The 133,964-nt window shown below is 41.9% G+C and overlaps 1 protein-coding gene across 2 annotated transcripts; it reads right to left on the reverse strand.

Annotated features, from left to right (window-relative positions):
- Positions 1–26,276: 26,276 nt before the first annotated feature.
- Positions 26,277–90,449, reverse strand: MSH7 (MUTS homolog 7). 2 transcript variants are annotated; one of them, XM_087384495.1, is made up of 18 exons: positions 90,246–90,449; positions 89,792–90,147; positions 89,333–89,708; positions 89,027–89,122; positions 88,400–88,455; positions 88,244–88,313; positions 74,978–75,073; positions 74,547–74,702; positions 72,857–72,890; positions 72,636–72,683; positions 72,288–72,520; positions 70,816–70,945; positions 70,288–70,565; positions 65,888–66,091; positions 65,232–65,624; positions 27,754–27,850; positions 27,498–27,625; positions 26,277–27,266 (listed from the first exon to the last, which is right to left on the reverse strand). In XM_087384495.1, the coding sequence occupies exons 2-18, from the start codon at positions 90,133–90,135 to the stop codon at positions 26,682–26,684; spliced, it is 3,324 nt and encodes a 1,107-aa protein (XP_087240621.1). In that variant the 5' UTR covers positions 90,136–90,147; positions 90,246–90,449; the 3' UTR covers positions 26,277–26,681. The 2 variants fall into 2 exon arrangements, with proteins under 2 accessions (XP_087240621.1, XP_087240622.1); XM_087384496.1 differs by lacking the exon at positions 74,978–75,073.
- Between the last annotated feature and the right edge of the window lie 43,515 nt (positions 90,450–133,964).

Genomic DNA, 133,964 nt, shown 5'->3' on the forward strand with positions numbered 1-133,964 from the left:
ACCTCCAATTTTTCCTTATGAAGCCACATGGCTCGATTGAAAGCATTGATTGTCGTCAATAAATATCCAATGTTTGGGACTCATGGATTTTTTTGAATGGACTATTTTTACTCTTTTCTTTTGTAATCCTTAAAATATGTAGCACCTTCTATGGTCTCATGGTACTTGATACAATCATATGGTGAAAGCTAGTACTGCTACCATGCAAGCTATAGATTGTACAACCAGCTTCATGCAAAGTTTCATGACAACCAAACACATACATTTATGGTATAAGGATACTAGTGCACAATTTCTTGACACTAATGAATCACACATGTGAAAAATGAGCAAGTACGCATATCCCTTGGTAGAAACAATGTCAGATCCATATCAAAATTTGCACAGTATATGTTACCCAAAAGAGGTCCCCTACAAATTTTCATGTACATATGGCACATACATGTATGGCATATGCACATGGATGTGGTTTTTAAAACACGCATGCACCATGCATGGTCAAACATGAGGAAATATTTAAGTTTTACCATACAAGATATGTGACCTTTATGAAGCTTTGCAAGTATATCGATCTTACTAAATCAAAGGTGCATATAAAGTCTAATGACCATCGATGAACACATATACATATGATATGAGCATTACGATTCTTAACATGTGTACTATGCATGGTAAATTGATTGGGACACATACATGTATCATCGATCGTCCAAAACGAGGATATGTGCATACCCCTCCATACAAAGGATGTCTGACCCTTATGAAACCTTGACATGGATCTTACTTAATAAAGAGTTAATGAAATTTTCAATGGCCATCAAACATATACATATATGATATAAGTGTACCAACATAGAATCTCTTGAATATGTAAGTATAGCTTGATAAAAACATCCATGATGGACATGGTGATGGCATGGGGTAGGGAGAGGAGAGGAGATTAGTTTAACCTAAGCTAGGCTAGTTTAGTTTAGTTATCTTAGTGTGATTCCCTTTTGTTGGTACTTATGAGTAGCATGACCCATCTACGATGAGTTAGAGACCCGTTCCGCTACATCTCAATGTAGGATGTTAAAATGCCCGTCGAGGAAATCTCTCTTGCGACACAAGATGTTTGAGGAGGACCCAACTTCTCCTCAAGTTGTAGACGAGGAACCTGCATCCTTTTATGGGTTTGAAGAACCCTAGTCTGAGGGTCGAGAACCCATTGGTCAACCGCATGATGTGGTTGGGCTTGCCATGTTCCTGTCCAGCACCATGCATGGTGAAAAATGAGAAAATGTGCATAGCCCCGCCATACAAAGGATGTCAAACTCTTATGAAATTGTGCAATTATATGGACCTTAATCAAAGGTCTGTGCAAAGTACAAAGCAAGCTTTACTTTGGAGGGCATACAAAGCTTAAAAGTCACAAACATGGAAGCTCTACCTTTCCATGTTGTGCTCGATCTACAAAGCATATAGATGATCATTTCCACATAATTCAGCTCAATTAAAGACCAACTATACTTAATGGTAGAAAAGTGAAATGGAAAAATATCATTTTACAAAGAAATGGGAAAAATGTGAAAAGCATTATTAGAAGACATTCAAGTGATTGGGATTATGATTTTCAAGAAAAATGTGGATGCTTAATTCTTTATCTCAACTATGCTAAGGCAATCCATACATTGTGACAATTTCTAGCCTCCCATCTTGTAATTATTTGGACTCCTCCAAGAGAAAATATAGTGGCAGTAGCTGCTTGCAATATTATGTTTAACAAGTCTAATTCAACAAGAAAATCTAAGTAGACAAGATTTGTGTCAAGCATAATCAAAGTTAGATTCAGATTAGCTAGTCTTCATACAACTCTTTGTAGTAGTAAATATACCTTGGTTCCAAATGCATGTAGAACCTTGTGCACAAAGCTCTCGTGTTTTAGTATTCCTCATGGTTTTTTGTATATTACATATTCCATAAGTTAAGAGTCTTATTAGTCCCTTATCTTACAATGGATTAATTATGCCATCCTTTTTCATAGAGACATATGTTTTGCTTCAAAATTTGTGTAATTTTATTTTAAAGAAAAGCATGCCTTTTAGCATAAAATATCTATAATTGTTACACAAAGTATTGTGTTGTTTCTTGGCTTCTTAAATACTAATAAACTTTTCATTATTGTGTTGTGTATTTTTTTGCAACTTTTGTTAAGTTGCACGTGAAAGCATTGCCCCTTCTCATCTTGTTAAATATTCATATATGTTCTTCAAATTTAGTTGCTAAATGATTGCGAGACGTTGTTGGAAATGCTAAACCCCGAATGATAAATTCTTGCAACTTCTCTTTACACCTAAAAGAATTTGTGTTGCTTTTTACCCTTTTTATAATGTTTTTAATTGTTTAGTTATTAAACTAGTGCAAGAGGTTGTTGTCAATTTTTTGTAGTTGTGCTTAATTTGGAATGTGTTGCTATCCTTTTAAGCACAAACCATTTTGGAGAGCACAATTGCAATAAGAAAAAATAACTCAAACAAAATGTCTATTGAAGTAAATAAGTCTAAATCTCTCCCTTTAACCCTTTCTCCTTTCTTTAATCTCTTCCTTCAAAGAATCCATTTTAATATTTGGTGGTACAAAATATCCTTCCATAATATGTAGTACTTCCTTTTATTTTTGATTTTGCATCTCTAACATGTGTTACGTTATAAAACAAATCATACTCTACAATGCATTAGAACAATATCACATAGATGTAATCCGTATTGAGATTGCTCTATCCCATGATATACATTTCTTAAAACGATTTCTTGATATGTATTCTTCATTAAAACCTATGTAATCCTTCTAATTCCTTTTTTCAATCAATGTAATATGTGTGCATATGTTATTCAAGAATATACTAGAGTAGTAACAATGATCCAAGTTGCATACCTTATTACATAGTAGTATAGTAGTATATAGTTCTCTCACTTCCACTTCTTAATCAATGTTTGTGCATACCTTATTTAAGAATGTACTAAAGTAGTAATAATGATCCCTCATTACATACCTCTCTATCTAGTAGTATCATAGTATACAGTAGTATATATCTAAGCTTTTGTTTCCAACATACTCTATGGTACAAAGATAACCTTTACAATTTATGAAATTTTCAGCTCTAATGTTCTAGGAGCTATACTGTAAATATAGGTCATTTAACAATGTATACTAGATTTCCTAATGCATGGATTCCAACATTAATATATGCAATCATGCTCATGTGGACACTCTTTTTCTATTTAATTTTTATAATCTCTTATGCAAATTTATCAAAATATGTAAACATCATTTCTGTTAAAGTTAAACAGTAAATTACAATCTTCCATCCCATTCAATAATCTTAATAAAATAATTCTATATTACATAAAACTTTAAATCACCTTTTTTCGGGTAAAAGAATAAATTCATACCTTTTTAAAAACTTTCAACAAATGTCAAAGGATCTACCATCAATAAACTCCAATCAACTTCAAGAATGTTTTTCAGTTGAATATCATTTATGGGTTATGATTCACCTTGATTTAGATACTTTCCTTTTTTTTTCTTTAATTTTTATTGTAATTTTTTTTTTAACTTAATTTCTATTTTTCTACTTTCCTAAATTTTTTCTAGAAAAACTCCTTCTTAGCTTGTTATGCTAGTTTCCTTTTAAATTATTCATATTCTCTTACCTCTTTTTTTATCTTCAAATTTTACATTTTGCTAATTTATTCCTTTTTTGGTTTCCTTTCCTTTTTATTTTCGTATCCTGCTTGATATCTTTTTCCTATTTTTATTTCGCTTCCCTTTATTTATTATTATTTTTTAATTTATTTCTTACTTTTACTTCACAAAACATTTTATTTGTATTCTTTAAAAAAAAATTTAATAACCCCCTATTTCACATTAATTTAGTACCTTTTCTAACCCTTTTTTTAAAACTAAACCTATATTATTTTTAAACCCACCCCCTCCCTCTCCACCCCTTTCGCGTTTCGCACCGCCTGCCTCGCTGATCTACATTCATGGATAAACACACCCCGAGTCATTGCACACTTCCCCACCCCTTAGCGATCCCATCTCTTTATTTCTGACCTCCACATTTGCTCACCCTCCTCACCTGTTTAAACCTCACCACATCTCTCTCCTACCCTCTTCCAAAGCCCTTGCCTACACTTCTATATGATTGCATCGATTTTTCCCTTGCCTACCTCTGCTCTGTTTACCGCCCCCCCCACAATCGAATGTGTGGCTATCTACTACTACTACAGCATCATGCCTACGACCTTTACGCTCTACATGAAATGCAAGCCTCTCCTCTCTGTGCGCATTTACTCCAAATGGTGATGGCCTTTCTCTTCTCTCTCGACTGCAACTCCTTCTAGCCAAAGTCGCCACAACAGCTTCGCGCCCATGCACGATCTGCAGTGTGCGATCACATCCACTCCTCTTGCATAATCATGGACTCATAGGTCTCCTGGTTTCTTTTTTTCTCCTCATGTGGGTTTCCCCCCCCACCCTTTTCAACTATCTTCTCTCACATTCTTTGACTTAAACCCCTCTCCCATCCCTATTTATCCTCTCTCTCTCTGTCTCTATCTCTCTCTCTCGTCACAAACTGTCAAGATTTTCTATCACCTTTGCTAACCTTTCCAAATTCTTATTTACTAGCTCTTTTTTATAGTTCATAATAATTCTTTTCCCTCTATGATATGAAAACTTCTTTTCATAATTCTTCCATTTTCTCCACCTTCTTTTGTTAGTTACATTTTCTTTCTACAAAGTACTAATTTCACCCTTTATAACCTCTAAAGTGCAAAATTCACTTATGGTTACTCCAATCTACTCAACAGTCATTAGATTAAAACGAGCTTGATAAGTTTGTGGTTAAGTGTTGATTTTATAGTGATCCCGATAAATGGAGGAGTGTTTATGACACCTATCTTTCCAACTAAGCTTTAAGCGAGTTTTGATCACATTTTTCTTGTAGGATGGTGGCAAGTATGCAGACTCTCCTCTTCAATAAAAGTGACACTTGCCAGGACTTCTACAAGATAAAAAATTTTGCAAAAATATTTTGTCCTTTCTTACCAAAACTCTTAAGTACTAGTTTTTTTACCTACTTTCTCTAACTCTTCCTTAACTCTATAAGTTTCTCTCTCTTTTCCATTGTCCTTTGTTATGAGAATTGGAATTATCCCATTAATTTAATCCTTTAGTATTTAGTTTAGTGAGATCCAGCATTTTTTGTTGCGCAGTTGATGCATGTGTGCTTGCTATTCCATAGTGATGCATGTGTGATCCTACATGGCTGGATATACGGGTGCGGGCTGTATGAGTGTGTAGCATTGTGTGCACCACTTACGTGATGACGATATGTGTAGCATGTGTGCACCATGCGTATGATTTTATTCATGTATAGCATCAGGTGCACCATGAGATGGTATGTGTCGCATGTGTGCACCATTCATCTGTGATTTATTGATTTCGCATTGCTATAATATTGAAAGGTTGATTGATTTTGGTAATTAATTCGAAGGTTATCTTATGCTTGAAATATTTCATTACTATTGATCGTGTGAATCTAGGGAAAGAGTAATTTATCAGACGATGTTATCTGGCAAGCATGATTCGCCATTATTTGGGCGCGTAGGGGCAACTCTAATGATGCGAGGATGAATAAGGCTTATGCCTAATTTTTGATATTATAAAAGCTTATGTACATATTTGAATTTTGGAATATTAGTGGCTTAGCTAAGTGTATAAACTAAAGTTAGAAAAAGCTTTATTTTTAGAAAAATCCAACTATTGTAGAAGGTGGATGGGCTTTTTGTAAAAGGGTACATGGAGGAAAGCACAAAGGCTTTTGTATGATTTTTGCTCGGAAGCTTTTTGGAGGAATATACATAAATACATAGGAGGTAGAAGGAGAGCACCACTCCTATGGGGGGAGATTGTACCCAGCATGCTTGTTCTATCTCTTTCGTTTGTGAGTTTTGAGAGTTTGTGCGTATTTTCAAAGAGTGTTGCTGTGTTTTTCAAGGATTTGCTGGTTCCGCAACCGTTTCCCGTCGTAGTGGTATCAAAGCCAAGGTTTTGTTGTCCATAGCACAGGAAGCACACACATCCCGCGTCCTCAAACAAGAAACTGCATCACACATCAGATTGCGGACACCACGTACAAGAGCGCAATGAAGTTTGAAGCAGCGGAAGCGAACACTATGGGGGGAGATTGTACCCAGCATGCTTGTTCTGTCTCTTTCGTTTGTGAGTTTTGAGAGTTTGTGCGTATTTTCGAAGAGTGTTGCTGTGTTTTTCAAGGATTTATAGGTTCTACGAGCGTTTCTTGTTGTAGTGGTATCAGAGCGAAGGTTTTATCGTCCATAGCATGGGAAGCGCACACACCCCGCGTCCTCGAACAAGAAACCGCAGCACACATCAAATTGCAGACATTGCATACAAGAGCACAATGAAGTTCGAAGCAACAGAAGCAAACAATACATAATGGATCAGAGGCAAGAAAACGTGCAGCGAAGAAAAAAAAACATAGCAAAAGAAGTCGGCCGTGCCATACGCAGACAGGTCGAAGCTTGCAAATGCACACCCGCACCCTAGCTCCTCCAAGCATACAACCAAGGCATAGTCCTTGGCATACTTTAGCTCAAGTTTGCTTAACAATTGGTGACTATCCACTAGGTCAAGTCACTTTGTTGCTCTATTCTTTGAAGTTCCTAGTCATAAAGATATCCTTCAAGGCAAAAGTGCAAACAAGGGAGCAACCCAATGGATTTTGGAAGAGGAGAATCTTAAAAGGAAGTGTTCACAAGAGTAGGAGGCAATCTACAAGTGCTATTCAGACACGAGCTTTGCTTTGTATGTGCAACGTGGATTCACTTGTTGGAATCGTGTGAGTTCAAGAGCCCACAGAGATACTATTCGACAGATAGCCACTTTCAAAGCTTGGAAACCAAATTGAGATAAGTCTTGTGTTTGTGTGTATTTCCTTTCATAGTGATTTCTTCTTTGCACCGTGCACATATTTAACTATGTCTAGAAGGCGTATTCCATTAGAGTGAAGATCTACATCATGATGAGGATGTGGCAAATGATCACCATCGGTCAATAAGAAGTTCAACACCAATGACACTTACTGAGGAAGAATGGCGAGAACGCTATCAGCATGAGAAGCAACGTTAATAAATTAACGATGCTCTATGCCAAGTGACGACAACTTGGAAGCCACCTATATCGATTGAGGACGAGGAACCTACGCATCCATCAAATTCACTAGATGCATGGAAACATCATGCACGAGACCTTGAGTAGGAACTTGAGTACATGCGCAACATGTGCGACACGCATAAAGCCAACGAAGAATGCACAAATCGAGTGGCCTCATATTCCATTTAAAATGACTATCTATTCTACAAAAAGCGCTTGTGTGTCACTGCACCATTTCGACGCTTGGTACTAGAAGAGGTACATCAACCACCCTACATGGGACATAGAGGCGTCGCTACTACGTATCAGACTATAATTCAAGATTTTTTCTAGCCTAAGCTTAAAGTTGATGTTGCAACTTTTGTTGCACAATGTCTTATTTGAGAAAAAGTCAAGAGCTACAAGGGCAAATATCAAGGTTTACTTATGCATTTACCAATTCCTGATGGCCCATGGGAGTAGATTTCTATGGACTTTATTACTGGATTTTCTACAACTAGCTCAGATTTTGATATGATTTGGACTATCATTGATAGATATTCCTTGTAAGAAGACCTTAACCGCAGTTCAGGTTGCTCATTTATTCATCAAGCATATCTTTATACACCATAGCCTTCCAAAAGTAATCGTGTCAGACCGGGATAGTAAAATTTGTAGTAACTTCTGGAACACACTCTTTGACAATCTTGGTATGAAGTTAGATTTTTCCACTGCTTTTCATCTCGAGTCTAATGGCCAAATCGAGGTCACACAAAATACTATTTGTGACATGTTACAAGCTTACGTGTCTAGTCAGCTAGGCAATAGGGACAAATTTATACACATATTACAATTTGCCTACAACAACACTAAGCACTCTGCTACAGGCAAATCTCCATTCCAAATTCTCTATGGAAAGACCAATCCTACTCCATCGACCACCTTAAGCACCAAGTAGAGACTGCTGATCGATTTATTGAAGATTTCTCTAGCATTTTGGCTACTGTCAAAAATAATATCGAGCATGCTTAAGCTATGTATACTGCACATGCAAACAAGGGTAGAAAGAAATTTGTATTTGTTGAAGGTGACCTAGTCGTGTTACATATTGAGAAGCACAGACTTAAGAGTATTGAGACACACCCTATAGTTAAGTTTGCCCCTAAGTCCTATGGTCCCTTTAAAGTTTTAGATCACATTAATGACAATGCCTATCGGCTCGAATTACCACCCGATTGGAAAATTCATAATTCTTTTCATGTGCACCTCCTGAAACCTTTCCATGGAGACCCACCAGTTCCACCTATTGTAGACGATGCACCGTTGGTTCAAGGAGAGACCCAGCTCTTAGAGCCAGACTAGATCATTAATCAACAAATCACTCAAACGAGGTGTGGAAACTCGTATCCTACTTATCTTCTTACATTTAAGAAACACCCCATTGAGGATGCTAAGTGGATGCTCGAGCGATATTCTCGCCAGTACCCTGATTTATTGACTGCTTTTTTGTCCTACAATTGAGGGCAATTGCGATTTCAAGCAAGAGGGATGCTACGAGAATTGGAATTATCCCATTAATTTAATCCTTCAGTATTTAGTTTAGTGAGTTTTTATCGCGCAGTTGATGCATGTGTGCTCATTGTTCCATAGTGATGCATGTTTGCTCCTATATAGCTGGATATATGGCTGTGGGCTGTATGAGTGTGTAGCATTGTGTTCACCACTTATGGGATGATGGTATGTGTAGCATGTGTGCACCATCCATATGACTTTATTCATGTGTAGCATCAGGTGCACCATGAGATGGTATGTGTCGCATGTGTGCACCATTCATCTATGATTTATTGATTTCGTGCTGCTATACAAATTCAAAAATACCACAAAATAGCAAATTGATCAGTGCAAAGACCACCATGTATTGCTAGAATAGCCATTTGCTCAAGGTACTCCTCGCAAGACTGGACCCCATGGAATGTACATAGAATTTCCAAAGACAAACATGTTTCTAGACAATCCATTGCTTGTTAGTATTTATGGTGCAAACATGCTATGAGTTTCTAAACCATCACAAAGCTGCTTAGATGTCACACTTCCTACATTAGAAATCTTATTGTGTCAGACAAACAATCACCCACCGCTACATACTCATTGTCAAACCACAAATACAGCCCTCATTTTGGCAACACATCATCAATTGTTTTGCTTGCAGCCATCATAAGAAAAGTTGAGGGTTCAAGTTTCTAGCCTTTATCTTTCCCTTTGGTCACCCGATTTCTTGCAGCACACCATCAATTGCCATCCTTATAGCCATAGTGAGAAACATTGCAAGTTCAAGCTTCTAAATTTATCGCTTCCTTTCCCTCTCTTGACTCAAGAAATTTTATTCTATGTTAAATAACTCATTGCGTGCAAATGCCAAGCTTGCACTAAGGTCGCTCCTATCAAGAGCCATACTACAATTGATTGATTCACAAAAACACAAAATATTTTGAGCTCTTGAATGCATACAACATGAGGCTTTGCTTTAAAAATTGCAACTTCAACAAATGCTTTCTTCGATTCGCTAAGCTGCCTCCATCACATAGAGATTTGCAAAGTAGCTTTTCTTTCTGTAGTATATTGTTTCTTAAAAAATAGTTTTGTAAATAGCTTCTTTCATTGTGTATAGTTTTGTAACATATCTTTGCTTCAAAAATTACAATTTCAAGAGATTCTTTCTTGGATTAGCCAAATAATGGTTTTTCTCATTGCATATAGATTTGCAAAGTTGCTTTTCTTTTTTCTAGCATATATTTTTCCTTGGGCTTTTGCATGGACTTGGAAAATATCTTTTTGGATTGGTTCAACAATGGCTTTTGGTGCAACATAGAGATTTGCAAAATATTCACAAAATAGATTTTATTTCTTGGTAATGTATAGTTTTTTCTTAAATATCTTTTTTTTGAATCACCTGAATAGCAGCTTCTCTAGTAACACACAACACCATCCAACAATTGTCATTGCCAATCAAGTAACAGCTTTGGAAATAGAGTGTTCTTCGGTACAAATGTTCTGTGGAGTGTCATTGTCTTCAAAATTCACTAGTGGTGTATAGGCAGTCAACAAGTTGTCATCCCCAATTGTCCTTATCAACACACATAGAGCTAATCCAATGTCATGACTCCTTTTCATTCTTGTTAAAATATTCATCAACTAAAGTAATTATCCTCAACAAGAGAGATATCCAAGGGTATTTTATATTTGCCCGAACCTCGGTACCATTCCCTAGCTTGATTATTGCAGCCATACAATTGACATTTCTTGGCTCCACCCAACAGCCATAATGCATATAGCAGTAGATATTCTTGCCTCTTCTTTACAAACTTGTTTATATTTTGCAAACCGAACATGCAGTAGAAAATGGACGAGCAGCTTGGATGAATCTTAGCTCACAAAAAACCTACAAGAAATGGCCACATACTAAAGTCAAACAAAATTGCAAATTCAATAAATATCAACATCGGAAACTCATCAAATGTTGCCAAGCACAAGGCAAAACACCAGCATATGCCTCTCATTTATAATTTCAATGCTACTCACTTGTCCCTGATAGTACTAATAACTCTCAATGAGCCTTTGAATAGTAGGTGCATTAGTTGCTAGAGTGGCTATTGAAAAGCTCACAAACTACAGTTGCTTATGGATAGCATGCTTTCCAATCATTGCACTTTTTATCACATCAATAGTAGGCCAACCATCATTCACATCTCATTTTTCATGTGCGGGGTGATGTATTGATAAATTGTATTAACCTATAGGCATGGTGCAATGTAGTGAAAGTATTGTGTAGACTGCTCACTATGCCAACATCTATTGTAAGGTTAGAAAGGCAACCCCCATCTTTTTAGGTGAGCAATTGCATCACTAGTTTCATCGTTGGAATTTTTAATTATGTCAATTGAATTGGATAGTTAGCACTCAAACACTAATAGGAAAATAAGTTTGTTAGTTGCATGAACTATTCTAGATGTCTTTGGAAAGACTTAGGATTTTAATTTTAGTTGCATGAAATATTTTAGGCTCTTTAGAAAGACTTAGTATTTTAATTTGTTAGTTACATGAAACACTTTGCTTTGGAAAGAATTAGGTGTCTTTTGGAAAGAATTCAGATTTACTTTTTTTCCATGAAATATTTTAGGTGTCTTTGGAAAGACTTAGGATTTTAATATGTTAATACATAGTTGCATGAAATACTTTACTTTGGAAAGACTTAGGATTTTAATTTTAGTCACATAAAATATTCTTATAAAATATTTAAGATGTCTTTCAAAAGACCTAGGATGTGAATTTGACAGTTGCATGAAATACTTTATGCATCTGGCAAGGCCACCATATTACTCCCTCCACTTGTGAACATTATCAAAAAAAGTTGGAGGAGCTAATTGTTGAACCATCACAAATAGCTTTTACTATTGAAGTTGCTAATAATGCGAAGAAGTTCTAATACTTTCAACCTCTCAATAACCAATATCTGATTCTAGGATCAAGTTTAGATTTGGCTTATTCTTAAACATCCCTTGCGACTATCTGATTCTATAAGTTGCTCTTGAATCTAGTGAGATTGTTTGGTAGCATCTACATAGGCCTCTTCCAAGACATCCCCTCTATGTTGGGTTTCAACCAAGGTGGAGGACTACTTTCAAAACTTTCAAGAGCCATGGCAAGCTCGTACAGAGCCATGGCGTTATATGCGATTTCCAAAAATTATACATATCTTGCCAAAATTGCATAGTCTCTTTATGTTCTTCAGCGTGGATGCTCTCTACCCACCAATCTGCATCCTTCTTGGCCTTAATACTCCCTTGCAGCTCCTATATTAATGCACTGGTTTTTGCATGTTCCCTTTTTAGTTGGTCTATCATTCCTTCTTTATCAATGGTCAATGTGCTTTGCATGTTGTAGAGCCATTGGTAAAGAGCCTCCTTTTTTGCTCTCTGATCTTCAATAAGTTTCTTCTTCCCACCTAGCTCTTGCCCCGCGTTGTCCCCATCCATTCTAACTTCATCAAGCTATTGATACATCAGCTTGATGTTCTTCTTTGCTTCTTCTCTTCTATGCCTTTCCATCTCAACCACTTTTTAAATGGCCTCAACTTGCTCTCATGCTTGCAAGTCCTTCGCTTCTACCTCCTCCACCTTGGCTCTTGTACCCTCCTCTTTCATGTAGCGATACCTACACTACATCGATGGCTTTCATATGTAGAAAAGTAATGTTCTTATTGTATTGCTCAAAATTTTATTTGAGGGAAGTCCACATCAGGTGCATAGCAACTCCAACTGACTAAGATGACGATTTGGATTTGCCATACCTACTACAATTCTTCAAGTTAGTCATCATGCTCTTGGAGATTGCCCTTGAGAAAGAGGCCGTATGTCTGCTCAATTGCTCTACTAGTGCTTGAACATGCCAAAACTTCATGGTTTCTCTCATATCGAGAAAGTACTAACTTGTCTTTTTCAACACATCCTAAACATCTATTGGCAAGCTTGAAACCTTGAATCCACATCTACACTAATTTAAGCATTGAGGTATAAAGCTAAAATACCCTTTCTCTTCCACGACTTCTCCAAGAATTATGCTACTTCGTCAATCACTTGGTGAAGTTGGAGAGAGAATCTAAATTGGGCTTTTAAAGAATGTGTGAGGAGCTCTCACATGTCACGATTTCAAGATTAGGGGAGGAAAGATTGTGTGAGGAGCCCTCATATGTCACGATTTCAAGACTGGGGAAGAAAATATTATGTGAGAAGCCTTCGATTGTGTAGAGGGGGAGGAAAGATCTTGTGAGAAGCTCCCAGGCTGTGCAGAGATGGGGGAGCAAGATCACACGTTTTGGAGCTCAATGTGTCTAGAGGGAACCATTGTGAGAGGGGATAGAAGTTGCAACAAGAGTGCAAGGGTGAAAGGTCTAGACAAAGCAGTGAAAGACGTCAAAAATGGTGAATGAAATGCCATCAAATAGTAAGACAACTTTGTCGAAAGCATCAAAGGCTTGAACTAAACCTCGTATGCTAACAATAAGCCTTTTCTGCTTTAAAAAATTGATGGCTTAAATTTTGATTACTTGGCTTGCATGCAATTAAGTACAATGCAGTTATTTACTAGCCATCGTAGTGGCCCATGATGCTAGGCATGGAAGCTCCTTCCTTATTATTTGGACAGGTGGAATGTGATTTATTGCTCAAATTTTGATTGATTGAAAATGTGGCTCATGATTCTTTGGTCATCATCAAGCTTGCATGCAGTTAATTACCAATCATTGTGTTGCACTCAATAGGAATTGAAATACTTGCTCTTGTATTCTCCATCGGCTCTCCGAAAATCTCCACGTCGTCACTTTGGGTGGCATGCACGTGGTTGGCCCTTTTCTAGTTTGTTCTATGGATACCCTGGAGATGTTGATGAAGGGCTACGAAATTCTATGACAAATTTTTCTCGTATCATTGTAGGCCCTAGACTTGATGCTTGCAATTGTATGCGGCCTTTGGCCTCTCCATCGGCTCTCCAAAATTGCCATGTATCCTCTATCAGCTCCCTCAAAATTCAAATGCAACAAGTTGGCCTCTATGAATGCGATAATGCATTATTGTCTATCAGTAAGCCTCAATGAGGCTCTCAGCAATGACTGAGTTGTACAATATCCTCTTTGGATGTAATCTCCTTTGTTCAACTTTTTCTCAATGAGCCTCTTACTAGATGTACTATCTTTTGTTTCAACTTTAATATAATACTATTATGGCAAAAACTGTCTTTGGATGTAATCTCTTTTGCTCAATTTTTGCTCAATGAGACTCTCAACAGCGATTGCTGAGTTATTATAAATTGTCTTTGTATGTAATCTCTTTTGATCAACTTTTGCTGAATGAGGTTGTCATCAGCAATGGTTGAGTTATTACACTCGTTGGATATAATATCTTTTGTTTCACCTTTAATATAAATAATCTTATTATCGCAGTCGTTGGTGGTGGTAGTCGTTGCTGGTAGTGGGTCAATGCTGGTTGCGATTGTTGCATAAGTAATTGCACTAAAAGAGCTCCGAGAACAGCACGTGGATGTAAGGAAATATAGTCTCATGGATTTAGGATTAACTGCAACTAGAGCTCCAAGAACCAGCACAGTGGTGGGAGAAGGAAATACATTTTTTTTGGTTTAGGATTAACTATTAACTACTTGCTTTAGACTAGTAATTGCACTTTCATTACACTATAATAACAATATGTTGTTTCCCTTTTCATCATGCTTAGCCTTCTGCTGATCTTCTCCTAGGATGTCTTTTAAGAGTATGTGTAAGGGAACTCTAAGGCCTGTGAGCCTAAAAGTTGAGAGCTACTTGATTGCACTATAATTGTCTCTCTATGAGGCTGACTTTTTCTTTAATATATATATATAAATAATAATTTTCGAACAAAAAAAAAACATGTTGTTCCAACCATAGATCTAGTTTCAAACCTTTCCCAATGGCATGCCAAAACATAAATTAAGCTATTTAAAAATGCAATTGTCAATATGGCCCTTGAGGGGTCCCCCTTAGGGGCAAGGGCCATATCGACATGCCAGTGGACATATGCGGTTTTTCTATATGGCCATATCAACATGAAAGGAGATCCCTCAAGGGAAAATAATATGAAATATATGAAAAAAAAACTCTATCATTCTAACACTCCAACACGTGTCTCACGTGACCTAGCCAATTAAGGCCTAGATGGTTGCACAAGGAAATACATTTTCCTTAGTTTAGTCGTAGCTACCACCAGCTCTAAAATAACTCCATAGAGCTAGCACGGTGGTCATTCCAAGGCAACATCACCACTGCATCCATGCGATGGGCATGAATCTAGATCTTCGTGGATTTTTATAAGTCTAGACCAGTGCAATGGTCATAAATCTAGATCTTCATGGATTTTCATGAGTCTAGATCTACATACTCAGATTTTCACGAGTCTAGACTAGTGCAAAAAGATGACAGGTGGTGAGCTACGACGGATAGATGACAGGTGGCAAGCTACGGGTAGATGATAGGACAGACTATGAATACTATGATGCATAAAGATGCAGAATAGAGACTGCACAAAGGATGTTGCTCATATAGTGATGTGCATCGAAATTTGTGGTGTTTAGAATAGCAAGTTTAACAGATTGTGTCTCATTATTACGCTAGTGTGGCAATCATTACGCAAGGAAAAATTTTGACAAGAGCGCAAGTCTGCCCCAAAGTCCCTCAGTATCTTCATCCTTCCTAAGGCCCCTAGCATGGCCCAAAAAGCATCATTTATCTAAAAAAATTTGTTGTTTATTTTTCACATAATCACGTGCTCAATTTTTGAGCTCAAGGAGTTATGTTAAACAAAAGTTAGAACCTTTTATGATGCTCAACATGGAAATTGTAAAAGGGGTCTCACTACCTTGGAAAGTCCATTAGGGGAGCATCAATACTATTGCATTTAAGAAATCTTTAATTATGGCCTAAGATCTACTAAGGTATGGGGCATCTGGAAATTGGAAGGCATGCATGTGATGAAGAGGGTGTGGGAATAAATAGCCTAACATTTGGAAAGACCCAGTCCTCATGTGCCCTTTTTCTCTTACACAACTTGGATTGGGCAATGTCTGAAAATGGAGACATCAGCTTGGCCCCCTCATGAGAGCGCCACTAGTCAGAGCATCAAGTTTTATTTACATGTAATTTCTCACTTTTGCTCACATCTATGGACCTACCATAGGCCTTGAAAGAGAGCAAGGTGTTTTTTCCCCTTTGGCATGTTTTCAACCTAGAAAAACTAACATGATAGAGTGGGAGTAACCTTCTCAAAGAGGGCACACAAACAAGCCACATTGCATCATGGAGATAGTATCGAGTATAGACAACCAATTGGCACATGGAGGACCTTACAATAAGGAAATTAAAAGTAGGGTAGGGAAGCCAAGTCCAAGGAGAAACAATAGTAGCAGATGAAACAAATAGAAGATGGAGTTTCTATCCACAAGACTCGCACATGTGACCTTATCTCATGCTTTTGAATATCTTTGGCCAAGATGTCCGACCCTACAGTATGACATCCTTCACACGGTTTCTAGTGTTTAGAAGGATAGAAAAGCAAGGGGTGCCAAGATTCTAAAAAGGATCCCTATTCCCTTTTTGTGACATTTAGAGACCCAAAGTATAAAATGATAATAAGAGATGACATGATTCCATCTGCTACAAAGTAGCATATTATTGGTATTTTCATGTTTTTATTCTTCCCTGCATATTAAACATATTCAATAGTTCCTTGATCACCCAAATGATCAGTCCTTGTCCAAGTGGCCTACTACTCTAACCCTTTGCCACTAGCATATCTAGAACCCTTATCCACCTTTAGGTCTCTCATAATCTCTCCTAGTTCCTACAAAATCAGAGTAGCCTACTACTCTGACCCTTTGCCACTAGCATATCTAGAACCCTATTCCCCTCCAAGTCTCTCGTAGTCTCGAACTAAAAAAGGCCCCAAATCCCTACCCTATAGAGTCTGCACCGATAAGAGTCAAGAACTACCATGAAAATTGGATTTTGAGAGGCACCCTAGTCCTTAAGAACTTTCCATATCAGTTGTGGGGCCTGAGGCACTATACAATCCCTCGTACCATGGCTCAAGAATCATTGCATCAATATCCATCATTGTATGCTTGACCCTCTCAAAAAAAGTGCTTGCCCTCAGGCCTCTATCTCCACAGAAAGGCATATCCAGGTCCCAAAAGACCTACCTGGGCCACCGCCCCACTATGCACAACCAATGTGCATCTGTTTCCTAACATAAGTCCCTCCTAATCTCAAACCTTCAGGTGACAAATTATTTGCTACCTCTCAAACTCCAAGCACATGGAATTGGCTTGAATGAGTTCTCAATGAGTCCACTAGACAATTACTATGATCCCCTATGGAGGCTCTACTCTACATCAAGGGGGAGCCCACCATTCCTGTAAGGGGAGCCTCTAAGAAAGTCCACCAATTGAATTGTTGCCATTAATCCTCTTCTGTTGGGGGTGCTCCTGAGAATCCCCCTCACTGCAGCAACAGCTTCCAGAGCTCAGAGCCTAGGGTGAAGCCTCGTACCACTAGCTTGCCTAGAAGGGCATCTCGGTCAATAATCCCAAGTCCTCCTAGTGCCTATGGAATGCAACCCTAGCTCTAGTGTTCCTCAAAAAAATTGCACATAAAGAGGCTGAACTGACCCATGCATCCTCTATGAAAACACTAGCAAGAGGCCCTATACCATGTTGTCACCCCAAGAGGATCTAATTAAGCTTGCACCACACACTCTCTAGCACTAGGGCAATCTACAACTCTGTTGAAATATCTATGCCAGCCTAATAGCCTAAGTATCTCATGTGTACCCTTGCTCAATCGATTGGAAGAAGCACATCCTCTCAATCTTTGATCTCCTGGACTTCCTCAGTCATCGTGAGGATACCCACTAGTTTGCTCCAATTTATCTTGGCCCTCGAGACCAAATAGTAAGTCTCTAGACCTTGTCATACCCCCTCTAGGCTCTCCTCGATTCCCTCCAGATAGAGTGTCATATTGTCTACAAAGTCTAAATCCAAGAGCTACTCCTCTTCATGGATCAATACCCTCATCCCCTGAGGCCTGATGTGCTTGGGAGTACAAAAAATAGCCCAAAGCCTCAGAGGAAGAGAAAGGAAGCAAGGAGGCAGCCCAAACAAACTTAGTGAGAAAGAGCAAAGGCCCCTCTCATGTGACCACCGATGAGAATCTTGTTGGCACTCTTGCATACACGACCAAGACCTGTCGAATCTGTTTATCTAGAAATTACATTCTATGGATCTCAAGAAAAGATGACTTCACCCTATTGTAAGCCTTCTCGAAACCCAAAAGAAGGATCACATTATGCTGAGACTCCTTCTATGGATCTCAAGAAAAGATGACTTCACCCTATTGTAAGCCTTCTCGAAACCCAAAAGAAGGATCACATTATGCTGAGACTCCTCCTATACCCAATCCAATGCCTCCCAAAAGGTGAAGATATTTACCAAGCTACTACGCTCCTACACAAAGCCTACCTACATGTCATGGTGGATAATATCTATGAGCTGAGGCCTCAACTGCAAGCTCAAGACATTGGCTGAGATCTTGTAGCAGTATCAACAAAGTGATGGGTCTCCACTGACAATGTTGGACCTTTCCCCCCCCTTCAAAATCAAGAAATCTAACCTCGACTCAAGGACGGAGGAAGAGAGCCAACTCAAAATTCTTCTAAAAAGCCAATTAAAGGGGTGTGAGGATGTGCTCCAGAAACACCTAAAGAAAGACAGAACCAAAGCATCCTCCTTGGGAATTTTTCAGGCGGGGGGGACTTGAGGACCTCCCAAAGCTCCTCACCAGTGAATAACATCTCCAACTAGCTGCTCAAATTTTGAGAGACCACTAACTGTAATGGAGTCCACATGGCACTCAAGTTGCAAGGATTTGGGGAGGCTCATCGTCATATGGAAACAACTATTGAGAGGAGTTAGTGGTCATCTCTAAAATCTCCTAAGTGTTTGAATGCAAGTACCCGATCAGCTCAGGAAGAATGATAAGAGAACTCTACTTGTTGGACCTCTATGGCTTGGAGGTCAAGCCTGTTCATTCTACACCTTATTGTACCCAATGAGCCTGGGAAGAGTGATAAGAGAACTCTACTTGTTGGACCTCTATGGCCTGGAGATCAAGCCTTGCACCCTCATAATGGTCAACAAGCCACTACAAGCTCTCTGACACACTCTATGGATGCCAGATTGTGTCTCAGTGCTTTGTTGCGCTTCTATAGAGAGTGCCATCAGCAAAGAGCAAGGGACTAGAGCTCCTCACTCGTTTGGATTATAGCTACCACCCATAAATCCAACCCCCCTTTAGAGGACTCTCTGGCCACTACCAATCTTAAGCACCGCCTACTAATCCGTTTCTCGTAAGATTAAGCATTGGGAATACAAACCACCTTCCGAGGGAGTCCGCTGCTCTAAGTGAATCACAAGCAGGGAGTGATCAAAGATTGCCATGCCTGCCAAAATACATGTGGCTCCGCATAAAACTTGTCAAGGCATTGAATTAGACCATCATGACTCCGTTGGCCGAAGGAGCGAAATAGGCTGCTAGGAAGTCTAGAGAACTCCGCTTCTCTCCATAGGTCACAATCACTAATCACAAAGATGAATTACTCCCATGTACCCTCTCAACTGTGGGCACCTCTAAGAAGGAAGCTCCTCCTTGCTTGTCCTCCATAAACTCTAGGTTATTGAAGTCATCCCTGACAACCCAAGAGTCAACGTCTAGAAGGCTCTCAATCAATCACCACCAGAAGGCATGGTGCTACTATCTACAAGTAGGGGCATACACATTTAGGATCCCAACCCTAGAATCCCCCAATCTGGAGACCCATCTAAACCGTCTGACCTGTGATAAGCTCTCCCTAGTTAAACACATTAGAGGCCACTTCCTAAGAAATGGACATATAAACCGCACCACTCCTACTTAATAATGGGGACCAAACCTCGGGCGCCTCCTTAAAAGAAGGTAGCATGGCGTCTAATGTCAAATGCTAAAAATATATGCTCTAGAATGAAACAAAAATCCATTATCCACCTTACCACAACCCTTGCGACTCCTGATGAAATATCATTTGTTGTGGCTGTGCTGATGTGCATGATCATGGAGCCCATGACATTCAAACTCACCATGATCTAACTCATGGGGAGGAGGGGAAGGAGAACAGGGCCCTCCCTATGAGTGGGAGCCTAATCTACAACCTCGAATGTCTGTGACTTAGAAGGGGTTAGAAGGGGAATAGTACTCATCCATACAACAGTGTATTAGAGGCATGATGGGCTCAATGCCCACCTTCAAGGCACATTGCATCATAAAGGAAGCCTCTAGTCCGAGTTCGCTAGCGAACTGTTATAACGGGCAATGAGTGACCTATGTAAGTTGAACCTCCAACCCCACCTAAAGCATAGCTATTGCTATGTACAACCCTTGTCTATTTGGCAAGAGACCTAACTTATAGACAGTTGTGTCCCCATGGGTAATCAACAACTCCCTTCTTTGGGTTCCCAACCACTCCTCCATCATATGGAACATCCGATCCTGTATCATGAGCTCAAAAGGCACTGGGGTCCACTTCTCTCTAATAGAGGCAAAGTTGAAACCCAAAAATACCATGAGGGATGGAGCCCCTATATGAGGCTACAAGGTCACGATTGTCATGTCAAAGTCAAGGGGCAATCGTCTAGAACATTGAGGTACTTGCATGGTCCAAGATTTTCTCTGTCTCTTATTATTGATGTGCCTTCAGAGAATGTTGCTTTGGAGGCCATGTGTATGTTCTCATACATTGACATAGTAAACAATCGTGCATCAAATAGCTCATCATCGATCTCCTCTTTGGATCTTTGATCTTCTATGTGGAATAAGATGGTTTTGCCGATGAGACAAACCAAGCTTATGAACTATCTTGAAAATGAATGCTTGCAACAAAAAGCATCCATGTTATTAATCTTGGTTTTATGATCATTCTGTTTATCAAGTACAATAATGCTTGATGATCCACGAAGAACATGAAAGGGTTATCGTGCCAAAACTTCTGAATGCTTATACATCATTCCTAGGGTTTCCCTTTCAATTGTAGAGTAATTCTTCTCTTCCATTGAAAAAATTCAGCTCGCATACAAAATTGAAATATTCATGCTCCCTTTGGGTTGAGTTAGAATCAACCTCATTGCCATCCCCAATGCAACAACATGTACATGGGAAATCTTTGGATCTTTGATCTTCTATGTAGGACAAAATGGTTTTGCCAATGAGACGAACCAAGCTTATGAACTATCTTGAAACTGAACGCTTGCAACAAAAGCATCCATGTTATTAATTTTTGTTTATCAAGTGCTTGATGACCCACAAAGAACATGAAAGGGTTGCCTAGCAGGGAGTGCCAAAACTTATGAACGCTTATACACCATTCCTAGGGTTTCCCTTTCAATTGTAGAGTAATTCTTCTCTTCCATTGAAAAAATTCAGCTCGCATACAAAATTGAAATATTCATGCTCCCTTTGGTTGAGTTAGAATCAACCTAATTGCCATCCCCAATGCATCAACATGTACATGGAAAATCATGTTTGGATTGGGCTTTCAAAGTATCCAAGCCTTCATTGCCATCTCTTTTAGAATTTGGAATGCTTCGACTCACTTGTTATTCCATTAAAATTTTGTTTCCTGCCCTTTTTTTCCCTTCCAAAAAATAAATATTCTACTAATGCTTGAAAAACGCCATATAAGTCAGCTTCCGATAAGAGCTACTAATGGTAAATATCAGAAAAGAAACCAACTATCAACCAATCCCATTTTCAAGGAGCATAGCTCACTGCCTAGGGTCTCTCCAAAAACGGGGCTTACAGCCAAGGTGGTCTATACATCCAATGAATACCTCTCACAGTGGCAGAAAAAGTGTAAAAGATGCCTGCAGGCCAAGTCTTGTAGAAATGCTCTCGCGTTTCAACGATCGCGCATGAGCCTAAAGGACCATGCTCCCACATGGCATGCCAGGTAAAGATGATATCTTTCCAGATGGCGACTAGGTAGCCATCATTGGAGGGACCTACTGGCCTCCCATCACCTGACTACACCGGATGACCTAGAAGTTCAAGGTAGTAATGCTGGACACATTCTCCTAAACATTATCCTCTAGTGATACAATCAACTGTGCACGCAAAGGAGGGACTGCATCATAGATCTCAATGTGAGAAACCTCCTGGCCTCAAATCCTATAGGCAAGAGAGATCGGATCAATAGAGAATGCGTGCCCCCCCCCCCTCTGTGAGCCACACCACCATCCCCCAAGTGAAGTCTTGCTACATCTGTTGAGCACTGGCAAGAATCTTGAAGGCACGTGACCATTCCCCCTACGTAGCTATACATCCCCAAAGACAATGTTGGGATCATCTCTAGCACTCCATTTATGCAGCAATGGCATTTGCCATCCACGCACATCTGGTCCAGCCAAGGGCCAATGGGCAAGCCCCCATGAGCCACCATCCATAAGAAATAGATCTCCCGTGGCCTAAGATTGGTCCAAACGTGAGATCAAAAGTGGGAAATAATCTCACTCAGGACATCCTACTCCACCCAATGTCACTCCCTTGAAGGTGTCCAAGCTACCTCGAACTAGATGTGTCATCCAATGCAGGTCGGAAAAAGAAGGGTAGCTCCTCCACCTTGTTTGAGAGACCTAAACGCACAATTTGTTTCCTCCCTTATAAGCTGATATAGCGGTTTGATTCCTTCAATGAACTTGTTGACCAACCTCTAATAAAAATCATGAATCTATGAACGAGTAAAACTTTCTTGACATTGGTCAGCTCTTTCATATTCTAAATGGTATCAATCTTTGTTTTTAGAATGATCCCTTTCTTTGAAATGGGATGCTTCAACAATACTTCTAAAAATGCATAAAACACACATTTTTATGGATTAAGGAAGTCTCCCAAAACCTCAGAACACCCTCTTTAAAGACTTAAACTGTGTTGGCTTTGTGTCCAAGAGCATTGCTAGGAATCCGTCAACATGGATTGGCGATACACTTTTAAACTTGAATGGCATCACTTTACTCACGTATTCCACCCTTTCGATTATGAAAGTGGTCTTCTTCATATCTTCTTTAGCCAAGGCAATCTGGATGTACCCATTGTGCCCATCCATGAATGAATACATCTCACGCCGTACCAATTTGTCTACAAGGTTGTCAATGAAGGGTATTAGAAAAGGGTCTATGATAGTCTATTCATCGATAATCTTTGATAGTTTATTCATTGAACTTCCTATAGTCCACACACCTTATCTTTCCACTATCCTTAGACTCTATGATGATGGGGAACAACCATTTTCTTTGGTCCCATAACATAAATGGACCCTCCTCTTTGTAACTAATCAATGTTGGCCTTAACCAACTTTGCATAGTTGGGGGTTCATTCGGTACCCTTGTTATATAATCAACTTTATTATCTGGGATCAAAGGGATTCGATATTGAATCAAAGTCGGTGGTACATCCTTTAGGCCTATATATTCCCACATGAAAACATCCTTCTATTGTGAGAAGAGTTCAAACGCTTGCTCGATGAATTCTTCAAGCAGTTATCTATATCAGCTTTGGCTTGCCTTGAGACTTACATTAATGGCTTGCCCCTTATTGGTTTGACCATTACCGTTGCCATTTCTGTTGAGCGAGCTTCTCTTGAATTTTCCTATGTCCTTCGTACTTAGTGAGTCTCTTTGGAAACACCATTTTTGGCTCCTCTTGATCCATTGGCATCTATGTTACCACTCTCATGGTGTCAATAGTAGCTATTGGCACAACTTTCATTGCAAGTAGCTTTCCTTCTATATTCATCGCATATGCTTCCTCATCCCCTTACTTTCGTTCTCAATTATTGTATGTATCATTTCCCTAATTGTGCAAAAATTTGGCTCCTCTCAACCTTGGCCTACCTAAATTTATGGGGTATTGTTGCTCACTTTCCATTTTGATCACAAATAAATGTCACTATAAAGTAAGCCCCATTTATTATAATGGATACGTCTTTTGGCACACCTTTTGGCATTACTAACATCTGATATGCCATGTAAACCTTGAAAGGCGATGGTTTCAAGTTCTTCAACCTAAGCCATTTTTGAACTTCAAAGATAATCTTCACTCCTAAATCTCCGTCTATGAGAACTTCATTGAATGGTGGTTTTAACCATGACATCGACCATTAGCACTTCCTCGTCTCATAAACCTGTGTTTATCACTTCCATTCCTCTAGTGGTCAGTGTTTCTCTCACTCATTGTTGAATAATTATGAAGTTTACAAAAACTTGGTGTATTAAGTAGCAATTTTCAAAATTTGGTCTATTGACATCATCGCATACCACCATCATCTTGCTCCTCATCAATACATTCGAGCCCTTAAACCCCTATTCATTCTTATCACCAACACTTTCAATAATAACTACAAATAAAGGTAAAAGTACATCCCAAATGTATGTGTTTATAACATCCATTCGGCTCAAAGAATTTCTCCCATGTTACATTGATTTTTTTTCTTAAATGGGCTACCTTTATCATCGCTATTAGTCTTTTCTCCTCTTTACTGAATTTTCGCTTCGATCCTTCATTTGATTGCATTTGGCTTTTCTCTTGAGGGTTCTTTGCCCTTCAACATTTTAAGGTTATTTTAGTGGCTAGTTTCTTTGTTCTTTCCGACAAATCCCTAGCTCTTTAGATAAAAAAGCATGAAAAAGGCGAAGCTTCAACGAGCTGTCAATAGCTTTGGTACACTAAGAGTGCCATAGCCATAGAAAATTTAACAAAAGAAGGTTGTGAGTGTTGTTTTAAGTCCTTGGCAATCACATGACCCTACCAACGGCCACAAGATACAATCGACTATTTTCGGCCATAGGAGGAACTTGTAATGGACACCAGCACATAGCTACATTTCATTACTTGTAGAAAAAAGAACTCTGAAGGCTCAAAGAAGCCTCAACAATAGCAACAAGTAACAAATCGAAAAAGGCAAGAGAGAAGCCTTAAATGGCCCTCAAAGGAAGCCTACAAGAGGCCAGAGGGCTTGGGCAATGAGCATCACATGCTAAAAGAAGTTGTTAAAGCAAAGGAGATGGCTCCTAATGACTTGCGATAAGAGCGCATTCCCAAGCATTCCAAAAACCCAACCTATATATGCACCCATTCCCACTCGTTCATCCCTCTTTTCGCACCTACAAACCAAGGCCTTCAAACATCTCCACTATCGACATTTCGATGGATGTTAAGCAAGTTTTAAGGTGAATGTTAGTTCTTTGGTCAATTGTACCAAAACATAGCTACTCCACCCTCTCCCTCTCTCTCGCTCGCTCGCTCTGGGCTTGTCAATAGTCGCTCTACTTCCTTTCATTCACATGCTTCGTGACTTTTATCCCACCTTCATGCACTATTGATACTACATCTCCGCTTCTCCACTATGCTTCTCACCATTGCTTTATCGAATGTATGTTGTAATAGCTGCATCTTTCTGCTATGCTTGCCATAACATCTCTCTCGTTTTAATATCATCGTTAGGATTGACAACAATTGGTGGTCTTCACAACCACGACGCTGAAAATGTACAAACCCTTCAAATTCCTTCGCTGGTGTGGAGTCTTTGTTGGAGCCACCGTCCCATGAAGTGGCCCTTTTAGATCCAAATGACGGTTCCAAAGGAGGAAGACGACACGAGCAAAATTGTGCGCCACGAACTGACGCATGTTAGAATGGACACATCGTGCCACGTCGCACAAGTGGGCCACGTCATCTGCCCGGCGCAGTCTGAACATGCAGTCTATGGCCAATCGCCACTGGTCTACGCATCGGCCCACATCGACAGTCTTCGCCATCGCCATCATCGCCGACTCGCCACATCATCGACACTTACAACCCGCTAACTAGACTCTGGCGAGTCTCATTAATACAATTGGGCAGACTCTCAATCGCAGACCACAGCAGAGTTACAACAAACTACGCACAGAAGGCAAACTGTCAGCACACTCACGAAGTCAGCCTGCCCACACCGTGACTTGTCCCGCTCTAGAATCCAGTCATCCCTTCTACACACACAGTCATCCGTGGTCAAAGGGTATATGTCATCCCTTGGCTTTCATCCCTCTAGTGCACCCACAGTTTTGCCATTCCTTCATTATCAATTCTCAGAGGTGAAATAGAACGACCTTCACCTTCAGATTTTAGAGGTGGATTCCCAGGTCAAAAACAATAAATGGCATTCTAATAGACCTCATGTATGCACAAAGATGATGTCTTCCTTCAGCCAACGAACACCCAGCCCTCTTTCTAAAATTATGGACACAGCAAAAAACAAAGCAGTGTGCAGACTTGAACTTCATCAATTCATCCATTCAAAAACTTGGAAGAAATAAGCTTTATCCAAATTTTACAAGACATTTTCACTGAAATGATGAAACCAAAGGCATGACGCTAATTCAGGTCAGCTTTACTGAAAGTTCATAGAAACAAAGTTGTGGGGATATTTTTGCTGAATTCTCAGCAGCTTGTCTTCCTACTAATCAAAATGTACAGAACTGCAAAATCAGACCAGCTGTGTGTAACATAGGTTGAAGTCCAAAAAATACATATGCCAGGAGCTGACTTCCAGATCCACTGTTCCAACGTCTACTGGATGTTCTACTTTGTGGAGTGTTGGAATGCCTTCCCAGCTTACAATATTGTGCTTATACTCATGTGTGTATCATCAACGATAAAAAGATTGAATTCTAGGTTTTTCTTTTACCGTTTGGTGCTGCCATTACAATCTAGCACTTCATTAAAGATGTTGAGGCTTTCAGAAGGATCTAAACTTTTGTAGTAACAAGATTTTGCAGAATCTTTATCTGAGTAACTCAAGTTTCGTTTTCCCCGTACCCATATGGCTCTGCACCTCATGCCATATGCAAAGTAAAGTGTCATATGCATCCTCAACATCAAGTGAGTTACAATTTGACATACTGTGATTCGTATTTGCAAGGACGGTTCGTAACCATTGGTCATGCACATGAGAAAACTGCTCTCGATGAGAAGCGGACTCGAAAGTTGAAGATAGCCTGCACTGAATGAAGTTACGGGCCTCTTCTGCTCGTTTCACTATGGTTCTTGGTATGCCTGCTAATGATGCTACATGTAGCCCATAGCTATCAGGAGAGGCACCTGAAGCAAGCTTGTAAAGAAAGACCAGGCGTCTTTCAAACATAGCTGAATCTTCTTCACCAAAATCTAGGGATTGTGCTAATCTATCTCCCTGGAAGGCAAAAGGCTGCTTTCTGTCCGGACATTTGGAGCCTGAAGTACATTGAAATGCAAAAGACATATGCTGCAGCCTGACAGAAGGGTGAGCAGCAAACTCCTTGGTAAGCGGATGGTAATGTGTTGCAAAGAGCAAGCGACAGTCTACTGTGTCGACCAGATGGCGAAAAACCTAAAAGGAAACCGATACGTCAAAGTATCAGTATGCAAGGTGATCCCAGGATTTGATGACCATTCCAGCTTGGAATCAGAAACAGTCAACTAAAGCAACACAAGAACTATTTTCTTAAGCAAAGACCTTATGTCTCACTTTCCTTCATAGATTTTAAACTTATGTTAATCCACATACTGTACAAAATTTGAACTAAGAGGTGATGCTGGTAGTGTTAAGAGAGCTACTTACAGCATATGCAATTGCATAGCCATCAAACGTAGAAGTTCCTCGTCCAAGCTCGTCCAGGATGACCAAGGAGTTTCTAGTGGCGTACCTTAATACAGACGATGCCTCCATACACTCCACCATGAAAGTACCTGAAAACCAAAATTTTTACTGACACTGCAAACATGGCCTGGGCTTACTTACGAAAGGGGTACTTTGATCAGGTATTCAATATACATCCACGTTTGATGGCAATGATAGAGTTAGTCAGATCACTCACTTTCGCCCATCATAATTCGATCACTAGCACCAAGCCGTGTGAAGATAATATCCACAGGTGACAAAACACAAGACTCCGCAGGCACATAACAGCCAAGCTGTCAATCAAAGATCACATTAGCAACGTATCGCTTTTCAAGATCATTACTTTATTCGCTTGTGAAAAACATAAGAGAGCATATGCCTTGATTACACAAATAATGGCAAGAAAGCAGAAGCCAAAAGACACCATTCCTTTGCTATCTGCAAGCGATAGCAAGGAAGAAAGCTTAAAATACTGGAGTGCTAACATAAAATACAACCGCCCTTGCAACTTCAAGTCACTATGCAGATTCATGCTTGTGATATAGGTAGCAATAAGATATACTGTTACGTTCCAGTTAGAATGTAGCAGGACCTTGGATGGACTAGTGACAGAAGTCCTTAGGGAGACCGGTGTTAATGTATATAAATGTAAATACTTGGTTGTTGTGTAGTGTTAAATATGGTTCGGTCAAGGATTTACTATCAATGTCTTTGATGATGGGGTCTTCGATGACGGCATCCTGAGACAACTAGAAAGCCCTAGGAACCTCCATCCTCATTAACGTTGGTTAATTTCTTAGGCATGCACTTAGGGGTAAGTGCCTAGGGGCAAGATGTAGTTAATAAATTAAAGAACGAAGCAAAGGGACACATTTTTCAAACGAAAACCCTCATGACCTTGAGTTAATCCATGTTCAACAACCACTTCACCAATTCACGGCTCCAAGTAACCTACTCACTTTCCTTGTCCTCGCTCACAGCTCTGATACATAATTGTAAGGATTGAGTTTCCTACCATCTTCAAATCATCACAGGTTTCTAAGACTAGATTCTCCTCAAGTCATAACCCAATTTGGGTGCTTCATGCATCAATCGTCAATCACACACGTTTTCTCCTTTGCAGTGTGTGACAAAACACTCCCCAAATCCCTAGAAGGCCCCATTCTATTCCTAGCCACTTGCCAGTCTTGATCTCCCCCCCTTTCATCACAAATTAGTTCCCCATTGCTCTCAGAGCATCAGGCTGGTCAATGGGAGGGGCTTTTGCGGATGACGAGTACAATCGTGTTAAGCGCATGCATGACCATTGACACTTCGCTCAAACTAGTGTGGACAAGGCATTTTGAGATAGATGCACTCATTCTGTTGTCTTGCAATTGAGTTTCCAAATAGTCGTTCAGCCAAGGAAATTTTTTGTTTTGTTTGTAGGCAAATCAACCCATGGTTGCTAGATGGTAGCTTGCTCTTGAACCACAACCAACCTTGGAGAAGAAGACGCACACAAGCTTCCTTCTTTATGAAGGATTGGGAGCATAATACAATGACGAAGAACAGGTGGGTAATGCGAAGAAATTGAAAGGAGCGGTTTTTGGCATATTTTCCTCTGACTTTCATTTTGATCTTATCATTCATCCAAAACATGTAATTTCTGACTTAAATAAATTAAGGTAAAGGACAGGGTATCTTTATCACTATATCTCAAAATTTATCAGGGTATACTTTGCTTCCGATAAGTTCCTCTGCATGAGATACCAATACTCATCCCACGCTCTAGAAGCTTCATCTAGAGGTAGAAATTGTTGAGCTTTATGTGATCTTATACGCTGATCTCTAACTACCATAAGCACTTAGCAAACTCCCACCGTCTAGTTGCCTCATTAGGCTTCTATGAACTGGCCCACTTGTCCTCTAGAACCAAGCAACAATCAATGCACAACCCAAACAAGTTGCAACGCAACAAACCCTGCTGACACCTCTTGCAGATGTCTAACTGTCAAATTTTCCCAACCCTCTGCACCTGATCACAACCAGACAGATGTGGACGAACAACACATACTAACTTATTTACCGGTCTTCATCACACAAATAACTGTTAGAATATGAAGCCAAGTTGAGTCAATTTGGTGTGTTCTAGTGTGTTCTAGTGTGAGTTCTAGTCTACTGTGTTCTATGGATGCCAAGTGTCACATTGGAGTTATCCCATATACACTATGGCTTTCTAGAGTCTAGTGTCACACTATATAGTGTTGTACTTGTCTTGAGTCATTCACATCAGTCAACATCAAGCTATCAATACATCGTGAGTATTTTGGTTATTGCCTTGCAATAGTACTTTCTTTCCTTTCCATTTGTCTTTCATTATGCTTTCCATATTTCCATTCCATTCCTAGTGTCTCTTCATTTGGTATCAGAGCCTTCCTTCCTCCTTGCTTCTCCATGAGGTAGAGGGTGGCCGGAAAGAGAAGCTGCCCTCTCTTCACTTGGAGGAGCTCCCCTTCCCTTCTCCCTTCTTCCTTTGCCTCTCCATCTTGAGCTCTACTCCTCCTACCCAAGTGTCACGGGGGCGTGAAATTCTAAGTACTTTAATGTACTACAAGACCGTGACAACTTTGGTTTTAAAAGTCCAAGCGTGGGCTTAATAATGTGTAATTAAACGCGGCATGGTGCCTAGCACATAAGCGTAATTAATCCCTAGCTCCAAAGGCATTCCAAGGAATTAAAAGAGTGGTTGTTGGGAAATGATGATGTGGCATTTTTAATGGGCCCTCTAGGAAATGATGATGTGCCATTTTTAATGGGCCCCCTAGAGGGCCATGTACCTTCAATGGCCCCCCTAGAGTTCCAGGTGGCTCTAGTGCCTTCTACATGCTCCTTTGCCATTCCTGGACCTTCCTGGGCCTTCTAAACTCACATGTGTGGTTTTCTCTCTCATCGTCTCCCTTTGTTAAGATTTTGGACTGGTTTTTCAGCCTCCTTCAGCTGAATTCCGTTTTTCTTCATAACTCCTCACCCGTTTGGATTCCTCAACTTCCGTTTGGCCTGATGGCTTCCCCTCTACCTCCCCTTCGTGGTGATATGCTTTTCCCTCTGTGCGTTTGGTAGAACGGGTAGAGCTGAGCACTTCTTTTGCTGGTCGAATTTGCAAAAGTGGCTTTTTTTAGACCTTTTTGCTTCTACCGCCTCCTGGGCCTCTCCTCTTGCAAAGCTACAGCTTTTTGTTGAATTTCGAGTGGTCCCACGCGCTGGTTGACTGGTTTTTCTCAATTTTGGAAGACTTTCTGGCGATGAAACTTCTCTAAAACCTTCTCAATGCATTCCTCTCTGAAGCACGCTTCTTTTGAGCCCAAGAACTCCCACTTCTTCGCGACAGAAGTGCTTCTTTTCGCATTTTTCAGTGGAATTCTTGCTGGTCGGCTCTTGTAAATGCTCTTTCTTCATGCCTTTGCACTCCTCTTTGGCTGAGAATGTAATTGAGCATGGGCTACTATGTCCTCTTGGCGATTGAGGACTTGGTTCGAGTTTTCAAGGCTTGGTGAGTTGTGATTTTGCTACTGCAATTTCTTTTTGCCATAAGCTATTGGTTGGCCTCGTGTGCCGCCTCTTTCTTGGCTCACAGGTGCCCAGGCAGTGCTACATGAGTCATTCTTTGGTTGGGTACTTTGTTGATTTTGTTTTGGAGCTTTGAAAAGCTTTGTGAATGCCATCTGGAAACCACTCAAAGAGAGTGCAGCTAGGGTGCAGTGTGATTGCATCTGGACAGCCAATGGAATTGCACTCGGAAAAGAGAATGCCTTTGGGTTGAGCCTATGGGTTAAGTGCACTTATGTGATGGTGTTCTATGCTTGAAAGCCTTGTGAAGGCTTAGTGAATCGGGGCTGCGTGCTCAGTTGCAGGGAAGGTCTCCCAGATGTAACTCGTAATCATTTCACTGTGAAATATAAAGAAATACCGAAAGGGGCGCCACGGTGTTTGGGGCCAATTGGGTGCACTTGTCTATGTCTGTTGAGCAGGGGCATTCTAGCCTCCATCCCTTTTTCAGTGGTTTTGTTTGTGAACAAATGGGTAAATGCCAAATGGTGATCATGCAATGGTTAATGGTTGTGATCTATGCTTTGTGAGCTGTAAATAAGTGCTGAAGTGATTATAGGTTTAGTTCCACTACCCTCTGAGTGATTAGAGGCCAGTTTCATTGATTCCATTGCCGAGTTACCACACACTCTTTCTCAAGAGGTGAGTCTCGGTAGTTTGGTGGAAGGATATGTTTGCTGCACTTTTTGACAGCTGAATATTACAACCATAAACATGGTGAGTACCCATGAGCAAGAGAGCTCCACAACTCCTCAAAGGAGAAGGCAGGAAAGCCTTAATGATCCAGCTAGTGTACAACTGCAGGGAGCACAACAAATGCCTTTTGAGCAGGCCACACATGAAGCTACAACTGAGCTCAACGGTGATACTAGTTCTAGCAGTGAGTCAGATGATGCTACTATGTTGAATGCACAGCTTGCAAGTGCAGTGACTGCTTTGACTCAGCTGGCTCAAAATTTGGCTCAGATTGTGCAAACAAATGCCAAGAAGAAGAAGAAATCAAGAAAGCACGAGCACGGAAAGAGTGAATACACACATGCATCAGCTTCTCATGGCGGACCGCACACTCATGCATCAATTTCCCATGAGGGACAGCCATCAAAAATGACTCAGAAAGTGACTTCCAAGAGAGAGGAATCACCCAAAAGAGCACTTGAGAAAGAGGTACAAAAAGTACAGCCAGTACAACAGTATGAGCAGCTAGCACAAGGCCTTGGTGGGTACTTCTACTCCTCAAAATAATAATGTGCAGTCCATAAATGTGGCTCAACCACCTCAGCCATATTTGAGGCGGCAACCTGAATATTTTGGTACAGATTCTATCTTTGATGCTATGTTGATTTCACCGCCAATTGGGCATAGAAAGCAAGCCATGTATGACAATGTGGAAATGCAGCCAGGCATGCAAGCCACATCATATGCTCCCATGTCTAATGTTCAGCCAAGCATGGCTCTCCCTAGTGAAGGGAATGCTGCAAATATACAGCCATCTTTGGGACAGCCAATATCAAATGTATATAAAGAATTTAAGGATGGTGGTTCTCATGTCAAGTTTGATACATATAATGGAGTACAGGACAGGTACAAAGCCCTCACATTCCTTCAACAATTTGATGCTGCATTTCTTGGGGGTTTGTTTACAAAAGCATCCAAGATGAGGAAGGTTGCCACATTTTTGAAAGGCAATGCACTTAAGTGGTACACCAACCTTATGCTTCATGGAGATGCACCTGCTACTTGGCTGGAATTTAAGCAAGTGTTCTCTTCTACTTGGCTTACTCCAACTTTTGAAGTTGAAGTACTTTCACACTGGCATGACTTATCATATAAACTTTGCAAGAATCTTGATGATTACACCCAGAGGTTTTGGGATATTTGCTGCCATTGAGCTCTTACAGGCATGTTTCTTTGAAAGAGCAAATGGAGAGGTACTATTGTGGATTGCCTAGTGAGCTACGTGATTATTGCATCAAAACCAAGGTGGGTTCTATGACTCAATTAATTGAGAATGCAAGGACAGCATATGCATGGATGCAGAAGAAGAATTTGGGCTTTATGGACAGCAAGAAAGAAGACAACAAACGGGCTGCCAAACACCAGGATAAGGACATCAAATCTGAAAATAAAAACTATGGCAAACGACCGTTTCAAAAGGGAGGAAAAGCCCAATTTAAAGCTGGTCAAAGGCGTGGACAACCTAATAAACAGCCCCGTACCAAGTTATCTGATGAAGAGAAAAAGTCACTCATGGAGCAAAACAAATGTTTTATATGCAAAGGAGAGGGACACTGCTCTTATGATTGCCCATTCAAGAAAAGAGACAGGTCAGATGATGATAAGAATGGTGATAAGAAGGCTGATCGGAAGGGCAAAAAGCCTAAACCTTCCGCAGGACTTCTTCCAGATGTGATTGGGAGTTTGCCACATGCACATGATGAAGAGGAAATGAAAAAGACTGAGATGCGCAGAGCATGGGGAAAAATCATAAATCAGAATTGTTTGTTTTTCTTTGATTCTGAGGCAAAGGCAAATTTCATAACTCCTGATATGGCAGGAAGGCTTGGCATCAAGCCTGAGAAAATGGGGCCATCTGGCATGTGTGATATGGCCAACCCTGAACTCAACACACCTGTCACTCCTATCATTGGCAAGTTGAGGATGCATATCCAGGGATATCAGGATGCAGAGGACTTCTACATTATGCCTTTGCCAGAGTGTGATGCTTTGCTTGGGATGCCTTGGATGTACAGGGTGAGGGCTGATGTGCAAATGAGAAACAAGAAGATTTCTTTAACTCATAGAGGCAAAAATCATGTACTTGATGTAAAGTTGAAAGGGGAGTCCATCCCTCTGTAGTTTCAGCTTCTTGTATTTCCAATGTAATAAAGCATCATATTTCAACGTACTTGATTTTTGTCAAAGAGGACAGCCAACCAGTTCAAGAAGGCTCTACTCTTACTGCTTTAGATAGAGAAAGGGCTGCTTTTATTTCAGATTTTCAGGATTGTTTCTCAGATGCACTTCCTCAAGAATTACCTCCCAAGAGGCCCGAGGATCATCAAATTGATATAATTCCAGGAAGCTCACCGCCTAATATACCTCCCTATCGTGTCAGTAAGGCACAACACGAAGAGATAATGTCACAAGTGAAGATACTCTTGGAAAAGGAATTAATACAACCAAGTAATTCTCCTTACTGTTCCCCTGTGTTGCTTGTGCAAAAGAAGGATGGGAGTTGGAGAATGTGTATTGATTATAGGGCTTTGAATAAAGTCACAATTAAGAACCGTTTTCCAATTCCACGCATTGATGATATATTGGATCGGTTGGAAGGTTCCTCAATGTTCAATCGTATTGACCTTAAAAATGGATACCATCAGATAAGGATACGGCCTGAAGATGTCTACGAGACTGCCTTCCGCACTTCATTTGGCTTATATGAGTTCCTTGTGATGCCTTTTGGTTTGACTTATGCACCTGCCACTTTCAATAGAATGATGGACAGAATTTTTAGAGCACACAGAAAGTTTGTGGGCACTTTCTTCGATGACATCATTGTGTTCTCTAAAAATGAGCAGGAGCACAAGAAACACCTCACTATTGTGTTTCAAGAGTTGAAAAGACACAAGCTATCAATAAACACCAAGAAAAGTGAGTTCTTTATGCATGAGATTCATTTTCTCGGTCATATAGTGTCAAAGGATGGAGTCAAGATGGATCCTGCAAAAGTTGAGGCCATAAGGAGTTGGCCAATTTTGAAAAATCTGCATGAAGTCAGAAGCTTTCTTGGGTTGTGTTCATACTATTGGAGGTTTATAAAGTACTTTGCAGAAATTGCTTCTCCCTTGCATGCTTTACAAAAGAAAGTTGTACCGTTTCAGTGGGGACCAAAGGAAAATGCAGCTTTTCAAGAGCTAAAGCAAAAGTTGTGTTCTGAACCCATTATTATCTTGCCAGATCTTGCAAAACCCTTTGCTGTAACTTGTGATGCATGTAGGAACAGCATAGGAGGCACTTTGATGCAGGATGGCAGAGTGGTTGCATATGAGAGTAGAGTTCTCAAAGATGCTGAATTGTACTTGCAGACATACGAGAAGGAAAGGTTAGCACTGATACATGCTTTGACCACATGGAAACATTACCTTCTTGGAGCTGATTTTTATGTGCAGACAGATCATCAGTCACTTAGATATTTTCTCACGCAGAGAAAATTATCTGAAAAGCACATGAGATGGGCTAACTTCCTCTCAATGTTTCATTTTCAAATTGTACATGTGCCGGGTAACAAAAACGTCGTGGTTGATGCACTTTCCAGGAAACCACAGCCTGAAGCAGTCTCCAAGAAACCCAGTGTTTCAGCAATGAGCATTGCTTACAACAATGTGTTAGATGTGATGAAAGATAAGTATGTTAATGATGCTGATTTTTCAACTATTTATGATCAGCTTTCTGATGGTCAAAGGCATGATCACTATATCTTGAAAGAGGGTTTCATTTTGATGCATGGACAACTCTGTGTCACTGATCAGATGCGACAAAAAGTCATAATGGAAAGTCATGCTCCTCCATATGCAGGACATAGGGGAATTACAGCAACAATTACAGCAATGGAGCAATACTTTTATTGGCCATCTTTGAGGAAAGATGTGGAAGAATATGTGAGAACATGCATGGTTTGTCAGAAAGTAAAGTTTGACAGGCAGAAGGCACCTGGGTTGTTACACCCTTTGCCAATTCCGGATAGACCATGGCAAAGCATAGCTATGGATTTTGTGTTTGATCTTCCACGTACTCCTACTGGACATGATGGATTGTGGACAATAATTTGCAGGTTTAGCAAACAAGCCCACTTTGTGCCAGTAAGAAAGAAAATTACAGCAGATCAAATGGCCAAATTGTTTTTGCAGCATGTCTTCAAGTATCATGGGATGCCTGAATCCATAATTAGTGATAGAGATCCGAGGATGACCAGCCTCTTTTGGAGAGGACTGTTTGAAAATATGGGCACTACGCTGAATTTTTCGTCATCTTTTCACCCTCAGTCTGATGGACAATCGGAGCAGGAAAACTCTACCATCTTGGATATGTTTAAATGCTATGTCTCAGACCACAAAAGCAAATGGGAGCATTATTTGCCTTTGCTGGAATATGCTTACAATAATACGGTGCACACATCCACAGATAAAGCACCTTTTGAAATAGTGGAAGGTGCCAGGAAGATACCTCCCATTTTGCATACAAAAGAGAAAATCTTCGAAGCTGATCGTTTTATGGAAAGCCTTGAAGAGGCTTACAAGAAGATCAAATATGCCTTGCAAAGAAGTCAAGACAAGCAGAAAAGAGCAACAGATAAGCACCGCAGGGAATTGGTATTCACAGAAGGTGATTGGGTTTTGCTGCGTTTTCAGAAGGCAAGGCTGAAAAATAAGAAAGGCAAGGAAAGGTTGTACACAAAGATGAACATGCGTTACTATGGTCCTTTCCAAGTTTCTCAAAAGATAAACGAGGTAGCTTACAGGCTGAAGTTGCCTCCGCATTGGAAGATACATAATGCCTTTCATGTGAGCTTATTAAAGCAATATCATGGCGATATTCCCGAGTGTCTTCGTCGAAACTTGAGAGACCGCTTCATCATTTGGGACCCACTCCTTCATTACACAATTAGTATATACTGTGAGGTGCAGCCTGAAGTGAAAGAACAGGATGAACTTCTGGTCCCAGAGCAGATTTTGGCACACACGGATAGAAAGCTCAAAGGTAAAGTTATCCGTCGCTACTTGGTAAAATTTCAAAATTACCCATCACTTGATGTGAAATGGATGGAGGAAGGTGAACTAGCAGATTCACCTGGGATATTGCAGCTTTACCTTGATGCTTTCCAATTAGAGCCGACTGCGGTCCGGGCTCCTACACGTAGTTCAGCAGAGCGAGCATCTGGAGCATTACCTGGTGTTCGAGAGGGGGGTAGCACCTCCACTCCCTCAGTACATACGGGCTCACCGTGATTTCATGAGGTCCCTTGATGACACTGTATGTTTCATCCGAGATAGTGAGACTCATTCGGATAGCCATAGCTATGAATGATGTTCCCAATGATGATCTTGGTTGCACTGTGAGCTAAGTTGTCTCGACAGTATTTCTACTGTGAGACTTCATGATATTGATGCATCTTGACTATTGATCGCCGAGGATCACATAGATTTTGAGCAGTGTATATGGCAATGTATATGGATGGATGCATGCCTCTCCTAGCCATATTTTCACTGTCTCTGTATACTATAGCTGCGGCTTTCTTGTATACTCTTTTATGCTATATTTCATGCTCGCTCCTATGTTTTGAGGCAGCAAACTGTGGTTTGCTGTTTCAAGAGAGGGATATGTCACAAGGGCGTGAAATTCTAAGTACTTTAATGTACTACAAGACCGTGACAACTTTGGTTTTAAAAGTCCAAGCGTGGGCTTAATAATGTGTAATTAAACGCGGCATGGTGCCTAGCACATAAGCGTAATTAATCCCTAGGCCCAAAGGCATTCCAAGGAATTAAAAGAGTGGTTGTTGGAAAATGATGATGTGGCATTTTTAATGGGCCCCCTAGAGGGCCATGTACCTTCAGTGGCCCCCCTAGAGTTCCAGGTGGCTCTAGTGCCTTCTACATGCTCCTTTGCCATTCCTGGACCTTCCTGGGCCTTCAAAACTTCACACGTGTGGTTTTCTCTCTCATCTTCTCCCTTTGTTGAGATTTTGGACTGGTTTTTCAGCCTCCTTCAGCTGAATTCCGTTTTTCTTCATAACTCCTCACCCATTTGGATTCCTGGACTTCCGTTTGGCCCGATGGCTTCCCCTCTGCCTCCCCTTCGTAGTGATATGCTTTTCCCTCTGTGCATTTGGTAAAATAGGCAGAGCTGAGCACTTCTTTTGCTGGTCGAATTTGCAAAAGTGGCTTTTTCTGGCCCTTTTTGCTTCTACCGCCTCCTGGGCCTCTCCTCTTGCAAAGCTACAGCTTTCTGTTGAATTTCGAGTGGTCCCACGCGCTGATTGACGGGTTTTTCTCAGTTTTGGAGGACTTTCCGGCGATGAAACTTCTCCAAAACCTTCTCAATGCATTCCTCTCTGAAGCACGCTTCTTTTGAGCCCAAGAACTCCCACTTCTTCGCAACAGAAGTGCTTCTTTTCGCATTTTTCAGTGAAATTCTTACTGGTCAGCTCTTGTAAATGCTCTTTCTTCATGCCTTTGCACTCCTCTTTGGCTGAGAATGCGATTGGGCATTGGCTACTATGTCCTCTTGGCGATTGAGGACTTGGTTCGAGTTTTCAGGGCTTGGTGAGTTGTGATTTTGCTACTGCAATTTCTTTTTGCCATAAGCTATTGGTTGGCCTCGTGTGCCGTCTCTTTCTTGGCTCACAGGTGCCCAGGCAGTGCTACATGAGTCATTCTTTGGTTGGGTACTTTGCTGATTTTATTTTGGAGCTTTGAAAAGCTTTGTGAATGCCATACGGAAATCACTCAAAGAGAGTGCAGCTGGGGTGCAGTGTGATTGCATCTGGACAGCCAATGGAATTGCACTCGGAAAAGAGAATGCCTTTGGGTTAAGCCTATGGGTTAAGTGCACTTATGTGATGGTGTTCTATGCTTGAAAGCCTTGCGAAGGCTTAGTGAATTGGGGCTGCGTGCTCAGTTGGGGATGGAGGCTAGAACGCCCCTGCTTTGTGAGCTGTAAATAAGTGCTGAAGTCATTAAAGGTTTAGTTCCACTGCCCTCTGAGTGATTAGAGGCCGGTTTCAAGCCTCACCATCGAAGACCTCGAGCCTCAACAAGGAAGGACCATCTGGAGCTGCAGCACCCACCAATGCTCAGCCAACTGAGCCGCCTCTCTGCCCGCCATCCTGCGGATCTTCTGCCCGCTCCTCTGTTCGCCCCAGCATTCTGCTCACTCTTCTACCCGCCTTTGCTACCGTACCACGAAGCTGCCCACGCAGCTCTTGCTGGCCATACCACGCATCTCTTGCTGCCCTACCACGAAGCTGATGCTGACCCAAAGCTGCCCACGCTGCTGCTGTGCTCTCTGGAGTCTGCCCACGCTGCTGCTCCTGCAACAGTCGCCAAATCCACCACCATTTCTCTGCTAAGTGCCTGCAATGAGTTGCTTAAATGCCCGCATTTTTTTAACAGCTCAAATGTGCCTCTGAATTCTCTCTCCCTCGCATTCCCAACATTGGCATTGGTCTTCTACTTCCTGACATTGCTCTCTCACTTGGCCTAGTGACATTGTCCTCTCTCACTTGGCCCGGAGAGATTGATGTAAGCTCCCGAGAACTCCCGAGCATGACACGGCCCGGCATCGACCTATGATTTCCCATACCAATTGTTGAGCTGTGGTTATTTCTCGACTATCGATGATTGCTTCTCTGAGTTCTCGTGGTGCCCGAGCTTCACATTGATTGACTCTTTGAGTGCTCGTGACTTCCCTGATATTACTTATCTGATTAGTGCCTGAGGTTCTTCGCATTGATCGGCTTTCTGATTGCTCGTGGTACCCGAGGCCTCTACATCAACTTTTGGGTGACTCTCCATCTTCTATTTTGAGAGTCATGCCATGATTGCTCCATGTAGCTACCCCATGGACTTCACCAACACATATTTTGGGGCACCCATGCCTAGTGCTTCATCGACATAGTCATCGGCTAGCAAGGATGTGCACATATGTGCAGTGGCTACTTGGAGGACATCTCTTACTCCTAAGAGATCTATTTTTTATTACTGCTACAGCTTGATGTATTTTGGGATCCTCTGGCCTGGGTAGTCCCCCTAAAATGATATGTATTGAGTAATTTGTTTTCATTGAGTCTATAAGGTACTGAGTCTTAGACAGTCCTCCTAAACTAATGTTATATCTTTTATGAGTGGTGTGTGACTTCATCCCGGTTTCCCGTTATGAAGCCAAGGAGGGATGTACTGTGGGAGCCATATGTATTGGCTTTGATAGGTCTATTTGTTTATCACGCCTGGCTTGAGAATTCCAGGATGTTGGTACATTGGTCTCCTAGACCTCTGAGTTGGTCATGCATCCATGCATGATGAGCCTCTGTAGATGAGATTTCTATGTTATGCTTACTAGCCTCTAAGCCATGCTCACTTGCCTCTGAGATTATGTGGGAACCATGTCTAGTTCTAGACCAACATGCACAGTTTTGATGACCGTCATTGTCATGTTCTGTTCTTGGTTCCATTCCAGTAGTCTCTCACCTTACCTTCGTGGAGAGGTGTTGAAATATGAAGCCAAAGTGAGTCAAAAATGAGTGTACTAGGTGTCTAGGGGGTGTTTTATAGTCTAGTGAGTTGTAGATCCCATATACACTATGGCTTTCTAGAGTCTAGTGTCACACTATATAGTGTTGTACTTGTCTTGAGTCATTCATCAATCAACATCAAGCTATCAATACATTGTGAGTATTTTGGTTATTGCCTTGCACTTGTACTTCTTTCCTTTCCATTTTGCCTTTCATTATGCTTTCCATATTTCCATTCCGTTCCTAGCTAGCTACCATGTCTCTTCAATAACTACATGGCCCAATGCGAAGCAAAACAATTCAACAACTGCATACATCAATTTCCTGATGATGTGGTTGTTTCAACTATAGATTTTTCAGCACTATGCATTCAAGGAGCAAAATGACATCTAGTCCATGCACTAGCACTCAAGTCAGATAACAATTTTTGTACACATAACGTACTATTTCACATTCCGCATTCCCCCTATTTTACATTCCGCAATTTGCATTCTGCATTCCACATTCCACATTCCGCATTTCCTCCGTTTTGTATCCCACATTCCCTCTTTTTTGCATTTTGCATTCCAGATTTTGTATTCCGCATTCCCTCTTTTTTTGCATTCCCTCTTTTCCTCTTTTGCATTTCGCATTCTGCATTCTCATGTTAATTAATTTCAAGCTTCTCATGTAATTAGTTTTGTTAATTCAACACATATTAATTCCAATTTTTTCTTTTTGATTTTATTTGTGTCCCTTAAAACGCACCAAAAAACATTTCGTCAAGCCAAAACATGACAAAACGTTTCTACAAAATGTGTGGAGCGTTGCAACTTCCAAACAAAAGTTATTTAAAAAAAGTTTTACACTTTTTTTCCCTTATTTTTTCTTGAATTTTTAAATTTTAGATGGTTGTTTTTGTTAAAGAGAGAGGGCTTTATTGTGCGTGTGCCCAATCAGGAAGGTAGGATAGGTGGAGGCCTGGTTAGGCTAGCTATGCTGGCTAATAGGGCTGAGTTGGGAGCCCAAATTGGGCCTCAACCAGGGCAGGTTACCAGATTTGACTGGTCGGGTCAACCCAAACCTTGTTGGGTCGGGTCAGCCAACCCTCTGGTCGGGTCAAGGCTGACCTATTGGTCAATCTATATGACCAGCCTTGCTGGCCGACCAGGTTGGCTAGGGGGGCCTAAAAAGGCTCCCCCCTTCTCCACACTTGGTGTCTTGCACATTGATTCCCTTTGAGTATCCTCCCTCCCTCCGTCCCTCCCCCGAGAGAGAGAGAGAGAGAGAGTTTGTTTGTCGTAGCCCATCATTCATTCATTGTAGCGTGCTCGTTGTTCATCGTAGCCCTCTACCTGTTCGTCATTGTCATAGCCCCCATCCCTCAACCCGTCCTAGCCGCCCATTGGTTGTAGCCCTCTCTCTCTCTCTCTCTCTCTCTCTCTCTCTCTCTCTCGGACCACTTCCTTCGGATCTCAGAGGATGGATTTGTCATTCCACCAGGCTACACAGGTATCCACATGTCCCACTCACTGAGGATTGCCCTTGGCCAGCTTAGAGTCTCTTCGCATCAGCTCGAGATAGAGGCTGGTAGGATGCGACGCATGGAGGATGGACGTCGTCCAGGCCGAGAGACCAGGATCTGCCCTTGTTGCACCATGGGAGAGGTGGAGTCAGAGGAGCACTTCATTTGCAGATGCCCGCTATATTATGAGATCAGAGGGAGATTCCACTGTCTCTTCACGGATGGCTTTGGACCTCTCTCACGAGTGATGGATTATGAGGATCAGCATTGCCTAGCTCTTTATGTCAGGGAGGCCACTATGCTTCGACGACACTACCTCAGAGACCATCAGCACAGACCGGAGCGTGATAGAGCCCAGCCCGATAGAGCTCAGACACACGCTATACCAGATGACAGGTATCAGGAGGAGCACGAGGAGGTCAGAGCTCACACAGGACACATGCCTCCACCCTGTGGATGTACATATGAGATGGTTTGTAGACGCCGCAGGATCTTGTTACATAGGGGACGTACTCGCCGCTTCATCTCCAGACGATCCAGGATGATGGCAGCTTTTCGGAGGAGACTTACTCATGGAGATCTCGCCCTACCAGCCGCTCACCTCACTTTTGCTCAGATTTGTACTCTCATAGCAGGAGGCAGAGTCGATGGACAGGATTTCTAGTATTATTTTGGTTCTCAGACTCCGTGATACATGGACTTGTATCTTTGCATTGACATATTGTACTCATCCCCCCATTTTGCACCCAGGGGCGGTTTCCTTGCATCTAGCTTACTCTCTTCTTTGTGGCACGTTGATTTTGTGCTATCTTGTACGCAGAGTTCTTGATGTCCCATGGGCCCATTTTGGCCTTTAGTGGACAATAATACACTTTCTTTCTTTCTTTCTTTCTCTCTCTCTCTCTCGCAGACATTAATAGACTTTCTTTCTTTCTTTCTGTCAGCCCCTTGGTTGTGTTTGTATCCCTAGATCTATATGCAATTGCTATTGCCCTAGTAAGGAGTCTCACTTGGAGCTTTCTCACATACACAATGGGGGAATACACACAAAGGTGGAGGCTGAAAACAGTTTTCCTCTTCTTAGTTATGAAAGCCAAAAGAACTCTCTAAGTACAAAGGAATAGGTGAACCCTATATGTGGGTCTCAAACCAAACTCAACTAACCTAGGTGGCCTACTAACTGAGCCACTAACTAGAGTACATAAAGATAGCTATCATCCAGCTATTATTCATGGGCGGTGTACCAACTGCATCTACAGCTAACAAGTCAGTGACATAAATGCACAATGGTCACCCTGGCATATCACGAGTGGAGCTCGATATCTCAACAAATTATTCATTTTTTTGTCAAAATAAACGTTGATATGTATAGTTACCAGTGTTGATAATACTATTGGAAACAATTTTTTGTACTAATATCCATGCCTTTGAGCCCCTCTCTCTCTCTCTCTCTCTCTCTCTCTCTCTCTCTCTCTCCATGCTGCTCTCTGCTCCCTCCCGCCATGCTGCTGCACCTCCTCACCATGCTACTGCACCTCCACGCCACACTGCTCACACCACGCTACTCCCCACCATATTGGCTTCGCCTAGCTCCACCCTGCCCGCCATGAGCCTTCACGCCTTGCTGCTTACTGCACCACGCTTTTGCTGCGCTACGCTGGTGCTGTCTGCTCACCTCCCCGCCACGCTAGTTGCTTGCTACTCTTCGCTCGCCCCCTCCCCCATACTTGCTTGCTGGCTGCCTCCCATCCAAGCTGTGCCTGCTCCTCCAAAAAGGTCACGGGTCACGGGAGCCCTCTCCTCTATCGCAGGACCGAGACGCTTGCTGCCGGGGTACCAAGGGCACTTGTGTTAGCCCCGAAGCTTCAAAGCAGCCCCACGGGCTGCTCAGCTTCGCCATAAGGGGCCCCGAGGCCCCTAGCACCTGTGCACTGCTTGTGAAGCAGCCTTGAGCTGCTAGACATCAAGGCTGACCTTGGTGGCCAGCCCCCTCAAGACCTCAAGGCCCGCTTACCACCTCCTCAACCCTCACAATCTACACCGAACCTATACCTACAAGAAGATTAGCAAACCACTCAAGAAAGGACCAAGAAAGGCTGCCAATATGGGAGCAAAAGAGAGCTCACCAGACCAGAAAACAAGGGGTGAGAAGGACCGGAAGTATAGCCTCATCTGGAAGAAGGTGGAGAAAATAGAAGACCCGAGTGCCAAGGCTTGCATATCAACACTCAAGGAAATAGGCAAGATGCAAGACACTGAAATTGAATGCCTATGCAAGAAGCTGAGAGAGACTAGAGGAGACGAGCTCTCAAACCTCCGAGCCCAAATGCAAGATGAAATGAAGAAATGGCAAGAGGAGATGCAAACCAAATGGACATGTGAAAAAGGTAAAATGTTGCAGGACATGAATTGTGCTCTAGGTGAAAAAACCAGTCATTCGGCCTCTCAGGTTGAGATATTAGAAGCCCAGGTTGTTGCCCTTAAAGATGAGAATGACAAACTGAAGGCAAGTGCACACTGGGAGGAAGGGGAGTTTCAGCCACCGTTATACGAGGAGCTGAACACCATTAAAGAAGAAATACAACAGCTCAAAGATGCAAAGGGGGTGCCAGAGGAAGGATGCAAGATCATTGATGTGCTGAAATCAGAGAATGAACAGCTGAAAAAGAAACGGCAGCTTTGCAAACAACGGTACAAGGGAAACATGCTGATTTCATACAACAATTCACAAAGGGGAAGGCAAGCATGCTTGCATGGAAAGATGTGCTAAAGAAAGACACGACACCAAAGAAAAGGGAGCTCATCTCTGAGACACTTGAAGAAGAAAAACAACCGGGAAGCAAGACTTTGAATGTGCTGGTCAGAGGTCTACCTGTAGGTGATAGCCCCATGTCAGATGCCAAAACCCTCTTTGACAAGATGGGAATCAGCCTTACTTGTGAATCAGCTTGGAGAGTGGGTAAAGCAGATGCACCGAAGAGGCCCTTGGTTGTAAAGTTACGAACAGCCACAGATAGATCCACCCTCATGAGTACACGGGCAACACTGAAGGGGACCAAGATCTATCTAGATGAAGATCTCACACTCCTACAGCAGGAGCATAGAAGGGAAGGAATGGTGCTCGTGATGGTTGCAAGACAAGAGGGGCAATGGGCAGTTTACAGAGATGGCAAGGTGACCATTCGAGAGAGGGCAGAAAGAGAAGCACGAGATGCAGGAGAAGGGGACAGCACATGACAGTGTCTAAACAATCGGACGAGTATGCAAAACAAATTGAGGATGGCAGTGTGGAATTGTAATGGCACCCTTTGGTCCAATCCAGGAGGGTTCTTGGAGACATACAGTAACAGAGATATGGTCTTCTACACCGAGACACACGAGAGCCCAAAGAGAGGGCTGCTCACCATGACAGGATACACATGGGAGTCTGCCCATATGAGGGAACTGAGGAGGGATAGTGGAGTACGAGGTTATGGGGGTGTGGCTGTCCTCTTCAAATCAGCTCTCAGGCCACTCCTTTCAGTGGTTAGGAAAGAGGAACATGCACGGCACATGTGGATTAGAGTTCAAATACCAGAGGCACAACCGATCTTCATTGCGGTGTGCTACTTTCCTCCACATACATCATTATATGCACGTGAGGTTGCCATAGAAGGGAACAGCTTCTATGAGAATATACATGATGATATCACAGATTCTCTAGACAGGGTGACACCCTCCTCCTTGGTGACTTCAATGCACGCACAGGGGACAACCAAGTGGGACTACTTGACTTTACATTCGATTCCCTCATAGTACCAGAGTTAGATGCAACTGAGCTCGGGATAGTGAGACACTCAGCAGATGCTCCACACATGACAGGGTATGGGTGGCACCTACTTGTGATGGGAGCAGTATATGATCTGATCATATACAATGGCCTTCAAAGATGGCCATCATCCACTGGACTCACTTGTTTCCCACATGGGGGGGGGGACAAGCACAGTGGACTACCTAATGGGCTCCCTTGCCTTCACACCTCAGTTTTCACTTTGTAGTATCCCCTCCGCCACTCGGTGTTGATCACTCATACCTAGCATTCTATATTTCCACTATCAGGCCAGTCACAGAGAGAGTCCTCCATGTGCCCACTCGGATCCATGTTCACTTTGACTGGACTCTCGATCCAGTCTACGTGAGTCACTTAGCTCCAGAGCTTCCGACCTTACACGGAGCGGAGTTAGACCTTGCTCAAGTTTCAGCCACTTTGGCTTCAGTGGTACACGAGGCTGCCATCATATCTTTCCCTACGACCCGACCCACACATGCCTCAACTGGGAAGATGCCTCAGAACCCTTGTATGATGATGAGTATAAGGAGATGAGAGCTCACCTCACATGCCAGAAGGTCTACACTTGCTTTGTGGACTTTCGGAAGGCTTTTGACACAGTCCCTCACTCTCACTTGATCAGGCGGCTACAAGAGTTGCATCTCCCAGAGGTCATGATCTGGGGAGTGATGAGTCTATATGAGTCTGTCAGAGGGCGAGTCCGTGCTCTTGGGGGGCTATCGGATTGGGTTGAGAGCACCATAGGGGTGAAGTAGGGCTGCCCCCTCTCACTGACTCTCTTCGGGCTATACATTGATGAGATCACATCCTTTGTTAATCGCCTAGGAGGAGAGGGCTCCCTATTGGCTGATTTGATGGTACAAATACTACTTTATGCAGATGACATAGTCCTCATTTCTTCCTCAGCCGAGGGTTTGCAGAAACACCTGGAGGCCATGGAGATGTTCTGCAAAGAGAGGAACCTGACAGTCAACCTTGGGAAAACCAAGGTTATGATCTCAACGCATCCCAAGCAATGCTTCATCAACATCGACATCAACATAGTTTCACTTACCATGGGGAGCTAGTGGAGATAGTGCAATCCTACACGTACCTGGGGGCAATATTCACGAGACCAGGCTTCACGATGACCCATGCCGCCAGAGCACGACTCACATGAGGGAAGGGTGCCCTGGCCTGATTAGAGAGACAATGCTTCCAGGCGCACTTCCACGATCCACCGACAAAGGGCTAGCTTTTTTACACACTCGTGAGACTGATTGCCATGTTGGAGGGACCTTTAAACTACCGACTAGAAGGGATTTGAGAGGCTACAAGTGATCTTGGGATCTAGGATGATTCGGAGTAAGCCTTCAGTTCCCTCCACTAGGAATTTCAATTCCCCAAGTCCCGCCCCATGGCCGGACCCTCGCGCCCCAGAGGCTCAAGACCAGTCACGCGTAAATTACGAGAGTCGCAAATCAAAAGTCCCATAATTTCACGTCCTCGTGACAATTGCCCACAATGACAAGATACACATGGGAGTCAGCTCATAGGAGGGAGTTGAGGAGAGATAGTGGAGTACAAGGCTCTGCGGGAATAGCTGTCCTCTTCAAATCACCACTCATTTGTGGTACGAAGAGAGGAGCATGCACGACACATATGGATACGAGTCCATCTGCAAATGCCCAACTTATCTTTATTGTAGTGTGCTACTTTCCTCCCGACACGTCATCCTATGCACGAGAGGTCACAACAAAGGGACACATCCCATATGAGACGATCCATAATGACATCACGGAGTTCTCCAGACGAGGAGACACCCTCCTACTAGGGGATTTCAATGCATGGACAGGTGATAGACAGGTAGTCTTGCTTGACTTCACAGATGACAAAGATGCCCACATACTCCCAAAGCTAGATGCAACTGAGCTAGGGATTTAGATGTCTCACTGGTGACAGGATATGGACGACATCTACTTGAGCTGGGGGTAGTCCATGACTTGATCATCTATAATGGTCTTCAAAGATGGCCATTATCTGGAGGACTCACTTGTTTCCCACATGGCGGTGAGTCAAGTACTATGGACTACCTACTAGGCCTACTAGCCTTTGTCTCGCAGATACATGTCTTCGTTGTACCCCACCCCCACTAGGAGCCAGTGCTAGCCGAAGAATCATCAATCGGCTCTACCGATGCTGTACAAAGAAACAAAAACTCTTCTTGAGATTTTCGAATCTCCATTGCGGAAACCAACGGTCCTTGAGGTATATCCTTTTCACCTCATAAGACATACAGCACATCATTCATTTTGAATTGATAAATGTGCTTTTTCCAATCTATGGCTGGATTCTTTCTAGAATGCCAAGCCTTATCCAGGGCTATGTCTGCATGAGCAAGCTTAGTCATTTCAAAATCAAGCTTCTCAGCATAGTCCTGAATTCGAAGCTCCATCTGGGTAACCCTTTGGTCCCATACTTCAGTTGAACTTCCATCTGTCATTCTGACTGTATATGCATAGTCAGATGGGCTAGTCTTTAGTTTCAACCTCTTTACAAGCTTGGAGTCAATTACATTTTGCGTTGACGCTGAGTCAAACAACACAATGACATCATGATTAGCTACTTGCCGTTTCGTCTTAATTAACTCCGTATCATTAAAGGCTGTCTATCCCGTTGTTGCGGGCTTTGACAGGATATTATCACGTGCACTAGTTACTAACTTAGCAACAGACACACACAACAAAAAAGGTACTGACCTTTGAGAAGATCCCGCTAGCTGAATCTGCATCTGTTCTGCTCTGGGACTTCCCTCCATTTCCACGTCGCATTCTGAGATCACCATCTCAGCCATCCGACGATCCTTGTTTCGTGGACAATCTTTCCACTGATGAGGCTGAAGGCATCCAAAACACAAGCCTTCTCTCCTCGCTTTTTCCCTTTGCTCTGGGTTCAAAGAAGACTTCGACCAAGCCCGGGCTGCCATTGGTATTACTTTTCTTTTCATTCCAATGGTGGTACTTGATTTTGGAGTCTCAACTGGTTTCGCCTGCTTGGTTTGACCACTAGGCTGTAAGGCACTCCCTTTACCAATCCACTTCTTCTTAAACCCAATTTTCTTCGGGTACTCATATCGAGTCCCAACCTGCACAAACCCACTTGGTCCGTTCCCTTTTGCATCCTCATAGTTCAGGGCTATGGCAATTGCTTCATCTAGCGTGTTCGCATACTTAGCCCGAACTTCCATCTTGATCCGATCATTCAATCCAAAGATAAAATCTTTTACCTGGATTGACTGAGGTAGAGGTTCATCAACCTTCATTACACTTTCTCTAAACTTATCAGTGTATTCTGCCACCGATAAATTTCTCTGACGAAGGTTTCAATACTGATCCCAAGCTCAGGATGCTTCGTCAGGAGGTAAGAAGTGTTTTCTAAACTCTTTTTTAAACCCCTCCCAAGTAGTGGATGCCAATCCATCTTTCTATTGTTTTATCCACCACCTATCCGCTGCCTCATTAAACATATGGGTGGCCTCGCAGATTTTCTTCATATCATTCCTGATTTCACAAATGGTGAATGCCTCGTCCCATTTGTGTAACCAGGTCTTTATGATATCGGAACTACGGTCAGACATCCGACCAGAATACTTTTCTGGCCTATAATTGGCAATATTAGGCACCTTAGCCCTCCTAGGCTCAACCGTATGAATAGTGGACTCCGGTTCCATTGGAGATTTACCTTTCTCTTCACGCGATGGTCTAGCAGACATACTATGTATCATTTTCCTAAGCTCAGATTGCCCTACATTTGCTTGTAACTGTTGCGCTAAAATCTATTGCAAGGCATCCTCTAACATTGCAATTCTGCCAGATAGTGTATGACCTGCTGGGCGCGACACCTGCGGGGTCGGCTGGACTGCCAACTCTACGGGATCCACCCTAGAAGCTTCTTCTTTTACTTCCATTTAGGTCGATGGGTGGGGTTTTTTTTTTTTTTTAAACACCGCCAAGAACTGTATTTACAAACTGCTGTTCAATCTCATAACCACAAAAAGGTGCCTCAACAGGCGTAACCATCAACTGAAATTAGTTGAGAACCAAACCGAAATCTTTTCCCTATACTAGGGAAATATCTGCAATCTGAAATAACTCAAACGCCAAGGCAAATAAACGAGCATATACTCCAACAAAACTTAGAAGGCATAGAGAGCTCCCTGGTTATATTTCTGTAAGCCACTCCAAATCTGCATTTATAATCTGTCCTGAATGGATGATGTGGCTCTCTCTCTCTTTTTTTTTTCTTCTTCTTCAAGGTCCAAGGACCTTAAATGACGTGTCCCCTGTCAATACCACCGTCCCAATGGTTGTCTGCTCCCGGGATCTCCTTCACCAAATTCCACCGGATACTATTGTGACCTTAGGCCCAAGCTAAACTGTTTCATGCTTCAAAATTATGCCCGTAAATAAACGTAATTAACAGCTACACCAAAGTGATCAATTTGATGACAAAAAAGACTGTTCTACGTGACGATTTTACTCACAGACTTCACACATCAATTGACCCACGATACGAACGCCAACCAATCATATAATGTTCCGTCCCAGTCTTCAGTACTAACCAAATTCCTCACGCGATGCCAAGGAGCACCAAACCGTGACCAATGCGTGCGCCACCCTGATATCCTACGAATTAATTATTCGAGCTTGGAGGTTAACAACGTTCTCCATGGTTCTTTGAATTGCGATGACATCCGTGAACAATTAATGCCCTAAATATCACAACAGCTAGTTCCGTAACCACACAGTAGCTCTCGTCGTGCACTGCTCATCAACGCTACCCAGACTGATGAACTACCAAACCACGATCTATGTAGAATTTGGACTCCGTATTGTCCGTCGTCATACGCCCAGCCAATCCCAAACCTCTCGCGATCGCTAGTCTGTAATCCCACTTTTCCAATCACATGTCGCTCTGATACCAAATGATACGCGAAAATCTAGTACGTCTCTGTTTTTTCTCCAAGCACGGGCATAGACACATCGATTATCCTCCCAGCCCACCTCGGTGGTAAAAAATCCACTGTTACGTGAAAGCTCTTGCTTACAAAATTCCACCAAGCCCCAAAATTCCCTAGACGGATCTAGTATGCCACATGTCTTCATTCTAGGGTCCTTCCTTAATGCATCATTTACCCCTCTCTTGGGATATCATTAAAAACATTTGCCCCTTGGCACATTTCATGCATTTAGGTCCCTTAGCCTTAGATCCACCTAGTCTAGTGCCATATCACCCTCACCAAGGACCTTGACCTTGATTCCTTTTTTATCATTTACATGAAGCCCAAACAAATATAATACAAACATTGATCCTTTAAAGGAAAATGCCGACTGACCCTTCCGAGGTCATGTTACCTCAACTTGAGCGTAACAACCCACCTCACACGGGAGCAAGCCTTGGGTCATCTAATGTCATTTGAGACACAGAGGATCTTTCGACGATTGACATGCTGCAAGAGGCGAGCCTTTCTCACACACAAGATGGATGAGATTGCCATATTTTTTTAAGGAGACCCGACCACTGGGGGGGTTTCTATCGGAGGGGAAGCCACCTATCCCCATCACTGACCCAGGTGTGTGGCACACGTATGCATGTTCCCTCTATGATGCCCAGATGCAGACACCACTGGACATGTCCTCTATGCCCAGGCTCGCCACCTGTCACTTGTTTACCACACCAAATGTACGGGCTGCACTCCGTCAACTACACAATCAGAAAGCACAAGACCATGAGGTCCTATGAACTGAGCACTTTGCACATGGGCAGGAGTTTTAGCTCAAGTCCTAGCACAGATGTTCAACCAAGCTGTTTGTCGCAGCTTCCCACTTGCTTGGAGCACCAACACTATTGTGCCATTACACAAAGCCAGGAACCTATGGAGACTGGGAACTACGGTACACTCATGATTGGCCAAGATTTACGGATAGGTATTAGAGAGGGAGCTCAGTAGTCATACGGAGGCTCGGGAGCAACACGCACTAGGACAGGCAGGATTCCAAAGGCAGCACTCTACTCTAGATCACATCTTCACTCTGAGGGCTATCATTGAGGAGGCAAGGTCTAGACACTAGAAAGTCTACACATGCTTTGTAGACTTTCGGAAGGCCTTTGACACTGTCCCGCGATCTTGCATGATCAGGAGACTATATTGCATGTCAGGTTTCTCTCTCTGCAGAACAACTCTAGGGCCTCCAGATGTCTCTGCAGCCCATCCGTCGAAGATGATATAAGGACTATGTCATCAGCCTATAGCAATATTTGTATCATGAGGTTGGCCAATAGTGATCCTCGCCTCCTAGGTGGTCTATGAAGGATGCGATCTCATCGATGTAAAGTTCAAAGAGGGTTGGTGAGAGTGGACAGCCTTGCTTCACCTCAATCGTGCTCTTGACCCAGCCCAATAGACCACTTGGGGCACAAGCTCCATCTCTGACTGACTCATACAGGCTCACCACACCCTAAATCAACATCTCTGGAACATGTATCTCCACCAAGGTTATGGTCTTCAACACCTCACACGTAGTGGCCCATCAACTCAGCTTCACTTACTGTGGTGAGCCAGTGGAGATAGTGCAGTCCTACACATATTTGGGAGCAGTGTTCACAGGGCTCATTTTCACGATGACCCATGCAGCCCAGGCACTACCCACACGCGGGCGGAGTGCTCTAGCTCAGCTAGAGACAATGCTTCCAAGAACACTTCCGAAACCCACCGACAAAGGGATGGCTCTTCGACACACTAGTGCGACCGATTGCTATGTATGCAACACCCTTCTAAGGGAGTGATATATTGACGGCCGACGAGTGGAGGAAATTTGAGTGGATACAAGTGATTATGGGATCCAGGATGATTCGGAGTAAGCCCTCGGTTCCACATGAGATAGTACAGGAAAACTTCGCCATGACTCATCTACAAATTGATGCCATCTTTCAGACAATGACATTCATCCACAAAGTCTAGGACTTACCTCGATGGAGACTACCAAGACTGACCCTGGAGTCATCCAGGCGACTAGTAGAGAGAGGCGCAGACACATGGTATGCACGGATATCCACATGGTTTACCAGACACGGTATTCAGATGGACAAGCTCCCCCTTTTCAGTATAGCATGGACGCACCCCCTGAGTCAATCCGCGAGATGAGATTACCCATATCATACGGTTAGATCTCCTCCAACTCCATACATTTCGAACTTGGGGGCGACTAGGAGCTCCCCACCAAGTCCCAATTCTATCGCAACCACTTCCGGAGAGTATCGGGGGAGGGAATCATCATCAGACCCCCAGTATCTCAAGGACAAGGGAGTCTTGCATGCACTGAGGATCGCCATTGGACAGATGAGTGTTTCATCTCATCAGTTCACGATTGAGATGAGGAGAGCAGCACGCATATCCAGAGAGCAACGGGTCTATATGTTATGCACACTAGGAGTGGTTGAGATAGAGAAGCATTTTCTATGTGCCTGCCCAACCTATTATGAGATCAGGGGAAAATACAATTGCCTCTACCAAGAAGGGAGTGGCTTCGGCCCACTCTCACGACTGATGCCATAACCAGGTCTGCATACGACTATATCTACTTGAGATGCGCCGATGCAGGGAGACTCTACTACGATAGATTAGAGAGCAGGAAAAGGCGACCAGACCACATGGTATAGAGGCTAATAGAGCACAACGACACGTCACATACTTTATGCATTTGAGTCAACTCCAGGACACATCGGGATGGAGGAGGAGATAGCTGATATGCGAGCAGCCTAGATCACTGAGAGAGGGACCCAGAGAGCACCTACGGCACAAAGAGCGATTAGAGCACACTCTATTGAAGTCCGGCGTATCACAGTTTTCCTCAGGGGAGACTGCCCGATACGAGGGGTCACTCTGAACATAGCCCAACGGTTCAACAATCGGGGAGACCACGCCCTCCCCAGCCATTACAACGTGAGACAACCCAACAGACGCAGATGCGAGACATTTTCGCCGCTCACAGACGAGCCACCACGGTGCCGATTTTTGGCTTTTGAGTCCCAGCTCTCAGCCTACTTCAGCTAGTCTCTAATTTATATCTAATTTTTTCTCGAGCTATTGAGCTCTGTAGATCAGTTTAGCGCTCAGCAAGGGCCCTAGCGTGCCCTTTGCTCCAGCCCACTGAGGCTTGCATGAGTTTTCTTTTTTGGTGTACTTTGTACTTTGTCCCATAGGCCCACGAGTCCTCCCGCAGACGGTAATACATCTCTCTCTCTCTCTCTCTCTCTCTCTCTCTCTCTCTCTCTCTCTCTCTCTCTCTCTCTCTATATCTATCTATCTATCTCGACACCAAAAAATCTACGCTTCCTTTGTAGACTTCCGGGAGGCCTTCGACATTATCCCCCACTCGCATATGATCAGGAGGCTTCAAGAGATGTAGATTCCAGAGGTTCTGATTTGGGGAGTGATGAGCCTATACGAGTCCGTCAAAGGGAGAGTTCGGGCCCCAAGAGATCTAGTAGACAGAGTTGAGAGCACAATCGGAGTGAAGCAGGGGTACTCTCTTTCACCGACCCTCTTCGAGCTCTACATTAACAATCTCGCATCCTTCATTGACCGCCTATGAGGCGAGGGATCACTGCTAGGCCCTGGCCGACTTGATGATACAAATATATACCACGGATGACATGTCCTACACCGACATAGCTTCACTTACCGAGATGAGCCAAAAGAGATAGCGCAGTCCTACACATACTTGGGGGCAGTCTTCGTAGGGTCAGTTTACAGGTGATCCATGCGGCCAGAGCTCGACTCACACGTGAACAGGGAGCTTTGGCCAAACTATAGATAGCTTTTTGACACATTCGTGAGGCCGATTGCCATGTATGCAGCACCATTCTAAGGGAGCGACCTTCGGTGATAGAGTGTAAGAGATTTAAGCGGGGCCGCATGAGATTATGGGTTCCGGGATGATTATGAGTAAGCCCTCAGTCCCACATCAGATAGTAGAAGTAGAGTTCACCATGACACCTCTCCAGGTCGATGCCACCTTCCAGACAATGAGTTTCTTCCATACCGCACGACAGGAGACTACCAAAGCAGGCAATAGAGACCTCCATACGACTAGCAGAGAGTAGGGCTGATACATGGTATGCACACGTATCAACATGGTTTGCCAGTCACAATATCCAAATGGACTGACTACCCCCCTTCTAGTACAACAAGGAAGCACCTCCCGAATCAATCCCTCGAGATGAGCTTAGCCGTATCATACGGTTAAACCTCTTTCTGCTGTATACATCTCGGCGGACTTTTGGGGACAGGAGGGGAGACAGGAGTTCTCCACCGAGATCCAATTCTATGGCGATCATTTTTTGAGAGTATCAGAGGATGGACTCATCACCAGACCCTAGTATCTTGAGGACAGAGGAGTTTCACATGCACTAAGAGTTGCCACTGGATAGATGCGGGTCTCGTCACATAAACGGGGGATCAAGACAAGGAGAGTTGCAGGCTTACCTAGAGAACAACGGATCTATAGGTTATGCACATTGGAGACAATTGAGACAAAGGAGCATTTCTTATGTGTCTGCCCAACCTATTATGAGATCCAAGGATGCTACCACTGCCTCTTTCAAGAGCAGCAAGGCTTTCGTCCACTCTACAACTAATCCAGTTCCATGATAAGATCTGCATTGGGCTCTATTTGATCGAGATAAAATGACACAGAGAGACGCTACTACAACAAATCAGACAGCAATAGGCATTGATAGCACCACATAATGCTAAGGCAGACCAATCACAACGACATGTCACGGACTTCTATGCTGGGGCAATCCGAGCCATAGAGGGGTGGAGGAGGAGTTAGCAAACATGTGGGCAGCATGAGAATCAATAAAGAGCAGTCTTCAGAGGATCCCTCTTCACAATGACCCATCTTCCTCAGTTTTTCAGCTCTAGTTTTTGCTTTGAGATTTTGAGCTATATAGTTTAGTTTCGCATAGTACTCAGCAAGGGCCCTAGCACGCCCTTTATTTCAACCCTTTGTGGCTTGTATGAGTTTCTTTCCAAAGAGATCCCTCTTCACAATGACCCATGCAGCCCAAGCACAACCCACACAACGACGGAGTGCTTTGGCTCGACTAGAGCGACCGTGCTTCCAAGCACACTTCTAGGATCCACCGATGAAGGGTTGGCTTTTTGATATGCTAGTGCAACCAACTGCCATGTATGCGGCGCCCTTCTGGGGATGCGATCTCCCGAAGGAAGAGTGGAGGAAATTTGAGCGGCTACAGGTGATCATGGGGTCCAAGAAGATTCGATGTAAGCCCTCACTCCCACGTGAGATAGTACAGGCAGAGTTCGCCATGACACCTCTCCAGGTTGATGCCATCTGTCAGACAGAGACTTTCACCCACAGAGTTTGGAACTTACCTCACTGGAGACTTTCCAGGCTAGCCCTGGAGTCATCCAAACGACTAGCAGAGGGCAAGGCAGACACATGGCATGCATGTATATACACCTGGCTTGCCAGGCACGGTATTCAGATGGACATACTTCCTCTCTTATAGTACAACATGGATGCGCCTCCTGAGTCGATCCCACGAGATGAGATCAACCGTATCATACAATTAGATCTCCTCCAACTCCACACATCTTGGACTTGGGGAGGGGTAGAAGAGGTCCCCACCAAGATCCAATTCTATCGCGACCACTTCCTGAGAGTATCAGGAGGGATTCGTCATCAGACCCCACTACCTCGAGGACAGAGGAGTCTCACATGCACTGAGGATTGCCATTGGACAGATGTGTGTTTCATCACATCAGCTAATGATTGAGGCAAGAAGAGCTGCAGCTATACTCAGGCTATACTCAGAGAGTAGAGGATTTGCATGCTATGTACGCAGGGGGTGGTTGAGACAGAGGAGCATTTTCTCTGTATTTGCTCAGCCTATTATGAGATACGGGGATGCTACCACTGTCTCTACCAAGAGGGGAGTGGCTTCGGTCAACTATCACGACTCATCCATTTCCATGACCAAGTCTGTTTTGGTCTCTATCTAATGGAGATGCGCCAGCACAGGGAGAAACTCCTGCAGCGGATTAGAGAGCAGCAAGAGTCAGCTAGACCACAGGACATGGAGGCTCACTGAACACAACGACACGTCATAGACTTCTATACATATCAGTCAGCTCCAAGACACAATGGAGCAGAGGAGGATGAGCTAGCCGATATGAGGGCAGCTTGGATCAGCAGAGAGCCGATACGGTGCCACTACGAGACGGACACAGAGATCACGCATGAGACAGAGAGTGTTGAGAGCACATTCTATTGAGGTCCGACCTATCACAGCTTTCCTCAGAGGGGATCGACAAAGACAAGGGGTCACCCTAGACATAGCCCAGAGAGTTCAGAGATCGAGGAGACCGCATCCCCCGCCACAGCGCGAGACGGCTCGACAAACACAAATACAAGATATTTTCACAATTCACTAGAGAGCCATCACTATGCCGGCTTCAGTTTCTGAGTCCCAGCTCCGAGATCAACTTGGTTCAGCTTGCGCTTGACTGGTTCTGATTATGGTTATGATTTTGCTAGCATAGATTAGTACTAAGCAAGGGCCCTAGCACACCCTTTGCTCTAGCCCATTGAAGCTTGTATGAGTCTACTTTTTTTGCGCACTTTGTCCCATAGGCCCGCGAGGCCTCCCACGGACGTTAATAAGTCTTTCTTTCTTTCTTTCTCTAGCCTACAAACTCTAGACATGAGTGGATCACTGGATGAATGCACTAGTTGCTTGGCATAAATATTATATGAGTCAACAGCAAACGCTTTCCCACATTCAAAACCTCCCGTTGTACCCTCGTGCTCGACTGCCCCACAGAATGGTTGGTATGATGGAGAATGCAGAGAAACGCATGCTCGTCTGCAACGAGAGATTACACAAGGACGCTCTTTCGTCGACTTGTGTGAAAGAACAAACATGACTACTTGGCGAAGCTTGAGGCAGAGATATACCAACTTTCGCTCTCCCAGCCCCTTGGCTGTGGTTGTATCCCTCGATCTATATACAATTTCTATTGCCTCTCTCTTCTTGCCCCCTCCCAACCTGTTGCGACCCTTCTCCAACCCCCCTCTGCAACGTCGGGAGGGTCTCCCTGTTGCGGCACCTTCTAGCACCCCCACGTCTATCTACCACATCGCGGGGGCTCCCCGCCAGCCTTTAAACACAACGCAAAGCTGTGCTATCCCCACTCCACTCATGGGAGCTTCTTAACCCCCACTTGCCATCGCGGGCTGTTTCAACCCATTGCCTACCTGTGGGGCTCTTTTAGCCCCTAGCCTCTGTCCCTGTGTGCTGCCTACCCTGCCCCATGGGCTAATACCAAACCCAACCCCCTATTCGGGCTCACATTGCCATGGCGACCTGCCCCTGAGGAACTCTGCACCTGCAAACAGCAAGAAAGGATCAGCCAAGAACCTTCTGGATCATTGTGAACTATAAGCAGCCATCAAATATTGATGGAGTTCTCGAAAACCTGCCAGAGATTAAGTACAATGCCTTCAGATTTAGTAGAGTTCTCGAAGGACCTGCCAAAGATGTAAACAATGCATTCAGATTTAGCAGAGTTCTCGAAGGACCTGCCAGAGATGATGCATTCAGATTTAGCAGAGTTCTTTCATACACAGCGATAACAAACAGTCTCCACAACAGGAGAGCCCAAGACCACGAGGGGCTACGGACTGAGCACTTTGCACATGGACCGGACGTCTTGGCCCCGACCCTAGCACACAAATTCAATCATGCTGTATTTCATGGCTTTACTCTTGCTTGGAGTACCACCATCATTGTGCTGACACACAAAGACGGAGATTCCATGGATACTGAGAAGTATTGCACTCTCCTGATTGGTCACACACTAGCCAAGATCTATGAGTCAGTGCCAAAGAGAGAGATCAGCTCCTACACACAGACACACGAGCAACGAGCTCTAGGACAGGATGGTTTTAGGAGACAGCATTCCACTCTTGATCATATTTTCACTCTGCGAGCAATCATTGAGCAGGCAAGATCGAGATCCCACAAAGTCTATGCCTACCTTGTAGACTTTCCGAAGGCTTTTGACACAGTTTCACCATCTCGCATGATCTGATGACTACAAGAGATGCCGATTCCAGATGTCATGATTTGGGGGTGGTGAGTTTATATGAGTCAGTCAGAGGGAGAGTATGTGCCTGTCAAGCTGGGTCGAGAGCACGATAGGGATGCCCCCTCTCATCGAAACTATTTGGGCTATATACTGATGAGGTCACAACATTCATTGAGCACTTGGGAAGTGAGGGATCGCAGCTAGCCGATCTGATGATACAATTGTTATTGTATGCAGATGACATAGTCCTTCTATCCTCCTCAACGGGTAGGCCTACAAAGACACCTAGATGCCCTAGAGGTGTTTGGCAAAGATAGAGAGACTTGACAGTTAACCTTGGCAAGACCAAGGTTATGATTTTTAACACACGGCTAGCACTTCATCGACATAGCTTTGCCTACCGAAGAGAGCAAGTGGAGATCGTACAATCCTACATCTACTTAGGGCAATCTTTGCCGGGCCAATCTTTACAATGACCTAGGCAACCGGGGCACGTCTTACTCGAGGGCAAGGAGCTCTAGCTCGACTAAGGCAACAGTGCTCTCAGGCACTTTTTGAGGACCCCTGACGAAGGGACGGCTATTTGACATGTTGGTGAGGCTGACAGCCATGTACGCAGCACCTTTTTGGGGTGTGACCTGACAACGAACTGAGTGGCGACGCTTCGAGAGGTTGCAAGTGACTATGGGATCCAACATGATCTAGAGGTAGCCTTCAACCCCCCACTAGATCATACAGGCAGCATTTGCCATGACACCGCTCGAGATTGATGCCATCTTCCATACAGTTATCTTCATAGGGTCTGGGCCTTACCTAGAGAGAGGCATGACCTGACAGCGAACTGAGTGGCGATGCTTCGAGAGGTTGCAGGTGACTATGGGATCCAGCATGATCCAGAGGTAGCCTTCAACCCCCCTCTAGATCATACAGACAGCGTTTGCCATGGCACCGCTCGAGATTGATGCCATCTTCCATACAGTTACTTATCTTCATAGGGTATGGGCCTTACCTAGAGAGAGGCTAGTGAGACCAGCTGAGAGTGGGGCTCGCATGGCCTAGTATGCATGCATTTCCAGATGGTTTGATAGACAGGGTATCAGATGGTTTTTCTCCCCCCTTTCAGTACAACTTGGATGCTCCTGAACCCTTGGTCCCACGGGATGAAATCAACCGTATTATACGGTTGGACCTACTTCAACTTTATAAGTCACTGACTTTTTGGGAGGGGACCAAGAGTTCCCCACCAAGACCCGATTCTACCACGACCATTTCTTGAGAGTGCCGGAGGATGGAGTGATCTTCAAACCCCACTATCTAAAGGACAAGCGAGTTTCACATGCCCTTACGATTGCCATTGGACAAATGCGGGTCTTATCCCATCAGCTGAGGATTGAGACAAGGAAAGCCACAGATATACCTAAGGAGCAACGGATTTGCAAATTATGACTCTGGGAGAGATAGAGATGGAGGAGCATTTCCTATGTACTTATCCAATCTACTACAAGATTCGAGGACGTTATCACTACCTCTTCCAAAAGCAACATGACTTCGAGCCTCTATCCCGACTAATTCACTTTTAAGACCAGGTCTACATCAGCCTCTATCTGATGGAGATGAAACAACATAGAGATTTCCTTATGCCCCAGAGCACAAAGCAAGAGAGGCCAGTGCCACAAGAGAAAGGGGTAGTTCGAGCTCAGCGACATGACCAATTTTTACACATTTGAGACTGCTCCTAGGCATGTCGGAGTAAGGGAGGAGATACACGACAGGAGGGCAGCATGGACTAGTGGGACAAGACGACGACAGGGATGCAACAAGAGACGCAAGAGCCACACATGATGCGGCATTGGACCAAAGCACGCACGATGGAGGTCCAGCCATCACTGCTTTATTAGGTGGAGACCATCCGATCAGAGGTGTCATTATCGACATGGTCCATTGGATACAAAGATCATGGAGACCACGCCCCCCACCACAGCGTGAGGCAATCAGATAGACACAGATATGAGATATTTTCATAGCTCACAGGAGTGCCCACCACGGCACATGGCTATGTATTCTGACTCCGATTTTGAGATTGAGTCTAGCTATTATTCCAGACTTTGAGTTTGTGTTTGTACTTTTGAGCTTAGTTTAGTATAGTACTCAGCAAAGGGTCTTAGTGAGCCCTTGGCCTCAACCCATAGCACCTTGTATGAGCATGTGTCACTCTGCTATTGTACTTTGTCCCATAGGCCCAAAAGGCCTCCTAAAGACAGCAATATATCTCTCTCTCTCTCTCAGAAGCACATGCACAACTCTCATAATTTTTTTGTTATTTTTTTTTCTTTGTATGTGCACATGTACGTGTATGTGTATGTGTACATGTACGTGTATGTGTATGTGTGTGCATTGTGTAATAGTCTATGTATTAGCACTTTCGTGTGTGTGTGTGTGTGTGTGTGTGTGTGTGTGTACACTGTGCACTATAGTCAATGTGTGTGTGCGCGTGTGCATTGTGTACTATAGTCTATGTATGTGCACTGTTTTTTGTGCGCATATGTTTTTGTTTGTGTATGTGTGCAATGTACACTATAGTCTATGTGTGCATGCGTCACGAAACATTGGTTAAGCTAAACTATCTTGGTTTCATTGTAACTCCTAATAGGGTTGAAATGGATCCAAAGGTGATCGCTGCAATTTTAGTGTGGCTAGTATCTAAGAATGTGACAGCTTCGCAATCATCTGTAGGACTTGTTTAGAGCACATTTTGATATTGTATCTCCATTGACTAGGTTGTCCTCAGACAAAGCATCTTGCATCTCGAGAAAGAATCAACAAGAAAGCTTTAAGAAAATAGTAGCTCAAGGACCTATGTTAAGAATTGTTAATCCCCGGTAACCCTTTCTCCTAGAAACCAATGCAAGTGGCATTGCAGTAGGAGCGGTTCTATTGCAAGAAGGGAGGCCAGTTGCCTTTGAAAGCAAGAAGCTTTCACCTTCTCACAAGAATTGGCCCCATGAGCAAGAGTTATATGTCGTGATCAAGCAGTGGAGACATTATTTAAATGGTACAGAGTTTTATGTTAATGTCAATCATGATACTCTGAAATATTTTTGTAACAACTTCATTTGAACAGCCACCAAGTGTGACAAGAGGAGCTCATGCAAGAATTCTACATTTGATATTGAAGAGGAAGGATAATAAAGTTGTTGATGCATTGTTACGCATTATGCATAATATGAGTTTCACAGTATTAGAAAGTGTTGTAATGACTGAGGTTAGAGAAGCACAAAAAGTGCTCAAATATGTCCAAAGCCTATAGCCTAAGGCTATTGTGATAAAACCCGAGGTAATAGATGGCATGGCATCTACATATGCAAGATATACCAAAATTGATGGTATGCTTAAAAGGAATGGCAAAGTAGTAACACCAAATTGGAATGATCTTGGACAAAAGATTATCCTTCAATGCTATGATAACCCATGTGCAAGATATCCAAGTGTTGAAAAGACATACGAGCTCATAAGTTTGGCCAAAGATGAAAAAGCCTATTCATGAATATGCCACGTAACGTTTTTCGTGTCAAGTGACTAAGGCAGAAGGGCTGAAGGCATCTGGCCTTATATAGACATTGGAAATACCAACAGGTAGATGAGAGAGCATCTCCATGGACTTTATACTTAGACTGCCACCAACACAAGAACGATATGATTCTATCCATGCGGTAGTTGACTATCTTACCAAGACGGCTCACTAAACAATCAATAAGGTGCCCGCAAGTAACGGATTTGTTTTTAAGTAACGTATTTTGTCTGCATAGATTTACCAAAATCCATAAATATCATATAGGGATACAAGATTTACCAGTTGTTGTATTTGATGCGCTTAGGACTATTAGGAATGAGTAGTGGGAATCATACTAAAAAACGGAGAGTCAACTGTACTCTCGAAGATATGAATATGTTTCATTGAGACATAGTTCTTGGAACAAGTGGTTGCACCTTTATTAGAATTTGTTTATAATGATAGAAAGCATTCATCCACAAGAATGAGTCCTTTCGAACGGAATTATGGAATTATACCTAATCCATTGATAGTTGGTGTTCCACAAAAAGTACATAGCATTGGGGACTATATAGTCCAACTACAATTGGAGTTTCATAAAAAGTATGTGGTACTGTGGAATATATGATCCAGATGCGAAGTATGTTGGAACTCCAACTATAGAGCCACGGACTATATAGTCCACATGCGGAGTATGCTAAGTCAAACATCTGCCAAGCCATGGATTGGGCTAAGACTTATGCGGATGAGAACAGGACCTATAGAGAAATCCGAAGATACCACCCCGATATTGTGAGCCGTGGTTAATTCTAAAGAGAATAGGCAAGGTTGCCTATCAGTTAGAATTACCAAGGTTGCCTATCAGTTAGAATTACCACAAAGTTGGAAGGTGTATCCAATGTATCATGAGTGTTTTGTTAAACCGATTTTTGCTACCAATTAATTCATTAATTGATGGAATTGTTATGCTACAAGAATTAGAGGAAAATGCAACATGCAAGCCAACAGAAATCCTAAACTGAGAAGAAAACTATTCGAAGTCGAAAGATACCTACAGTATTGATTGCTTGGCATGGTCTTCCTTTACTAGAGGCTATCTAGAAATGTGTTCACTAGATACAAAGAGCATTCCCAAATTTCAACATTAAGGAGGCTAATGCTTGAAGACATGAGGAATGTTACCTTCCAGTTAGAATGTAGCAAGACCTCAAATAGATCCCAATGATAGAAAGTCCTTAGAGAAACCGGTGGTATGTATATAGATGCAGGTGGTTGTGAGGTGTTAAAAATTGGTTCGGTCAAGGATTTATGTCAAGGTCTTTCATGACAGGGTCCAAGAGGACTAGAAGGCTCTGGGAATCTCCATGCACATTAATGTTGGTTAATTTGTTAGCCATGCACCTAGGGCTAAGTGCCTAGGGGCAAAATGTGGTTAATAGACTAGAGAAAGAACCAAAGGGACAAAAGCTAATAAAAATGCATGGGGGGGGAGATTACGACTTAGCAAGTGGTTAGGAATAGAATGGGGCCTTCCAAGAATTTGAGTGAGTTCTGTTACACACTACAAAGGAAAAAATGTGTGTGATTGGCGTTGATGTATGAAGCACCCAAGCTGGGTCTGCCCAATGTGTGTGAAAACAGATTGCTATGGCTGAGGGGAGAATCTAGTCTCGGGCACTTATGATGATTTGAAGATGCTCCGGAGCTTGATCTTTACATATAAGCTCAATCTTATAAATTGATAAACTTTGGAAAACAAAGGTGACAAGAAAAGAAAGAGAGCGAGAGAGAGAGAGAAGTAGAAGTAGAAGTAGAGTCTATTAACGTCCTCGAGGGGCCAAAAATGACCCATGGGACCCGTCTCAATACAGTGTAAAATAGAGTCTCCTCAAGGAGAGGGATCAGGAGTCTATGAGTTCCTCACGCCAGGTAAAAAGACGAGTGACAAAAGATCCCAATGCTACCGGAGAGGCAGTAGAGAGCACTAATGTCAGCTGAGTGGAGTCCTCCAGTATCTGCTGGTAGTCCTCTCTGATATGTGCATATCGGGAGCACTGTAGAGCCACTTGTGCCTCCGTCTCAACTGTTTGCATGTCACAAAGGGTACGGACTCTAGCATGTCTAGGCTGATGCATCCAAGCTCCCTTCTCAATTGCAAATGTATGAGATCTGGTACGAAACCTAGCTATGTTTCTGCGATATAGAAGGGGGATAGGTGTGCTAATATAAGGCTGAGCATGAGTCTCTATGGACATGTATGTAGACCAACATGTGGGATTTATGTTGTCTTGGTAATATTCCAGCTTTACCCTCTTTTCACTTGTCAGCCAGTGAGTTTGCAAAGTGCTCAATAAAGACAGTTGAAACTCTTGCATGGTGACCTTTTCAGGCGGCATGGTCAAATATGCTTCCACTTTCCATCTGCTGAACCATTTTCTTATGTCGGTTGCCCATCCTATACAGATGATCTTACTTTTGTGGTTCTTTTGAAGCTTTGTGCTGGCATTCCATGCTTTATGAGGCAACCTATCAGGTTGCATTTGCTGCACCTCTATTAGGTATTGCATAACTCTGATCAATGCATGAAATTCAATTGGCCTCCTTCCCGTTTCCGACAGAAGTACTAAGAGAGAGAGAGAGAGAGAGAGAGACACACACACACACACACACAGAAAGAGAGCAAAGCTAGTTTTTCCCTCGTCATACCCAAGCAAGCTGCCATCTAGGTTTTGAGAAAAGGGTAGCAATCAAATACCTGAGCCATAATGACCAGCAGGCATGTCGCACGCAACAATGTCGATTTCCCCCCCATGTTTGGCCCAGTAAGAAGCATTCCTCGGCAGGAATTTGATTCCCAACCAAGTTCAATGTCGTTTCGCACGTACATGCCGCATTGACCCCCAGTAGCAAATGGATGCCAAAGCTCTTTGATCTTAAGAACAGCACCTTCCTTTGAAGTAGCATGGTTTGACACAAATGCAGGGCGGCATGTTGGGCCATGTGTTCCATCAGTGCTTAATGAAAAGGAAATAAGAACATCTACTCGGCTAAGATTATCAATGACCAGAAACCAGCATCCACTCTTTTTGTTAAATAGCGTCAAGAGATGATTCAAGTGTTGAGTATCCCTTTCATCTAATTCCTGCTCCTGTAAAACAACATGAACAGACAACATAAATTCTGAATTAGATAACCAATAACACTGGGAAAATAATGTGCACTTCAATATATAGTGCCTCAATCTTTTAAACAAGTTTGGCATTTTTCTAGCAATAATGCATTTGATTTGCATTTTCAGAACCTTGGAAATAGGCATTATAACATTTCAAGTGTTTAAAGGCATAGTAAATTTTTAAAAAAACACTGTATTTCAGCTGAAATAACAGGATTGTGTTCAAAACATTTCAATACCTGTATTTTTGATCCTAAAAACCACTTTTGTATGTCTGAGGCTATTGTGCAAAGCAATGCATACTCTTCATTCATTCCCCCCAGCTTTGACGTTGCCTGCAAAAGGCGACTATGTATTGAACCTTCTCTGTCTCCTGTATGTACAGATTTTAGGAGATCAAACCCACAAAGTAGACCTTTCACAGCTGCACAAAACGCTTTAACCTGCCAGAAATACGAGAAAAACATCATTGACTCCTATAAATTTTGTGAAATAGTTTTCAACCTCTCACAACTAAATTTAAAAATATACATCATCCGTGTCCAAGGTATATTACTTAGCACAATAAAGACCCGTGAAACACAAAAGCTAGCAGAAATTTAGGTATATCTAGGAATTGAATTTCTCCCCCAAAGACAAAAGAAGATCATTCCAGTAAGCACAGGAAAACTAAGGTTAAAACCCTAAGTACAAATAGAAAGCAAGGAGGAGAGTGCTAATACCTGGAAGAGGCACAAAAAGGGGATGGCCCCACTGAAGCTTGGCTGTCATCCTCCACCCCATTTTACTCATGTATTGATTTAGCACCTTATCATCTGAACCTACTCAAGTTCTCTCTCTCTGCTCACCCTTCACTCCCTTCTCCCTCAAGCTCACTTAACTTCCACTCAGACTCCCTGCTCACCCTCCGCTCAGCCCCGCTAACCCTTCACTCAACCCCTGCTCAACTCCGGCTCATCCCCTGCTTAGCTTCCGCCTCCCTTTTCACTCAGCTTTTCCTTGTCTCCCCCCATCCTGAGTTGGGCTGAGTCCCCCAGCCCAATCTTGTGTTAGTTCAAGCTGGGGGGGTTTGTAAATTTTAAGGCTAGACTATGGGGCAGTCAAGCTCCCCAAAAATGTCAATTTTTTCAAACCCTCCTACCTTGACTCCATTCAACAAAATCTTCTATTCTGCCATTGTCACTCACACCCCCAGTCCATATGTGAAGTCGTATCAGAGGCAAAACCAACCCATTACCAAGCCCCAAGAACATGGGGGCAACGACTATGCTATCACTATAATGGTATGTCAAGAAGACAAGCATTTGGCTTTCAAAAGCTCTCTCTCTCTCTCTCTCTCTCTCTCTCTCTCTCTCTCGGACTCCAGAACTGCAGGATCAAAATATGGAACATGGGGGCAATGACTATGCTATCAACATAAAGAGAGCTTGGATGAGCTGCCATCAAGGTGGTACCATACAACACGAGTACTGGTAAATTGCGTAGTATGGAAAGAATTTTACGTTACGTAAGGTACGCCGGCATTGTTTTTTTTCCTTAATCCAGAAGAAATAGGGAGGAAGGGATAGATAGGTTGCAACAGGGTTAACACCTTTTAGTTGGTATATGATTGTGAAGCAGTAGTACCAATGGAATTTCTGAGAAGTAGCCTGAGAGTGACAATAGATAATAAATTATCTCTAGAAGATTCAATCAATGCAAGATTAGAGCAACTCCTGCAATTGGATGAGGACAAGCTCACAAGTTCCCATACTGCTGATATCATTCACAAAAGGAGGGCAGCATGGATCAATAGAAACATAAGTTCAAATTGTTCAAAAAAGGTGATTTAGAGTTGATATTTAACACAAAATTGGAAAAAATGCAAGGTAAATTCAAGCTCAAATATGATGGTCCATTTAAGGTGCTTGAAGTTTTTGAGCAAGGTACCTTCAAATTGGCTGACCTACATGGGAACATATTTGACAAACCAGTCAATGGTTTTAGGCTCAAACCTTATGTTGGACCAGACCCCACTCAAGCAAAAATCAACACAATTTTTCTGCAGCTATGCCAAAACCGGAATCATGATCCTATATTGATTTCAGTTGTTCAGACTGACAGTTCTATCTATAACAGGCTCTGACTGCAGCCCGCCAGGCTCACATGAAACGTGTGGTATCACACACAATAACATTCAGGTAAGCTCTAACCCCAACCAATTCCATATTTGATGCAGGTAAGACAAACTTCAAAGAGGCAACTCCAGTGGTGAGCCTGACCCAGAGAATAACTAAGGAGGCATTTGACTATTGATGTACATACATCACACATGGAACTAAATAACACACAAAGAGATTTAGCTAGAAACTGAAAACTTAACATTGAAACCAATTTATCAAATTGAAATCGTAGAACATATTAGAGCAACGAGTCACAATGTAGAGTCTATAATCTACTACAATCTACAAGGCTGTGTGGACCATGGCGTTTACATCATCTTTTAAGAGGAGGATATGCAAGGGGGGGCTAAGTGCGCTGAAGGAAGACCAACCTTGAGGGGGGAGGAGAAGCTAGGGGGTGGCAAGTGCCAAATCGATTTGAAGTGGCCAAGGGATTTTTACGTATGTCTTACAATTACACAAATACATTTGACGAAAAGGGACACATCTGGACCTCACCCCTTTTTTAATTATATTTTTTTAAATTAAAATGCACCCCTACAAAACACACACCCCCAAATGAGTATTTTTGTGAAAACAAACAAGCAAACCTTTTCCATATACGTACCGTCCAATGTTTTTGTTAAAACCTTTTCTAGACACGTACCGTCCAATATAGAACGTGTCATGCTGTTTTGTACAAGAATTTCCATACAATACATGCAACTAATACGTGATGTCAAAAAACCTAAATAGCGAAGTTAAGAATTAGATAGCAAAACAATGTGTAGCTACGTTGAAATGAGAGGTGGAACAGATATAGGCAAAAAGAAGAAGAATTTGCCAACTTTCATTGATAATCTCCCACAATTTGGACAAAAACACCATGGACATGAGTGTTTGAAAGAAATCACAAGACTAGGGCCATGTTTCCACAACCCTAGATGACATGGCTGTGCCATGTGCAACCCAAAAAAACTTAACTAATTTCATGTTCTGAAAAAGAAACGCTAGGTGGTCCAAAAATAAGCTCAAAAGTATGGAAATTCCAGCATTAACTTTTAACACCCCCCTTATGCTCAGTTTTACATACTAGAATCGTAGCTTTCTTTTTTGTAACGGGCCTGCAAGACAAATAGATAGTAACCAATCCTCTTTTATTGAGCAAATACTAGGATCCAAATAGGTCATCCTTAGACAAAGGCCCAACACTCCTACATACAAGCAAACCATGGTATCTATCTCAGCAGAGGAGTTAGCATGGGCATGTGAGTGAACCTCAAGTATTCTAACCCTATTGCACAATTAGAGAGTAAACAAAAACTCAAGATCTCCCTTTTATTGAGTGAACACTAGGATCCACATAAGTCATCCTTGGACAAAGATCCAACTGCACCCCTATATAAGCAAACCATGAGATCTCCCTCAACAAAGGAGTTAGCATGGCACGTGAGTTCCCATCTGCTGATTGAAACATCAGTAAAACTATTCCAATTGAAGGGGCATGATATCAATCAAAGGAAGAATGTGGGGAGAATGAAAGCCTATTGTTCAAGAGAAGACTAACCAAGAACTCTCAAACTCTCTTTTATTGAGCAAATACTTAGTCTTTACTCTAGTTCGAGTGCATTGGACGAGGAGAGTAACCAAGAACTCAAGAACTTACTTGGACTTACCATGATCCAAGCCTGATGAACAAGAGAAGAGTAACAAAGGACTCAACCATTTACTACCTCTTATTGTAATCAGAGTCTATTGGATAAGAGGAGAGTAACCTAGAAGTCTTTTCTTCGAGTTGTAATTGCTCTTGCTACAATCTCAGTCTATCAGACAAGAGGAGAGTAACCCAGAACTCAAGACCTCTCTCCTATTGAGGGATTGGAAAGGTCCAAATATATAACCCTTTGACTCATAACAAAACGCTTACACACATATTGATTTGATGCGACTCTACATAAAGAATGAGGCCCAATATGTCTGTTTGGAGTTGCCACTCACTTTTCAAATCTAGAAAGGTCGAAACCAAAAAGGCCTCAACACAAAGATCCCAAGTTTAGCATTGCTAGTCAAGGCAAAACTTGCTGGACAAGCTTTTCCAACAATTACCCCAATTCAGTTAACATTAATGCTTAGCCTAGATCAAAGTAACCCTTCTCATATTTCTAAAGATCCCCCTTGTATTCTCATCATGGTAAGATAAGGACATTAAATAGTCAATTTATTACATGCTTTGTGAAAGTATGTAGGAAGCTATGAAATATAGGATCATACACAAGCAGAGACGATGGATCTTTAAGCATAAAAAATGGAAAGCTCGAGAGGATGCAACATGTGTTGCATATCAGATAAATTGAGCTCGCATCAATTATGTAAGTAACAACACAAAGGAGCATTAGAGGTCTCACCAACATGAACAACAAAAAATAGGATAATATGCTTGCTAAGCAAGAGATACAACACAATACTTCAACTGGCACATAAAAGACCTTGAGGGTCACCTTTTGTTTTTGAAATCGATTCCAAACTATTGGTATTCTTGCTACGTCTGAAGAACCTAAAAAACCACGAACACGAGCAACCAGCCGTTCAAGGTCTGGTAGTGGCCGTAAGCCTACACGAAGTATCCCGACCAAGTCTGGATGACGCCTCAATTCTTCTACTGCATCGAGTCTATCATTTATTTCATCTATTCTTTGGAGAGGATGACACATCCATCTGCGTAGAAGGCGCTTGCCAAACGGGGTAGAGCAATTATCCAAAAAAGACATCAAAGTTCCTGCAAAAGGGATCGTTAGAGGATTGATGGGTTATTCCAAAACAATTGCCTTATCTCCCACAAAACTTCATCTGGAACTTCAAGCATAATCTTTGACAAACAGAGGACACAAATTTGCTTGTGGATGTTGACTAGAACATGAAACACAATTGCACGATAAATGGGTTCCAAAACTTCAGCTGAAACGTCGAATGTAAACTGTCAAATAAAGGACAGAAATTTGCTTGTGCATGTTGAATAGTGCATAGACCTCGTTTGCCTCCATCAGCATTGTTCCGAAAAATCTCCAAATTTGACAAAGTCTGACCATCCAAGCGCAACGATCCCTTGTAAACCTCGTAAGTAGATACCAATCCGTATTTTAATAGCCTCTCATCCAACTGTCAAAGTAAAACAGAAAACAATATGAATTCGAGGCAAGAATTTGGTGTAACGGTTTGAAATAAGCCCTTTAAACATTTTTCATTAGCTTTCCTTTTCATTTTTAAAAAAATATTACCTCTACAACACCAATAGAGAGAGAGATGGAAAACCACATTTAGCATATTTGTAACAAGGCCATACAAGCAAATACAAGCGAGTGAATAAGACTGAGAGTGAGAGTGAAGTGAGAGTAAAAGCCAGAGTCAAAGTCACAAGCAAGGCAAAGGCACAAGTAGAGGCCAAGGTAAAGTCAAAGTCAAAGTCATTGTCAAGGTAAGAGTCAAAGACAGGTTTGTGTGTGTGTGTGTGTGTGTGTGTGTGTGTGTGTGTGTGTGTACACACACTTTTTTGGGGTGAAGTTACACACACACACATCAATATCGGCACATCCACAAACAGTAGCCTTTCGTAATTACCAGTTGCAATTTGCTATTTAGATGCCTGGTGGTGTGCTCAAGCACAGAATTGAGTATTGATTAGCAGTTTCATAAACTTCTTTGAGGTCAACAATGATTGTGAACATGAGCATAAATATGGCAGCCAGACAATGAGATAAGAGAATTGTGTAAATCTTGAAAGCAGATAAACTACATTGAAGATTTCTGAAAGAAGTAAAGCATTCTTAGAATGGAAAAAGAGAGGATGGAGGATATTGCAACGAAAAGGCAAACAGTAGCTCTTTCAAAGGGAGTCAGAACCCAATTCCCAACAAGCTGAATTGCAAAAGGATCGCACAGCCCTGCATCACAACTATGCAAAGATCAATTTAATACGTCTTCTTTCTAGAAGACACCTACCAAAATGGACAGTGCAGCATGAGCGGCTTCTTTGAAAAAATCTATCAGAGCCTCAGTTTCTCTTGATCCCTGAGAATTTTGAACCAGCTCTGTGTGTCAAGGGATAGGTGCGAATAGTCTGGAGATAATTTTTGTTAAAGGCACCCAGCAGCTATTGCAAATGAGATGCCAAAAACATTTTATCTGTAATAGGACAAGTTATCATAGCAGCTTATACTGTAGGTCACCAACTTGCAACTAAAGATTCTGCAAGCAGTAGCTCTAACCTCTTTCCAAAGGTTCCAGACATCCAATACTAGTTAATGGTGACTATCCCCTAAAAACTCTTGATTTATGGCCCTTGAAGAGAGTGATTGCACTCAAACTGCCTCTCAAGAGCAGGCATTGCCATACTTTTACAGAGACTGCTCGTCAATCAATGTGAGAACAATAAACACAAAACTTTATATATCCCCTACATAATTGCATTGCAAATGCTCTGTAGTATGGTTGGAGATACCACCTTTATCCGGCATAAGTGCAATGCAAGTGCTCCCAAAGCAATTGCAGCAGGGTTGAAGTCATTCAGTTGCTTGAGGACCTCTAACCATTTGTCCATATTTGCAGCAGAACATTGACTTTCATTATCAAGACTTTCCCTGAAGTAACCATGTGACTGAATCACATTTACTGCAGCAGATGCCTCTAGGAATTCCACATTGGGTTGCAGTGGAGTAAGCTCCAGCGGTAACAGTCCTGCAGAGCTCGTATTGAGAAAGTGAAAAAGAGAACAGCAGCTTCTGTGCAAAACAAAGAATCTCCTCCGACATTAAGGAATGCAAAAATTGACAGTGTGTATACTAGTCCTTACCCTGACAAGAACAGCGCTTAAGTGCTTTCATGGTTTCATCAGAAAGTCCTGAAAAGTGAAAGCTCATCCAAATTATATTCGTATGCCCTCATGTACATCTCATGAAACATAGAAATTCTCTCATACAAAATCACCCCAAGAGTTAAAAAGAGCAGCTCTGTAGGTTGCTAAAACAATGTAAATTTCATGCCACATTGAAACGACGAGCCCAAGCTCACTACCTCCAAGCTCATAAAGCAATTCTTGAGGTGCCACCTACACCACCCAGGAATAGAGTTTTAGACTTTAATAGACTTATCATATTTCAAATGTCAAAACTTTCCTATAAACAGTAATTGCCCAGATTTTCCAGGGCACAACAAGATCAAATGAGTACAAACTGTGTTTGAAACAAAGCATGTAGAAGCTACCTAGGTTAAAGGCGCTAATATGAAGAAAAGTGTTCTGATGTCCAACTAGCTGCACATACTAATCTTCCATGCATTTTGTATTGCTCCTACTTCGTACTCAAGACCAGTTTGCATAGATTGACTGTCTACCATTAATAGAGGCAAAGTCCCAAACATCTTTGAATGATTGGACAAAGAAGACAAAGCCACAACATTCCTACAAAACAAGAAATTTTTTATGGAGCTCGTAGGCATTTGTGCTATGAAAGCCGAATAGACAATAAGAGATGATCATGGACTCCCTTAATTATATCCTGAATCTCCTCACTTCCTTGCTCCCAACTTTCTGCCTATTTGTTCTTTCTTTTCTCAATGCCACACCCCTCTCTAAACTCCTTGCCCCCCTCCTCTCTGTTCAACCGTCTCTTGTCCTGCATAACCCCTTATGTCTCAAGGACGCAATCTCATGGATAAATAATTATAGAATAAACCAAATATTTTTTTTAAAAGGAAGATTAACAAAAATGTGTGCACGTGCGTGCGCGTGCGCGTGCGCGTGTGTGTGTGTGTGTGTTTGTGCAGACGTGTGCTTGCACCCCTACAAATGTGTGTGTGCAGGGCATGTGCTACACAAGGGTGTCGTACTCCAATTCAACGTGAACCCTTTCAAGGGATCCTATTAAATTAACAAAAGGATAATGCAAATCATAGAGAAGTGATGGATTATCAAGGTTGCCAAAGAACAACACAGCTAAGCTCCCACACCTCTAAAATTTCATTGAGAGGACAATGCCATGGCTACTTTTTGTCCAAATCAATAAAATTTTGCACGCAACCGTCTAGAAATATAATGTCATCGAACATACTTATCTTCTGCTCCATATGTCAAGTATGGTTGGGTCATAGAAACATATTAGGCCTGATTAGAGTTGTTCTCAAATTTTCTTTCAATTTCATTTCCTTTTTTCCCTTCTTCACTAAAGAGGTTCTCAACCTCTACTGTCTATTGGGGCGAATGTGAGCCAAGGATGCTGGTCAAATGGACATATGACTATGCAGCTTCAAAATTTGCCATAGTATGTGGCTTGTCGTTTTTTATGATGAATTTTTCAAGCGTGGTGAATGCTACTTTGCTATTTAACACTTTAAATTTAAAAAACTAGAATATGTGGACATATAGCTTCGATCATTGATTGAATACAATTTTCTTTTTTCTTATATATTTTGAAGTATACTTGTGAATTTTCCTGTTGGCCAAACAATTCTTATATGATTAATTTTTCCAAACCCAGCTAGTCCAAAGTATCTACCTGTCCTAACACAGCAAATAATCATTGACATACATGAATAAGCCAAAGGCAGCATCCCTAATATGTGTAATTCATGTAAAAAAACACTTGTCTAGATCTATCTGAAGTTAGAACTTCATAAGGCATGTCAGAAAAAGAGGAATGGCTCCAATAAAAACCTTAATTCGCATTACCATTTACCTTTTCAATAAACATGGATGACTATAACTTACTTGCATGAGCAATGCTCCTAATGCCGAGCGAGAATCATCATCATGCAAGGAACCAACATAAAACCGTCCAGCAGCAGCATCAACAAATGCAAATCCAAAAATGGCCTTCTCAATACTTCCATTTACACTGCAACTATTCGAAACATGATTTGGTTCCTGCTAAAATGTCCTACAAAATCAGTATGCCTCTAGAACTTGATGCATTACAAACTTAATTTTAGCATTTGTTCTTTCATAACTGGATAAGCTTAAACCAGATAGAGTAAACGGACGATTTTTGCAAGTTCTCCATGGGATATACAAAGCCCATGGGAATCTATTATCCCAAGCAAGAAAAACCAACATACACCAAAAAATAAATCTATTGGTCAAAATAAACCCCTAAAGAAAAGAGTAATTACAATAATTTGGGTGTGTCAAACTTCAATTACCTCTCGTAATGCTAACAAATGGACAGCATCCGCCTTCATATTTTCATCCATTATTGTTGAAGGGGTTAACACGTGTGTGAGATTTCGTTGAACCATCTAAGAACACCATTGACAAAAAGTTATTGGTTTCTAGATGAGTTTATTCAATTAGCTTTAACTTTTCAAAAAAAGATCCCAAAATCGTTTGAACTTGAAACAAAATCATAGTGATTGGGACTCGCAATAAACAAATTGATGTTCGCCTTTGGAAATAATCAACTCATATAGGAATTTACCAAAGATGATTGACGAAGCTAACTCAAAGAGGGAGTCGTTTGAATGGTATCAGAGCAAGGTCTTAGCCAAGTGAACCAAAGTGAACCATGGAGACACTTTACATTGGTTGATTGTTCATTTGTGGTTGAAGTTGCTATTGTTTTTGTTAAGACAGAAGCTTGGAAAATTTGTAGCTATGAGTTTTAGCTTGTGGATGAATTGGATGGTACAACTTTGTCCCTTGAAAGCTTGTCGAGCTCTCAGGAATTCACTGAGCTCTTGAGATGTACCATGCAACGGATATTGATCATGTAATCGCAGCAGTAAGACCTTTAAACATTTACTGAGTCGTACTTATTTATGCACCACAGAGATGTTGGAATATGAAGCCAATGTGAGTCAAAAATGAGTGTTCTAGGTGGTCTAGGTGTGGTTTTATAGTCTAGTGAGTCCTAAACATGCCACGTGTCATATTGGAAGATATCCCATAGACATTGTGACTTTCTAGAATCTAGTGGCACACTATATAGTGTTGTACTTGTCTATTGTCTATCACATCAATCAACATCAAGCTTTATATCATGTGAATATTTTGGTTATCATTGCCTAGCACTTGTTCTTTCATTTTCTTTCCATTTTGCCTTTTCATTATGCTTTCCATATTTCCATTCCGTTCCTAGTGAGCTTGGCATTCTCCTACCTCCATGTCTCTTCATATGGTATCAGAGCCACCTCCAAGAGGTGGAGGTAAGACAGTAGCCATGAAGCTGCCTTCCCTCCTCCTCATTGGAAGGTCCTCTCTTCCACTTGGAGGGATAGCCTTTCCTCCTCTCCTTCCTTGAGCACCTCCCTCTTCTTCCTTTGCCTCTCCACCTTGAGCTCCTCTCCTCCACTCCTTAGCCTCACCTTCAGAGCTAATCTACCTCGCCATCAACTACCCCTTCTTCAGCCCGAAATGCCTCGCCAACGGCCTCTTCTTTTGCCTTGCCATCAACCATCTTGAGCTCTTCTCCTCCTAAGAGCTTCAAACGCTCCTGCCTAAGATCTGAAGACGCCACCATCAAATAGGCCGTATAGGCCATACAGGCAATACGGACTGTACGGACTGTTTTCGTGCAGCCTGCCCGCTAGACCCGTACACCTACAATCACCTCTAGCTCCACGCTCCACACTTCCCAAGCTGCCCACGCTGCTCCTACTGCCCACGCAGCTCCAGCTCTTGCTGTCCACGCTGTCTCTGCCTTCTCTCCCCTCGCCAGCTCTTCTCTATCTTGCAACAGACCCTCTTCTCTGCCCGTCACTTACTCCACATCCCGTCAAACAACAAGTGAAGCTGCTCCAAGCTTGATGTGAGCTCCAAACACTTCCCGACTTCTCCGATTACCGCCCCGATTGTCTGTGGTACCCGAGCTCCTCTTTTGACCGACTCTCCGAGTGCTCGTGACACCTCCGGTCTCTACTTCAACATAGGTGACTCTCCCTTAGCCATTTTGAGAGTGCTCCATTTAGCAACCCCATGGACTTCACCGACACATCTTTTGGGGCATTCTTGCCTAGCGCTTCATCGACATCGTCATCTTCTCCACTATGTGAGTGCTCCATTTAGCAACCCCATGGACTTCACCGACACATCTTTTGGGGCATTCCTGCCTAGCGCTTCATCGACATTGTCATCGTCTCACAGGGATGTGCACACATGTGCAGTGGCTACTTGGAAGACATCTCTTATCATAAGAGATCTAATTTTTATTACTACATGCTTAATGTTATTTTGGGGTCCTCTGCACTGGGTAGTCCCCTAAAATGATATGTATTGAGTATTTTATTTTCATTGAGTCTATAAGGTATTCCGCCTTGAATAGTCCTCCTTAACTGATGTTATTTCTTTTATGAGTGGTGTGTGACTTCATCCCGGTTTTCCAATATGAAGCCAAGGGGGATGTACTATGGGAGCCATATGTATTGGTTTTGATAGGTCTATTTGTTTATCAAGCTTGGCCGAGTTCCAGGATGTTGGTGTATTCCTAGACCTATAAGCTGGTCATGTAGCCATGCTATAACGTGAGCCTCTGAGCATGTTTAGTCTCAAGCCATAAGAGTGCTTGGATCAACCTCTGAACACGCTCAAACTTTAGCCTCTGAGTTACATAGGGTGCACAGTTTGATGACCGTCATTGTCATGTTTGTTCTTGGTTCCATTCCAATAGTCTCTCACCTTGCCTTCATGGGGGGGTGTTGGAATATGAAGCCAATGTGAGTCAAAAATGAGTGTTCTAGGTGGTCTAGGTGTGGTTTTATAGTCCCACGTGTTATATTGGGAGATATCCCATAGACATTGTGACTTTCTAGAGTCTAGTGGCACACTATATAGTGTTGTACTTGTCTATTGTCTATCACATCAGTCAACATCAAGCTTTATATCATGTGAGTATTTTGGTTATCATTGCCTAGCACTTATCGTTTCATTTGCCTTCCATTTTGCCTTTCCATTATGCTTTCCATATTTCCATTCCGTTCCTAGCTAGCTTGGCATTCTCCTATCTCCATGTCTCTTCAAGAGACATAAAAGAGAAATAAAGGTTAAGAAGAGAGTCAACAACCAATTGGATCCATGTACCCATTGAGGGCCCCCTCCCTTAATATAGGGCAGAATTTGCTTTAATCTTGGAGAATTGAAATACAATTAAAGACTCTCTTCGAGAGAGCATGAAATGCAACTCTCAAGAGGCAGTTGTGAACACTAGAACAGACCCAAAAACCTGAGATGCAGCTCCAGCCAATAAACAAGACCTCAATGCTATCCACACTGTAGATGTAAACCACTCTGTGAGGCTAGGGATGTCCCCGGGCATGTTGGGTTCTCACGTGAGTGAGAACGATGAACTGAGAGGAATGTGGACTGAGATACCTGAGAGAGAACTGAGTGAAAACTGAAAGATGAAGTGCTGAACTGACTCAAACCTCAACCGGTTGCTGCCCAAACACCCCGCTGTAGATGCTGCTAGGAATCACGATTTGGAAGGAGAGGATTCGCTACTGGTTTTGGTCCTGAATTGGCACTGCAAGGGACTGGAACAAGGACTAGAGGATGACAGAACTGAATGCCAAACAAGGGGCACAGCAGCCCCTTTTACAGGCAAGTAAATGGCCGCTGGTTGACCAACCTGCAGGTCGGTCAACCGACTTTGACTGGTCGGGTCAACTGACCCGACCTGGTGAGCAGTACTTGCTGACCAAAGGCAACCCAGCTGGCCCTTGTTTGGGCAGCTGGAAATCCTTCAAAAAGCAGCCTTTTGGCTGGCCTTTTGACCTAACCTAACATTAACTGATCCTAACGTTTTCGGGCTGACTTCTAGCTAACCTAAGCAGTTCTCCAATGGGTACAAGAGGACTTTGACTGACCCCAGGGCTCAAAGACTAACATACGTAGCTTGTGCCTGACTCATCCCCGGACTAGTTCTCAAAATTGGATCACGGTATACAAGAAAAAGCCTACTGAAGGGTTCTACTCATGTACAAGATGCCCTTGATGCCAAGTCAGGTGTGTCACAATGCACCCTAGTGCAGGGGTGCATGAGTGTGTGTGTGTGTGTGAGAGAGAGAGAGAGAGAGAGTTCTAGAAAGCATAACGCTTTCGAGATTTCGGCTTTTTAGAAATCTATGAGGCTTAGTAAATCCCTTTGATATTTTAAAGCCATGGTAGGAGCTTCTTCATTGAAGAAAGAAATAAAGTTTATTAAAGTCTTCGAAAGACCAAAGGGTCTATGGGACTAAAAAAAACTTGAAAATATTATGAGGAGTGGAGCTGTAAAGCGGGCATCAACACCCACAATGAGTACAAAAAGGAAAGTCCATAATCGTGATCACAACACCACCAATGTATAAAGAGAAAACCTCTCCAAGGCGAGGCGTCAATCCTAAGAAGGGGGCGTCACCATGTGAGGGTGATGTGGTGGCGTGAAACCTTTGATGGAACACTGGTGGCTGTCGGCATGCGTGGCCCATTGTGGTCTCCTAGCTATGGTCCTGCGGCAAACAAGCGCCACTGTCATCCCTATGGGTCATGTCTCCAGTCTAGTGAGCATGGAGGGAAGGTCCCCTAATATGATATGTGCCTCAGTCCGCTGGCAAGTCTGTCGTATCTTTGGTTCGGTGCGTAAGTCCTGCTAGTCGGTGCTATTTGGCTGGAAAAACTAAGCGATCATGCTCTAAGAGGAGTCTCGGTGTGTACCTTGATCTCGCCTACGTGTCCGAAGCAACGACTCCCCATGTTGGACAGCCTTATGAATGAAGGCATGTGACTACAACCTGCTCATGTGTGACCTCAGGTCATCCGAGAGGATCTCTTACAGTTACACATAATTAGAACTTGGTTAGCACCTCGAGAGCTTCTTGTCAAGCTTAGCTTTTATAGAGACCATTGCCTACAGATCACAACTGAGGTCTTCATCTATCCACCAAGATACACACAGATCCACCTCCCTATTAAGCAACTAGCAATCCCCAATTTCTGGGGCAAACATACCAGTCTGCAGGCCAGCCAAAAGGTCAGCCAGCAGGGGTCTGGCCGACCAGAACTGGCCGACCAGCCGGCCGACCAGCTGGCAGGCCCACCAACCAACTGGCAGGCCCACCGACCAACTGGCAGATTCACCGACCAGCTAGGTCAGGCCTATAAAGGCACTAGCCCCCCACACTCTTAAGTACAGGACAGGACCTGCAGCTGCTCCTCATCTCCTCCATCCTTTGCTGCAGTCCCTTCTGCTCCAGATCTGCCCCCTTTGCTCCAGATCTGTCTCTTCTGCTCCTCTGCTCCAGATCTGTCCCCTCCTGCTCCAGATCTGCCCCCTTCTCCTCCGGAGGGATGGGTGTAGAAGATGGAGGTAAGAAAGGGAGGGAGAGATGGGAGTAGAAGATGGAGTTCTGAAAGGGAGGGTGGGATGGAGTTCTCTCCCTTAGTGCGCAGCGGAATGAAGAGGAAACTGATATGTTCATAGGAGTGATGCTCCCCATACCTATGGCCTCCTTGAAGAAGCAGGATCTTTAGATCACCAGAGATCTGGGGTCTTTAGATCACCATGGCTCTGCTACCATATAGAGAAACGATAGGGTTTGCAATGGAGCGATCAAAAAATAGACAATACTCAAACACAACTGAAGAACGGAACTATGAAAACATAGTGCCTGTTAGTAATATGAAAAACTGAATACAAGAACCTCAAGCCGTCGTGTCTCAAGGACCGTGGCTAAGGTGAATCAAAAAGATGATTCCATGTAGAGAAACTGTAGAAAAGATAGCAGCAGAGGGAGCGTAACGCAGTCCTCCGTGTAGCTCGATGATGATGAAGATAAGGAGCAGATCTGGAGCAGAAGGGACAGAAGAGACAAATATGGAGCAAGAGGGGACAGATCTAGAGCAGAGGAGCAGAAGAGACAGAAGAGACAGATCTGGAGCAGGAGGGGACAGATCTGGAGCAGAGGAGCAGAAGAGACTGATCTGAAGCAAAGGGGGCAGATCTGGAGCAAAAGGGACTGCAGCAAAGGATGGAGGAGATGAGGAGCAGCTGCAGGTCCTATCTTGTACTTAAGAGTGTGGGGGGCTAGTGCCTTTATAGGCCTGACCTAGCTGGTTGGCCAGCTGGTCGGTGGGCCGGCCAGCTAGTCGATGAGCCTGTCGCGGCCAGTTCTGGTTGGCCAGACCCCTGCTGGCTGCTGGTCGGCCAGATCCCTACTGGCTGACCTTTTGGCTGGCCTGCAGACTGGTATGTTTGCCCCAGAAATTGGGGATTGCTAGTTGCTCATGTGTGACCTCAGGTCATCCGAGAGGATCTCTTACAGTTACACATAATTAGAACTTGGTTAGCACCTCGAGAGCTTCTTGTCAAGCTTAGCTTTTATAGAGACCATTGCCTACAGATCACAACTGAGGTCTTCATCTATCCACCAAGATACACACAGATCCACCTCCCCAACTCCTTGAGGATATAGATTGGACAGTTCCACATTTCATCACACCGCCTCCGTATTGAGGTTGGTCAGGGAGAGGGCATAGCCAAAGGGTCGCATCCACACTCTATGCAATCACAGGGAGATCGAGTCAAAGGAGCACTTCACTTTCAGATGCCCCGTGTACTATGAGATCAAAGGTTGCTATCACTGCCTCTTCCAGGATGGTTTCGAACCCCTATCCAACTTCCTCTCCCCTTTATCAAAGATGCTTGGCATGGTTCACATCGAGATATGTAAGTAGGATGGAGGGGGCCTCGACATTGTACTGAAAGGGAGGTAACTTGTCTATGTGTAGCCCCAAGCTCTCAAACCATATGCATTGTGCGTGCATATCAACACCTCTGGTCGCCCTCTACCGCCAATGCCAAGGATAAGGCCAACCAAGGAAGCCTATGTTGCCTTGTGGTGCAAGAGCCATACTGTCTAATGCAGTAGAGATACGTGATGACCTCAGACGTTGCATCGAGCTGTAGTGGGGATTCTCCAAACTCAACCAAGACTATTAGCAAGGCCAACCTTCAGATCATGTGTCTCACAGAAGGTATGAAGTGCATCTAAGTGTTGTTGGAGACCCTTTACTGAGGAAGAGAGCAAGACCACGTCATCTACATATAAGAGAATATGGAGCAAGAGCCTGCTAGGGAACAACCAGACCCTCCTAGTGTCCTAATAAAGGTCTCAAGCTCATCTATGTAGAGGCCGAACAAGGTTGGTGGTAATGGAAAACCTTGTTTTATCCCAATGGTGCTCATGATCTCCTCTATCCACCCTGCATCTATCCAGAACCGACCTAAGACTCTCTCATAAAGTGCCATGACTGCCCAAGGGATCTCCTAATCGTATCCCAACTCTTGTAGGCGTCTGATGAGTCAAGCTCTCAACGCTGTGTGAAACAACTTGTGAAAATCTACAAAGCAACAGTAAACCCTCTATCTTTGTGCCCTAGCCTCCTCGATGACCCCCTGAGCGCAAGTATGTGATCCATGGTCTCATAATCTATTTGAAATCCTATGTGTTCCACGGCTCTGAAACCCAAAGCTCTACAGCTAGGCTAACTACTACGTCAAGCACTGGTGCATAGATCTTGGACATGACATATCCAATCATTATGATCCTGTAGTTTTCTGAGCTCATGGGATCTCCTGCCTTGTGATGGGGGTGATGGTGTTAAGGTTCCATTTGTGTGGGAAGTCTGTGCAAACCGCTTCGTTGAAAAGCTTCGCTAAGATCGGGGCTACCATATGCAATGAACAAATGTGTAGCCCCTAATGATCTTTCGCTCAGCCATTCTAAAGCTTCACATCTGCGTGTTTGACACCACCAACCGTGAGAAGTGTGCATAAAGTGGGTGTGTGGTACTTACTTCAGAGCACATTGCTAAGATTATTGACATTCAAGATGAGCTCGCAGCCATTGATGAGGACACAGAAGGCAAGAAATTGGTCTCTATCACCCTCAATAGCCTGGCTCCCCCATATGGCACATTTATTACCTCCTTGACCATCATGCTCACAGCTGCTCCTCTCTCATTTGATGAGTTAGTTGGCTTGCTATTACAGGAAGAGGACTTCCAATGCTGCCCGTTCTTCTAGTCAAGGTGAGCAAGCACTTGCCACCCATGGAAAGGGTAGATTTCAGCCAAGAGGTGGTCATTTTAAGACCAGCCATGCCTATCAGGCCAGGAAGGAGGGAAATGGAAGCACAAATGCAGGGAATACAAACAAAGGTGCAAAGGTGAAGAAAGGCAGATGCAATGATTGCAAGAAGCCTGGTCATTACATTGCAAAGTTGCCAGAAACGGATTGCCAATGAGAAAAAAAGGCAAGGCACAAGCAGTAATTATGTTGCACCAGCTGAGAATGCAAATGCTTCACCATCCCATGCACATTTTGCAACAGAGGGAAAAGATTTTGTATTTACTGCATTTCAGGATAAATTTGGTCCCAAGGGGGATTCAATTGCATATGATGCTTCTCATGCTTCATCTAGTGATTCTTGATACTTACTCACAAGAAAGAGTGGTTTGAAAAAATCAAACCTGTTCCTGACAGACAAGTTACTTGTGCAAATGATGCATCTCAGGATATCACACGAGTGGGACATGTTCCCATCCTTCTAGATTCATGAAAGAAAAAGTATATCCGTGATGTCTGGTATGTTCTTGACTTGAGGAAAAATCTCATTTCAGTTCCATCCATTGCCCATGATCAGCACATGCTCGTGGAATTTCAGGATGATCAATGTAGGATCAAGGATCCAAAGAAAGGGTATGAGATTGTGGTTACAAGCACTTATGCGGCCAACATGGGTCTCTACAAGCTTGATGCTCAGCCCTATAATCAGCATGCTTTGGCTGTCTCGTATGCTACTCCTGGTGATTTATGGCATGCTAGGTTTGGTCATGCGCATCACAGAGCTTTGGCATACATGCATAATCATAATATGATTGAAGGTTTGCCAAAATTACAGCAGCCCGTGTGTGAAGGGTATGCACTTGGAAAGTTACATCACCTACCTTTCAAAAAGGACGGCCCAGGTTCAACAAGAGCACACAGGGTTTTGCAGATTGTGCAGAGGGATGTTTATGGACCAATGAATGTAACTACCCATAGAGGGTATCGGTACTTTGTTACATTCATTGATGACTATTCTAGGTTCACGTGGCTGTTTCTCATGAAATGCAAATCTGAGGTGTTCAATGGGTTCAAGAGTTCAAGGCATTGGCTGAGAACCAAACCAATTCTAGAATTGGAACACTCAATTCCAACAATGGGGGAAAGTACACTTCAAATGCCTTTGAAGGGTACTTGAAAGAGAATGGGATAAGGCATCACAAAGCAATGCCACACAACACAATCCGATTGCAGAAAGGAAGAACAAGACTCTCTCGGAGATGACACGGTGTGTGCTGAAATTTAAAAAGATGTCAAAAGCATTTTGCGGTGAGGCAATAGTTACAGCCATATATATTCAAAATCAATGCCCCACAAAAGCATTGGTTGACACATTTTATGGATACAAGCCCAAGGTGAATCATTTCAAGGTATCTGGGTCAATTGCATATGCTTTGGTATGGCTCAAAATCGATCCAAGCTTGATGGTAAGAACATTAAATGCATCTTTGTGGATATAGCACTGAACGTAGAGGCTTCAGGATTTATGATCCAGCCACAAGGAAAGTAATCATAAGCAAGGATATTTTATCTGCTAAGCATGATAGCATGCAGCCCATCAATGAGGATTTGCCTCCATATGATGATACACCTCTCACTTTGAGGATGATGCTGATTTGGGTCCTTCGGTTGATTTGGGTTCTCCAGCTAATATTCCCTATACCTCTCAGACTCCAACTGAGTTGCCACATGTTGAGGGTGCTTCTCCCTCGAATGTTTCAGATTTGCAACCAGCTCATGGAGAGGGACAGCCCAATATTTAGGATGCAACTCCGGATGCACTTCCAATTGCTATTCCCAGCGGTACAAGTGAAAAATCAGTTCCAAGATGGGCTAGGTTGACTCTTGCAGATGCAAGAGATCAGCCCACTTTAGGGAGAACCAGGGCCAACACCAAACGTGCTTAGCAGCACATCAATTTTGCCTTGACTAAAGTGATGGAAGCTAAAACTGAACCTTAGCGCTCTAAGGATGCACGGGAACATCCTGCATGGCAGGAAGCCATGAAATCAGAAATTAGATCCATTGAGAAAAATGGTACACGGGATTTGGTTGATCCTCCCATAGGCAAGAATGTTGTGGGCATCGAATGGTTCTACAAGGTCAAGTATCATGCAGATGGTACTGTTGAGAAACACAAGGCCCGTCTCGTTGCCAAGGGGTAGGCTCCGGAAGAAGGAATTGACTATGGGGAGACCTTTGCTCTGGTAGCCAAAATCACTACCATTTGTTGTGTCATTTCCTTAGCTGCAAATTATGGTTGGCCAACAGTCTTTCAGATGGATGTCAAGACTACGTTTCTGAATGGGGATCTCAAAGACGAGGTCTATGTGTAGCAGCCCCAAGGTTTTGTGGTGAAGGGACATGAGCACAAGGTATATAAGCTGAAGAAAGCATTATATGGGCTCAAGCAAGCACCTCATGCATGGTATCACAAGATACATCAGTTCCTACTGTCCCAGGGCTTTATGAATACACATACGGAGCCCAATCTCTATGTTTTGCAAGAAAACCCAGATTTGATCATTCTTGTGTTATATGTGGATGACATTATACTCACTGGTAGTAATTTGCAGAGAATTGCAGCAGTGAAGTCCATCTTATGTTAGACATTTGACATGACAAATCTGGGGTTGCTTCACTATTGACTTGGCATTGAGTTTTGGCAGACCCAAGGGGGGATATCTATATCACAAATAAAGTACTCTAAGGGCCTCTTGCAAAAATTTAAAATGAAGAATTGTAAACATGTGGCCACTCCATTGGAAAAGGGAATCGAGCTGAGTAAGCATGATGAAGGGGAAAGTTTGATGGCATACTCTACAAGCAGCTGGTGAGTAGTCTTATCTACTTATGTTCCACTAGACCACACATTGCCTATGCCACAGGGTTACTCTGTCAATTCATGCATTGTCCCACAGTCACGCATTGGAACGCAGCAAAAAGGGTTCTTAGATATGTACATCGTACACTCTCTTATGGGCTGCATTATGCTCCAGATGGTGACATATTGCTGAGTGGTTTTTTAGACTCAAATTGGTCAAGGGAATTGATGACCGCAAGTCCACTTCAGGTTATTGCTTCTCATTGGGCTCCACCTGCATATCATGGCTCAATAAGAAGCAAAGCCGCGTCTCGCTCTCCTCCAGTGAAGCTGAATATAAAGTGGCAAACGCAGCGAATATGGAATGTATGTGGTTAAGGAAGCTATTGCATGATTTGCATCATGCTCAAGATGGGGAGGCATCTCCGATCTTTGTGATAGCCAGAGTTGCATCGCCAGTGGCAAAAATCATGTCTTTCATGCTCACATGAAACACATTGCAAATCACTATCATTATGTGCGGGATTGTATTTAGGATGGCTTCATTGATCTTACATATTGTTCCACTGAGGACAATGTGGCGGATATCTTCACGAAAGTTCTGTCACTGCCTCTCTTCACACGTCATCGACATGCTTGGGGACCAGAGACATTCAAACAATGTCAAGGGAAAATGACATTGTTTTTCTTTGTACCCCCATAGGTTGCTATATCCACATGTGGATGAATTTGTGCAACCATAGTACTTTAGGTACTTCAGGTACTTCTGAGATTAATCCAAAGTACTTCAGCCGTATCATTGAAGGGGGATTTGATTCATCTCCATTTTGTTCCTACAGGAAGAGAGGAAAAAGCATAAAGAAGGCGGCAAAACTCACAACAACCCACTCAGGCACACATCAACCCACATGGTGGACTGCATCGAAACAGCAGTAATTATGGCAAAGGAAAACTGCAGGTCAAAAGGCAAAAGAGAGGAGCATTTATGGCGATGGAAATCTGCAGGTGAAAAGGCACGCTAGCACCTATTGGAGCTGAACGCAGAACTGCAGGCAGAATTAAGACACCAAGAAGGGGCTTGAGAGCAACACAAATACCCAACAAAGGTAATCGTGTATGCAAAGAGGGCTCCAGGGAAGGCGAAATTCAGGATGCAGCAGAGAAACAGGGCTCAGAACTGATCGCAGACAGGAGCAGAGGGTCTCAGACAAGGACCGTGAAAGCTATGGGGATCCCAAAGGGGAAGCGCTGTGCATGAGCAAAGCCCTAGGCCTCCTGGAAGCTACCTCCCGCAATAGCCTACTGTCTCACCCCTCTCCCTCCCCCACCCACCACACACACTAAGCCACTGAAAACTCACTTGAAGGCACACAGCAGAAGGAAAGAGTCGAGGTTTAGACAATACTTAAGGCCTCAGATTTAGCACCCGTGGAGCAGCATCTTGCTGTCCATTTGTGTAGTTGTGAGTTCACTTCTGTACTTACCCTTAGCAAAATGGCAGATTGCCTGAACATGAAACAGGCCAATGCCTAGTTGAACAACAAACATGGAGAACTAGCTTAACAAAGATCGAGTCCACAATACAGCCAATGTCTGTATTGGGATTATAAAAGAAATGATAGACTCACCTCTTGCCTTACTCTAATAAACAAAGATTCAACCCAAACTACACCATGCATACCATTGACTACATCCTATGAAATCCCTATAACAAAATCAGCTGTGAACATGACTCACTGGAATGTGGCCGAGGCATTACAAAGGCCGAATGGCATGACTCTATATGCAAAAATATCCCATTCTGTAGCAAATGTTGTTTTTGATTGGTCTTGAGGAGCAATTTGCACTTAGTTATAACCACTGAAGCCATCCAAGAAGCTATATATTTCGGATCCTACCACCTTTCCCAACACTGTTTCTGTTAAGGGTAGGGGATAGTGATCCCTAATTGTGGCAGCATATACGTAGATGCATGTTACAAGACTTAGCATATGTCTAATTTCATATTGAGACATGTAAGCAGATCAACATGCAGACTCCCATCATCTTCCCGAGGTAAAGGGCAAAGTTAGCCATAATAAGTAACAACACTTCATTACACATGTTTTTTAATTGTCTTAAAAGATGGAAGCCCATGGCCTTCCTGCAACTTGGCTGTCACCCCTTATCCAGTATATGGAACACCATCTAGAGAACAATGATCGGCACAGTTGACAGAAAAACTAAAACTGTGTATTACTTAAAAGGAACATTGAAGAAGGGAGACATTTAGGGAGTTAATGGTCTTTCGCCCCATCCGTGAACTATAGAAGCTTGTCTCCTTGTGTGTAAGCTGTTCGTATATTTCCCAGAAGTGCTACCTCAGTGTGTTGATTGATAAGCTTTTTGGAAGGGTTACATAGAATCTTATATTCTATTGCAAGTTGAGGCAAAGCAAGATTACTTGTTTAACAAAGCAGGCAAAGCATCTGACAAAAATCAAACTTGACTGTTGATGACACTTACAGCACCAGGTCCTCTCTTGGCTTTTGCTTGCTCTGTAGTCTCGAGCTGCTCCATTCTTCCCACCTTGTAGCTGCAGCCATGTTTAAATGCTCCGTGACACTCTCATCCGTACATAAAGATGAGCTCATCCAAATTTTTTACAAAAAATTTGCATACCCACGATCCAATAGTTTCTGAACAGCAACTTCTATCCCACTCTCCGGGACTCCCACCTGTAGAGAGAGCACGTTGCCTTGTTAAATATAGTTTAGATTATCATACACGTGAAGATATAAAATATAGACTAGTGACAGTGGAAATAAGACATAACATTGGCCTTTGGATGAATCAAATAAACGGAACGTCAACAAGCTTCATTCATGTATGGTAACTACTTAACAGAAAACTATAGCTGGTGAAAAATCTTTTTATGAAATTTGTTTACAGCTATCACCAATAGAAAACCTTTTTATGAAATTTGTTTACAGATCACCAATAGAAAAAGTATCAGGGTAACTTTGCTCATGTAGCTGGCATGAAAACTCTTTTTTTATCAACCCATCAATGCACATCAGAGCGGTCAATCAAGTATGTTCCCCTACTCACCGAAAAATGTAAATTTGACTACCAGCTAAAAGGAGTCACGGACATAAGCAGCCTTTGAGGAACCACAACTGCAACACACGTTGAGAGGCGAAACAAAATCGACTTGGAACCTTGTCCAATAAATTTGCCCATTGATTCGCAGTTTAACGGTGATCTAACGTCCCATGTTGAAAAAAAAATGAGGTGGCAATTTATTACCTGTCTACACTTTCCGACACCACTGACGGTCATTTTCCAGTTAAGCTCCTTATGCCCGATTTCAGCGTCAAGCTCGTAGAGCTCGTAAAATTTTCCCTGAGAGTATGCGATAAGAAAGAAATATGACCAACTGCTATGACAGCCGAAAATCATTGTATGTCAGGCACATTGGCAATATTAGCGGCATCTCCTTATCGACAAACCTTACGATAAGCTTCTTACTGCTTCAACCTCCGTCAAAATACCTCCACGTTTTACACAAGATCTTTTGTCGCACCTTTAACAAAGGCTTACCGGAATACTAACCACTTTAAAAAAAAGAACCGTGTCCATATATTGGCATTTTGTTGCCCAGTATTGTTTCTGCGATGCCGACATCTTGTTCAACACATCAACTGGAATCTTCAGGGTTCTCCTATCGAAGTAGGGGTCTCCGGGTCTTCTCCCCTTCCCATCACGGAATTTAGAAGGATTTAGCCATTCAAACTTCGCTTTCGCTTCCTCCCACGATCCATGGTGCAACTCTCCATCTCCAAGGGCTTCCATTAGTCTTTTGCGCTTGAGAAGCTGTGAGGCACCCGGGTCATCTTGCAAGGGACCTTCATAGTCCTCTCGAATCCGTTTGATTCCCGGTATTGAAGGACGACAATCAAGAGCATGTAGTGCCCGAAGGCTAGGGGTCCTGTCACGAGAGATCAACACGGAGCTTTCAAGGCTTGAGCTCACTTTTATAATACTATTGCATTTAAAAACAAAAAGCCATACCTTTCAAGTGCCCGGTCTTCTGTTTCTGCCGGATGCAAAGTTTCTTGCAATGAAACGTCGCGCGACAGACTATTGAAAAATGAATCCATATCCCCCGCCTTCAAAAAATCATGACCGTTGGTCATCTCTAAAGTTGACATTATCTGCGGTCGTCGCAACGACTTATTATGTAACACCTCGAAATTCGACTCTGTGCTCTCTTGGAGCTGCAGCGTTTGAGCATGCGACAATCTCTCTTCAGAGCAAGAGCTGCTGCCTTTTCTTTCCAAAACTCGATTTTTGTTTTCCGGCGTCGCATTAGTTGGGAAGAAAGAAAATAGCGATCGCTGCTGCCGTTGCATCATTTTTCAAACAATCTGCGAACGTACATCACTTCCTTAGTAATTTTAACCATTACAAAGACATTGCAAGATGTCAAAACGGCTCGGATTCTGGAAAGCCAGACGAGGCTTACAATGCACGAAAATAGAGAAAGTAATGCGGCTAGCAAGCAGAGAGAGAGGCGGGGGCCGAAGAAGAGGATAGCAGAGAGGAGTCGAAAACCGAAACGCGCAATCTCGCTCAGAAAAGAAAACATAGATTCTTGGCAATCTGCGAGCAGTAGCTTGGTGAAGACGGACGCACACAGAGAGGGAGCTGGCAGAAACAGGAAAGCCACCAAAAGATGGCGGGAAGAGATACGATACAATTCTTAACTACGTGTGGTGCTTATCATCCTTGAAAACACTCGTTTGGGGTCTGGAAAACTCGTGAATGTAATGTGATTGACAATTGTCCAAACTCTGCAAAGGACACATTATGCGGAGCTAGCTCATAGTTGGCCATGTGTGAGTGAGTAGGAACAAATAAAACAAATTTAAATTTTAAAATATGCACATTTGCAAGGAACCCACAATATTGTCATATATAGTACTTGCTTTTACACATATGAGCTAATTACATTCAAAGAGGAAATGCTATGTGCGATAGGCATAATACCAGTTGTAGAATCATTGTTAATTTCCTTATTTAAGTTGGAGCAATTCTTAGTGTATGAGTGTGAGATGCCCACGAACGAGTATGTGGCTAGGTTTGTGGGTAGAGGATTTTTCTTGTTGCATCATGTTTCGGAGGTTCTTCGAAACAACCTCCTAGGTAGATCTTTCATCTTTGCAGATGTGTCGGCCTTGGTCATCCTGTGGAGGGCCAACTTTAGCATCAATGAGTTTCTGTTTAGACAATGTCTCATATGGGTTGACTTCCCCAATCTCCCTCCCTAGCTCGAGAATACAATTGAGAAGCAGGCGATGACATTGGCGAGAGTCCTCCTAGTGCCTCCAATGTCCGATCGTTAACAGGCTTGGATCCTATGAGACAGATCGCAGCAGCTATGCGACTTCATCAAAATATGATTCCCATATAGAATGTCTTTTGCTCAATAGATCAGGTTTGGTCCGTTTTAATTTGCAAGAAGGCTGGCCATTTTGCGAGATCATGCCTAGAGAGAGCGGCTAACACAACGCTGGCATGTGGGGACAAAACGGACGAGCTTGAGTTGGCAATTCAACTAGGGAATCAATCGAACAAGAGCTCGGGCATACCGGGTGAAACACTGGAGCCATCTAATCATCAGATTATCAAGAACGACGAGGCCTTGGGGAAGGTCAAAGAAAGGATTGATGCTCCAGAGCATGGTGAAAGTTGGCATGTGGTTGGTAAAAAGGGCAAAACCACTATGGTGGTGCTGGATTCTAAGTCGAATGGAACTTGAGAGTCTCGCGAGAAGTGCAGCAAGGAACTAGGGCTTGAAGTTAGTAAGTCTGATCAAACCGATTGTGATTTGCCATCGACAGTGCATGGCAATGGGCAGGAAGAGGAGCTCCCAAAGGCATATCACAAAAAACGAGTTCCAAAGACAAAGCTTCCTAAATGTGAGAAAGGTGGCGAGGAGGGGCCGTCCATGCCACGTAGTTTGTCTAAACAAAGTAAGGAGGTGGCTCGGTCGGCAAGGTTGAGGAGAGAAAATTGGTTCAATTTCTCCAAAGATGCATATAGGGCCATCGCGCAATAAGCAGTCCAAAGGTGATGGGAGGGGAAAGGACCTTATAGGCTTTGGATACCAATATCACCAACTATTAATGTTTTAAGACTACCATGTAGTAGTCCCACTAGTTTGGCTTCCATTTTTCCAATCGGTTTTGATTTTCAATAAATCAAGAAAAAGTCATGTGCCCTCAAATGGGTGTGCATAATTTTAGCACAACATTGGAGGCCCCTTAAACCACATCTAATATTCTCAATAAGGTGTGTCCTTTGGTTGACGAGAAGCTCATGTAGTGTACTTTTGAATGATTACTTAATTGCATGTATGTGGAGAACAAAATTTATATGTTTTTAATAAATGGTTATATAGCACTTGTAATGCTCAAAATAATCTCGTTCCAAATCTTTATTCCATACTTTTTTAGTCTCATGTTAAAACTTGGAATGTGTACTACAACTTGAAGATAATTTTGCTAAATTCTGTTGTGTAGTGCATAAGTTATGGGTTAAGCAAGATATCTATATACAAAAAACCTCACCAAAAATGGCTACACCCCAGCAAACATTGACCCTACTCTCTTATAAAAGTTTAATTTAATGTGGAAAGTAAAAAGGAAATGAGAGTTGTGAATCTATGTGCACACGCACGTGCACATGTGAAAAAATAAGTGTAAAGAAAGGTCTACCTTGTCAACACGATGAGATTATTGGTATACAAGGATGTGGAACCTTGTATTTCACATGCACATATGGCTACAAAAATTGCAATGGGGATAATTACAAAATGAAGCAATTCAACACGAGAAGAATCTAATAGGATATTTCAAAGAATGTCAATTTCCAAGCATGGGAACATGGGGGTTAGATATGAGCTGGTTTGGGTGTTGCCTGTCTCGAGTGACTACTCACATTCAAATCCCTGCCCCTTCTTTTCCTTGTGAGTGGGTGTTGTGTGGGTGGGTGGAAAAGACAACAAAAAACGGGAAATGGAGTTAGATCTTTACGTGGGACATGTGTGAGAGTACTTGAATCATGAAGCTCATTTGAAATGAAAACATTTAGCAAGGGGTTGCAATTTAAATATTAGAAAGAGGAGATACAAAATAATCATTTACAACAAAAATGACACTAAATTCTACACTTTGGCTGAATAGGTTACTTAGCACCTAATAAGTAGTTTGAATTAGTTTTGTTGATGCTCCCTTGAGTAGTAGATAACCTGCTACGAGAGAATTGTCCTTTGTATACCGTGTGAAACACAATGGACAATATTATAAGCCCTACAATGTATATAATGGGGACACTATAGATATGAGATGAGTGTGCTCTTATCATCTTCAATTCAAGTCATGTTGCCATATTTTCCTCAAAAGCACTTGATTCTAGCATTTTGTTTGATTGATTAAAAATAGTTTCTTCTCTCATTAACTCCTAATCTCCTTGTGGCTGTTGCACCATCGGAGGTTTCAACTATAGCTAGCCTAGTAGTTTAAAAAATAAGGGTTTATATTATAAATAGTTCAAGTGATATACTTTGATGGTTCACCACAAAACCGCATTTTTGCGTATCTCAAAATAATTAAGAAGAAAGCGCGATGCTGCTTCAGTCCATCTCAGAGTTAGTCTCATAATAAATAGAACCCTTAAAGTGGCATTCTTGATTAAAGTTCTAACGATGCTCCAGCTCGTGGTTCTTGATTTTAGCAAAGAACTGCGCAAGGTCATTGTCATAAATCTTCAAGGCCTACTAACCATTCAGCAAAGAGAAATTATGCATCAGTAATCTTATCATTAAATTGAAAATCATTCTTGGCAATCCACACAAACCATAGTGCATGCACTCGTACTAATGCCCAACGTGAGTATTTAACTTTAGAAGCATCTCCCAGCAAAATTGTCTTCTAGTTGACAGGCTCTCCTATTTGCATTTGGACTCTCTTCTAGACTTTCCTGGCTGACGGGCAAGCAATGAAGAGGTGGAATATGTCTTCTCGTGTGTCATGGCATCATCGGCATTTATCGTCCCCTTTTCCAATTCTGAGGCCTCTTGCATTGGTCCATACAGCTTTCAGCATCACCAACCACAGCAACGTCGACATCTTCTCAGGGATTGCCTTGGCCAAAATATAGTGAAATCTCCATTTCCAGTGCAGCATCAAGTCAAAGGTGTTCCAACAGGAATTTAACATCGGAATCAGCTCGTCAATAGAGTCATACAGAGTGGGAATAGGGAGAAGATGAGGAGTGAGGATCTAGCTAAATTATAAAGTATAGATAGCGTCTTGATTCGTCAGTCTGAATTCTCTACGAATTTCAAGCAGGGTTTTCCATCTAATCTAATCCCTATGCCACAGCTGCTCCTAGGATTGAATGCCCTTGTTGGACAAGGCACAGGCTTTGGTAAAGTCAGTGTTGCTGAGTAGAGCTTTTCTATGTATCACGGATGCCCAGATAGAATCAAGCTTCATGAAAGAACCTTTGAGAAGACCGCAAAAAGGATTGGGTAGTTCTTCCATCCATTTGACTTGACAGGATGAACATGTTTGAAGTTACGAGCAAGGAGCCTGGCCTAATCCATTTGCGGGCTCAAAAGGACCTTGAGGATCCAAGTCGCTACTAATTTCACCGCTGCCTGCTTTATATTAATCGCTCCTAGCACCCCTTCATTCTTTGGCCACGTGCAAAAATCCCATCTTACCTTGGATATTCGGTTGTAGCCTCCCCACAGAAAAGACCTGCATTTAGCTACGAGTTTATCAAGTCCCGCTTGACTAGGGTGCCAACAAAAGAGGTAGAAGATCGTAATGGGGTAGAGGCAACGATTGAGACCATCCTTCATCCTACCAAGTTGGATTGAAATCCTTTCCACTTTTCCAATTTTGAGCTGAACCTATTAAGTACCCATTCCCATCTCTCTTTCATTGTCACATCAAATCCCATGGGTATGCCTAACAATCTAAAAACAATACCTTTTTGAATCAATTGCTCGCAACCCAACTGCTCCAACTCATCTTGGGTTTTCTTGCTACCCGTGCAATACCCTGTTTTACTATGGTTAATGAGCAAGCTAGAGGCTAGACAATAAATGTTTAAGCATTCCATGACTTCACTCATGTCACGAGTAGCGTTCCTAGGCACTAGGTTGGTATCATTTGCAAACTGCTGCATCACCATCTGTTTGCCATTGGGCAACTCAATTCCTTTTAGGGATCCCTTAGCAGCCTTTTCAATCAGTAGCCTAGTAGTTTTGGATCAGGGTTTAGTGACTGGAAGAGCTTTTGTCCAAAGTGTCCCTACCAGATTTTCATTGCATTCCCTCAGCATACAAAACTTTAAACCTCATTGAAAAACTTGAAGCACAGATGAAAAAATTAACACTTTGCAAACCTTTGGTGTTATCAATTTGTAGGCGAGACCATCTATGGCAATTGCAAAGAGCAAAGACAATGCAAAGAGAACTCTTTATGCAACTCTTTATACATTAGACATTCCATCTTGCCAAAAATGCTTACACAAAAATTTGGTGCTAGGTCCTAAGAACATATGTTGTTCCATCCTAAAATGAAATTTGTGCCATATATGACGAGGCATATTATACCATCCTTGGGATAAGGTTTTGCAATCTGAAGCAGCGAACTAAACTAGATTCAATAAAAGTGGATCTGCATGTATGCCTCAATGAGATCATTAACTCCAATAACAAGATTCCATCACAAAAGAAGACGTTCTGTCTCAATCCCCCAAGATCCATTAGCGTTTTGCTAGCATGCATTTTAGGACACCTGCCCACCAACAACAGTGCAAGAGCAAAATTTGTTCAATAAGTTAATTGTCAAAAAGCATGCAAACAAAGACAAAACCTTGGTTGACAAGTTCGTTTTGAGCTTGCACCCCTACATCTAGTTTCTCTGCTAGTTTTGTTCTTGAGAATGTTCACCCAAGAGCTAGAAATGAAAGACACAAATGGCTATCGAGGAGGAATGAGAACTAGAAGATGGAAATGGAAATGAGAGGCACTTGTCCAATTGCCATTTCTCACTTCAAACTTCTTAACATTTGGTAGGCTGCATGGGCCACACACCCATGAATGCAATGTGGCAGCTCCTCCTCCACTTTACAATTCCTTTGATATGGCATGTCCATCATGGCAAGGCACACGTGCTTATAGACAATCGGAGACTTGAGAAAGCCATCAAGAAATTGTGCTAACTTTGGGCATTAAAAAGATTCCCATCACTCCACACCATACATAAGACAAGCATAGGTGATCTAGATGTATCCTCAGCCCTTTGTCTATACCACCATTGTTGCCTCATAATAGGTTTCTATACAGTCACTTGTCTTGAATTTTATCATTGAAGTACTTAACACATTATCATAGATGTATCAAATCTTGAATATCAACAAAAATGGAATTAGTGAGTCTCTATCTGTAGATCGTTGGTCTCTATTAAAAAACTAGCATGGCATCACATCAATGGTCTGTATAGTGCTTTAAAGTTTGTAATTGTTGTCTTCCCCATTCTTAAAGCTTTCCCTAGGTCAAGCTATGATCAACTATCTATCAAAACAAGCAACGTCAAAATCTAAAGGAACATTGCCATTCATCCTTTGAACTACTTACTTTTTTGTTGTTTGAAGGGATTGACATTATTGAATGTAGGAGTGTGCAAATAAATCCATGAATGGTATGCTTCATGCAAAGAAATGGGTAGTGGGGTAGAAAAAGGCTCATTTGGAAGCAAAAGCATCCAATAAATGTACTTCACCCATGAGGTATATGGCTTTTTGAGCCTGCACAAAGTAACTAAACAAAGTTGTGATCAATTGTCTACTAAAACAAGTAGTGTCAAAATCTCAAGAAACCTTGCCATTTGTCCTATGAACTGCTTATTTTTGGTTATTTGCAATTTTATAGTTTGCTTACTATTGAAGGTGGTAGTGTATGCCATGTGTTACCATGGGAGTGTGTGCCAGGTGTGAGGGTCCCACTCCCCACCCCATAGCACTCCGCATGGCCTCCTCACCTCCCCAAAAGGTCATGAGAAGGATGCGAGGAAGAGTCTCACTTAGGCCATATATCTCAAGCCACCCAGATGTCCCATGTGTAAAGGGATTTCTCCCAAGCTCATGGCATGTGTCCAGGTGCGAGGTGCGACTAGTCCCCTTAGTCTTATCTTCCATTAATTGCACTTAGTCTGAGGTGCCCATGGGGGGATGTTACGACCATACAAGGCCTTACATTTTAACACTTACAAGATTTGATTCCTATTCTTAATGATTTTTCCTCTAATCCATAGTAGAATCGCTCATTGGAATATACATAAGCTTTAGAATCCATAGCTTCTCTTGTTACGCAGTATCTTGGGTTCTCAATAGTGGTTTAGCTAATCAGTCAATTGAGCTTTGTTATTCTAAAGCAAAGCTTTCAAGCTTAGCTTGTGTGCATTCATTTAGACCATGTAAGAACTCGTGGAGGAAATTTTCGAGGGGAGTGTTCACAATTTATTTCACTCCTAGCTCATTTTGTCATCCAAAATCCCAAACACTTTGAATTGGTCTTTTGGACTCAAGATGTTCATGCCTTGAGGAAGCCGGGTGCTTTGCAAAGATATATTGCTGGTATGTACATTGCATAGTAGTAGGGCATTTGCTTACCACAACTTGCCACAGTTGTGTTGCAAATTGCAACTAACCTTTTGTCTCCTTATTTTATTTTCCTCATAAAGATTGTATGGTGCTAACTAGTTCATTGATCCTCTCATTGCTGGTGCTTTTGGCTTGGCTACTAGAAGATTCATTCAGGCTTGGATGCACTTCTATAGTCTCAAATAAGTCCAAATCAGGATCGATTCTCTTGTCAATCTAGTTTGCACAACTACATAAACTTCTCCTAAACATATTATGTCCAAGGCTTGAAGTTTTGCTTACAAATTTTTAATTTTCTCATGGTTCAAAGTTCCCCTAGCACTCTAGAGAGACCATAATTCCATCCTTTTATGGGCAATTAAGGGATAGGGGAGGGCTACAAGGAGCTTTTTTGTAGAGGAAATTGATCAGATTCTGAAGGCCGAAAGCCAAAAGCCAATGAAATTTTTATTAAAAAGGCCCCTTCCCAACCATTAAGGTGAGTTGGGGTCCATATGGTGCTAATGGGTATCCAAGTTGTGGAGGTCTCACTAAATTTTTTAGCTGTACGTTTTGAGTTTTATGCGGTTGTGATTAAACAGTTGAGTCAATCGATCAGCAACCTTTACATTTAGATGTTAAGTAATTCTTACTTCTCTAGGATATGCTTAGTTTGGATTTTTTGGTAGTGCCTCTTTTTCTTTCAAGCCGAGTTAGATGAGGTTTAAAAGGAAATCCCCTTATGATGATTGGTGCAGCTTGGGGGCTTGGATTGTGTGCTTGCTAATGTAAACCATAAGAGGCGTAGATGATTTGATTTTTTTGCATGCGAGGCAGTTTTCCCAATGAACGGAAGTATGATTGAGCAAGTGAGGTAGTTTACAAAGTGGTGATGAGGAACCCACCTTTTGGGGTAAATGTGTGTTTGCATGCATCCTCCTTGAGTGAAGATGGTGAGAGGTCCATGAACAAAGCCGAGAGCAAGATCATACATGGAGATGGTTTCAGAAAATGTATTTGACCCTTATCTGATGAAGAAGTTTGGAGTATCCTTTGGGCAAATAGCAAGATTTGAAGCAAAGATGGCTAAGCAAGGATTGTGAGACACTGGGCATAAACATCATACGATGTGCAGGTAGGCCTTCGTGGCCATCAAGCCAGAGGTCAAAAAGCTGGCTAGGGAAGGGGTTCACCTCTTTTCCAACGGCAAAGTTCCTATAGTTGGTGAGCGTCGTGAGCTTATCACCTATGAATGTGATGTTTGTGAGGAAGAGTATGCTATTAGATACATATTACATGGGGAAGGGCTTCTTCTTTCTCCACTACGTTTATGAGGAGGTACGTACTGATTCAACCTTGGGAACAGGACCATAGTCTTGGTTATCCCTTAGATCCAAGCGTTCACTACCATCGAGTTTCTCTAAAAGGATTGTCCGATGTGGATTGAGCTTTTGTGGACACCTACATGGCTTGGAAAATGGGTGAATATCGTGGTTAAAGTTATAGCTAGGGTTTTGGTGGTGCCTCCGTATGTGAATAAAGATTTTGGTTGGAAAATGTTGGGGTAAAGGCCATGTGGCCAGTCCCATGTACATAGTATACTATGCTTCCATTATATATACTATGTATATCTATTCTTTGGTGTCTCTTGACACCCCCACATTGTGTGTTCTCCTCTCCTTCTTGTTGCCCTTTGCTGTCCCCGATCCCCTTCAAACTAGTCTCAGAGCTCTGGGAAGCTTGGTGATAGCCCGATGACCTTGAGTAGCTTGGTGGTAGACCATTGGTGGTAGACCAGAGCCACTCGGTGGAGTAAGGAGTTCTCTTTCCTGGAGAGTTTGAGAGAGAGGTGAAAAGTGAGAGACCCTTGAGCTACTTGCAGCTATGGAAAAGAAATCTATGGTGTGTTGAGGGAGAACCCTGGTCGTGGTTGAGGATAAGAGAGACGAATCTCTGGCTTGTCCTCCCTTCTACAGGCAGTTTTTGGTCACGACGTCGAAATTTTGCAAACAAATACTCTATTTTACTCAATTTCGACACTCTGAGCAATTCCAAGTCCTTTGGACTTGGGTCTGCTATTTTTTGGCCGAATTCAATTGTTTACACCCCCAAATCGCTGTTTCAAAATTCTTAGACAATTATTTTTTACCGGACAACAATTTTTGAGATTTAATATCTTTTTTTTTGTCAGTAATTTGGACTCATGGTCAACACAAGACTTGGAGATTTTTGGATTTTCTACAAGTTTGCCTTCTGTAGTAAAGCCATCCAACATTCCGTTTGAGAGATATTCACTGGCGAATCCTACTCATAAAATTTGCAGACATTTTGTGTGACACTCACTTTTCTTGACAGGCACTTTTGGAGCTGCCATATCTTCTCATCCTTGGAGAATTTGGCTCAGCTCACTTCTGAGAAGTTGGAGTGTTCCCAACTTGCTACAAGTTTGCTGTTCATTGCTTTGCCATTCGACCATTACTTTGTGAGATATAGCGCTCTTTTGGCATGTCATTTGGCATTTTTTCACAATTCAGTGAAGGACCAAGTAAGAGACTATTTCTTGCACTTGTCTCTACCTTATTTTGTTTTTTTCATTTGTTGCAATATTTTCTTCTTGGCATGGCCCATCGGATGTGGTGGTAGAGCTTGCCATTTGGTAGAGTGGTGGTGAGGTTTGGTGTAGGACACAAATTTGACACAACGTAAAGTGCAAACTTGAGCATGGTTTTTTGAGGCATTTTGGATGCCATATGCAGTGAATTTTTGGGCAACAGTTGCAATTGGTAAATGCTACAGTTTGGAAGTCATACGCCATGTTGGGTCAATGCAATTGTATGCAAGGATTTTGCACTTGTTGCTAAAGGTTTTGGCACTGGTTTAAGTGCGGGCACTTGTTGTACAGGCTATGCACTTGTAGTGCATTTCACTCTTTGGTGGCATTGATTGCTTGCAAGGAGCTAAGCATTTGAGCATCATTATTGTCTTGTTGTTGTGGCTTGGACATTATGGCAGATTCGTCATCTATGATGAACATTAAAAAGCTAGAGGGAACTAGCAACTTTGATGTGTGGCAGACACAATGCATGAACATACTGTATCTCAAGGAGCAATATGTTCCCGTTCAAGAGCAAGGCAGGAAGCCTACGTCTATGATAGATGCTGAATGGTAGAGGCTAAACACGCTAAAGCCACTATTATGTTGACATGTTGTGATGACACCATTATGAGCATTCGGAATGAGAACACTGCATGGGATGCATGGCAGAGATTAGTGACATTGTATGCACAGCAAAGCGCTTCTAGCAAAGTTTTCTGGTTGAAGAAGCTTGTGCAATTGCAAATGAGAGAAGGGAAATCTGTATTGACTCATTTGAATGAGTTTGATAAGACTTTTAGTCATGTTATTCAGCATAGGCTGAATTTGGATGATGAGGTTAAGTCATCATTGCTCTTGGTCAGTTTGCCTCCCAGTTGGGATACATTTGACAGCCACTAGCAACTCTCATCATTTGCAGGTCTATGCTGATGTAGAGGGTGCCATCATGCAGGAGGACATGAATAGGCAGAATAGAGTAGGTTCCAAAGCCTCTAGTGCTATGAATGTCAGAGGTAGACTACAGGACAGAGATAAAGACAAAAGAGGCAAGTCTAGAAGAAAATCTAGATCTAAAAAGGACATTGTGTGCTTTTACTATGAGAAAAAAGGGCATTATAAGAGTCAATGTCATAAGCTATAGGCTGACAAAAAGGTAGGCAAAGTGGAGTCAAAGGATAAGAAAGAGGACGATGACAAAAACAAGGACAAAGGGAAGGGCAAAGTTGAAGCAAATGCTCTTTTGTACACTTCTCCAGGTTCTCATGATAGAGGTGTGACACGCCAAGGTGGTGTTACCATTGAGGAGATTGATAACATAGTGGATGAGTATGTAGCAGAACATGAGATACTTTATATGTCTTCTCATGATGACCAGCACTTGCTAGCTAGCATGGGCACTGCTATGCATACTTGGCTCATTGACTCAGGAGCTTCATTTCATGTCACTCCACATCGTGAGTGGTTCACGACATACATGGCAGGTGACATGGGACCGGTTTTTCTTGGAGATGATCATGAGCTACGTATTGCAGGCATTGGTGATATTGATCTCCAGGTTGGTCATGGATGCATTTTTACACTTCATGATATAAGGCATGTACCTGAGCTAAAGAAGAATCTCATCAGTGTAAGTCAGCTTGACTTGAGTGGTCATGTACTCTCTTTTGGGCATGGGAAATGGAAAATATGTAAAGGATCTTTGGTCATGACAAAGGGATCATTGACACCCCCAAATTGTGTGTTCTCCTCTCCTTCTTGTTGCCCTTTGCTATCCCCGATCCCCTTCAGAAAAGTGCCCAAATCTTGTGGGATCGTAGCTAAGAAATACCAAACTTTGTTGATGTTCAGTTGTCGGATGATTTTATAGTTACTCAGAGGGTTATATTTTGGCCTTTTCTGGATGATTGCTACCTTTGCATAAAAATTGGTCATCATTATGCTCATTCATTCCCGACAAAGTTGGTTCATGGTGGCAAGGTAGGTGATATTCCTAAAGAATAGTTGGATGATCAGGTTAAGCATGCAAAGGATTCTGAGGGCTCACAGGCTAGAACGGATAATCCTGCCAAAGAGACTGAAGTCTAGGGCACATGTGCCGGTAGGCAAGGTGACAATGGCCAAGCAAAGGTTGTGGGAGTTGCTCAGGTCAATGGGAAATCTATTAGGCTCCCTCTCCACTTTACAAGGTAGTTTTAGTGGTGTATTTCCCTATATGGGGTGGCAAATTGGGAAAGGATAAGGATTCTTCTAATGAGATGGACTATAAATTTGTCAGTAGTAGGCGAGGCAAGACTCATAAGGAAGTGCAAGAGAATGGTCTGCTCAAAGTTTGAGGGGAGAATACCAATCATGTAGCTCTCAAATAGTGAATCTAAGCAAGGTGATGCGGATAAAGGAGACCTTGTAGTGGTGTGCTTGGAAGATGAAATCGAGGAGGAATTGCTAGATGCAAACCATAAGAAGCCAAAACATCCAAGTGCAGGTTGCAGCTGGGCATGGTAAGCTGAGTTCTAAAGGTATGTCAAAAAGGATAAGAAACATGGCTAGGGCAACTAACAGGGCTAAAGAGAAAAGATTCAACTTACAGGATGCCTACAAAGTGCTTGCATAGAAGTAAAAAAGGCCTAGCTAAGTAGAAGGTGGAGTTGATTTCTTGAAACATTTGAGGTTGTTGTGATAAAAGGAAACAAAAGGAGTGTATCACTGCTTTACATAGATGGAACCCAGTAGTGTTGTTGATGTAAGAAGTAAAATGTGTCTTGCATATTGGTTATGATGCATTTGTGAACTCGCTTGTTAGGGGAAGAGGAGGAGTTGCACTGCTAGTCAAATGCCATTTGTAGGGTAAAGAAGTGTTTGGGGGGATGTTGAACTTTTGGCTATCTTAATCTTGGTTTCTGGGTTCCAATTTAATGTGCATTGTCTTTATGCCTCCAATGACCCTCAATTGAGGGGGGAGTGCTAGAAGGAACTTGGGAGAGGCTAATATATGAGTGAATTGAGTGAGGAATGTTCTCATTTAGGTAGAGGGTTGGGGGAGGGGAGTCAAATTTGGTTTTGTTTGGACAAGGGCCTTGTGGATTGTGTTCAGTTAGATGTTAAGGGATTAAGGGGGTTTACCTGGAGCAACAATCAATGCAAGGGGGAGGAGTATAGAGCCAGTACGCTAGACAAATTCTATTTCTTGAAAGAGGGCTGGTGGTTGAGTGCTCCTATGGTGATTGGCAGGGTGATGTTGGACTCCGCTCATTTGGATCATTGCCCCATGTCAACATCCCTTACAAGCTCAATAAAATCCTATCGAAGAGGAAAGAGGAAAGGATTTAGTGATAAGGTGATTAGGGTGTGGAGAGAGGTCACAAGGAATAATGATGACCTGTGTGTCTTGTGGGATAAGGCTATTTAGGTTGTTTTATAGGTGGCCAAATCCTAGGATTCCAAGATGTATCAGGAGAAGAAATGTGTTAATGATTTACTGGTTGATTGCAAGTATAGCATAAGGAAAGTCCTAGAACTGGATCCATCAAATCTGATAATGCCCACAATGTTGGTTGAAGTGGAGGATTCTCTTAAAATAGAGGTGCTGGACCTAGTAGAATGCACGAGATTCCAAAGTTGAATTACTGCATTTGGGGGTTGTCCTTCAAAAAATTTATTCTAGAGCGTTACGAAGAACCATCAAAGTGAGGTTGTGGAATGAGTGGAAGATGCTCAAGATAACCTTGTGTCCAAATCTGGGCAGATTGCTTTTATGTTCAAGGACAAATTGGCCCACATTGTGGGATCTGAGGGTGTGCAGGGTGAGCTATGGAGAAACTTCCTCAGTGAAGTACTGAGGAGTCTTTCTCCAAGATTGGATGCTGTGGTCAAAGCATTGGGCTAGCAAGAGCATTTTTGAGCAAGAGATCTAGGAAGCTCTAGGTATGATAAGTCACCCAGACTTGATGGGGTTACATCTGAATTCTATGTCAAGTTTTGGGAGGTCATGAATGGGGATTTTGTGGTGGCCATGGCCAATTGTGCTATGGCAATGGATAGCTCTTAAAAGACGTTGTGTGGGCCTGGTTAAGTTGTTCCCAAAGAGACAAAGTAGGCTCAAAGTAAGGGATTGGAGACCCATCTCCATGCTTAATACCTCGTACAAAGTAAGCGCTAAGGCCCTAGTTGGTAGAATTAGAGATAGATAAAAAAATGGGTTTGTGAAAGCTAGATATGTCTTTGAAAATATCTTCAATGTCTCTTCAACCCTTGAGTATGCGGCTAACAGAGATGTATATTGTTTGGATTTGACTTTGTTCATGCAAATGATCTGATCCATTGGGATTATATTTTGGCCATCTTGGTTGCTCTAAAGAGGGGGTATCCAAATCTGAGATACAAGCAGTGTTACTTCCTTTTGGTAGTCAATTTTGCCCTCAATTGTTGCTGACAACATGGTGGCGCTCTCCATGAAGGACTAGGGTAGTGTGACTAAGTTAAGTGATGCTTTGAATAAGTTCTATAAGATCTCATGCTCTATTTGTAGTTGAGAGAAAACATAATAGACTATGGGGTGATGCCTGTGATTGGTTGGGTCAGATGCTGGTTAATTGGATTTAGAGGGGGGAGTGGTTGTTAGGTATTTGGGGGCCCCTTGGGGGTTGGTATTACTTTGAGACAAAGATTTGATTGGTTCAAGGAGAGAATTTGGCAAAAGATCTGTGCTTGGTATGATGTCACTATGGGATGGAATCTTAGGTCTTGCTCGTTAAGCATGTGCTATTGGCCACAACTACGTATTTGGCATTCATATAGAGGTTCTTCCATAGTCACTAGGATGAGTTTGAGAAAATGCTTCGTGCCATTATATGGGTTGAAGAATGGGAGAAAAGAAAATGGCATTACAACTATGAAGTCCCCTAAGAATAATGGTGGGCTAGGGGTCCTAGATATTAAACAAGGGGAACGTATCCTTGTTGAGAAATTGGATGCTAAGAGTGTGTGAGTGCCATGCCCTATGGGTGGATTGTCTTAAGTGGTCTTTGGAAAGCAGTTAAAGGATTGGGTGTAGGTGTTCGGAATCACATGACTTGAGGTGTGCTCTTAAAATTCACAGTTATGATCTGATTGCTAGTATAGTATATACCTGGAAGTATTGTGGTCATTCAATAGAATGGAAGGGGAGAGCTAGCCTTAGAGGTGATGCTAGCTTGTATGAGGGTGTATCGTGGAGTTGGGTGGTTACTTTTTTGGAAAAGGTATTCATGGTTAGATTTGCAAGTTGTGAGATCTTTGCATAAGAAAGGTATTAGATATTGGGCCCAATTATGGGATGTGGAGAGATCCAAATGGAGATCTATTTGGGCTATTAGGGACATGTTCGTCTTATTTGATAGAGAGTCAATCCTAACTTTCCAAGTTCTAGATAATATTCGTGAAGGGTGGTCCTCTAATGGTAGTCTTCTATGGACTGGCGGGTGAATTAGTGTTGTCTATAGGATCATGATGGAGGATAAGGAACTAATTAGCTTCCTGAATGACAAATGGAATTTATGCCGCTCTTCAAAATGGTGGTTGCAAAGATGTTTTAAGATATGGAACGACTGTTAGGTGGGTGAAGCAAGCTTCTTCCTATGGAAAACTTTACATAATTGGCTAATGGTGCATAGCAAGATGCTAGGTGGTCTAAGAACAATTCTATGTGCTTGTTGTATGGGCAATGTGTAGAAAGCATATCCATTTACTTAGGGCATGCAATGTTCTGAGTGGGATTAATGCACAAGCTCTCTATCAAAATGAAATGGAGGTTGGTAACGCTTGTTAGGGATACCAGTGGCTTGCCTTCTACCCTAACAGCTTGTTGGCAACACATAAGAGATATGGTTCTATTGTCAGTGTGGACTGTTTGGAATGATGTGCTCTTTAATGAAGGTCTTAGAGCTAGTTTTAGGTAATCTACGAGTTTAGGTCCAATGAAACAAATGTTAAAGGATTTTGGTAGGATTGTTGAGAAGTAGGACCCCTTAGTGGGTAGCTATCTAGGTGAGCTGTGGTTTACAATTTTGAGCTATTAAACCAAAATGGTGTGGGTCACAGGCAGTTTGCCCTTTGTAGATGACTAAATAGCCTACCCTCTCTAAGTGAGCTGGTTGGTCTAGAGTTTTGTGCTATTAAACCTAAATGGTGTGGGTCACAGGCAGTTTGCCCTTTGTAGATGACTAGTTAGCTTGCCCTCTCTAGGTAGGCTATACTTAAGGTTTCCACTTGGAAATGTAAAAAGATTCTTTTTACACGTGCCATAGTGTGTGGTTCTTCTCTCTCTTCTGCCACCATTTTCTCCCTCTTTTTCTCTTCTTTCTATTCCTTCCAACTATTTTTATTTCAAGGCATACCTTGTTACGTCATGCCATGTGTTCTCATACTTCTTCCAAGGCAGCAAAAACCTATTGAGGCACAAAAAAAATATTCAATTCTTTCGCAAGATTTTTCCTTACTTCAAAAAAACAATATTTGGTTCCTTCAAATAGTTTTCTCTCTATACATTTTCTAAGGCAAATAACAACCAATCCTTTTAAGATAAAATTCTTGATTCCTTAATTTATATTTTAGAGAATATCTTCAATTAAGAACTAGTAAATGTATCTTTCACAATAGAATTTTCCATAGTTCTTCGATGTTTAGAATGTATAAAAAGAAACCTCTAATCCAAATAAATGCAAACATATACCGTTGATTCTTTTCCAATAGTATTTTTCATTCCTCCTTTTACTTTTTCAAAAAGTATTTGAAATTTAAAAAAGTTAATTCTTTAACAATAGTTTTATTACAAGGGTATTGATGGTTGTTAAAAATCTACATATAGAAGATCTTGTAAAATGTATTTTTATATGAAGATATTTTTAAATAATCAAGGATTTTTCTCGGTTTGTATTTATTATTTAAGCTTTTGATTTCAAATAAAATATGTGTAATCTAATATATGGGCTTTCTTGGTATATTAGATCATTTTTATATATTTTTTTCACTTTTTAATAATTTGTTAATATATTTTGAATAGGTTGAAAAACATTGAATTGAAACTTCTTTGCTTTGTATCGTAAATGCATTTGCTTTATATTGTAAATGAATTTGCGTATTCGCTTTGCATCAAAAAAACATTGGCTCTTGAATCATATTTGCTTTTGTATCATAATTGGTTTTGTGAAGTGTGTATAAGCACCTCTTGGTTTACTATCCTGCATAGACCCCTTCAATATATATGCCTCTTGGTTCACTATCCTCAAAAATCCCTTAATCAAATACATATGCCTCTTGGTTCAATGTCTTGCACAAACCCCTTCGATTCAATCAATTTTCTTTTTTCATATAAACATCTACTCATTTATAGTCATATGAACTCCAATTTCGTACTAAATTCTACATCACACTCCTTGTAACCTTCTTCTCTAACTATACAAACAACCTTTTACAATACTCTCTTAGTTGTCACAATCACAACAAAAAAGCTTATAAATTATCATATCTTACTTAATATTATAAATTATCAATCTTAATTTATAAAATATCAATCAAACTCACCCGCTTAAAAATTTTTCCCTTTCCCTTCTTTCACTCGTTTCTTTAAACCACCCATGTTTATTCTTAAAGATACAAAAGATGGTTCTAAGCTATAATATATTTATATCTTAATTTATACCTCGACAATGATTATCTCATACATGCAAATTATTACAAAACATAAACCATAACATGAGTCATTTTCCCAAATTTTGTGAAAATAATAAATTTCACACTTTTCCTTCTTTCTTTCCTCCTCCTATTTCTTCTATTAGATAAAGCATCTTAACATTAAATAACACAATTTATACCATTTTATAAATGTGTACTATTTATTGAAATAATGCAAAATAACACATGCATGTGTTTTATTCAACGTGCTCTTATCACATAAACTAAATTTCTAAGAAAGAAGCTCATACATACATTATTCATTAGCAACATGTATGATTCTCCACATTGATTTTGTCATATTCTATGGGAAATTTCATTCAAAAATTAAAAATAAAAATACTTTTACAAATGTATGATAGCATAATATCAATCCTATAGTCCTACCACTGCTAAGGATGTGAGAAGACTTCCTTCCAAAGTTGTTAATCTCAGCCTATTGCTTAACTTGAGTCATGAAGTAAACAACCAATCAATAAATCAGATCCCATCACTAGCTTGAAAAAGAGGCATCAAATCTCTCTCTCTCTCTCTCATAAACTTAAGACCAGAGCTCACTAATGCAACAATCACTCCAACACTGCTTATTTGGAGGCTTCTTCCTGATCATTTGCAGCTATCATACACCAATATTTACGCACTAAAGCTGTATACTTAGGGCATTGCCAAAAACATCCTTGTAAAATTTTCACTCTATTAATGTTTATTTTTTTATTGTAGCACTCCTTCTTACTTAGAACAAAAAATGCTTAAGAAGTGGGATAAATAATATATGCTTGAGCTAGTGGGCTAAAGGAGATATTCTTGTTCAAGGGAGCTTGACATATTATTTTATTATTTTGGAATTATGTTTGGGGGCTATAAATTATGTTTCTTTTATTAGAGCAACATTCCAATTTTCATATATGAAATGTCTTGACATGCCTTTGTCTCCCAGAGCCAACAATGTCCTACTTTTGTAGAGCCCTTCTCCTTCCATTCCTCAAGAAGTCACTTGTCAATTGTCTTGGATTTCAAGAACAATGTGTCCTCATTAACAGTGACAATCATCCCGTTCCTCGCTCCCTCCCTCATAGGATGCACATTCTTCCTCGCTCCCTCCCTCATTGGATGCACATTCTTGCACAAGTTAGGACAGGGAGAACATTAGTCAATACCTTATGACATACCAAGTTTGTAATACAAAACATTAATTACTTAGAAAATTTGTCCTAGACTATGCCCGCTTGCCTAATTTGCTAAAAGCTCCCTAAAAACTATGATTGCTCACCTAAGATGGCGCTTGCCTAGGTCTACTCGCCTAAAACTATGACCGCTTGCCTAAAATGGTGACCCTCACCTAGGTCCACTCGCTGAAATAATTCTCCCTTTTCTTGGCACTTTTTATGTTTGGGGGCTTATACATCAATGAAGAGGTTACCACGGCAAGAAAGGTGGTCAAAAAGGTGATGTGGTAGTGAAGTGCACATGTATTGTGTGCCTGTGAAGAAGTGTGCTTGTGAGTGCAATGATCATGTGGCAAGGGTGTGCACATGTAGAGTGGAGGCTATAATGTATGTAGAGTGGAGTATGCTTAGGTGGAGGTTATAATACTTAGCTACCAATATGTGCTATGTGGTGCTAGCGACATGGCAAGGATAACATGGCATTGTCTTGATGTGGATAACATGGCATTATGGGGATCTAGGCTAATGTGGTAGAAAAGGTGATGTGGCATCTCTACCATATGTTGAAACAATGACCAAATCTTTTTTAAATGTGTTTTTAAAAAATTTGGGTGAGCTTGATGACATGGTAGATAAGTCTACCATGTGGAGAAGCTATAGAGATGAAGATTTCCATCATCAAGACACACTTTTTTCTTTTTTGTCATATCTTTTTATTCTATCAATGTAGTCTATAGTCCATTGCTATGCTGTGCATGTTTTCCTGCTGCTATGTCATCGCTACCATGTGTCTATGTTGAAGATGCTTATGGTGGCTGCTACTTTTATGCCTTGTATGTTGTAGTCTAGTCTGCATTGCATTTGTCGTTGCTCCTTCTTGTCTGTTGCTTGGTTTGTTGTTTAGCATGTTCTTGTGCATTTGATCTATGTCACTATTTTGCTTGGTCATGGTTTGTATGTTAGTTGCTTGATGTTGTTTTTGCTTATTAGATCGAAGTTACAATTCTATTGCCTTATAAAGGTCGTCCTTCTTGTTGTATGTTTGTTGTTGTGCTTGTTACTTGTTGTGTTGTAGATGATGCCACCTTGTGTTTATCTATAGCTTATATGTTATTCTTTAGGAATCACAACTTTACCTAGGTCATCATTTCTAGCTATTTATTGGTGTGCATGAGCATGGTCCTTTATATAGCTAAGTGTGTTGTACATTTTGTTGTTGTAGTCTTTGTTGTTTGACTAGAGGTTGATTGTCACATAAGTTGTAGTTAGCTCTCTGAAGTCAAAGCACTTACTTAGTTGCTTTGCATAATGCAGTATTAGATATGTGGAGATATCTAATACAATATTATATATTAGTTGCTTTGCAGAATGCAGTATTAGATATGTGGAGATATTATTAGTGGTAATATCATCCGTGTATCTTCTTGGAGCATTTATAGTTAGTAGCACAAGTGTCAATGATTGATTTTGTGGAAATAAATGTTGCCAATTAGCTGACCATAATATTGTTAGATATCAATGCTCCACTCTCGTGTAACTACGTGGGAACTAGCTAACTCTACTTGTAAGCCCCCCATATGAGGAGAAGGCATTTGAGTAGCTTGGTTATTCGGTAGGTCCTGGTTTGGACACCAGATGGGGGCCATGTGTGGCCTGATGGTTGGACGGCTTCAGATAGAGTTAGCACACTGCCAACTAGGCTACATGCAAGTTCAAGAAGGCATCCCTTGACTGACTGCACTGAGGGTAGACAGAGCATTTCTCGAGGCAGCCCACTCTCGGGTTGCAGGGCCCGTTTGGAGCCTTAGATGATCCCGGATGGCGAACGTGTGGCCAATGGCCTATTTCGGGACTGACCCCCAATCGATTGTTTTGGGGGGACTGGGTTAGTCACCCAATTGAGCCTAACCGACTATGACTGGTGGCTATATAAGAGCAAGCCTGTGAAGCCCATTTCATTACTAGCTATAGCAACCCTGATTCCTTAGCATCCAGCCTCTGTCTTCTACTGTTTCCAGCATGCCATCGAAGCTTCTTTCACATGAGTGCACGGTTGGGAGGTAGCGCCATCTATTGTATCAGTTCTACAGTAATCAAATTTTTGATTCTCCATACTATCTTGTTTTCTCTCTTGCGTACGAGATCCTGTTATCTGTTGAGCACAGACGATTCTTTTCTTACAAATATACTCATTCTTTTTAACTAATATTGAGAGTGAGAGAGATTTATACATTTGTATCCTTAGTGTATCATAGAGATTCAGAGACCTCTTCTTTAGATTCTTTTCAGTAGAGAGAGAGAGAGTTTTTGTGTGAGAGAGAAATTCATACATCTCTTCTACTGATCCTTGTGTCTTGAGAGAGAGTTAGTGTCATATTTAGCACCCTTTTGTGTCTTGAGAGAGAGTTAGTGTACTATTTAGCACTGGTTTGTGTTGGTACTATTCATAATATAAACCTGAGGCTGAGATGAACCCTCAACATCTCTATTCTATTTGAGCTCCCTATCTTGGATGGTCAAAACCACTCCTTGGGGTCCCACTACCACTTGAGCTTTTGGAGAGCATTTGATATGGTTTATGGGGCCTCCAATGTTGTGCTAAAATTGCACACAACCATTTGAGGGAGCGCTCCATAGCTTTTTCTTGATTTGTTGAAAATAAAGAATTGAAACAATGGAATCCATAACTTATGGGATCACTACATGTGGTAGTATTAAAATGGATGATTTAGAAAATATTCAACTCCTTCATGTGCAAAGATACTTGAATAAATCCAACAATGTTTATAACTTTACAATGCTTCTTTTTCCCATGCACTTCCTTGCTATAAGGCCCATAAGCATGTTAAAGATCATTGCATTCCACAATCCACAATGTCAAATAGGCTAATCTACCCTTTGGCCTATTTGTTTTTGAAAATATCTTGCTTGGGTGCCACTAATATATATATGATATTTTTGATGTGTATCGTCAAGAAGGGAAATTATGGCATTGAAATTTCACACCACCTTTGTGCGCTTTCAAAATTTCATGCCTCCTAGTTTAGAAAATCTTGAACACTGTACATAAAACCTTGTGTTGACCTATAACCTACACAGTGTGGTGTACCTCCTTCTAGTGCGCACTTTCATTTGGTATTATCTGTCTTGTTTTTTTTAGTAATTTGGACTCATTGTTTCCCTTCTTTGCTTGCTTTACAAAATTGCACTACTTGAGCTTACCCTCAAGAAAAGGAAACACTTGGTTGAAAGAATTTGGTGTGGCTTGTTGAATCCACACTTATAGTGCCAATACATGGTATTCTTAAAACATTGAAATTTGATGATATTGGTATCTTGATTCATCCTACAATGGATGATTTAGAAAATATACAATTCATGCATGCACAAATATCTTTGAACAAATTCAACACTATTTAGAACTTTGCATTGCTTTTTTTTCTCCATGTATTGCCTTGCTATAAGTCCCATAAGCATGTCAACGGTCATTGCATTTCATCATCTACAAGGTCAAACATGCTAACTTGACCTTTGGACTATTTGTTTTTTTAAATATTTGCGGTCACATTGTACTACTCGGGGGCCACCAGTCTATCTAATTTGTTAATGTGTATTGCCAAAGGAGGAAAAAAATGGCCACTAAAATGTCACATCACCCTTATGGACTTTTAAATTTTCATGTTTCACATCAGTCTTGTGGAATTTTTAAATTTCATGCCTCTTGGTCTAGAAAATCTTGAATATGATACATAAGACCTCGTGTTGCCCTACATAGTATAGTGTACCCCCTTCTAGCATACACTTTTGTTTGGTATTATTTCCCTCATTCATTTGGGTAAGTTGGATGCATTGTATTCCCTTCTTTGCTTGCTTCACATGCTAGTTAGCCACTATTTTGGTTGTTCACTGATTGTGGTCATATCATCATGCATATATGGCAAGATGCAGCTCATCATGGCTTTGTAAGAGATACAGACTGAGGCTACAAGATAAGAAATTTGAAAAGCTTTGTTAAGTAAGGAAACAAGTGGCATAGTATCAAAATGAGAATGGAAGACATGTTTGCAATGTTTGCTGAGGGAGAAACAAGGCAAAGAAAGAAGACTCCTGGTAGCACCAATAGGTAGTGGTTGTAGATGCATGCATATGAACATTTCCATTAGAGCAAAGAACATGCATTCGAACATTGCCATCAAAGTGAAGAACGTGAGTTGTGGTCTTGCAGCTGATGGGAGCATTTAAGGCAATAACCTCAGGCCATTTGGATGACCGAGTCTTCATAAGCTTTACACCCACAAATTCATAGAGTGACAACTCTACCATCTATTGTGCCTAGGACACTACACTCTCTAACTTTAGAGATGGCCTACACAGAGAGGGAGGCATGATATAGGCATATCGATGCACAATTTATAGGCAATTATGCACCATGCATGGTTGAGAAGTATGCATGCTTCACCATATACGTGATGTCTAGTTATTATGAAACTTTGCAAGGATAAATTCCTATGTTACTTGAAACTTTTTTCAAAGTATCATTACCATTGGACACATGAGGGTATAGCATAAGCATGCACCCACGCACCATTTTTTGGCAATTGTGTACCATTTATGGATGAAAATAAAAAATGTACATGTCCCATCATACTAGTGATGTAAATTCAATTTTAAACTTTCCAAGTATAGCTAAATTTCCCATTTTAAGTTTGAATACCCATTTAAAGTTTCATGACTAGTGAACACATAGAGGTATATCATAACCATACCAATGCATAATGTTGTGGCAATTATGTATTATGCATGGTTGAAAATGAGAAATGTGCATGTCCCACCATGTAAGCCATGTTTGATGCTTATTAAACTTTGTTAGTATGCGAACCTAATTCATATAAAGATCCTTGTAAAGTTTTATAATCATCAGACACATAGAGGTATAAGCATACTTAGTGGGACATGAAAATTTCGGTATGCATATACCATAAATCTATGTGTTTAATGATCATAAAAGCTTCATAACAAATAGTCCCTTAACTCACAAATTTTATAAAGATTGGACATCACTTGTATTCTCAAAAATAGAAAAACTTTCATAAGTATTGGACATCATTTGTATTGTTAGACATGGACATTCTCTTATTTTCCACCATGCATGATGCATTATTCCCAAAATTTTATGTATCAATATGGTTATACCATACCTCTATGTTCTCAATGGTCATTAAAAATTGCAAGAACAAATGAAATATCCCTTTATACTCAGAAGGTTTTATAATTATCAAATTTCACTAGTATGGTGGGACAATGATATAAGCATATCGATGCACAATTATGTACTATGAATGGTCAAAAATAAGAAAGCACCAAATCCCTCGAATATAGCAGTATTACCTCCTTAAGATCCCCCTCAAAATGCCTAGTATATTAAATGCATGTTCCAAAACACAATTGATATACGATTCTTATGAAATTTTGCAAGGACAAGGGATCTAAGAACCCATTAGAACCTATTTAGTAAGCATACCGATACACAATTTTTTGGCAAATATGCACCATGAAAGCTTCATCAACAAGTTGAAACAAGACCTATCTGTAGAGTTTGATATGAAAGATCTTGGACTTATGCACTGTTGTCTTGGTATTGAGTTTTGGAGAGACTCAAACAACACCTTTATGAGCCAACAAAAATATGCGAGTAGTCTCCTGAAGAAGTTTCATATGGAAGATTGCAAGATTGCAGCCATGCCGGTGGAACAAAGTTTGAAATTTACTAAAGATTCACAAAATCCTATAGTCAATGATAGGTACCATCATCAACTCATCAGATCTTTTTTATATTTGACTATCATGAGGCCATATATACGTTATGTAGTAAGTTTACTTGCATAGTTTATGGCAAATCCAAAATAGTCTCGTTGGAATGTAGCCAAGAGACTCTTGAGATACATCAGAGGTATAAGATAGTTTAGAATTGAATATAGAGGAAGTCATCCAAGGTTGCATGGATACTATGACAGTCACTATGTAGGAGATCATGAGACCAGGAGATCCACACAAGGATATGCATTTTTACTTGGTCAAGGTGCTATATCATGGTTGTCAAACAAGCAGCCAACTATTTCTTTGTCTTTAACAGAAGCAAAATATAGAGCACTCACAACAAGTGCATGTGAGGCTATACGGGAAACATACTACTTTGATGAGTCAAATCCAACAACAATGTATTGTGATAATCAATCGGCTCAAGCATTAGCCAAGACTTTAGTATATTACTCCAGGACAAAGCACATTGATATCAGAGATTACTTCATCAGAGAAAGAGTGTTACTTGGAGACATCGCATTGCAACATTATGACAGTAAGGAGGATGGTGTAGACATCTTTACCAAACCACTCGGGAAAGAGCTTTTCGAGAAGCACCGACAAGCTCTTGGTTTGACTCAGAGGAAGGACATTCCATTAAATGGGTGTGATGGAATGTAATGTTCAGTTCTTCGATTCCCCAAAATCTTCATCTTGAGGCAAGGAATACTTCATGAGGGAAGGTGTTTGTGGGGGTTAAAGGTCACTGTGCCTTTACCCCGGTTATGTATAATACTCAAACACATATATAAATGAATGAAAAAGAAGATTAGGGTGGTTCTGCACCCACCAAAACTTGTATGGCTCTCTGTTTCTCTCTCTCCCTCTTCCGTTCTTGCTTCCATTGAGAGCACTCTCAACTGGTATCAGAGCCCGGGTGATCTAGCTAAGCGTGCGTGAATGCTTGAAGCTCAGCAGCTCTGTGGGAGGAAGGAGAAGCTCTATGGGAAGCTTTATGGGTGACTTTACTTGCATTCGAGTGTGTAGAGACCTTGGAGGAACCTTTGGAAAAGTCACTTTGGTTTTGCGAAGTGGTTTTGAGAGCTTGTTAAGTGTTTTCAAAGAAAAAGTCGTTTTTTGAGCTTTTCCCTGTTTCGTTCAATGACAGAGACTCCGTATCGATTTGTAGAGGCAACTATTGCTTGCTTTTGGTGTCCACTTCACTTCAGGAGCTTGGAAACACCTTCATTCTTAAATCTAGGATCATTTCATTGGATTTTTGACTCACTGTGCTAGTTTCTGCGTTTTTTTGCTCGGGTGTTGGAACTCAAGTTTGGAGCAACCATTTGTAGATCTGTCAATTCCGGTGGACTCAAGAGGTCCTAAAACTTCTATGTTGCTCATCATTCGCACTTCGGTGGAGTTTACAAACAGCTTTGTTTCCAAAAACGTTTTTTAGTCTGTGTGTTGGACCCAGTGATTGAGACCACAGTTTCCAAAACTGCCATCTATCCCATTGTGTTCCATACGCCCAAAAATCCCTACCTGTAGATTCTTGCGCAATTTGGTGGAGGATTTTCAGAGTTATAGATCTCTGTGTATTCAATTTCATCTCTCTATTATGCAATTTTCATTCTAAGGTTTTGAAACCTTAGATTTATGCCACATGGTAGTGGATAAGTGTTGACTCCCATTTCTCACTCATCGGTTGAATTTTGGAGTTCCGGTAGAAGAGAGATATTTGCAGATTTTCTTGTCGAGTCCAATTATGCAATGGTGCCCATGTTTTGAGGCATCTCAGGTTCTATTTTTAGTAGCGGTCATTATCGTGGGACTATGATTTCTTGAACATACCTTATGCAGATCACTCTGGTTGTAGTTTGAGCAGTGTGCGCTCATTCGTGGTGTGCATTAGGTTGCAGTGGATGATTTATAGGCCATTTGGATGCATTGCGGTCCTTATTGGATGTGCTGATAGGCCCGAATTGCCTTGTGGGATGCTATTTTTATGGACGCTTTGCACATGGATGCTATTTTATGCTGAGGGACAGCTTTGACACATTGCAGGTGATGCACTGATAGTGCTATGCTCTCTTGGATGAGATATTATTAATGCATATGCCAGTGGATGGTGTTTATGCTTGAGTCATTTGGCACTTATTGGCATTTTGGATTGCCATTGCAGTTGGCATTTTCTTTTGGGCCAGATTTGCTCATATGGATGCATAGTATATGAACATGAGTCAGATGCTTTGAGAGATGAGTTTTGGTGATATTTCACTCTATTGTGGCATACACATTTGGGTGCACCTAGTATTTGGTCCGGTTCTCTCTTGCAGGTACTAGCATTTGGGATTTTGTTTCATTTGCATCATGGCATCCTCTTCCATGTCTGAAAATAAGCTTTTTAGCATTAAAAAGTTTGATGGGACAAACTTTTTTGTGGAAAGAACAAATAAGGGATGTGCTTATTCAAAAGAAGCAGATTAGACCCTTGGTAGGGACTGAAGCTAAGCCTGCAAATATGTCTACGGATGATTGGAATGAGTTGGATGCATTAGCAAAATCTACTATTAGACTTCATCTTATAGAGTCAGTTTATTTCACAGTAGTAAATGAGCAGACTACGAAAGATTTGTGGAAGAAACTGTGTGCCACTTAAGAAAAGGAAACTGCCTCTAATAAAGTTTACCTCTTGAAGAGGTTGTTTGAGCTGCAAATGAAGGAAGGGGTCTCCATTGCTTCTCACTTGAATGAATTCAATATTATTTTCAGCTAGCTTCAGGCTCAGAAGATGAATTTTGATGCGGAGACTAAGGCAATATTTCTCTTATGTTCATTGCCATCCTCATGGGATACCTTCCATATAGCTGTCAGTAACTCTGCACCTGGTGGAGTACTGAAATTTGATGATGTTGTGGGTAGCTTGTTGGCCGAGGAGATTAGACGGAAGTCTATGGATGGCACCAAGCAGGATGTAGCCTTAAATGTGAAAAGGGGCAGATCATAGTTCAGGGGGAAGTCCCAAGAAAGAGGAAAGTCTCGTAGCAAATCCAGGGCACGGAACATTGAGTGTTACCTCTGTGGCAAGAAGGGCCATATGAAAAAGGATTGCTACAAGCTGAAAAGAGAGCAAAAGGATAAGAAAAAGAATGCAAATTGGGGTGCAAATCAGAAGGAAGAGAGTCCAAGGGAGGACAAAGAAAAAGTGAAGATCGAGGAGATCAACGCAGTCACACATGATAGTGACAATGACATTCTCTTCATGTTTAGTTTATCTGCAGAGTTGCTTACCACTTCAGATGATGCATATTCCCAGGATTGGATTTTGGATTCTGGTGCTTCATTCCATGTTACTCCCCATAGGGAATGGTTCTCCACTTATGACAGTGGAAAGAGAGGTTGTGTGCATCTTGGAAATGACTATGCATGTGACATAGTGGGAGTAGGTGACATAAAGTTTTATTTTGCAAATGGGTCTGCATTTATTTTGAAACATGTGAGACATGTGCCTAAGTTGACCAAGAGTCTTATTTCAGTGGGTCAGCTAGATGATGCTGGTTTTCACACCACTTTTGGCTTTCAGAGTTGGAAAATTCAGAAGGGCTCTATGCTTTTGGCCAGGGGTGCCAAGTGTGGGACTTTGTATCCCTTACATGTATCAGGGATATTTGATCATTTTGTTGCAATAACCGAGCAGCCAAGCACTTCTTTATGGTATTGTCAGTTGGGGCACATGAGCCAGAATGGAATGAAACTCTTATGCTATTTGGGTTATGTACCGCATTTGAGTTTCTCTGATTTTGAAATTTGTGAGCACTGTCTCTATGGGAAGCGGACTAAATCAGCCCATAAAAGAAGGGGAAAGAAAGAGTTTGAAAAGCTTGATTTGGTGCATTCAGACGTATGTGGTCCCATGCCTACATGGTCAGTAGGTGGGGCTGAATACTATGTGACATTCATTGATGATGCAATTAGGAAAGTGTGGGCTTATGCTATAGCTCAAAAGAGTGATGTGTTCCAGGTATTTCAGAAATGGCTGGCCTTGGTTGAGAATGCGTCAGGTAGAATGCTTAAATGCCTACGGATTGACAATGGTGGAGAGTATCTCTCTCATGACTTTCAACATTTTTGTGATACACGTGGGATTAAGAGGGAGCTCACATCCCCTCGTACTCTAGAGCAAAATCTAGTTGCAAAAAAGATAAACCGTACCATTCAAGAAAGGTTGCAATGCATGCTTTCCAATGCAAGTCTTTCTGGTGGTTTTTGGGCTGAGGCAATGAAGACTGCAGTGCATGTGATCAATAGATCACCTAGTAAGAGTTTGGATGGTGGTATTCCTAAAGAGGCATGGAGTGGCAAGAAGCCCTCTTACTCTCATTTGCGTATATTTGGGTGTGAGGCATATGCACATGTGCCAAAAGAGCTTCGAAAGAAGCTAGATCCTAAGTCTAGGAAATGCATCTTTCTGGGTAATGGTGAAAGTGGAGAGATGGGCTATCGTCTCTGGGATCCAGAAGCAAAGAAGATCATACGCAGCCATGATGTAGTCTTCAATGAGAAGAAGATGCATAAGGCACCCATGAGGGATGTGGAAATGAGGAGAATCACTTTCCAGGATGTGAATCCACCTGCATATGTTGATAGACAGCAAGCTGTCCATGCACCAAATGTGCAAGAAATGGTACCACCAAGTACTCCCACAGGTATGCAATCAAGGGTAGATGATGGATCATCTATTGGTGGAAATGATGAGCCAAATGTGGCTAATATGCAGGTGGGACAGCAAGCGAAAATGCCCTTAAGAAGATCATCTAGAGTGTCTAGACCGCCTGATAGGTTTGTTCTAGGGGTAGACTATGTGATGGTTACTGATTGTGGAGAGCCTTCTTGCTACAGAGAGGCTATGACGCGTGAGGATCAATGCAAGTGGGAGTATGCTATGCAATCAGAGATGAGTTCACTTATGAAGAATAAGACTTGGGACTTGGTTTCTTTGCCACATGGAAAGAAAGCATTGCCATGTAAATGGATCTACAAAATGAATGTCACAGGTGATGATATGCCTAGGTACAAGGCCCGTTTGGTCACTAAAGGGTTCAAGCAAGAGAAGGGTGTGGACTTTGATGAGATATTCTCTCCGGTTGTGAAGATGACCACACTTACATGCATGCTTGGACTAGTGGCATTAGAGGATATGGAGCTTATGTAGATGGATGTCAAGACAGCTTTCTTGCATGGGGATTTGCATGAGAAAATTTACATGGTGCAGCCGGAAGGCTTTGAAGAAAAGGGCAAAGAGCATTTAGTTTGCAAGCTGAAGAAGAGTCTCTATGGTCTTAAGCAAGCGCCTAGAGAATGGTATCAGAAGTTTGATGCTTTCATTCGGTCCCAAGGTTTTAGAAGGAGTGAAATTGATCACTGCCTCTACACTAAAAGGGCTCAGGATAATAGCATGATAATCTTGGCACTATATGTGGATGATATGCTATTGGCTAGCAAGAATACTTATGAGCTAGATGCCTTAAAGGCCAAGTTGCATGAGGCCTTTGATATGAAGGATTTGGGACTTGCAGGTTATATTCTTGATATGCGCATCATGCGTGATTGGAGGAGGAAACTCCTTTGGCTTTCACAAAAGGAGTATGCTACAAAAGTATTGCAGCGTTTCAATATGGAGGAGGGGAAGGCAGTGAGTACTCCATTGCGTCCATATGTGAAACTGATTCATACAGATAGTCCCAAATCAGATGAGGAAGGGGCCATGATGGCCAAGGTTCCTTATGCATCAGTGGTTGGGAGTCTTATGGATGCTATGATAGCTATTAGACCAGACATTGCATTTGCAGTGGGAGTTGTTAGCCGGTATATGGCTAATCCAGGAAAGAGGCATTGGGAGGCAATTAAGTGCATCATGAGGTACATGAAGGGTACCAAGGAGATGTGCATCTGCTTTTGTAGAGGAGACATGCATGTACTTGGGTACACAGATTCAGACTATGCAGGGCATGTGGATAGTAGGAGATCCACTTCTGGTTGTGTGTTCACCTTTGCAGGTGGTGCAATGTCGTGGATGTCTCATGCACAAAAGTGTGTTGCTTTGTTTACCACATAGGCTGAGTATGTTGCAGCCACAGAGGGTTGCAAGGAGGCTATATGGCTTCATCGGCTAATGGGAGATTTGGGGATTCATACAGGTGTACCGACATTGCATAGTGATTCCATGAGTGCTATTCAGCTAGCACGGAATCTGGTCTTTCATGCAAAGATCAAACACATTGAGGTCAGGTACCATTTCATCAGGAAGGTACTTGAGGACAAGCGCATAGAGCTTGTCAAGGTTTATACAGATGATAACCCTACAGATATGTTGACGAAGAGTCTACCTAGTCAGCGGTTTGAGTATTGTCGTGTATTGATGGGCATTGGATTATATGCTCACTGGTTGTTCTCCCTTAAAGGCACATTGTCCTTTAAGTGGGAGGTTGTGGGAGTTAAAGGTCATTGTGCCTTTACCCCGGTTATGTACAATACTCAAACACATATAAAAATGAATGAAAAAGAAGATTAGGGTGGTTCTGCACCCACCAAAACTTGTGTGGCTCTTTGTTTCTCTGTCTCCCTCTTTTGTTCTTGCTTCTGTTGAGAGCACTCTCAGTGTTGAGGATTCATCTCAACATCATGTTCGATATTGTGCATAGCACTAACACAAAAGAGTGCTAAAAAGGAAAGTGTTGGAAACCCCAACCCTAACCCTAAAGGGGTTTGTATATATTCTTTATTTTGAGCTAATTCTAGTGTACAGTTAGTCATTTGTGGTATGCTCTGTGGCTGCTTCTCTCTTCATATCACTCTTCTCCTCTCCTCTCTCCAGATCTGTTCATCTCTGTGCTCTTCTGTCATGAGGTGTAACTGAGACTTATGTCAGATTTATTGATGTTTTTTTCAATGCAGGATTATTAAAGGCTTAGTCATTGAATTTGTGTAGCATTATTGAAGACTTAGACATTGAATGTTTCAATTTGCTATGTGATTAGATTCAAATTTTATTTAGTACGCTTGTCATTTTATGTTATTAATGTAAGAGTGCGTCACAGATGGGGTCTTTCTTCATGCATCTAAGGGTATTCCTTATGACTTTTGAAGTTATCTTTGTTGGAAAGTTTGTGCTTTTGATAGCTTTGTAATAATGTTGTTTGCTTCGTATGAACAAAGGAATTTTAGAGCTGAGAAATGCAGTCAATGACTTTCTTTGAGTGACTTTTAAATAGATTTTTTGGTAACTTCGAGCACTATAGAGCTTTTAAATAGATTTTCTGGTAACTTTGAGCACTATAGAGCAACAAAAGCATTAGGAATATGTATTTGAACAAGCTTTCAATGTTTTAGATGAAGGAGTCCAGCCTATTGATGTTACTTATGTTAAATTGTAGAGCTAATTTGAAGCTACTTCTGTGAAATACTTTGAAAAGAATTTGAATCGAATGATAAGCTAAGAAGATTTGCCTAGCAATTTTTTTTTAAAATTAATTGGCTATCTAGATCTTGAGAAAATAAAATCCAAGAGTATGATAAGCTTGGCTACATTTGATGGATTTGATTATGAGAAGATTGTCTTGGGTTCTTAAGACATCGAGTAGTTTTTCCATTATGCCTGAGAAACATCGCTGAAACAATCAGGCTTCGAGAGAAATGTTGTGCAGTCTAGCTTCAAAAGAGCATTCAAACTCGCCACTTATAAAGAGAGGCAAATTAAGCATAGAAAAGTTGACTTGATAAGCTTTTATTTTTTCTAGCTTTAGAAACCTCTTGTGTTGATTTGGGACTTGCTCTGCTGCTAGTTAATATGTTATGTGCACATGCACATTTGCAAAAGCTTCATTTGTAGAAGTTCAGAAGAATACACAAAAATCTCTGAATCTTTAATTTAGAATCGATTGTCTTGCTTTCAAATTTGGTCTGTTGCTGGTGAGATTGGTCAAATAATATGTCTGTTTGTAGAATCCCAGAAGAGTTAGGATAATTTGCATTTATTCCATGCACTCTTCTAGGTATGGAAGGCTCTAGAGAGACATCAATTGTGCCATCAAAAGATGTGGTAGAGCACATTGATGCCTTACCAATTATGAACATTAAATACGGATCTAAGAACTGCCTTGGATTTTGCTTTGAGGGGAAGGTTTTAGTTAAATATGCCTCATATCATGCACCAAGAGGCCTTTGGCAAAATCTTTTGAAAACTTATTTGAGTGACCTTATTGGTGAGCAAACCGTGACACTTATGATCTCTAAGACTTTGATAGCAAGATTCTTGAACATAGTTGAGATCGATGCTTACATATAGGTAGAGGGTGCTGTCGTCAAGGCAAAGAATCCAAATAATGGTGCAACATCTCCATTTTCTCTGCATGTTAGCGCCACAACACCGATAGTGAAATGTGAGGCATTTCCATGCAATATTTACTTCTTTCTTGGGAAAAGTATTAGTCAATTTCTGCTGGAAACCTTTTCTCCCTTGAGCAATATCAGCCCTGTGACCAATCTTATGACAATGGGATTTGCTATTGTGAGCATTGATGCAGTGTCAAAGATTGCTAGTAGGATGCTTGAGTAGCAGCAACAGCTAGCAATTTTTTACGGACCTTTGCCCATCATAATCCTGAGCATTTTGTTGTGCAAATCCTTTTGCAGCTAGTCTGGATTTGTACCTTTCAATGCTTCCATCTTGATTGTACTTTACTTTATAAACCCATTTGTTTGCAATGGGATTCTTTTCTGGTGGAAGGTTGCATAAGTCCCAAGTATTGTTTTTGTACAAAGCTTCCATTTCTTCATACGTAGTAGTTTGCCATTCTAGCTTGTCAACAGTGTCTTCAAAGTAAACTTGTTCTTATCTGGCCATCATGGTAGTTAGAAGAGCATAATTAGTGGTTTCAATCTAGATTAATTTTTATTTCTAAGCATATGTCAATCTAGCCGGTGGTTTGCTTTTTCTTGTAGACTGTCTGAGTTGCTACTCTTCTCAAGGTGTCTTTGGCAATTCTTGCAAATCTTCATCAATCATTTCTATAGGTGATTGAGTAATCAATGTGTCAAATCTCCGGTGTATTCCATGTTTTCCATTCTGTTTCTTCATCAAATATTACATTTGTGGAGATTATGACCTAGGTTGATGAGATCTTACAACTTATATGCATTGCTTTCTTCATTGTAGCCAACCATGATGCATTTAGTGACTTCACATCCAACTTTCTGCGATGATCATCATGTATGTGGGCATATGCTATGAAACCAAATATGCGAAGATGCCTAATGCGTGGCTTGTATCTAGTGTGAAATGTCTCATAAGGTGTCATACCCTGAATCGGTTTAGTTGGAAGCCGATTAAGCAAGTAGTTTACAATGGCAATTGCTTCTACCCAATATTGATTCGAGAGATGTTTCTCACTGAGCATTGCTCTAGCACAGTCTAATAAAGTCCCATTCTTCCTTTCAACTACTGCATTTTAATGAGGAGTATCTGCACATGGGAACTGTCTTCGAATATCATTACTTCTGCAAAAGTTCATGAATGTTGAAGACATGTATTCATCTCCTCTGTCTAATCTCATGGCTTCAATCTTTCTGCCTATTTAGTTCTCTACCATGGCTTTGAATTCTTGAAACTTGGAAAAGACTTTAGATTTCTCCTTCAAAAAGTAGAACCGATAATATCTACTGCTGTAATCGTCAATGAAAGTTAGATAGTAAAGTGAACCATTGATGCTAAGAGTGCATAACACCATACATCTGTATGTATCAAATTAAGAATACCTCTTGCTTGAGAGATGCTTCTACCAAAATTGGTGCTCTTTTGTCTATCGAAGCAACATGCTTCACAAAATTTCCTAGAAACTATATTTTCAGAATTCCAATAGCCATATTCTGATTTCTTAGCTGCATTAAGCTTTTGAAATTGGCATGTCCATATCTCTTGTGCCATATTGTGGAAAGTGGCATCGGTTGCTACTGACCTGCCATGGCGTGCAAATCTAGTACTGAAGCTAGTATTCTGAACAAGAATCTTTCCTTGATTACTTTTCCTACTAGCTCATATCCTCTTGATTTGTCTCTACTCATGTATTCATCTCCATGAAAGATGACTCGATAGTTGTGTTATGTCGTTTGCCCAACTGACAAGAGGTTCTTGCTGAGCTTTGGAACATAGAGTACATATTTCACCAATCCTTTTGTACCAGTGAAACAGTGAAATTGTTCATAGGGTCAATGCCTTTCCCTTAAACTCGATTTGGTGTCTTATCTGCGATGTAGATAATGTTATTTAGTCCTTCTAATGGTTTCATCTACGTGAACCATTCATGGTGCTGGTCATATGAGATGATGTACTTGAGAAAACATGTGTCCCTTAGGATCTAAGGATCTCTCTAAGGTGGATGAAACCTGTGTGGAAACATGATGAAGAGGCTCATGACATGTACCTCAAGTCAATTAGGTTCCAAGATAGATTAGCTTGGACTCATAAAGAGAATCTTGAGATAGTGCAAAGTGCTTGATTGATATTACTTCAAATGAACCTCCCTTTTATAGGTGAGGGTACTTACATCCATATGCTTGCTCACATGTGGGATATCTACTCCATGCCATGTGGCAGCTTACCCTTTACTCATACCTTTGCTCTATATGTGCTCATGGCACCACAACTCTCAACACCTCCCCTTGGTGCCATGATCCTTTGGCTATTGCAAGGTGGTCAGATGTGAGTTACAAGATCAAATCCATCACCTCCCCTTAGTGCATGCATTGCTACTTAAGGTGGTCAAGTGTGGTTTGCATGTCAATACCTCCCCTGGGTGCTTTCATAGCTACTCTTAGGTGGTTAGGTTTGATTTACAAAATATAGGCAAGGTTGGCAAGGTTTTTGTTTCTCAATACATTCCATTGATGTCACCTTTTGGCTCATGGCTTGATGACGATGCTGTGTAGTTGACTTGCTGGTTCTTTAATCGGCAATCTTCTTCCTTGTGTAGCTTCATGCATGATGCTTTGTTCTTCCATGTGCCTTAATGCTTTATGTGTGGATGCCATGTTCTGTGCTATGGTCATCTCATGCACTTGTGCTTTTGGCATGCTTATGACAATGATGTGTGCATTCATGCTTTGATTTGTCATTTGTTGCAAAGGTCTTACCATGAGCTTTATTTTGCTTCAATGGCAGTGTTTAATTGCTAACAACGATTCTGACTTGATATATGCGTAGAGCTTGAAAAGACGATCATTTTCCTTTTTGGAGCATGTGCAAATTCTTCTTGGATTGCAAGTTATGGCTTGTCAAAGATTCTGTGAAGAAGAGGAGGCCTTGATGATATGGCACAAGGATTCACTTGCAGAATTAAAACTGTGCTTAACAAGAGACTCTATGCTTAGGTGGCATTGCTGACTGTGTTATTTAACTAACCCTAACCCTGGTTATTGTAGGTTCACTTAACCATTGGCCAAGATAAGGTTTAACTTAACCTTCTAACTAGCTTAACCATAGCTAAATCTTATCCTGCCACGTGTCTTTTTGGAAGAAGACGGTGATGCAGAAGGCTTCTCCGAATTTGTCGTCACTGAGCACAGGCGTTTGAAGGTCGTAGAAGATGAGCAGAGCCCGTTTTGGCTTGCATAGTTCAGAGTGAGAAGTCGTTTTGGAGCTTGGCGAGGCGGTTGTAGTTGGAGTTGAATGGAGCCTTCGTTGCTGCTGTATAAGTGCCTGAGAGCTACTTGGTAGCTAGTTGTAGGAGCTTGAAGGAGGCCGTTTGTGAGGAGCTTGAAGGAGGCTGTCCATGGGCTGAGGTTTGCTGTAGCCATGGCTCTTGGAGCATGGTTGTTGTCATCAATAGTTGCTGCAAAAGGTGTCGCAGGTCATTGAGGAAGCTCTGTTGATGAAGATCGGGCTGCTAATGCGCTGATGGCCACTGTTGGCAACGTTTGGAGACTAGGAGCTCTTTACTACAAAGTACCTTTGCTGAGTGGAGGAGCCATTTGGACTTCGTCTTGAGTTCGTGAGGAGGTTGAGCCAAAGTGGGTCGTTGAACAAGGAGAGCCACTGTTGTCACCGTTTGTGGAGCCCGATGCTTGCTAAAGGTGCACTTTGAGTTATGGGCTGCTGGGTTGTGGTCGTCGAAGCTTTGGAGGCAGAGCTTTGGGCTGAGGCTTTGCTATTTTTCTGGCATTGTAGACATCATTGTAAGCCTTGTAAAGCCTCTTAGCTATTCCCGACATCATTTGCTACACAATCCTTGTAACAAATTGATATATATTGCACTTCTTCACCAATAATTCACATTGCAATTGATTCAAATAGTGTTTTTCACGAGCACTTTGAGTACAATCTTGCACCATATCTACCACTAGCAACCTCAATTTTGAGGCATCTGCTAGTTAGACAACTCCAGTTATGGCACATGGAAATATCAAATGGACACCATTCTTCTACTTCAAGATAAATGGGAGTATGTCAATTGGTCTACACCTCAACCATCGAGTGCACTAGTAGCAACTCCCACCATTGCCGCAGCACGAGCAGAAGGGTCTACACCTCCATCAACAGTGTCTACATCTACAATAGATCCTGCCATTTTCCAAGCACATGCATAATGGGACAAGAAAGACAAATATGCATATCATTTAATCAAATACAATGTGCAAGATGTCATGCTTGGACAGCTCAACACAGTGAAGACATCAAAAGAAGCATGGGATACATTTGCATCTCTTTACAAGTCTAAGAACACATCCAGGATTCTCACACTGAGAAACCAGATCAACCAAAATTTTTACAAACAGCAGCTCTCATTCCTCCAACATTGGAACTCCCAGCTCTTTTTGATGGCCTCCACTTTGCCAAATTTCCACCGTTAAAGACAGGCAGCCTACATTGTTCAGTCACTGATAAGGCTTTAAAATGGTGGCATGTGAGTGCAAAATGAAATGATGTGCAATCTACCCACTGAACAATCTACCAATGCCTCTGAATACTCTAGAATCTGCTCACTGATGTGTAGGCGGTCAGGTTTCACGACATGTGATGACGTGAAACCAGATGTGAGTGTAGGGACTTACTCTGAGCAAGAACTAATTGAGAACTTTTGGGCATGGATTCAATTGGCTGCTTTGGAGTTCTCTCCTCTATGGATGAAGTCATCTACTTTGATTTAGATCTAGACCAACGGTCGAGTGATGAAAAGTAGCAAATAATTTCTTTTCCTTTTGTTCCTTTAGGTGCTGGGTCAGATGCATCATTGTAGAGGCTTAAATGTGTGCAAGAAGTGGATTTGATGCTAAGGCTAAAAAGTGTGTAATACAAGTGCTAAAGTGTATGTGTGATGTGACGAGTGCATAGAGCACAAAAAATTGAGTGTTTTTCATTTTTTGAGCATCTTCTTCCTAGATTAGGAGATATGACTTGATCTAGATAGAGGGGCAAATTGTGCCTAGCAAGGGGTGTGCCTATGAAGCACAGTGTGATGTAGTAGATAGGTGCACATGTAGTGGAAAAGTGTGATCGTGAAGAGGTAACAATGCTTGGTAGGAGATTGTGTGCCAGGTCGCAGCGTTAAGGTGGTGCGGTGATGTGGCTAATGATTGGATGTGATGAGGTGTTAGCTGATGTGGCAAGTGATGTGGCAATCAATGTTGACATGAATTGTTGACTATGCAGGTAACACAGTGGATGATATGGCAGTGGGTTGGCTGAACGAGTGCCACATGGCAATTGGATAAGTTGATGAGATGACAGAGATAAGGTAGGATGCCATGTGGTAAGAGTGTTGAGGTGCCATGTGTTGCATGCATGGCCAACAATCCTTGGTTGGATAGGAACCATAAGAATATTCCTTAATGCATTAAGTGCGCCGGAATCATGGGAGATTCCATCGATGTCGATCGTGGTGAAGCGGGGAGATTCTATGTCTGTCTGTTTGTCTGAGCATCTCTTCCTCGGGTCTCCTGAGTAGTTGCATTTATGGCTTTGGATTCTATTGTGTGTAGACGTGTTGAAGGCAGCATTTGTGTGTTGAAGGTCTTCATCTGCTCGTTGAGGTTGCAGGGATGTGGAGCCGTCGGGAGGCTGTGGGTCCGATTGAGTCTCCCATAGTTATAGAGGTCCATTGCTGCTTATAGTGTGCTGTGTCGTGTTGGAGTCGCCCTTTTTGGAGCTATAGAAGCTTGTCAAAGCTTTGGCTGGCGCTATATATAGCTTTTTAGTTGCCTCTTGCCATTTTCATTGAGGGCTTGTGTGGTGGCAACGCTGGAGAGTCGCCTTTGCAATCTAAGTTCCTTGGTGGCTGAGTGTTGTATGGATCTGTTGGGCACTGTGTGTCACCTGTTGGAGAAATCAATGCTTACATCTTTGATGAAGAGCACCTGTGTCATCACCGCTCAGTCATGAATGGAAGACAATAGATGAAGAATGTCACTACTTTGGCACTTTTTCTTGGTTTGCCTTGAGTGCTGCTTGGACTTGCCAGTTGCTAGGATTGGAGATTCCATTTGGAGTTGCTTGTGCTTGAGCGCTGGGAGAGAGTTGTCTAAGGTGTTATTGAAGTTGACACTTGGTTTGTTTGCTACTTTTGAGGTCCTCCTTGAGTTGAAGCCGCCTTACCTTGTAGCTAAAGACTAAGTTGATAGCTTTGGAAAAAATTTGTCATTACGTTGTAGAGGCACTTAAAGGTTGCCAGCCCGTTGAGTCTTTGCTTGGCTATTACTAGTTGTGGGTGTTGAGCATCCTCTATATTCTATTGAAGGTGGGCTAGCTACTGCTATTGTCTTTTGCCTATAGGTTAAAGTCTCTCAACTTAATTTGCTATAGATGTCTTAGCAATCTCTTTGCAAAGAACATGTAATTCTCTCTTTTGAGTACGTAGAGATAAGAGACTGCTATCTTAAAAGAAGATGTCTCTCACCGAAGAATGATAGAAATTCTCTCAAACGAAAAGAGAATGAAATGATGGGAATTTCTCTCACCAATGGACATAAGAATGAAGGCAATGAAAAATTCTCACAATTCCCTCTCTCACAATCACAAAAGAAATGAACCAAAATCTTCAACTCTCAAGGACGAAATTTCTCAAAGAAATGAACAGAAGTCTCTCACGAAAGAGAACACTCAAGAACTCTCGATCTCTCAATCTCACACGCTCTCTCACATGGATCGTGATGCCTCAGCAGAAGGCAAGTGAGCTTTGATACCATGAGTAGATATGGAGAGAGGAGAGGAGAAGAGTGGAGATGAGGAGAGAGGGGACAACTAGAGAGCACACCACAAATGACTAACTGTACACTAGATTTAGCTAAAAATAAAGAATTCAAACCCCTTTAAAATTAGGATTAGGGTTTCCAACCCTTTCCTTTTTAGCACTCTTTTATATTAGTGCTATGCACAATATTGAACATGATGTTGAGATGAATCTTCAACAAGAGATTCCTTGATTCTTATACAATACTTTGTCTTGTACCCAAACTGAGATAACAGCTTCTGATTTAATTCCACTTCCAATATATTTTCTGATACCAATGAGTTTGATCAAATTTTGAAAGAAGTGGCTCAACAACAAGATGACTTTTTGAAAGAAGCTGCTAAACAACAAACACAGTTTTTCTTATATATACGAATCAATCTACAACACAAATTGCTAAGCAACCAATGCACTCCTTTCTTCTGTATTATTAAATTCAAAATGTCTGCCAAACAACACAAGAGAATCAAGAAAAACTTAGATTCAAAATCACACAAAGCACATGAACAAATGGAAAGCATAGAAGATGTATCCAAGATGCTCTTTACCTTCTTGTGATACATCTAATAACGGAAAAAGTCATAATAAGATGAATTCATATCGAGCAGAATAACAACCCAAAGAAGCCATGCCACCCATGATTGGCAACCAGCAACTTCAACTGAAAGACAATGCACACCCTATCGATAGTCGATAATCGTCTACAATCGCCCAATAATAATAATACCCCAAGAGAAACTAGCTCACCCACCATCAGTAACCAATAGCTTCAACCTAAACATAGTCCACAGCATACCAATAGCAAAAATATTAATCTACTAGTCGATAGTCGATTATAATAGGAATAGGGACCTCAATAGTTGTCCATTGGAATTACTTCTAATCACAAAGAATCAAATCCAACATTTGCCAAGGAGGAAATAAACTCGCAAAGTAGCTTGAACCTCATCAAATGAAATGAACAACACATTTTCTTTTTTATAACACAAGCAAAACTCATCGAACTATTCTAGAATCATTCATAACATTATTGCGATCGAAGACCATCCAACAACCGTTTAATCAAACAGATAATTATAGCAAACACGAATTGCTTCCCCCTTCACACTCAGACCGACTACCAATCACCAACTCAAATGAAAAGAAATGTGAATTGAAGCCCAATCTGCCTTCATACTACAAGACCTCAGCATCACCACGCGAATAAGCTAAGAAAGAAATGACCATACGTGACTACCACCAACAACAACAAACTGGAAAGCAAGAAACTAAACCACAAAGGCAACAAAAATTGTAGAGTAATTAATGCCCACTTCCCTACCTTAAAAATTTTCCCACACGTCAATAATGATTTTAATGACCATCTTTAAGACTTAGTAAAAGGTTACAGATTCCACAAAGAAAGCAAAAAACAGCACCCAAATGCTTAGGCTTTGCCTTTGGTAGGCCAAAAAGAAACGGTATATAGACCAGTCTCTCGTGTCCCTTTAACTTCAAAAATTTTATCTATACCACCTTTGTGAAGTAATTTGATTGGTAGCTGACCTCTTACTAGTGCAATTCTAGAGCGATTGACGATACAAGCATACAATAATATCTGGCAAAGATTTGATAGTGCATGCACACAGGGTCAATAGAGAAGCTGTAACATCCTGTACTATATACAAGACACGTTGAAAGAGGGACACTGGACCTATGATGATGCATGTAATCTAGTTGCTAATGAGGTAGAAAAGCGACATCGTCACAGAGATGTATCTTTTTGGTAGCACTTGATGCAGCTGTGAATGAGAGAGAGAATTATAGGATTTACCAACAACAACAAGAGGAGATGGTTGAAAAGTGAGTCATTCATTGATGACGACGGACGGAACCAATTCAAAACTTAACTAGTTGCATTATAAAACAACCCGTATTTGTATATATCCAAGAGAAGTGGTTCAGATTCTATACATAGCTTGCTCACATTCAAATTCGATACTGCTCACTCACGTTCAACGACGACTTCGGATCATGACGACATGCAATAGATCATATCAAGTGAGAGGTTATCTATAAAATAAATTCATATCAAACGTGTATGCATAGCATCAAGAAAACTTATTTGAATGTATATTGCTTCATTCTCATTTAAATTATTTCTTGCAAGGGTCAAACAAAAAGAAGCTATTAGAGGATGCTATCGAGGTTGCGTAGCCTCATGTAGTCCCATTGGACAAAGCTCCTATGTCCTCATCCATCAGCTTTCCAAGTCAAGGAGGTGAATGAGCAAGCAAAACGTATGGATGAGGGGGACTAAGTGTAGAGGGCATCAAGCAGCAAGCACTAGAGGAACAAAGGGGGTCTAACTAAGAGTTTTCATGTGAAATTGGCTAAGAAGTGATATTTGTAGAGTAATTGCACCAGTACTAAGATCATGTAGCGAACATCCTATAGTTCTCTTTTGTTTGTTTTGATTGATATTTAATATATTATGTGTACTTCCATTTCGCTATGTACTTGTTCTCATTTGCGTGATAATAAAATATGGAGAGAGAGAGAGAGAGAGAGAGAGAGAGAGAGAGAGAGAGAGAGAGAGAGAGAGAGAGAGAGAGAGAGAGAGAGTACTTTATTATCTTTGCTTAATAAATGATCGAGTGTAGGGTGGTACCTTTGTGTGGTTTGAGAGAGAAAAAGAAAGAAAGAATAAAGATGTACAAACATCTTTGGGAGGCCTTGTGAGCCTATGAGACATAGTACAATTGTAGAATGACTCATACAAGCCACTGTGGGCTGAAGCAAGGGGTTCACTAAGACCCCTCTAGAGTGCTAAGAAAACACAAAGAAAATCATAACTCAAAAACTCATACACATAGGAAACTCAGAAACTCAAAAGGCGTATCCAAGTGCCATGGTGGCTCCCGTATGAGATGTGAGGATGACGCCTCGCGGGCCTATGAGACAAAGTACAATGGTAGAATGACTCATGCAAGCCACTGTGGGCTAAAGCAAGGGGTTCGCTAAGACCCCTCCAGAGTGCTGCGAGGATGTCTCGGAGTTGTGTCTATTGCATCGTCTCTTGCAATGTGGGGGGGGGGGGTGATTTCTAAGAATTCTGTATTCAGTGCGCCATGTCAAGAGTGACCGCTTGACTCTAGCGCTCACCTCGAAGAAAGGATGTGATAGGCAGGGCCTATATGGCGCATGGTGTGGCACTCTCTACTCCACTGCTTCATGTTGTCTCCTCCTCACAGTCCACTCTGCCCTCATATCACCTATCTCCTCCTTCACTCCGCTGTAACTCAGGGCTAACTCAAGGGCATAAAAATTTGTGACATGTTGCTAGGCTGCATTTGTCTCTGACTCAAATGATACTCCTGACAATAATCTCAAGTAATTTGTGACATGTCGTTGCATCTGTCTCTGGCTCACTCTCAGTATAGATTGTCTAATCTGTCTCAGAAGAGTCTCTCTATGTCGTTGCATCTCCATCACACACAGACCTAGTCCTGAAAATGGATCAGGCGAGAGAGTGGTCCACACCCAAGGCCCTCTTAATATAGGTAGTGGTACTGCCCTCAAATCTCATAATATGTTGGACATATGTATAGGGCATGCTCCTCTGTCTCCAACTCCCCTAATGTGCAAAGTTTGCATATCCGCTACTCTCTCGGTATGCCAACAGTTCTTACCTACCTCTATCCCTAGCTGATGGGACAAGACTCTCATTTGTCCAATGGCAACCCTCGGTGCATGTGAGATGTGTTTGTTCTCCAGGTATGACGGTCTGATCGGTCCTTGAATACTTTAAGGAAATGGTCATGATAGTCTTTGTGGGGAACTCCTCGCCAAGTCCTTGCCGTGTAAATCTCTAATAAATCTAATATTATGATACGGTGGATCTCATCTTGTGGAATCAGGGAGGACGGGGCATCCAGACTATATTGGAAGGGTGGGAGTCGATCCATCTAGACACCCTAGCTATCAAACCATCT

The sequence above is a fragment of the Dipteris shenzhenensis genome, chromosome 14 (genome assembly GCF_047967505.1).
Source record: "Dipteris shenzhenensis isolate YYH24624 ecotype China chromosome 14, Dip_SZ_1.0, whole genome shotgun sequence".
In the NCBI taxonomy this organism is placed as follows: Eukaryota; Viridiplantae; Streptophyta; class Polypodiopsida; order Gleicheniales; family Dipteridaceae; genus Dipteris; species Dipteris shenzhenensis.

What these genes read in the sequence shown, in the direction of transcription:
- MSH7 (XM_087384495.1), bottom strand. Translation starts at nt 90,135, where the DNA reads ATGATGCAACGGCAGCAGCGATCGCTATTTTCTTTCTTCCCAACTAAT. An exon ending in ATTTGTTAGCATTACGAGAG is followed by an intron (nt 74,703 to 74,977) that starts GTAATTGAAGTT and finishes ACATTTTAGCAG; the next exon opens with GAACCAAATCATGTTTCGAA. An exon ending in TGCTGGTCATTATGGCTCAG is followed by an intron (nt 27,851 to 65,231) that starts GTATTTGATTGC and finishes TTTGATTGACAG; the next exon opens with CTTGGCTGTTATGTGCCTGC.